Consider the following 139929-nt stretch of genomic DNA (forward strand, 5'->3'; position numbering starts at 1 on the left):
CAACTTTCTCTCTCAAAAACTGTGATCTCTCTTAGAAGAAAGAATATATAGGACTCAAAAGCCCAAATAGGAGTGTTATATTGGAGTATTTTTTTTTTCCCAGAACTTCAAGCCAGGATCAAAGGGTAAGTGTAAACTTAAGGAGGAATTCAGAGGCAGAAATCAGTGTCCCCACAATACCCAGTCTCTACATTTTCTTTGTTCTAAGTATTGAAATCATTTACTGTATGGATCAAGGGGCAGAAACCTCAGGAATTCAAAGAGATCTCTGGAGTTGTCCTAGGAGTCCATGTCTTCATTTGGGTTAGCTTGACTGAAGCTTGGATGATATCAGCTAAGAACTCTAAAGGACCTTGAAGTTCAAGTGTTCTTAGCTCTATCCCTGGACTGGGCAAAAGTAGAAGATAAAAGCTATCACTGAATTCCACACAGTCAAGCACCCCCCACTCCAATCCTACTTGAATCCCAGATCACTTGCAAAGTTGCAATAGCACGGCAGAGGCCCCACACAGAAAAACTCACAGGGATGATAAGCACAAGATTTATTCGGCACAAACTCGAGAACCAGGGCCAAGCTAAAAATCCTTCCAAAAACACAGGGAAGAAATGATTATCCTAACGGTGACATGGTCAGGGACTGGGTTTCCCTCTTGCGAGAATCATCTTCCTTCCACATTTTACATAATTTTCAGTGTGATGTGGTGGGAAAAGCACGTGTTTTCAAAGATGTGGAAAATGGAATGGACTCAAAATTCGACTGTGCTACTTAGCACCTATGGAATCTTACCCAGCACTTTAACTCTTCTCTAAATTCAATTTCCTCACCTGTAAAGAAGGAGAATATTATCACCTTCCACAAGTGTGTGTGAAGATGAAAAAACAAAAGCCCTGCACCTCGCAGGCCTCACTGGACCCAGCAGTGCTGACTGGAGCCAGCGGCCACCTCGGTTCCATCTGTGAAATGGGAAGAGAAACAGACAACTATCCCAGGAGACAGCTGTGAAGAGTGTGATGAATCTAGTTCTTGACATGTAGAAACACTCAATAACTAAATGGTAGCCATTTATTAAATGATCTTTTTTTTTTAAAGATTTTATTTATTTATCTGAGAGAGAGAGAGAGTGCAAGCGAGAGCACGAGCAGCAAGGAGAAAGGCAGGCTCCCCGTGAGCAGGAAGCCCAACGCGGGGTTCGATCCCGGGACCCCGGGATCGTGACCTGAGCCGAAGGCAGATGCCCAACCTACTGAGCCCCCCAGGTGCCCCTACTAAATGATCTTTTAAAGCCTGCCAGTAACAACATGATCCGTTCAAGGGAAATCTGTCCAGAAGTGGGGAAGCTCAAAGTTGTTTCTGAACAATAATAACAATGCACTGGAGAGCAATTAACCACAAAAAAGCAAATCTGAAAATGGTAAGTCTACCATTTAAAAAATTACATTTTGAAGTCCAATCGGTTTTTCCAATTTCCCGAGTACAGAGTTGATAGAAATCTGAGACTTTAAAAATATATTGGAAAAAGCAAGTAATTGGGTCAATGCCCTTATATTCACTCTGCTGGCAGAGACAGGAGTGGGGAGATGATAGGGCAGGAGGGGGCATCGGGCCTGAACCTGGGGGGCTCCTGCAATGGTGTCTGAAATATGACACCAAAGACACAGGCAATAAAAGAAAAAATAAGTAAACTGAACTTTGTTAAAATTAGAAACTTTGTGCATCAAAGGACACTGTCAAAAAGAGTGAAAAACAACCCGCACAGTGGGAGAAAATATTTGCAAATCACATATCTGATAGAGGTGTGACATCCAGAATATATAGAGAACTGTAAGTCAACAACAAAAACAGAAACAACCCAGTTTAAAAATGTCACAGCACTGGAATAGGGATTTCTTCAAAGAAGATATAAAAATGGCAAATACATACATGAAAGATGCTCAACACCATGAGTCATCCGGGAAATGAAAATCAAAACTACAATGGGATACCTCTTCATGCCTACTAGGATGAGTAATAAAAAAAAGGAAAATAACAATTGTTGCTCAGGATGTAGAGAAATGATAACCCTTATTCCTGAGAATGTAAAATCCACAGCCACTATGAAAACGCTTAGTGGCTCCTCAAAAGATGAAACACCAAATTACCGTATGATTCAACAACTCCACTCCTAAGGATAAACCCCCAAAGATTTGAAAACAGGAGCTCAAACAGAAACTTGTACACCATTGTTCATAGCAGCATTATTCACAATAAGATAGAAATCAAGTGTCCATCAACAGATGAATGGATAGACAAAATGTGGTATATACTTGGGTTGGAACATTACTCATCCATAAAAAGAATTAAGTTCTTTTGTTTTTAAGATTTTATTTATTTATTTGACAGAGAGAGACACGGCGAGAGAGGGAACACAAGCAGGGGGAGTGGGAGAGGGAGAAGCAGGCTCCCCTCTGAGCAGGGAGCCCATGTGGGGCTCGATCCCAGGACTCTGGGATCATGACCTGAGCTGAAGGCAGACGCTTAATGACTGAGCCACCCAGGCGCCCCAAAAGAATGAAATTCTGATACATGCTACAACTGGATGAAACTTGAAAACATTATGCTGTGAAGTAAGCCAGACACGAAAGGACAAACACTGTCTGATTCCACTTGTATGAAGTTATCTAGAATAGGCAAATTCATAGAGACTAAAGGTAGATTAGAGGCCACCGGAGACAGGTGGAAGACGGGGGGTAGGGGGGAGGGTGGGCGAGCTATTCTTAGTGAGTACTTAGGAATGATGAAAAGCCTTCAGAACCAGTGGTGATGGTTGCACAACACTGCATATATAATTAATGCCAGCCACTGAATTGTACATGTAAATAATGGTTAAAATGGCAAATTTTATATTAATATTTTTTACCACAATTTTTGAAAAGCAAAAAAATAGAAACCACACTTTGGATATTGAAATGGCTAAATAAAATGTAGTATTGTGCAATATAACACTATAGAACAGCTAGAAAGAATTAACTGGCTCTTTATACATATCAACATGGCACATGAAACCAAACAACTGGGAGAACAAAGCAAATTTCAGACTGATTATACGCATAATGCTACATTTATAGAGAAAAAACACACAGCAGTAGTTTATCTTTTCTCCTGGGATACATAGATGTATGTAAAATAGTGTTGTTGTTTTTTTAATTCTAAATATCTCTCTGGGGAGTGTGGAAGACAGCAAATGGAGGGTAGCCACAGAGGACTTTCCCTTCACCTGTAATCATCCTTTTTTTTAAGTATGCATTACTATTTTTTTAAGTATGCATCACTTCTATGCTTTTAAAAGAATGGAAAGAAAACTTTCTGGAGAGAAACTAAATAAATTAACAGTGGATACTTCTATAAAGGAAAATAGGAGAGTAGGGACTGATGAATGGAAGCCTTTCTATTTTTTCGCTTTAATCTTCTGCATTTTTACCCAGTGTGTATTCATACGTTACTTTCGTCATTTTGTAAATGCTGAGTTGCTTCACCACGTTATAAGCAAATATTTAAGGGCTGAGACATTATTACTACACATGTGAAACTCGTGATTATGAATTTATCTATGATTTTTTATTAGAACATTCATAAACTCTTCTTCCATTAGATGAAATTCTTAATTCTTTACACATAAATGGCAAATTTTACCCAGCTGGGGCAAGGAAGGAGAGAATTCAGCAAAATCAAATGGAGAGTCTATGTGATCCTAATTAGACAAAAAGATAAATACAATTGATTTGCATTTAAAATGTCCAATGAGTCAGTCTGTTTAATATGCCTTACAACTCAGAAAAAAGTATAAAACAATAATAAAGCCTGGGTTTGGATTCCAGGCATTGTCTGTTTGTTTTTGTTTTTAGCCCTCTATAACTGACCCGATGCTTGTGGACTATCACAATAGATGTCTTTCACACATCCTTTAAAAAAAAATGCAAGATGGCAGAGATATTAAAACTCCCATAGTCAGAAATTTTGCAAGGAACTAAATGAGCCATTATTTTCACTGAACAATGGGCTTGGATCATTTTGGGAATAACATTAAAGAAGCAAGATCTTAATGTTCAGAGGTGACATGATTACCTAAGTATTTTATTTTTTTATCACTTTTAGAAATGAATGAAATTGCCTAAATTATCAAATTCGTTTCAAAAATAAACGAATTGCAACCTGATGAATAACAATGGTCTGAAAAACGTTTATTAGGTTTTTCACCTTGTGTATTCTTTTTTTTTTTTAAAGATTCTATTTATTTATTTGACAGAGAGAGACACAGTGAGAGAGGGAACACAAGCAGGGGGAGTGGGAGAAGGAGAAGCAGGCTTCCCACGGAGCAGGGAGCCCGATGTGGGGCTCGATCCCAGGACCCTGGGATCATGACTTGAGCCGAAGGCAGACGCTTAACGACTGAGCCACCCAGGCGCCCCTTACCTTGTGTATTCTGATTCGCTTCCAATTAAAAACAAGTACAAAGAGTTAAGATCATAGCATAGTTGGGCTTGCATTCCGAGAAGAAAAAGTTGGTCATGTGTGGTTACTGGGCTTTTTGTATTTGAAAGCGCTTAATACTTAACCAGAAGAAATGTCCTTCAGCCACTGTGGACTCGGGCAAAGTGCAGCTTATGTAGTCTTGTGTAATTTATTCCAGTAGAGTTCAAATACAAGACCGAGACCCGTAGGATGCAAGAAGACAAGAGATTTAATCCAGCCACACAGTAACTGTTATGGGAAACAAACATTTCATGCAGTTGACTTGTGGCATCTAACCTCATAATCCCCATTTGTGTCCAGGCTCAAATATTCCCGCTTTCTGTTTCATGTTAACCAATCACTCATTCATTCAACAGTTATTCATTGAGCAACTACACTGTGGCCCAATAGGAAACAACACAGTCAAAAATCTCCACCTTCAGAGAGTTTATATTCCAGAGGGGGGAGAAAGATTTAAAATATATATATACTATATATATATAAACAAATTTAAATTGCTGGTAAGAAATGTTTCCTGCTATGGGGTGGGGGGCGGGGAGGAAGACAGAAGTAGGGGTGGGGCGTGGCTACAGCTCTGCGTAGAGGCTCCGGAAAGACCTGTGTAAGAAGCGGTGTTATAAGAGGATACTTGTAAAAGGTGAAAAAATATTGTTCATTTTCCTGTCTCTGGTTCCTCATCTTTCTTGTTCTTGATCTCTCTTCTTTCTTTCCTTCCACCTTTTCTCTCTAGGTGAAGAGAGAGAATCCCCAGTAATGGGATGAAGTAAGTATTCCAAAGCTGTAGTCAGCATCAAAGTTACAGTGGCTCTCTTCTCCCACAGAATTTTTACAAAGATTATCTAACATCCATATTGTCTAGAGGTTGGTAAATTCCTTCCCTATGCTTCCCTAGCAGACTTGCAACTAGTCCCCTTCTCACCCTTTGGGAACAGTGATAATACGCAACTATTATTATAATGAAGGGTGGGAGAAAGAGAGGAGCTCTAACAGATGTTGCTTACCTCGTGTTCTGCACTGTGATAATCACATTACATGGCTTTCCTTGGCACCCTCACAGTGACCCCACGAGTGGATGGTATTAATTTTTGCATTTCAAGGTTGAGAAAGTGAGGCTTAGAGATGCCAAGTAAATGGAGAAGCCAGGATTTGATGATGACATTCTCAATCATTACACTAATCTTACACTCTTGAATGTGCTTTCCAGTGAATGTGCTTCTCTTCTCATGAAATACTGACTATCACTTAATACTCCAACATTAGAGTTGATATTAGTTTATGTTATTTCTCCTCCCCAGGAATGTTTTCGTAGTCGCTGCAAAAACGAAGGGTCCCTGTCATCTAAAAGGAAAATGCTAATGTACTTCTCAACCAGTACATTAATGTGCTGCAAAAAGAATCAAAGTGTCTCCCAAATATTGTTCCCCTCAGCCCTCAAAGCGGTCACCTTTAGTTGCACCAAATGCCTTTGACTTACTACTATCCTAAGCAAATATTCTCATTTTCCATGTGTGCCGTGATGTGGGAAAGTTTGCGGAACACTATTCTAATGAAGAAACTGCAGGCGATGACATGTCATTGGTAATAGGCTCTGAGTCTTCCCAGTGTCCACAAACTGGGAGAACTGAAAATCTCTCATCCGGACTTTATAAGCCAGTGGTTCTCAATGGAGGAGAGAGGAGACATCTTTGGTTGTCACAACCGGGAAAATGCTACTGACATTTACTGGGTAAAAGCAGGGATGCTGCCAAGCACGCTACAATCACAGCACAGCCCCCAGAATAAACACTTCTCTGACCCCCAATGTCAACAGCGCTGAGGTTGAGAGACTCTGTTCTAAGGTGAGGAGGTGGGTTCTGACTATAGGGTGGATTTCCATTCCCTGGGCCCTTTACTAACAGCATCTGCTCTGACACCACTTCAGGCCACTACTGTGAGCAATGACCCCTTTCAGGGAATTCTTGCCAAATTCCACACACTCTGCTTGGAAGTCTTGGGGTGAGACATTCTGTTTGCACGGAGCACTCTCATAAATAAATTCCTGTGAATTGGGGGAGTTTCTGTGACCAGGCAGAGTGCAAGGAGGGAGACACCATATTGTCTGATCTCCGGCACCATGGGGACAGGGAGATAACGCTCTGTCATGTCATGCATGCCCTCAGTGCATGGAAGACCATGAGTACCACCCATGGCCCTATTTTACATCATTCCATTGCCATATTCCCCTCAGAATCTCCAACTGTACTCCTGAACGCCACCTCCTACTTTAATATTGTATAATTCTATGTAATCTTTTTATCTAAAGTAATTAATGTGACTAAACTTATATGTGATTTTATTTAGGGGAGAATTCCCTTCCTATGAGTCTGTCACTGTTGGTTCATAACCTCCTCAGGAGCTTCCCAGGCGAAATCTGAAACCAGCCCCTGTACATGGAGGGCAGAGAGAGAACAAATAAGCAAAGAGAACTTACACGGGATGCCATGGTCAGCAGCGGCAAAATGAGTAGATCTCCACACCCACCTGCCAAATCTTAAAAGTTTATATAAAGGCCTGACCTGGGTTCAGTCACGTATACCATGCAGGTGTCCCTAGGGCAGCTTCTGGGAGTTGGAAAGGCAAGCAGAATTCCAAAGACAGGGGAGTGGGTAAGGAGCCTCTGAGTGCCAAGGTCAAGCTCACAGGTCAACCTGCAGTCACATCCTCTTAACAACGTCCTCCAACATTCCACTGGCTCTTATCATTTCTTCTCCAGTGTGCCCTGGGAAGTCAGCAAGGGGTTTCCTTAGCATGGAGGTGGCTCCTTTTCTGTACTGGAGGCAGATGCCATAGCAAGAATGCAGGTACACAGAAGAGAAAACACAGATTGAGACAATGATTCCTGAAATCAGTGACAACTTTTCCAGCCAAAGCCCGGTGATCCAAACCACTGATTTCTTAAAACCTCTAGGCTGGGGATCAGATCACTCGGGGTGTTTACTTGTGTCCTCATGTGATTTAACAAAGATGATACATTAACAGACTGACTCATCAAGTGTGAACACACAGCACTCTGTTTGGAAAATGGCAGAAGTGCCTCCTTGTGAGACAGGATGGTGTCTAAGGCCAGCCTATTTTGGAGGACAGCTTTTCTCTTTAGAGACGTTTCAGTACTTGGTAAGGACAGGCTTTGTTGCTATCATTCAAGGCTTGCTGGGTGAATTTAGGAAAATTTTCTCTCTGTGCTATAATGTTCTCCAGGCCAGTGGAGGGGACAAATGATGGTACCAGTGGAAAACAGAATGTGCCCACCTGACCTTGAGGAGAAGGATGTTGACAGTTTTAAGAACTTGACCTGGTTGTTCATACCACATACGTTGGCCGGGGAGACAGCACTGTCAGGCATGAGGAGATGGACCGAGGGAGAGAGATGCCAGACCAGGACTCCCATCTTTTCTTCAACAACAGGGGTATAGATGGCCCGTCTCCACCTCCCTAAGAATTTGTTTTACCTCCTCTCTAGATGTCCAGGGTCTCACATGCCCAGCGAGATCCCCCTCATTGGGCTGACCCTGCAGGCTAGAATAATCCAATCTAGGGGCACCTGGGTGACTCAGTCGTTACGCATCTGCCTTCAGCTCAGGTCATGAGCCCGGGGTCCTGGGATCGAGTCCCTTGTGGGGCTCCCTGATCAGTGGGAAGCTTGCTTCTCCCTTTGCCTCTCCCACTCCCCCTGCTTGTGTTCCCTCTCTCGCTGTGTCTCCCTCTGTCAAATAAATAAATAAAATCTTTTAAAAAATAATAATAATAATCCAATCTATATGGGAGTGCCTGGATTCCCCCCAGGACCATGCAGTTGCTGGGGACCATGCAGTCCTGAGTGTGTGTGATGTTGCTCATTTTCTCTGCCTCCTGCCCAGTTAGAGAAACGCTGTGGTTCCTGTATCCTGCAGTGGCACGAACCACCCCTGGAGACTTTCCCGGGCCTTTTGTGGGAAGCTGGCAGCTACTCAGTAAGCTCACTGAGCGTATCTTCTCTCATCATGAGCATTTCCTGACTTGGGGGCTCCCCAGTAGTTGGGGGTGTTGTTGCTGTGCTTTTGCTTTCCTTTCAGTTAGGAGCTGGAAGCCATGGGACGTTTTATCCGGTTCCTGGTCAATCCCCATGACACCTCCTGTCCCTTCTCCTCACTTCCCCAGGGGTCCTCTTTGCCACAGTGCACTGTGCGCAGTTCTCAAACAAGCACATCAAAGCAGCAAGCATATTCAGGGCGCCCGCATACTCACGCAGTGGTCCACAAGCATCTGACGTAGGGGTAGGGGCCACCCCTCCCCACATAGACGCCAACGGCCAATGTGGGATCACCACCCCCCCACCCCCGCCAGATGCCTCTCCCTCTAAGGCCCATTTCTCCAGTCTCCTGGCTGGCTGGCTGACTGATTGTTGGTTCAAAACCCTCTTGGGATCTTCCTGGGTGAAATCTGAAACTGGCCCCCATACTCAGAGGGCAGAGAACGACCTAAGAAAGAGGCAGACAACTCCAAATTGGCAGGTGGCAGGTTTAATAAACAAGGGAACTTACACACAAGGCTCATCTTGGGCAGCCGCAGGAGGAGTAGATCTCGGCACCTGCTCACCAAATCTTACAAGTTTATGTAGTGACCTTACCCAGGTTCACTTTTATGTGGTCCAGAGAGTCTCAACACCACATCACTATCTCAAGTCTATGCCCTTGAAGCAGCCTCTGGGAGCAGGGAGGGCAAGCAGAACGTATATTCCAAGGACAGGGGAAGAGGGAGAGAGCTCCCAACTGCCAGAGTCGAGCTCATGGGTCAATGGTGGGGGGGTGGTGTCAAGTCCTTTCGCTGACCTCCCCCAACAGTCACTGAGACATAAAGTTCCAATAATGTAACAGAGCCATTCCTTTGTGTTGAAGCTAATTAAATGCAATGGTCTAAAACACAAATACTTAAATTGTGGATTCTCATGATTAGATTAGATGAAACGTTAAGACTGGAGCCATAAACTTGGGCCCCAGGTGAGTTGTGTACAAATCACCTCTTTGAGTCTAGATCAATGTCTGTAAAAATGACCCTAACTGCTATGCAGGGCTATTGTGAGGATCAAAATGCCTTGAAAATCATCAGCTGTGCTACCAATAGAAAGTATTAATAGAGATTAAAAAATAAACACATTATCAGGAGTCGTGTTGTCACATTGCTTCTCTCCTTTTTTATAATCACAAAAACAAAGATATTTAGGGGCACCTGGGTGGCTCAGTCAGTTAAGTCTGCCTTCGGCTTAGGACATGATCCCAGAGTCCTGGGATCTAGCCCCACATCGAGCCTGCATCGCACCCTGCATTGCATTGGGCTCCCTGCTCAGTGGGGAGTCTGCTTCTCCTTCTCCCTCTGCCCCTCCCCCTGTTTGTGCATTTGAGCTCTCTCTCTCTCCCTCAAATAAAATCTTTAAAAAAGAGAGAGAAAGAAACCTAAAAAGAAAGTTTACCCCAACAAAGGTACAAAGTATGTATTTCCCACCCCAGAATGGGGAGAGGCGTTACTTATAGACATGCAAATTTGCTATTTAATTCCCACAAAAGTCCTACGAGCCAGGGAAAGAGTAAGTTAGACACTTTGGGGTATTTCTAATAGTAAGGTACAATCTTTGAAATAATATGGGAACTAACAAGGGTCCCCACCTTCTACATAAAATTGATATCCTAAAGAAATTTCCAGGTTCTTCTTGGGGCAACCCACCTTCAAGACATACCTCCTACCATCATCACAATATTAATTTTTTCCCTATCCCATAGTTTTCAGAGTTGGATTTACTTTTTAATTTACATTATAATATTTACTCCATGAAGCTGACTATATTTTAATTGCCACTGTTGAGTCACATGGAAATTGGGGTTTTATTTGTTATACTCTTTCTGAATTATTCTCCTCCACCTTAAGTTTCAGTAATAATTAATGCTTCCTACCTACCTTCTTGAAGGAGAAGGTAAGAAAGAAAGGCCTCCAGAGAAAGATTATGAAGGCTCTCATGTTCGTTCTTGTTCTCAGCTCCCAAGATTCTCATCTTTTGAGAATGTAATATTCCTCTCTGTCCAGATAAAAAGACCAACACATGAATTCAGGACAAAGATCACAGTGCTGGTAAAGAACACAGAAAGTCTTGTCTTTGTCAAAACAGACAAACAAAGCTAAGTGCCAGGACAATACAGTATAAAACTCCATAATGGGTAACTTTAGAAATTATATATCCTTCACATGTTACCCAAAAGTTGTCATAGGAAAATTTCTCTTTTCCAGTTACGTTCAAGTCTCTGTGGACAAAAATTTTCACCCACTAGAAGAGTTGATTTCGGCTCAGGTCATGATTTCAGGGTTGTGAGAGCAAGCCCAGCATAGGGCTCCTCGCTGAACATACAGTCTGCTTAAGATTCTCTCTTTCTCCCTCTGCCCACCCCTTTCTCTCTCTCAAAAAATAAATAAATTTAAAGTCTTTAAAATCCTCCTGTGATCCAGAGACTAGGACATTATACCCCACTATGTTTCTATTTCTCTTCCCAAGGAAGAATACTAGAAATTTCCCAAATGATCTATCACTAATACAGCAGTCTTCCTAAATGTATTACTGCCTCTAATTCTTTATTTGATAAATTATAACCTGTTTCATATATTTAGGACCCTGGAATGAAACACATTGGGCAATGGCAGAAAATCAAGTTAGAGAGTGGTCTAAAACAATTGTCCTTCAGCTTGTCATCAGAGCTCTTTAGGGGCTCCCACAAGATAGTGATTCTAAAACAATCAGGAGGAAAGAACACTCCTTCACCGTGGAAGAATGTGGCATGAATTTGGAAGTTTGGGAAGGGAAAGTGGAGATGATAAGCTTCCGCTTACTAGAGTATGAATCCACTTGAACACTTTCAATTCCCATGGGTGAGGCTAAGCTTCATCTGATTCTACCAGGACCATCATCTATGAACACAGAACTTCATAAAAGTTTTGTGAGTTTTCAAAAGCAAGTTATTTTCCCCAATTTGGAAGTTGGTTGTTGTTTTTTTCTTCTTTCAATGGAAGCTTCTTCCCTTTGCCAGAACTAATATGATCTATGCCCAATCGATTTTATAGTTTTATTGTGAAGTTCTTGGGGTACCTGGGTGGCTCAGTCGTTAAGCATCTGCCTTCAGCTCAGGTCATGATCCCAGAGTCCTGGGATCGAGCCCCGCATCGGGCTCCCTGCTCCGCAGGAAACATGCTTCGCCCTCTCCCACTCCCCCTGCTTATGTTCTCTCTCTCGCTGTCTCTCTCTCTGTCAAATAAGTAAATAAAATCTTTAAAAAAGATTTATTTATTTGAGAGAGAGAGAGAGCAAAGGGAAGGGCAAAGGGCGAGAAACTCAAGCAGACTCCAGTGAGGGGCTATATCTCACCACCCTGAGATCATGACCTGAGCTGAAATCAAGAGTTGGACACTCAGCCAACTCCACCACCCATGTGCCCCAAACTGAGAATATTTTGGATGATTTCTCATTACAGCACCGTGAAAATTTGTATAAATACCTGAGGCATCTCTCCTCTCTCCTTTAGAACTTTCTCTTCATGGCATTATTTTCTTGTCTTCTTTCTTTTCCTCATTACAGTTATAGCTCTACTTTCACCACTGCTCAGATATCCATTTGCATAAGTTGGTGGTATGAAGAAACAAGCTGGATTCCGTCTGATAATGACAGAGACTTTACAATGATGGAATGAATCCTCTTAGGCAGCGGTGAGTTCCCCACCCTTAGAAATATAAAAGTGCACGATCTCATCCCCTTGACAAGACACATAAAAAGATTTAGGCACCAGGAGCAACTGGGTGGCTCAGTCGGTTAAGCGTCTGCCTTCAGCTTAGATCATGATCTCAGGGTCCCTGGATGGAGCCGTGCTTCAAGCTCCCTGCTCAGAGGCAAGTCTACTTTTCCCTCTCCCTCTGTGCCCTCCCACCCACTTGTGCACTCTCTCGCTCAAATAAATAAATAAATAAATAGGGTGCCTGGGTGACTCAGTCAGTTGAGCGTCTGACTCTTGATTTCAGCTCAGGTCTTGATCTCAGGGTCGTGAGTTCAAGTCCCACATTGGGCTCCAAGCTGGGCCTGGAGCACTTAAGGAAAAAAAATGAAAATTAATTCATTAGTTAATAATAAATAAATAAATTCTGTGCTTCTTTCTTTTTTTTAAGATTTTAGTCATTTATTTGAGAGAGAGCATGAGAAGAGGAAGAGTCAGAGGGAAAAGCAGACTCCCATTGAGCAGGAAGCCCAAGTTGGGCCTCGATTCCCAGACTCCTGGATCATGACGTGAGCTGAAGGCAGACACTTAACTGACTAAGCCACTTCCCCACCCCTGTGCTTCTTTAAACATACTCAGCGGCACTCCCTTTATAATATTCAACTTCGCTATGCTGAAGAGTATGAGGAACAATATTCGAAGAGTCTTCAAAGAGTAAAATACTATTATTCCACTGCTGCGTCAACTATTCTGTAACTCTCCTTGGTTATGTAGTTATAATGTTGTGGATTAGATACTATAACTTTTACACAAAGTGGGGTTTTAATATAATTTTTAAATATTTATGTTTTATTTGGTATTTATTTTCTTTTCAGAACATGGACTTAAAAGTATTCACCAACCTGAAGCTCAAACTTTACCTTTTTGTCTCTTTTTGGTTCAGGGGTTTATATTTTCCCCTTTTTTGGCCTTTCTACAAATTAAAAAACATGTAAGTCAAAACACTGGGTTTGATTCTATGGATCTATAGAGAGAAAAACATTGCAAGACTACTAATAATGTTGGCACTGTTCAGCTCTGCCAGTTAGTTTTTCAAATGATTCTTATTACAGCCACATGGTATCTTGCCTACAGGGGCAATACATATCATCATTCTTGTTTCCCTCTGAGGCGAAAGTTCTATCCTCTTTTTGGAAGTTCTCCTCATCTACCCTCCCCCCAAAAAATATACATCTTTCCTTCCAGTTCCACCTACACTAGGTTATGCTGTCTTCAGGACTTTATCATTTCTACTTTTGCCAAAGAACTACCCATCCTGAAAAGGAGAGGCTCAACGCGTTTCCAGTGCAATTGTTTTTAACATTTTAATTTTAACAGGAAAACTAAGTATTTAGCCACATTACTCATTTTATTCCATTGTAATATTCATAGTGGCACTTCCTCGTGTGGATTATAATGAGATGATTGAAAATCTCCACGTAGAGCCATTTGCTGAGACTATAAGAAACTATTTCCCTGAAACTTGGATCTGGGACTGGTAGTGGTAAAGTAACTTCCATTTTTACCATTTGCTTGAGATGTGAAAACATGATTTCATTATTTCCAGCTATTTCTCTAATTAATTTCTGTCATTTCAAGACAAGAGTAGGCTAATTTATAAAACTCTGGTCTAATTATATCAACTCATCAATTAATGACATATTTGTACTCCTGGCACTTCCTAGAAAATGAACATGATAACTATTTATAATCTAGCTTTCTAATGTTTAACACCATTCAAGGACACGGTATTGAACAGAAACTTGAAGCAATCCTACATGGAATAAACCACTTTTAGAATTACAATTTATAAAATTTTCAGATGGTGTTTTAGAGAGGGAAGTTCAAGGATATTTTCAGGCACTGTCAGATTTGTAATGGTAGTACAGACTTTGAGGTGGTGTGGGAGGCATGGCCATTGTTAGTGAAATAGAACCATTGAAATGCCTTTTATTTTTCCATTTTGGGCCCTGTTTACACTGCTTTCTATAATTTTTTCAAGAGGACTCAGAAGTATGGCATTGAGTCATGTTGATCAGTTACCCTCCTAAAAATAACCAAAGTACTTGCTCACTTTCTGTTTTCTTCACATCTCTATTCTCACTAGCTCATCAAGGGTGGCTGAAGTGGGAGTAACAGTCCCTGATAACCACCACTGGGTGGAAAGCAGGGGCCTCCTGCCTGTCCAGTGACAATGGACTTGGTCTCTCTCCCACTGCCTCTCTCCAGGCCTTTCAGCCCCTCTTTCTGGAGGTCACAATGCCCTACTCTGTGATCCTTTACGCTGTGTTAAGCTACCTTCCCAAATGCACCCAGGTAAGGAGCTTTCCAAATTAAGCATGAACAAAAGATTATGTTGGCCCATAACACTTCTTCCAGATCGATGAACTATCCCCTAAATCCAATGACCTATATTACCATATTGATAATTATCAAGTTCTAAGTAATAAGGGACAAAACTAGCAATTTTGTTCTCAAAAATATGTAAGACACTGACTATGAAACTATAGCTTACAAACCCCAGATCCCAATTTTCTTTCATTTCTGAAGTTTATAAAAATATTTTATCATTTTATCATAGGGTGCCTGGATGGCTTGGTTGGTTAAGCGACTGCCTTCGGCTCAGGTCACGATCCTGGAGTCCCGGGATCGAGTCCCGCATCGGGCTCCCTGCTGAGCAGGGAGTCTGCTTCTCTCTCTGACCCTCCCCCCTCTCATGCTCTATCTCATTTTCTCTCTCTCAAACAAATAAATAAATATGTAAAAAAAATATTTTATCATAACCTAAGTGCCTTAAGACGGCATGAGAGTCAGTACAGTTCAATCTCATTATTTGGATTTTCTAAGTCTTCCTCTAAATTCCCATGACAGTTTCTTTGTACCTTTCTTCTAACACATCACATTTAAGGATACGTAACATAATTCTTCTTTTTGGGCATTGTACACGGCCTGCTGCAAAAACTTCTTGAGGATTATATAAGTGGTTCTTATATCCTAGAAGTGCCTTATGTACATAAAACTTTTCATGTATATTTTTAAATGAATGAATGGCTGAGTATGTGGATAAAAAAATGAAGGAAGGAACTCCACTGGACTATAGCCACAGAGTAAACTAGGAGAATTCTCATGAATCTAAGCCAGTAGATAAATTTCCTCAGGACAACATGCTGTTGTTGACTTTTCCTATCCTCCACTACTGGTACAAAAACTAAATAAATAAATATACATATATAAAATTTCTATGTGTGTATATATATATATGTATATATACTTATATATAAGGTATGTATATACTTATAGATTTATATATACTTATATATTTATACTTTATGTTCTGTTTGAATTTTATACAACTTTTTATGTAAATAATCTCAGCTTATGTCATTTCTAACCCCATGCTTTCCAAAAGTGCTTCTCCTAGTCCCTTTTCTTAAAAGATTTTATTTAGGGGCGCCTGGGTGGCTCAGTCATTGAGCATCTGCCTTCGGCTCAGGTCATGGTCCCAGGGTCCTGGGATCGAGCCCCGCATCGGGCTCCCTGCTCCGCGGGAAGGCTGCTTCTCCCTCTCCCACTCTCCCTGCTTGTGTTCCCTCTCTCACTGTCTCTCTCTCTCTCTGTCAAATAAATAAACAAATAGTCTTTAAAAATAAAATTAAAAATTTTTTAAAATAAAGATTTTATTTATTTGTGAAAAAGAGTGAGTGAGAGAGTGAGCGAGCACAAGCGGGGGGTGGGGGAGAGAGAAGCAGGCTCCCCACTGAGCAGGGACCCTGATGCAGGGCTTTATTCAGAGCTCCATGTGGGGCTCAATCCTAGAACTCTGTGATCATGACCTGAGCCGAAGGCAGATGCTTAACTGACTGAGGCAGATGCTTAACTTAACTGACTGAGCCACCTAGATACCCCTCTCCTAGTCCCTTTTTTTTTAAAGATTTTATTTATTTATTTATTTGAGAGAGAGAGAGAGAGAGAGCATGAGAGGGGGGAGGGTCAGAGGGAGAAGCAGACTCCCCGCTGAGCAGGGAGCCCGATGCATGCAGGACTCGATCCCGGGACTCCAGGATCATGACCTGAGCCGAAGGCAGTCGCTTAACCAACCGAGCCACCCAGGCGCCCTCTCCTAGTCCCTTTCTAACACCCAAATTCACTCTGGGCTCTTTCATTTGCCCCATGCCATACATCAACTTGCTGCCCTTCTAAACTCATCTCTTGTGTCTGTGTGGCTCATGTGAGGTTATAGGTGAGTGCACAGCTTGACTTCATGGCTACACCAGTAGAAGAAGACCAAGATTCTGCGCAAATGGGAGGCAAATTGTGTTCTGGTTGATAACTCCCAAATCACTGGATGAGTGAAAGTTCTCTGAAGGGACCCTCTCTACTCAAAGCTGATGATATATAAAGGTTCCTTAAGGGGCACCTGGGTGGCTCAGTCGTTAAGCGTCTGCCTTCGGTTCAGGTCATGATCGCAGCATCCTGGGATCGAGCCCCGCATCAGGCTCCCTGCTCAGCGGGAGGCCTGCTTCTCCCTCTCCCACTCTCCCTGCTTGTGTTCCCTCTCTCGCTGTGTCTCTCTCTGTCAAATAAATAAATAAATAAAATCTTTAAAAAAAAAAAAGGTTCCTTAAATTAGGTTCTCCTCTTTGAGGCCCACAAGCAGAAGACTCCAGTTGATGCTGCTTCTGTCCCTGTACTTGCCAGCTCCTTAAATAAGGAGCAAATCTTTGAATTGCTCACAGAACATAGGACACCTTGCAGATCTTGAGGATTTATTTACAGAGTATCCAGTCCCTGGGACATCCAAGGTCAGATCTATAGGCCCTTTGTTTCAGGGAACGTGAATTTCTTCGTGAGCGCAGAAACACTGTAGTCCTCAGAGCTCTGGGTGCTGAGGTGCTTATGGCTCTTAAAATTGGGAGGAAAGATTCAGTTGTCAAACTTCTACTAGTTGAGGTGAGTAAACGTGACTTCTCTGATAGCCACACCGAGTCCAGAAAATGGTAGCAAAATTGACTGTCTATAACCCTTGGGTAAAAAAGAATTAATAAGAATAATACATGAACTAAGTATATTTCACAGCATATGACAAGTCTCTGCATTAAAAGAGACTCTGTGTTTTGTTTTTCCATTTGCCTTTTAACTACTTTCCCATTAGCTGAAAATTGAGCTAGATATATTTTGGGGATTTTTTTTGTTTTGTTTTGTTTTGTATTGTTTTCTAAGATTTTATTTATTTATTTGAAAGAGAGAGAGTGCAAGCAGGCAGAGGGACAAAAGGAGAGGAAGAGAGAAAATCCTAAGCAGACTCTGCACTGAGCAGAGTCAAGGCCAGTCTCCAGCCCAGGACCCTAAGATCATGACCTGAACTGAAATCAAGAGTCCATCGCTTAACCAACTGAACCACCCAGGCTCCCCAGAGCTAGATATATCTTGTACCTATTTCTTTGTTTTGGGGGTGCCTTGGCTCAGTCAGTTAAGCACCAGACTCTTGATTTTGGCTCAGGTCATGATCTCAGTAGTGAGATCACGCCCTGCATTGGGCTCCACGCTCAGTGAGGAGTCTGCTGGTCTCTCCCTCTGCTCCTCCCCCCACTTGTGCTCTCTCTCTTTCAAATAAATAAATAAATAAATATCTTTTAAAAAAATAAAATAAAAATGAATTTCACTTGTTCTTGATGATATTGGCCAGTCACAGTTGTCCTGACTTTTCATCTTTCATTTCCATGTGACATTCTAGGTTCCACCATAAAAAAAAACACAGAAAATCTTCTCCAGATGCCCTATGGTTGTGGAGAACAGAACACAGTCCCGTTTGTTCCTAATATCTACGTATTGAAATATCTGAATGAAAGCCAACAGCTGACTCAGGGGATCAAGTCCAAGGCCATTGGCTATCTCAATGCTGGTGAGTAAGGGACAGAAACTTCACTTCATCATCCTAAAATGTTCTTTCCACAATTAGGCTTAACATTCACTGGACAAGAAGAACGTGGCTATTGGTAGGTCCTGTGCACCTGAGAGGCTAGGGCATGTCCTTGGTCTCTGGCTTCTCGGGCTTCTCTGGTCTCAGCTTGCACATTTGTGAATCCTCTCACTCTTGGATATGTCACCGCTGCTTCATGGGCCATCTGAAACCTTGCATTCCAGGTTATCAGAGGCAGCTGAACTGCAAACACAGGGATGGTTCCTATAGCACCTTTGGGGACCAACATTGTAAGAAGTAAGGCATCACTTGATAAGAAGGGGGTCCTATGGGCCAGACTTTGTACAAGCATTGCCACTCTTATTCCTCATGGAAACCTACAAATTAAATATTGTGAACCTTATTTTGGAGAGTGAGAAGCTTATACCTAGTGCTGTTAAATAAATGTCTCTAGATTGCACAAATAGTAAGTGGCAGGGCTGAGACTTATCTCAAGGTTTGTCTACTTTGACTCCCAAATGCATTTTTGATTCAACACAGTAACCTGTTCTTTCTTTTTTTTTTTTTTAAATTTTTTTTTTTTTTTTTGCAAGAGGGAGAGGGAAAAAGGGAGAGGGGGGACAAAAGGGGGGGGGGGGGTGGGAGGGGGAAAAGACAGCTTTCCCACGGAGCAGGGAGCCCGATGTGGGGCTCGATCCCAGGACCCTGGGATCACGAACTGAGCTGAAGGCAGACGCTTAACCAACTCAGGCACCCAGGCGCCCCTGTAACCTGTTCTTTCTCCATGTCTAAGACCCATCATAAGAAAAAATATGGCCACTTTATTTTCCAGCATCCGGAGATGATAGAAACTGGAACTAGAAAAGCTGCAGCCATCCTTCACACTACCTTATATTAAATAAACTGTTCCTCTGAGGCAAAACACACAGGCAAATAAGAAGTAATAAAGAAAAAGGAGATTGGTGGAAGGAAAGGGGATGGTGTGGGAAGAAAGTACCTAACTTTTTTTTTAAGATTTTATTTATATATTTGAGAGAGAGAGCATGAGTGGTGGGGGGAGAGTGGGTAGAGGGAGAGGGAGAAGCAGACTCCCCGCTGAGCAGGGCTCTGAGCAGGGAGCCCAAAGAGGGGCTCTATCCCAGGACCCTGAGATCATGACCTGAGCCAAAGGCAGATGCTTAACTGACTGAGCCATCCAGGTGCCCCAAAAGTACTTAACTTTTTAAGGCAGAAAACCTTGCCAAGAGGTTAGTCCACATAGCAGGAGCGACAGAGAAGGGTTTTCTCTTCTCCAACAGAAAATCAGTGAAAGGGAGAAAACCTGGTCTGAGAGCACAAATGTCTTAATCAACCACCTGATTAAGGAAGATGGAGCCTGAATCCTTGAAGCAATGAGAAAATGAGCAAGGAAGTAAGGACCACTTGAAACCACTTGGTAGTAGGGTAAGAGCAGATAGAGCCCAAAGAAAGTGAACAGTGTCATGAGGTAACAAAGAGAGATTCCTTAGCTCTGAGCACCCCAAGCCCTTCATATGACTCTCAACGAGTGTTGACAGGGTCCCCATGAAGGCCGTGTGTGTGACAGCGCTGCCTGAAAACAAATGGCCTCATCACCCCACTCTTATAGCCTTTGAGCTCATGATTCTCGCCCAGGCTCGAGCCTTCAATCTTCATCAGTGAAACACGCATTACCCAAGCCCTTACCTGGCAGTCTGAGAAGCGGAAGAACAATGGTTTTTTCAGGAGTTCCAAGGTACTGCTCAACAATGCCATTACAGTGCTGGCTTTTGTAGGCTGGTTCTGAACCCTCTGATCTCACTAATCCATGGAAATCTGTTCAAGGGGGAAGGCACATAAGAAGGTAGCACACAAGAGGGCAACCTGGGTGACTTTGTCGGTTAAGCATCTGCATTCAGCTCAGGTCATGACCCAGCTCAGCATCGGGCTCCCTGCTCGGCGGGGAGTCTGCTTCTCCCTGTCCCTCTGCCTACTGACTCCACCACTTGTGCTCTCTCTCTCTCTCTCTCTCTCTCAATTAAATAAATAAAATCTTTAAAGAAAGATACGAAGTTAACAAATAGAAATTGGTTGCATTTCTACACACTAATAACAAGCTATCAGAAAGAGAAAGTAAGAAGACAATCTCACTTACAACTGCATCAAAAAGAATAAAATACCTAGGACTAAATTTAACCGAGGAGAAGAAAGAACTGCACACTGAAAACATTGATGAAAGACACTGAAGAGGACACAATAAATAGAAAGATATATTGTGCTTGTGGATTGGAAGAATTAGTATTGTTAAAATGTCTATACTATCCAAAGCAATCTACAGAATTCAGTGCAATCCCCATCAAAAGACCAATGGCAGTTTTCACAGAACCAAAACAAAGAATCCTCAAATTTGTAGTGAAGCATGAAAGACCCTGAATAGCCAAAGCAATGTGGAGAAAGAAGAACATGGCTGGAGGTATCACACTATCTGATTTCAATTATATTACAAGCTAGAGTGATCAAAACAGTGTGGTACTGGCATGAAAACAGAGGACCAATGGAATAAAAGAGAGAGCCCAGAAATAAAACCATGCATAAATGCATGTCAATTAATCTACAACAAAGGAGGCAAGAACATACAATGGGGAAAAGAGAGTGTCTTCAATAAATGGTGTTGGGAAAACAAGATAGCGACATGCAAAAGAAGGAAACTGGATTACTATCTGACACCATACACAAGAATACATTGAAATGGATTAATCTGTTAAGCATCTGCCTTCAGCTTAGATCATGATCTCAGGGTCCTGGGATTGAGCCCTGCTTTGGGCTCCCTGCTCAGCAGGGAGTCTGCTTCTCCCTCTCCCTCTGCCCCTCCACCTGCTTGTGCTCTCTCTCTCTCTCTTTCTCAAATAAATAAATAAAATCTTTAAAAAAAAAAATGAAATGGATTAAAGACTTGAATATAATCCATGAAACCATAAAACTCCTAGAAGAAAACATAGGCAGTATGCTCTTTGACATCAGTCTTCCTAATACATTTTTGAACCAGTATCCTCAGGCCAAGGCAACAAAAGCTAAAATAAACAAATAAAATAATCATCAAACTAAAAAGCTTTGGCACAGGGGCGCCTGGGTGGCTCAGTTGGTTAAGCGACTGCCTTCGGCTCAGGTCATGATCCTGGAGTCCCGGGATCGAGTCCCGCATCGGGCTCCCTGCTCGGCGAGGAGCCTGCTTCTCCCTCTGACCCTCCCCCGTCTCATGTGCTCTCAATCTCTCATTCTCGCTCTCTCAAATAAATAAATAAATCTTTAAAAAAAAAAAACAAAACTGAAGCTACAGAGATCAGGTGAGACTGATTTATCAAGCATCTTCATAGAAGTCTGCATTTTATCCTACAATAGGGAGCCAATGGGATCTCTTAAAAACAGGTTAGTGGCTGGAGAGGTTTTAGTTTAGGATGGTAACAAGTGATAGAAAGGGGCTAGGTGGCAAGGAGATTATTACAATAGTACTTACTTCTCATGAAAAATGTGCCTGGAAAATAGGCTGTGAGTATATTCTACTTCTTAAAACTGTATTCCTTAATTTTTACAGTTTAGGGAAAGCCAGAATGCTGTGCACCAATATGACAAGTTCTAGACCGAAATAAAAGTCTACAAAAAAAATTTAAGACATGGGGCCAACTGTAGATGGGTTCAGCTGCCTATGCAGTTTTTTTCCTGCACTCATTAAAAGCCGTAACTGTCACTACGTGGCAAATCAAGATCAACAATTAATGTGTTCCCACAGTAATTATGCATCTGGGTTAGAGGATGAGGAATGGGGGCTACTAAAACAAAGTTAGACTCAAACCAACAAGATTTTAAAGGACAAACCCTCTAAGAGACACAGATAGCATCTGTAAGTTTCACGCCGAAGACCCTCAGCATTCCGGTAAAAGACCATCTTGGATGTTCTGCAATTTTTTTTTTCTTTAATGTGCTCCCGCTTCACTTTGTCCCTCTTCGGGTGGCTGAGCAGAAGCGCTGTGATGTCCTTTTCATCTACAATAAGGACAAGTAGCCACAGGGTGGCAGCAAAGTTTAAAAAGTGAGTACTGCTTCTTTATTAATTACCCAAAAAAACCATGTAAAAATAAAAAGTTAGGCATAAGGAAGAAAGAAAAAGAGTATGGAAACTTAAGAAGATACCAAACTAAGGTATCTAGAACAAATGGTCCTTGTCTGCGGGCAGAATTACATTCACAATGCACGATAGAGCTGGCTGATGGGGTGGGGGCAGTTCTTAGAATCAGTGTATCCTACCAGAAAGATTACATTTCTTTGTTTTCTGTAAGTGAAATGTGACTTTAAGCCTTAGTCCCATTGGACGACAAGAAATTTAGCTCAGATATCCTGGAGAACTAATGCAGGATGAAGGTGTTGTGTCCTCCTGGACTGTGGTCACCTGACTACAGCCTACATGATTGACTGTCCTAGATCCTCTACTCGGGAGCCTCCCTGTCCTTCATAGGGATCGGACTCTTTGACAAAGATTTGTAATGTCTTTCTCTGTTTTTGGTGTTAGGGTAATGCTGGCCTCATAGAATGGGTTAGGAAGTGTTCCTTCTGTTTCTATTTCCTGGAAGAGAGTGTAGAGAGGGCGCCTGTGTGGCTCAGATGGTTAAGCGTCTGCCTTTGGCTCAGGTCATGATCCCAGGGTCCTGGGATCGAGTCCCGCATCGGGCTCCCTCCTCCTTGGGAGCCTGCTTCTCTCTCTCTCTCTGTCTCTCATGAATAAATAAATAAATTCTTTTAAAAAAAAAGAGAGAGAGAGTGTAGAGAATTATACAAATGCTGGGTAGGATTCACCAGTGAAACCATTTGGTCCTCGTGCTTTCTGTTTTGGAAGGTTATTAATTTCTGGTTCAAATTCTTTAATAGATATGGACCTATACAGATGATCAATCTCTTCATATGAGAGTTTTGATAGATTGTATCTTTCAAAGAATTGGTCCATTTCATGTAAGTTATTAAATTTATGGGCATGTCAAACACTAATGAGGTATTGTATGGTGACTAACATAACATAATAAAATTTAAAAATAAAAAATAAATAAATTTATGGGCATGAAGTTGTTCATAGTATTCCTTTAATTATCCTTCTAGTTCCCGTAGAATAGGTTGTAATGTTGCCTCTTTCATTTCTGATATTAGTAATTTGTGGCTACTTTTTCTTTCTTGATTAACCTGGTTGGAAGTTTATCAATTTTATTGATCTTTTGATTTTTTTTCTATTGATTTCTTGTTTTTAATTTCATTTATTTCTGCTCTAATTTTTATCGTTTCCTTTCTTCTACTTACTTTGGATTTAATTTGCTTTTCTTTTTCAAGTTTCCACCGTGGAAGCATACATTATTGATTTTAGATGTTTCTTTTTTTCTAACACACGCATTCGGTGCTACAAAATTCCCTCTAAGTACTTCAAGGACAGAAAAGGCCTGGGGAGTTAGCACTGTGTCTGTGACTCTGAGGGTTTTGTACCATATACTGAAATTATGTATATGGGATTACGAACCATTCTAAAAGATAACGAGATTTAGCACTTTATTCTACCACACTTCTCCTTTTTCTCCTGCCTTACTGAAAGTTTAATTTCCTATAATCCGATGTCACCTGTTATTAAGAATATGATGTGGGAGCGGGCACCTGGGTGGCTCAGTTGGTTAAGCGACTGCCTTCGGCTCAGGTCATGATCCTGGAGTCCCGGGATCGAGTCCCGCCATCGGGCTCCCTGCTCAGTGGGAAGTCTGCTTCTCCCTCTGACCCTCTTCCCTCTCATGCTCTCTCTCTCTCTCTCTCTCTCTCTCAAATAAATAAAATCTTTTAAATAAATAAATAAATAAATGAAAAGAATATGATGTGTCTCTGTTTTACCCTCCTTTGTTCTTTTTTCATTATGGAATCTTCTACTCCTGAAATTTCCAGTTTCCTTGCTACTGAATGCTGTCATTCTCCTTTCTTATTCACTCACTATCATTTTCAGGCTAGTGTTCAGAACTAGCAGTAACCTGAATACAATGTACAGGCAGCCTTGCTGATCAAATGATCCTAGATCTCTATCTTGAAAATGTACAGTGACAAAGGGAATGCCTGGCCACAAATAAACTATTCATATCTGAGTAAGGTAAAAATAATGCATGAATATTTCTAGAATCAAGGTAATAACAAAATATTACCTTGGCTCAAGGTAATTTTAAAAAAATAAGAAAATCAAGGTAATAAGAAAAAGAAAAAATCACTAAGAAACTAGTGATTGAAAATATTCTATGCTTGATTGGCCACCAAAAACAAATAAGCCCTGAAGCGGTATCTTTAATTCAGTATCCTCTAAAATGACATTGGGCCAAGTGCTTTAGCAACAATCGTTATCACTGCCATCATTGGCTTTGACCGCAAGAGGGTTTAATTGCCCACAACGTAATGAGATGATTGCACATCATTTTTATTTTTTAAAGTATTTATTTATTTGAGAGAGAGAATGAGATAGAGAGAGAGAGCACGAGAGGGGGGAGGGTCAGAGGGAGAAGCAGACTCCCCGCCGAGCAGGGAGCCGGATGCGGGACTCGATCCCGGGACTCCAGGATCATGACCTGAGCTGACGGCAGTCGCTTAACCAACTGTGGGATAGGAAAGACTTGCTTCAATGTTTAAAAATAAAAACATAATATTATACATGTGCAGAGATCAAATAAGACCCCTTTGTCAGCCCTCTATTTCTGTGTACACAAACTGATACCTGAAAAGTTCAGTCCGATCTAAATCCAAATGTCAATCTTAGAACCAACTCAAAAATTTCACCTGCCTTTCTCTTAGATCTGATCCTTGTTTCCACAGACCAGCTGCGTAGAGGTGAGGCAGCCCTCCAGCCTCGGGACATAGGGGACTGGAAGAAAAGGGCAAAGTCCCTCTCGTTGGTACTGATGTTATCGGGCCATCATTCTGTGTAGAAGATGCCTGTAATGGTTATTCGATGTGTCAGGCTGGCTAGACAACAGTCCCCAGTTACTTAATCAAAACACTAATCTAGATGTTGCTATGATTTTAGAGAGGTAATTAAAGTCTATAACCAATTGACTTTAAGTAAGAGAGATTATCATAGTTAATCTTGGTGGGCTTGATTCAATCAGTTCAAATGCCTTAAGAGCAGAGTTGTCGCTTTTCTGATGAAGAAACTGCCCCCGTGGACAGCGACTTCAGCCCTGATGGGGAGTTCTAGCCTCCCTTTCCCGACCGACGGCCCGATGGATTTTGGACTTGTGAAGTCAGCTTAACGATTGCACAAACCAATTCCTTACAATAGATCTCTTAATGTGTATCTCCTACTGGTTCTGTTTCTCTTGTTGAACCAGATACAATACTGAGATACTAGTTATCTTTCGTGGGGCACTTCCTGCATTTTAGCAGATCCTGCATGCAAAGAGATACACCCTTGAGGAATTTCTGTCCTGCACCATTCCCTGACACTGGTGATATGCTCTCTAGAAGGCCTCTTACAACCTCTTACGGCTTTACCTTAACTTTCAATTTATGGTGAAACGTTCCACAGGACTTCTTCCTTCTGGGGTCCCTTTGCCTGGCAGGATGTCCTCTTGGATAAAGCCCTTTGTAGGTAACCAAATCCCATTACCTTCTTCCGCTTCCTCTGGGCTCAGGGGAGCTCATATACGCACTCAACAAACAGCAAAACTGCAGCTTGCATCCCCTGCAGCTCTTCCTCCTTACCTCAACTTTAGGGGCAATTTCTGTAAGTTTTTCTACAAGCATCAGACCCTCTCTAAGTAGCATTCAGATAAAAGTTTCTATGCTAGGGAACTTGGGGTCAAGTTCTTCCAAGCACTTTCTTTTCCTTTTTTTTTTTTTTTTAAAGATTTGATTTATTGATTTGTCAGAGAGAGAGAGAACACGAGTAGGGGGAGGGGCAGAGGGAGAAGCAGGCTCCCCGCTGAGCAGGAAGCCCGATGGGGGACTTGATTCCAGGACCCTGGGATCATCATGACCCAGGCCGAAGGCAGATGCTTAACGACTGAGCCACCCAGGTGCCCCTTCCAAGCACTCTCTTGTTCTCCAGGTGGCCCCAAATCTACAAGTTTCCGTGGCTGAGCAACACAGAACCGGGGAGTTAGACTCTGTTCCCACCTCCAGGAAGCAGCACCCACTCTGTCCCAAGCACCCTCTAGTTTTTCCTCTCACTTGGCTTGGGGATGGAAGGGAAAATACCCTAGCCATGTCTTCATCTACAAATTCCTGCAAAGAACTTGCCCGAATAAGCTGTTAGTCATTGTCCCTAAACCAGTTTGGAAAATCCTATGGGGTGTGTCTAAGGACTCTCTTTAGAATATAGGAGTTTTTGTCACCTACTATTCTCAGCGTTAGCTTTCAGCCAGAATTTCAAGACCACAAAATGAGGTCTTTCTCTAATATCCTATGACTCTTATCACTGAGTAAGCATTTGCACTCTCACGAAAAGCTGTTATTCATAGGTAGACTTCTCTCCAGAATTTTTTATCTTTAGAGAGCATCCCAGGCTGTTCTAGACTCTCAACAATGTTTTCCACTTGTGGCTATTTCTGAGTCTAGGGATATGTGATGAGTTCATGAGTCAGTGAATATCCCGCTGTACAATGGTTCTTAATGCCTCCTGGATGAGCCTGCAAACGTGGAATCATTGCACTCTGCCATGGTTCACGGGCAGATGCACCAATTTTCCACGCTTCTTGTCACAACAGTCCCGATTCCAGTTAGTTCCTGATGCTTCCATAATTCTGCATTTCACTAGAAGTCAATTGTCTTATAGCTCTTCCTTAACTAATTTGCTCTTAGAATGGAGAATGAAAGATTTCAAATGATATAAAACCCAGAACTTATTTAAAAAATATAAATTGGATATATAAAACCCCAAATTTCTAGCTAGGAAAAAATCCCGTCATATACAAGAGAAAAATGACAAACTAAGACAAAATATTTTCAACTTTTATCACATGCAAAAGACTAATTTATTTAGTATATAAGGAACTTTTTTTCTTACCAATTATTGAGGAAAAGATCATTCATCCAAAGTTTTTGTAAGGACTATTTATTTATTTGAGAGCACATGAGCGGGTGAAGGAGGAGAGGGAGGGAGAAGCAGACTCCCCACTGAGCAGGGAGCCCCATGCCTACCAATCCCAGGACCCCAGGACCCTGAGCCAAAGGCAGACACTTAACCAACTGAGCCACCCAGGCGCCCCTCATCTAATTTTTTTTTAAAGAATAAAGCCTATGAACTGTCAGTCCACAGAAAAGGAAATACAAATGGCCCTTAAGCACGTGAAAAGATGCTCTCTATAGTTCTTAATAAGAGAAATACAAATTAAAACCACAATGGGAAAATACCGTTTACATCTCTATCTAATCAGCAAAGATCAAAACGTTTGACATGAAACTGCTTTGGTGAAGAAACTCTCATACACTGTGGGTGGGAAGACAAACCTGCAGATTTACACCGAGCAATCTGGCACGTCTACAAACACTCCAAAAGCACAAAATTATGCCTACATGAAATACAGTCATTGCAGCATTGTTTGCAAAGGCAAAAAAGAGGAGATGACCTAAACTTCCATTAACAGAAGACTAGCTAAGAGGCGCCTGGGGGCTCAGTCGGTTAAGTGTCTGCCTTCGGCTCAGGTCATGATACCCGGATCCTGGGATCGAGTCCCACATTGGGCTCCCTGCTCAGTGGGAAGCCTGCTTCTCCCTCTGCCTGCCGCTCCCACTGCTTGTGCACTCTTGCTCTCTCAAAGAAATAAAATCTTAAAAGAAAAAAAAATAGAAGACTAGCTAAATAAATTGTTATATCCATAAGATAGAATTCTATCCAACCATTAAAAAGAAAAAAGCAGTTCTTATGAGTATAAACATAAAAAGACGCAAGATATATTGTTAATGGGGGGGGGAGTAAAGTTCAGAACAGCACGTATACTATATGCTACAATTCGAGGGGGGGGGTGTGCCTGTGCGTGTGCGCATGCTCACATAAGTAAATGCTGTGTATGAAAAGATTCTATCTGGAAAGGAACACGAAAAGGAATCAAACTGAGTGAGTCGGCAATCAGAGGTGGGAACAGACCATTTTCACAGATACATCCCTTTGTCGCTTTTGCATTTTAAACTGCGAACATACACAACTGCAAAACACAGTAAGTAAGAATTTCAAAGAAGGAACCCATAAAGAGAATCCCAGACTTGACAAGAGTTTTGAAGGGACTAAACAAGTGGTTGTCATAGAGAGCAAGAGATTGGCTATTTTAGATGAAATGATCTTATAGGATGGGTAAACCTAGGCTCAGAGAAGTTAAGCATTTTGCCTAAAGTCACACAGTAACTATTAAAAAAAAAATTTGAATATAGGTTTGTCTTTTAACTGCAGCATCGGTGTTCTTCCCGGTACGTTCCCACAGCTCTCAAGTAAGGACAAGGTATGCGTCTAAAAATACATATATAACATACGGCCATACAAAGAGCCAGTGTAACTAATAGGTTTCAGGGAAGGGTTTGAGCATTATATACCCATCACGGTGAGCAACAATTAGATGTTACCAGTCATGCAGGGCCTTGCAGTAAGGAATACTTAAGCAAAAAACAGAAAGAACTAAGGGGAAAACAAAAACTAAACCAAAAACAAACAAAAAAACCTTCTCCTAGTTCTTACCAGCACTCTACAGAGCACATTCCAGCCCGGCCTGTGGAGAGAGAACATGCACATCAGAGCTGGTCTGGGGCCACACTGGTAAGACCAGCACCAGCCACAACAGCCCTTTTAGCCAAGAGAGGCCACCACCTCAGTCTTGGCATCTGTCACAAATCTGGAGTGAGGTCACTAACTCTATAGCCATGTGACCAAAGATGAAGCCTTTTGGAAATCAGGGAGGACCTGTTCTTAGGGGCAAAAGAAGAAAATGCAACTTTTGAGAGTAGATTTTTGAAGGGTGGAATGGAGGAGGGAGGGAGAAAGGAGAAGGTACATTAATTAAGTAATCCAAAGCAGCCTGAAGCAATAGGACTACCGTCCAAATTTGCATTCCCACAGGAGCCAAACCACACTAATCCCCCAGCTGGGACGAGCTCTGCAGAAGGCCAGAGTCCAAGAGAACAAAAGCACCGTCGAGCCTGAATAACTCCTCACTCCTCACTGACATTCTAGCTTGACGATTTTGTTGGAGGGTAAAGATCGGTTTCTTTTTGTCTATTATTATTGTTGTTCGGGCAAAAGATGAAAACATTCTCATTTTAAAAGGCCCGTTCCACAGAAAGAAAGAAAAGGTGAGGTGATGTATTTAATCCCTTCAATACTGATGGATATTTGAATCGTTTCTAACTTTCCCCATTGTAGAAGTGTACTAACGTTCTTTGTACATAAATCTTGGCGCAGGTGTGCAGACATTCCTTTAGCATCCGTTGCTGGCATTACCAGCGTACTGACCAGACCAAGAGGGGGAGAGCCATCCGGTAGGAGGCACCATCAGTGTCCGGTCTGAGTCGGCAGGAAATGCTCACGCCCATCCTGGGTACCTGTGCCCACTCTTGTCCCGGTCCTGATCGGCCACCCTCTGGCTGTTCCTGCGGGCAACCCCTCCCCCCGCTGTGCTCACCGAACTCCCTGTCGCACTGAGAACACGTTACCTGACAGTATTCACCTGTGTGCAGAACGTTCCCACACTTCTTTATCTTAAACTGCCCACAACTGTTTTTAGCCAATGATGTCCTCACAAAATGAGGCTGCTGCAGGTCCTGCAGCGTTGGCAGGAGAGAGGAGGTGATGAGGAAAGGACAGCCTGCATTTTACAACAATAAAAAACAAGGGCTCCTCGGAGGCACATGCCATCTTCCCCCCACCCCGCCCCCCATCCGTAGTCTATTCCTTCTTGCCACTATCATCCTCAGACCCGTTCCCTCCCTCACAGTGATCCGGGATTTTGGCCCAGAATTCAGTCATCGCTAAGTTAGACCTAACTATACTCAAAACAGCAAAAATGAATTAATTATTAAAATGTAAAACAAGGGGTGCCTGTCTGGCTCAGAAGAGCTGTGACTCTTGATCTCAGGGTCGTGAGTTCCAGCCTTATGTCGGGTGCAGAGCTTACTTAAATGAATAAATACAATACTTAAATAAAAACTTTAAAAAATAAAATGTAAAATAGTAATATAAATTTATTAGGAAAAAATTTGGAAAATGTATGCATAATCCTAGGTAGGGGATTCAAAGTAGAAAACCAGAATCCACAACTTGCAGCGGGGTGGGGGAATGAGAGATTCGACTTTATTAAAACTTAAAATGCATGAATAGAAAAAAAATCTCCACGACATTAAAACACACACACACAAACCTACACACACACACACACACACACACACACAAACAGTAGACAGAAAACATTTGTAACAAATATAACTAACAAGAGATTATTCCAAGTATACACAGTGCCTACAGATTGGTAAGAGAGGAAAAAAAAAAAAACCCCACAAAAACGCTGAGAGAATAAATAGCCAAGGGATCTGAACAGGTAATTCAAAGGAAATACAAATTACAAATGAACTTGAGAAGATGCTCAAAGATATTAGCAGTTAGGAAAACACAAACTATAGCTGGGACGTAACATTCCTCCTCTCCCCCTCCCATCCCCACTCAAGAATAAGAATAAGAATGACGATAATAAGCCAAAATTTAAAACTTGGAGAACATCTGGAGCTGAGAAGGGAGGATCGGTATTCTCATCCACTGCTAGTGGGAATAAAATGGTTTCAATCTTAGAATCTAGTAGTATCTGTTGAAATTTTTAATTTGGCATACATTTTGGCCCAGGACCGCCACTTTTAGGAATCTGTTCTAGAGAAGTAGGGCATACGTGCAACAATGTTCACTGCAGTATTTATCTCATCTCCTGTACTACTGATGAGGGAGCCGAAGGCAAACTGAGGACAAGGACAAAGCACAAGCTCACACCCTGCAAATCCCCTACCTCCACTCCCAGGTGGGATCTGTGACATTCCTCAGGCACTCCTGGCTGCCCTAAACCTAAGGGAAGGGAAACACGACCACCAACAACAACAACAAATGGTTAGCAATAGAGATCACAGTCCAGCAAGACAGGAGTCTCCCTCAGCTTACCAATGTCTTAGTGAGTTATAAGAAAAAAAAAATCTTATCAATAGCCTAACTTCCAGAAGAAAACTGTCTTAATGTTAATGCTTTACTAGAGGGAAAAGTTACCTTAATCTGACAATGGCAAGGCCTCCAGGATCTTGTAGGTCCTCCTTAGCAAATAAAAGTTCTTTTGAAAACCTCGCTTTGCCTTATATCCCCAACTCCCAAGTACAAATCAGTCCCCCCTCACAGCCCCCAGGGAGCAGTTCTTTCTGTCCACGAGTACTGTCCCCATGCTTTAATAAAATCACCTATTTGCACCAAAAACGTCTCAAGAATTCTTTCTTGGTTGTCGCCTCTGGACCTCACCTACATTCCTAAACTACATCACTGTTACTTCCAGATCTTTTCCTGTCCAGCATGTTCCTCGCTCCAGGATCCCCTACTCTTGGGGTTTCTTACCTACTTCTGGCTACTTCTATTTCCTGAAACCTCCCTGTAAAATCCCCACCCTTCATCATTCCTACCATTTGACTTCTCTGTTACTACAACTGGTCTGACATGGGCTGCTGCCGATAATCAGGCAATAGTGCAGGCTGAAATCATTAAAAATGTATGGCTTCCTGCCTCACCTGAGCTCTCAGTACTGACCGGCAATGTTGTGTCTCTAGGTAGATGTCTCTTTTCCCTGTGTAGAAATTCCAAAATTCTGCCTTCCATAGATGCCAAACCTATCACTTCCTCCTTCATTCTCAGTATATAACCTTGTCCTTTATTTCACTGAGAAAATAGAGTTCACCAGGCAAGAACAGTGTCCATTTTCTTTTTTCTTTTTTTTAAGATTTTATTTCTTTACTTGAGAGAGACAGTGAGAGCACGGGTGAGGAGGGGGGTTCGGAGGGAGAGGGAGAAGTAGACTCCCCAATAAGCAGAGAGCCCGATGTGGGACTCGATGGCAGGACCCCGGGACCATGACCTGAGAAGAAGGCAGCCGCTTAACCAACTGAGCCACCCAGGCGCCCCAACAGTGGACATTTTCTTTCCTATCATTTGGACAAATGTATCGGAATCTTCCCCTATCCCTCCCCCTTCCATGGGAAGGGGGGCACTCTTTCCACTCAAAATGATTTCTTCCATTTATGCATTGGGTCACACAGTCATCCACTGCCTCAAAGATCCTGGTCTTGCATAAATTCTTTAATCTCTCTTTTTCAACTAAGTTGAAATTTATAAACATGAGCTACTCTTTCTTATCCATATGTAAAAATACACCAGTGGAACATAGAGCCCTTTATGTAGATATTCTCTTTTTCCTTCCTGCTGTAACAAAACTTCTTAAAAACTGCTTACAAGAATTATCTAAACTCATTGTTTCCATTTCCTTACCCCCTGTCAGGTCACTGAAATTTCACATCTTTCACTAGCACACTAATAAAGAATGATGAGCAATGACCTCCATATTGTCAATTTCATTGAATACTCTTCTGTCATTATGCTACTTCACATCTTTTTAGCATTTTATATTGATGAATGCTCCCTCCACCTTGAAAATCACTCCTTCCTTAGCTTTTATCACATTCCTTTCATACTTTCTCTTGTGTGCCAAGAGTTTTCTCCCCACCCCTTTAATTCCTTCCTCATCTCATTACTAATATGGAAACAAAGACTTTATTATCATCAAGGTTTTGCTTTGAGAGTTGATTACTAGCAAAGATCATTACTAGCTTTGTCTTACAGAGGTCTTCCAATGTGAAGAAACTGAAAGACCTTCTAAGTAAAAACTCATAGGAGGATAGAGCCAGGAGTGAAAACTCATGATCAAAAGGAGCCTGTGGTTCACTTCACCCTTGCCTGAGTAGGGTAGAGAGCAACAGGCACTTAACTTCATACATTGCTGGAGAGCTTAAAATAGTAGGCTCCTTCGAACAAAGTATCCATTGACCCAGCAATTCACCTCAATATATTCATACATTTACAAAATAACATAGGAATAGAATATTTATCTAAGATCTACAGTAAAATATCATAGGACCTAGAACAACTAAAACAATTTTGAAAAAGAAAAACAAAGTTGAAGGATTACACCACTTGATTTCAAGACTTATGATAAAATTACAGTGGTGTAGAAATGAAATGACAGACATATAAATAAATGGCACAAAAGACAAAACACAGAAATGGGCCAATATGGGGGCGCTTGGGTGGCTCAGTCGTTAAGTGTCTGCCTTCAGCTCAGGTCATGATCCCAGGGTCCTGGGATCGAGCCCCTCATTGGGCTCCCTGCTCAGCGGGAGTCTGCTTCTCCCTCTCCCACCCCCGCTGCTTGTGTTCCCTCTCTTGCTGTGTCTCTCTCTGTCAAATAAATAAATAAAATCTTAAAAAAAGAAAAAGAAATGGGCCAATATGATCATTGATTTTCAACAAAGGTATCAAAGGAGCTTAATGACAAAAGGGTAGTTATTTCAATAAAAGGTGCTGGAACAATTCGGCTTCTTTAAAAAGAAGAAAAAAGAGACCTCAACCCATACCTCACACCGTATATAAAAGTTGGATCAAAACAGATCACAGACCTCAACGCAAAAGCTAAAACTATAAAATTTCTGGAAGGAAACAAAGGCAATCTTTGTGAAAGTGGACTAGGCAAAGATTTCTTAGACAACATACAAACAACACAAACTATAATACAAAGATTGATAAAATAGACTTCAAAAAAATTAAAAACTTCTGTTCTTTGAAACACACTATTAAGAGAATGAAAAGACACACCACAGACCAGGAGAGAATATTTGCAAAGTGTATATCTGGTAAGAACTTATATCCAAAATATAAAGAACTCTGAAAACTCAGCAACAAGAAAACAAAGATGCAAAATATTTCAACGGATACTTCACCAAAGAAAGATATATGGATAGCAAATAAGCACATGAAAAGATGCTCAACGTCACTGATCTTTAAGGAAATGGTAATTAAAACCACAAGATACCACTGAGTACCTACTAGAATAGCTAAAAATAAAAAGACTGACGATACCCAATATCACTGAGGATATAAAGGAAATAGAAATCTCATACACTGCTGGTTGGAATATAAAATGGTACAAACACTTTGGAAAAGAGGCTGACAGTTTCTTAAAAAGTTAAACGTATACCTACCATATGATCCAGCCATTCCCACCTTCTAAGTATTTTATTCAAGAGAAAAGAAAACCTATGTCCATACTAAGATTTGTACCCAAATGTTCACAACAGCTTTATTTTTAATAGCCCAAAACTGAAACAACCAAAATGTCAATCAACAAGTGAATGAAGAAACAAATTATGACACATCCATATAATGGAATATTAGCAATAAAAAAGGGTAAACCACTGATACACACAACACCATGAATGAATCTCAAAATAATATTCTGAGTGAAGACTGAAAAAAAAGAGTACATACTTAATGACTCTGTAAAACTCTATGAACTGTAAAGCTCTAGAATACGTAATCTAATCTATAGTGACGTAAAGTAGATCAGGGTTTCCTGAGGATGGGAGAGTGTTGGGTGACAGGGACGAGAGAGAAGGAGGAATTACAAAAGGCATGAGGAAGCTTTTCAGGATAGTTGTTTCACCATCTTGATTACGGTGACATTTTCATGGAGATAGATATATATATATATATAGATAGATATATATATGCATGTCAAAACTTGTCAGATTTTATTCTTTAAATATATTCAGTTTATTGTGTGTCAACTACACCTCAATAAAACTATTTTTTTTATTTTATTCATTTATTTAGAGAGTGAGTGCACACGAGTGGGGGAAGCAGCAGAGGGAAAGGGAGAGAGAGAATCCTAAGCAGAATCCCTGCTGAGCACAGAGCTGCCTCAGCACTCCATTCCATGACCCTGAGATAATGACCTGAGACGAAACCAAGAGCTGGACACTCAACCACCTGAGCCACCCAAGTACCCCCTCACTAAAACTGTTTTTAAAGGAGGTAATAACAAAAGAAGCTGTCATAGTAATCTAGGTGAACAGCAACAGAGTCTTGGACTGGAACTCAAAGCGGAAATGGAGGGGCACCTTGGTGGCTCAGTCGGTTAAGCATCCCACTCATGATTTTGGCTCAGGTCATAATCTCATGGGTCATGAGATGGAGCCCAGGTTGGGCTCCATGCTCAGCGGGGAGTCTGCTTGAGATTCTCTCCCTCTGCCCCTTCCCCTACTCGCACTAGTGCGCATGTTCTCTCTTGTTCTCTAATAAATAAGCAGACCTTTTTTTTTTAATGGAAATGGAAAGAAGAGAGGAGATTTAGAATATAGTTTGCTGCTGGTGATGATAAAATTTGTTGATATAGAAAAAAAAGAAACCAGGAAGCTCTTCAGTTTGTAATCTGAACAACTAAGTGGAAGTAGAGCCATCTCCTAAGATGGGGCAGACTTTGGAGGAGGGATATACAAGAGAATATCCATTCCATCACTGTTTGTGATAGTGGGGAAACAAAGGCAAACTAGGTGTCCATCATTAAGAGAATGGATACATAAAATGAAGATTATGAAGCTAAAAGGATGAATTACATGTACATAGTGCAACAGAACTCACAAACATGCTCGTGGAAAAAGTAAAACAATGAAATATATAGAATCATTAAATATGAAACAAATAAAGAACACTACACATTGTATAAGGATACAAACAAGCTTAAGGAATATATCAAATATCAAAGTATGTTCCTGTGAAGGAAAGATAAATGAAAGTGGGGATTTAGGGCCAAGGGGAAAGGTAAATGGACTGTGAGAGAGGCATATATGACTGATGAAGAGGGTGACCCATGAACTGAGGAGTTTGATTTTTTTTCTAAGACTTTATTTATTTGACAGAGACAGAGATAGCGAGAACAGGAACACAAGCAGGGGGAGTGGGAGAGGGAGAAGCAGGCTTCCCCCCGAGGAGGGAGCCCGATGTGGGGCTTGATCCCAGGACCCTGGGATCATGACCTGAGCCAAAGGCAGATGTTTAACGACTGAGCCACCCAGGAGCCCAAGGAGTTTGATTAACTAATCACGTACTCTAAACAATAAAACACAGATGAAAGAAACTGAAGATGGCACAAACAAATAGAAAGATATTCCACAGTCATGGATTGGAAGAATAAATATTGGTGGCGTCTGGCTGGCTCAGTCAGTACCAGCATGTGACTCTTGATCTCAGGGGTTGTAAGTTCAAGCCCCACTTGGATGTAGAAATTACTTAAAACTAAAAACTCTTTGGGGTGCCTGGGTGGCTCAGTCGTTAAGCGTCTGCCTTCGGCTCAGGTCATGATCCCAGGGTCCTGGGATCGAGCCCCGCATCGGGCTCCCTGCTCAGCGGGTAGCCTGCTTCTCCCTCATCCACTCCCCCTACTTGTGTTCCCTCTCTCGATATGTCTCTCTCTGTCAAATAAATAAATAAAATCTTTAAAAAATAATAAAATAAAAAATCTTTTAAAAAAGAGTATTGTTAAAATGTCTATACTACCCAAAGCAATATATAAATTTAAAGCAATCCCTATCCAAACACCAACAGCCTTTTTCAAAGAACAAGAACAAACAATCCTAAAATTTGTATGGAACCACAAAGAAAAACAAAACTGGAGGTATCACAATTTGAGATTTCAAGATACACTACAAAGCTGTAGTAATCCAAAGAGTATGGTACTGGCACAAAACCGACACATTAATCAATGGAGCAGAAGAGGATACCCAGAAATAAACCCACAGTTATATGGTCAATGAATCTTTGACAAAGGAGGCAAGAATATGCAATAGGGAAGAAGTCCTTTCAACAAATGGTAGTAGAGCTAGGGCTGAGCAGTTATTTCTTTCCAGTACTTTTTAGTTCTTAAATTTTATGCTTGTATTTGATTATAGATGCCAGTGACATTTCATAGTTTCAAAAGTCCTTGATGCTCTGAGAAGTGTAGAGTCTAGTGAAAAGTACATTGTCATAAGAGAAATGTGTTTTGTTTTTGTTTTTGTTTCCTTTTTTAAAGTTGTGCTATTTTGGCTCTACGCTCCCTGGAATATTACTGCTTTGTGAAAGTGCAGACCGAATGCAGCACCTTCCTTGTACCTAGTACATTTATAAACCTGGGTTTCTCACTACTTGATATGTTTGCATTAGTTAAGAGAGAAATTTGGTAGCTTGGTTAGGAGGGGAGGGCGAATTTGCTGCTAGATAGGTCTGAAATAAGTGCCATACTTTTTTGGGTAAGATTTGGGAAACATAACCTCTGTACATTTAAAAAAAAAAATTAAACATCACATAGTAGACAGCCATTAAATTATTTTAAAAGTTAATTTATGAAGAAAGACCTTTTGTACAGAATGAAAAAAAAAAGATTTTCATGGACATAACCATATGATCAAGAGAGTTAATTTTTTATTTTTGTGGGGCACCTGGGTGGCTCAGTCGTTAAGTGTCTGCCTTTAGCTCAGGTCATGATCCTGGGGTCCTGGGATCAAGCCCTACATCGGGCTCCCTCCTCGGGGGGAAGCCTGCTTCTCCCTCTCCCACTCCCCCTGCTTGTGTTCCCTCTCTCGCTGTGTGTCCCTCTGTCAAATAAATAAAATCTTTTAAAAAAAATTTTTTTTATTTTTGTTTTACTAGTACCACAAACTTGCCAGTGCTCACTTGTTTGGTTCAAGAAAACTCTAGTTTTTTTTTCCTAGGACTTGTTGCTAAATGCCAAAAGACATTTTTGAACTGTACATTTGATCAGATTGTTAGCTTTTTCTGTTTTATTTCTTTTGAAAACCTTTGAATAAAAAACACTTGAAATTTTTTTTAAAAAATGGTGTTGGGTAAACTAGTCAAAAGAATGCAAAAGAATGGGGGCGCCTGGGTGGCTCAGTCATTAAGCATCTGCCTTCGGCTCAGCTCATGATCCCAGGGTCCTGGGATCGAGCCCCACATCGGGCTCCCTGCTCAGCGGGAAGCCTGCTTCTCCCTCCCCCACTCCCCCTGCTTGTGTTCCCTCTCTCGCTGTGTCTCTCTGTCAAATAAATAAAATCTTAAAAAAAAAAAAAAAGAATGAAAGTAGACCATTTTCTTGCACCAGACACAAAAATAAACTCAAACTTTATTTCATTAGGCAAAGTAGAAGAATTGAGTTAGTAACTGACCCTGGCTCCTAATGAGTAAGTCTAGGGGATAAATAAATAACTAGGAGATAAGTGATTTCTAACGTAACATCCTAAAGGGAGAAAGAGCAGTGAAGAACTAGGTCCAATCCTGATGAGAGGTGGTGAGAAATCCTTGCAAAAAGACCGAACCTTGGGGCACCTGGGTGGCTCAGATGGTTAAGCATCTGCCTTCAGCTCAGTTTGTGATCCCGGTGTCCTGGGATCGAGCCCCGCATCAGGCTCCTGGCTCGGCGGGGAGCCTGCTTCTCCCTCTCCCTCTGCCTCTCCCCCTGCTCCTGCTTTCTCTCTCTCTGTATCTCTGTCGCAAATGAATAAATTAAAAAAAAAAATCTTAAAAAAAAAAAAAAAAAAGACCGAAACTTTGTTGCAGAGAAGAGCTGCCTGCTCAGGGGAGAGCCCAGGAGTGCACAGTCCTCCTCAGGGGAGAGCTCAGGAGCGTACCGTCCTCCTCTGTCTCTCTTTGAGTGAGTAAATGAGATTGTGTGCCCTGTAGCAGCCATGGCCATGGCCCAAGTGGAGTCATTATCATTACATCCTTAACCAAGCGGGAGTCGCTACCATCACATTCGTAATCAAGAGACACCCTCCCGCCCCAGAGCCAAAGGTAAGAGATCATAAGGAGATGGGAGTTTGTTTCCACCACTTCTGTGAACATTAGTACATCTAGACGAAACCGGCTTATTGCCTCTTTAGAGGCAGCTACTGAATGCACACATAGGTAGGGTTAGGAAGGATTAGAAAATACTGTGTTTCTTGCCCTTAATTCCTCTAATTAACTCATGGGCTAACAGAAAAAACTAGAGTCAGAATTTTTAAATTTTTATTCATCCACTCATTTATTTAATATTCACTGATACAAGCACTATTTTAGGTGTGAGGGATACAATGGTGGATAAGATACAGTTCATGTTCCTAAAAAAATAAAATCTATGAGAGAAAGATAAGAGATTATAATCCAGGATCATAATAGTACAGAACGGTGGTCCCCTTCAGTACTCCCTCCTACTCTATCTCCAAACCCTACTTAAGAGAAATAATCGAGTTTTTCTCATTTTTGAGGCATTCGTGCCTAAAATAATTTGGGAATCAAGCACATAAACGGCTTTTGTAAACTTTCCTCAGATTGACCACTATTGTGAAGTTAACCTGCAAATCACACATTCACAACATGGAAAAGCTATGATCATATATCAGTTTATTCAACCACGTCTGTGCACACCCAGAAAAATTAAATTCAGCCAAGGCCAGGTCTCTAAGTGAAGAGCTGAGAAGCAGAAGGCACTACCCTGTTCTCATCCACTTACTACAACTTACATTCTCACTGTTTGCATTACCCTTTAGAATACAGCTTTATCTGTGAAGGGCCACCGTTAGGATAACAATATATTATGAGGAATAAGTAACATGCCAACCCACTAACACACACCCAACCCCTGTAACACATGAGCAATAGTATATACCTGCACGGATTTCATCAGATCAGTTCGGATCATAACATAGAGGAAAGGTACATTTTTTAACAGAGATGGTGGGAATGGGGATGAAGGAGGCAGCCTCAGTCCCTAGAGTGAGAAGTACTACAAAAAATTTTTATTTCCCAAATGTTCCTAGACCTGATCTTTAAATTGTTAAGATAATATCTAAATGTTCTCAAAGAGAGTCCAGAGTCTTGCATCGCATGCCATGTCCTAGAAGGTTCAGTATTCACACATTCATGTCCATCCCAACAGCCAGAGGCCTGCTCCTTCATACTAGGAAGCCGTATGCCAGATCTGACCCCTCAAAGTCTGACCTTCTTACAGACCCACTGTAAAAGAACTTCACAGCTAGAGGCTTGGAGACCATCTTTGCTGATGGTACCACACTTCTGTATCAAGCTGTTTGAAAGAATCCTGTAAGAAATCAGAAAAGTCCATCACTTAAGGTAACAGGAGAGCAAAGGAGCTGCAAGGCGTGAAGGGATAAAAACTGGGCAGTTCTTTCTCCCATTTCAGGCCCCACTTCTCTCAGCTCCCAAAACAGCAGAATAAAAATTGTTCACTAGCCTCTCTTTAAAATGTCTTTTTTTTTTGCTCTTATCCGCCATTCATTTCCTCTCCTGTTCCCTAGTTCCCTTCCTTACCCTTTCCTCTCCTCTCCATCTGTTATCCATGATCTATTTCCCCAGTCACATAATTTCTCTTCCCCTTTTCTCTTTTTTTCCCATTGTTTTGAACCCCCTTACCTTGAGATGTTTAGGGCTGATCCATCTTCCCACCTCCAGCCAAAATTGTTCCTCAGACCAATCCAGTAAAAGTCCTTTTTGAGGAAATGTTGAAGCAGTCTCTAAGGGAGAGATTGAAGATGATGGGAAAAGGTAAGAAAATGCAGGAAACTGAAGAAGAGATTCAGTGTCATGATCAAATTCCTTACATCCCCTCTCATTACCATTAATACGGACCGAATGTTTATGTCTCCCCAAAATTCATATATTGAAGCTCTACCCTCTAACATGATGGTACCTGGGGGTACAGACTTTGGAAGGTAATTAGGTCTAGACAAGGTCCTGAGACCCTCACTAATGATGGGATTAGTGTCCTTGTAAGAAGAAGAGACCCCAGTTCAATCTCCCTCTATCAGGAGAGGGCACAATCGGAGGGCAGCTGTCTGCAAGCCACAAAGAAGGTTCTCACCAGAAATTGAACCTGTCAACACCTCAGTCTTGGACTTCCCAGCCTCCAGAACTATACGACATAAATGTCTGTGGTTTAAGCCCCCCAGTGATACTTCGGTTAACAGTTCAAGCTGATTAAAACTACCACCTAGTCCAGGGGCGCCTGGGTGGCTCAGTTGGTTAAGCGTCTGCCTTCGGCTCAGGTCATGATCCCAGCGTCCTGGGATCGAGCCCCGCATCGGGCTCCCTGCTCCGCGGGAAGCCTGCTTCTCCCTCTCCCACTCCCCCTGCTTGTGTTCCCTCTCTTGCTGTGTGTCTCTCTCTCTCTGTCAATTAAATAAATAAATAAAAATCTAAAAAAAAAAATAAATAAACTACCACCTAGTCCAAATAACTAATCTCTCTTTTAAACTCTAATTCCAGAGATGCACTGCAGAGTGGAACATTTCCTAGAATTGAACTTGATGTGTATAATTGCATTCTATAGCATGAAAGATAAGATAAATATTATACTCTGCCTTCCACTATAACTTCCTCCTTGATTAGACTGAAGTTATTCAAATAACTTTTACAGAAGAAAAGCTAAATACCACTATGGAAGCAGTCGTCTTTGTCATTATCATTTAATATATAAGTTATTATTAAGCCTGTAGCAAATATACTTGTTTTTTTCCCACTACACACCCATTTTTCAAGTTCTCATCAATCTTTCATATAACAAAATAAAAACAGGTTTTTTTTTTAAGATTTTATTTATTTATTTGACAGAGCGAGACACAGCGAGAGAGGGAACACAAGCAGGGGGAGTGGGAGAGGGAGAAGCAGGCTTCCCGCCGAGCAGGGAGCCCGATGCGGGGCTTGATCCCAGGACCCTGGGATCATGACCTGAGCCGAAGGCAGACGCTTAACCGACTGAGCCACCCAGGTGCCCCAAAATAAAAACAGTTCTTAAGGAAAAAAACATAAGATGGTTAAGTTGGCTGCACCCATAGGTCCCATGCTACCACTAGAACAGAGATAACAGATTCTATGCTCTGTAGAGTCTGACATTCAAATGAACGAGTTTATACTCTAAGGTAATTGCCTCTGTAAGTGGAATAAAATAAAGGCTAAATCCCAGAAGATTAATTCTGCTGCAGGATTTGGTGTTAGTGTAATGAATAGACTTTACAATAAACATCACCTCAGCTTTGAAAATTGCTTTTGTTACAGAGACTTTTCTTGTGATGTTGCATTTTTAATGTGACATTAATGTTAACAAGTAATGTGTTTTTTCATGAGCAAAATTGTGAGTCTGAAGACCAACATATTGATGGGAAACTGTTACATATAAAATAAGAAGCTCAGTTTGTGTATGTTTTAGAGTACAAATGAATATTTAGAGGTATTCATATGTGTCTTAACAGCAAAGCCCCTGGGTTACAAGTGGTGAGCAAGCATACACATGTGCAGTGGCATTTGTGAACATTTGATAACTGATGTCTCTGTGTGCCCAGCAAATACTGTCTGTATAATTAATGAGATCATTGCTTGGTATCTTTTCGATATCTACTTTATTCTTAATCCTCAAAGTCACTGCAAATCCCTTGTGGGAAAAAAAATGGAAAACTAATAAGAAAGCATCCAAATTATATCTCCATTCCTTTTATTTTGTTCCCAGGAATCTTGTGTGTTAATGGTTTTGTTTGGTTGCTTGGTTGGTTTGGTTTTCTCTGAGTTAGAGTTTAACTGGATAGATGTTAAAGAAAAAGGCCATAACTTGTTCCCGTGATCATGGTACTTCCTGACCATTTGTCTCAAGCCTCCTTCCTGCATTAATGCTTTGAGATAACCAGCCATTTCAACTGGCAGTGGTCATCACGAGAGCATGATATTCTCAAATTCAGAGAACTTGCTTTGATCTCTCTCCTCACTCTGTAGACTTCTTCCATTTGGAGGAATAGAAACTCAAAAAAGAGCAGTGACATATGTTATTCCACAACAATTTAGTGGTAGGACTTGGACTAGAACCCAAGGTCTTGCCCTAGTACCCAAGGCCTTGGCATGTCCTCTACTGAGATAGTCCATCTCTCTGCAACCCAACTCTCTTTAAACTATGCTTTCTCAGGGCACCTGGCTGGCTCAGTTGGTAGAGCATGAGACCCTTGATCTTGGGGTTTTAAGTTTGAGTCCCACGTTGGGTGCACATATTACTTAAAAGATAGAGTAAAATAAATTGTGCTTTATCTAGCCCTGAAAAAAATCATGAGACTCCTAGGATGTGTCAAGAAACATGCACATTTAGCTAAGAAACCACATTCTCTTTGAAGAAACATGCCAAGAAGACAGCTTAAGCTTATATTATAACATTAGATTCCAGTATTATTTACTTTCTTGGGGTCCCAGTGTTGCCACAGAACAGGCTGATGTATGAATAAGGATGTCTACTAAAGTGAATACATCACATTTGTTTCCCATTATACCCAAGGTCAGACATCCTAAAACCTGGGCTGGGTGAGAAAGATCTCACATGGCAGAGTACAAAGTGCAGAACTAGGGGGCGAAAATAGCCACATCAGGGAAGATAGGAAGTGCCCAGACATGATTCTGGGGAGAAAAGAAACACAGGTGCTGCAGAGGGGAGGGAGTTTTGATCTTGGAAAGAGGAGAAAGAGAGAGGGAGAGACAGACAGACAGACAGAAAGAAGCAGCATAGGGAATTGCACAAGAGAAACACTTCCCCCAAACCACTGACTAGGAAAACTAGAGCAGCTGATTATCGCAATTTTTTACAAGCAGGGGAACCCGAAGTCTGAAGCTTCAGAAATCCATTAGCCACCACCTGGTGGAGGCTGGCAGCCATAGCAGTGCTACTACGGGTAAGGAAGGCAGAGACCTGGGACCGGTCAGCATAGTTTGAAGATCCCCTGGGTTGTGCTGGAAGAGAGAGCTCCCCTTCTTGGGAGAGGTGGCATGGCCCCTCAGGGGACAAATGAGCTGGTGGGCACCAGTGTGCTGCCTGGTCATTAGCATAGGAACAGAGACACCTGCTGAGAGCAGCAAACCCTGGTGCCAGTTTTTGCTGCACTTTACCATAAACTCCAAGCCACTGTGCAATCACATCACTGCTTTTCTGGGACTAATGGGCACCAATTGCAGCATGGCAAGACCTCCCCCGGAGGATCGTCCCCACTCTGCACTGCTCTGGGTCTCTAAAATTTGGAGTTTTGAAGCCCAGCCAGGAGCCTGAGAGTTTGAAAACACAGGAGTACTGTGCCATGCGGTGGGCAGATGGCTCAGCCACAGACAGCATGAGGGCAGGGTCTGATGGAAGCCAGGAACACAAGAGGGGAGACTGCTCTTCTGTGAGGGCTTCCTAAACAATGGCAGGGCCTGCCCCCCTGTACCCTACAGGTGCACCTTTACTAGGGCAAGTCAGCCTGACAACCAGCAGAGCAGGCTCCTCCCCCAGAAGAGCAGCACAAATCCTTCACACACACCAATTCTACTGACCATAGAGTGTTACAAAGCATCAACTGTAGGGGAAATAGGATCTAGCCTCTTAACAAGCAGACTGAAACACACCTACTTAAAACTTGCCACACTGTGGACAAGATCCAAACACTCCCCACTGCAGGCAAAGAGAAACTCTGCAGAGGACTGACCTGAGGGATAGAGCAGCCAAAACACAACAGCACAGTGCACACTCTGAAATACATCCTAAAGCACCAGGCACTGGACAGTATAGGACCTCTTCTTAATATAGCTATTACTCTCAGGAGCGGGAAACATAACAGGCTTTTCTAACACACACACACACACACACACACACACAAAAACATTGACCTACCCAAAATGACAAGATAGGGGAATTCACCCTAAAAGAAAGAACAGGAAGAAGTGACAACCAGAGAACTAATCAAAACAGGTAAGTAATATGCCTGAACTAGAACTTAAAACAACAATCATAAGGATACTAGCTGGGCTTGAGAAAAGCACAGAAGACACTAGAGATCCCTTCCTGCAGAGGTAAAAGAACTAAAAACTTGTCAGGCTGAAATAAAAAATGCTATAACTGAGGGGTGCCTGGATGGCCCAGTTGGTTAAGCATCTGCCTTCAGCTCAGGTCATGACCCCAGGGTCCTGGGATCGAGTCCCACATGCTGAGCAGGGAGCCTGCTTCTTCCTCTCCCTCTGTCTGCCACTTCCCATACTTGTGTGTGCTCTCTCTCTGTGTCAAATAAATAAAAGTATTTTTAAAAATTAAAAATGCTATAACTGAGATGTAGAACCGAATGGATGAAATGACAACAAGGAGGGACAAAGCAGAAGAATGAATCAGTGATAGTGGAAGATATAATTATGGAAAATAATGAAGCTGAAGAGAAGAGGAAAAGAAAAGTATTGGATCACGAATGTAGACTTAGGGAACTCAGCGACTCCATAAAGCATAATAAAATTCATATCATAGGAATCCCAGAAGAAGAAGAGAGGGAAAAGGGGGCAGAAAGTTTATTTGAGCAAATTATAGCTGAGAACTTCCCTAATCTGGGGAAGGAAACAGTCATCCAAATCCAGGAAGAAAAGAGAACTCCCATCAAATTCAACAAAAGCTGGACACCAAGACATATCATAGTACAATTTGCAAAATATAGAGATAAGGAAAGAATCCTGAAAGCAGCAAGAGAAAAGAAATCCCTAACCTACAAGGGAAGAAAAATTAGGTTAGCAGTAGCTCTCTCCACAGAAACCTGGCAGTCCACAAGAGAGTGGCATTCAACGTGCTGAATGGGAAAAATATGCTTCCAAGAATACTTTATCCAGTGAGGCTGTCATTCTGAATAAAAGGAGAGATAAAGAGTTTCCCAGACAAACAAAAGCTAAAAGAGTTCATGACCACTAAACCAGCCCTGTAAGAAATATTAAAGGGAACACTTTAAGTGGGAAAGAAAGACTAAAAGCAACAAAGACTAGAAAGGAACAGAAAATTTCCAGATACAGCAACTTTACATGTAATAACTGGCACTAAATTCTTATCTATCATAATTTCTCTGAATGCAAATGGACCAAATCCTCCAGTGAAAAGATACAGGGTATCAGAATGGATTAAAAAAATAAGACCCATCTATATGTTGCTTACAAAAGACTCATTTTAGACTTAAAGACACCTCCAGATTGAAAGTACAGGCATGGAAAACCATCTATCATGCTAATGGAAATCAAAAGAAAGCCAGAGTAGCCATAGTTATATCAGACAAACTAGATTTTAAACCAAAGAATGTAACAAGAGAATTATATCATAATTAAGGGCTCAATCCAACAAGAAGATCTAACAATTATAAATATTTATGTCCCCAACTTGGGAGAACCCAAATATATAAATCAATTAATAACAAACACAAAGAAACTCACTGATGGGGCATCTAGGTGGCTCAATCAGTTAAGTGTCTGCCTTCAGCTCAAGTCATGATCCCAGGGTCCTGGGAAAGCCCCGCGCCTTGCGTCGGGCTCCCTGCTCAGCAGGGAGTCTGATTACCCCTCTCCCTCTCTTTCTGCCCTTCCCCCTGCTTGTGCACTCACTCAGGTGCTCTCTCTCTCTCTCTCTCTCTCTCTCTCTCCTCTCAAATAAATAAATAAAAATTTTTTTTAAGAAACTCATTGATAATAATACAATAATAGAAGGGGACTTTAACAACCCACTTACAGCAATGGACAGATCATCTAAGCAGAAGATCAACAAGGAAACAATGGCTTTGAATGACACAATGGACTGGATGGACTTAACAGACATTCACAACATTTTATCCTAAAGCACCAAAAAAAAAAAATACAAATTTTTTTTGAATGCATATGGAACACTCTCCAGAAGAGATCACATACTGGGTCATAAATCAGCCCTCAACAAGTACAAAAAGACTGAGATTGTACCATGCATATTTTCAGACCACAACACTATAAAACCTGAAGTCAACCACAAGAAAAAATTTGGAAAGACCACACATACATGGAGGTTAAAGAACATCCTACTAAAGAACGAATGGGTTAACCAGGAAATTAAAGAAGAAATAACAAAAAATACATGGAAGCAAATGAAAATGAAAATAGTCCAAAACCTCTGGGATGCAGCAAAGACAGTCATAAAAGGAAAGAAAAGAGAAAGGACCCAAGTAAATAAAATCATGAGTGAAAGAGGAGAGATCACAACCAACACCACAGAAAGACAAATAATTACAAGAGGATATTATGAAATGCTATATGCCAACAAACTGGACAATCTGGAAGAAATGGATAAATTCCTAGAAACATATAAACTACCAAAACTGAAACAGGAAGAATAGCAAATTTGAATAGAACCATAACCAGCAAAGAAATTGAATCAGTAATCAAAAATCTCCCAACAGACATAAGTCCAGGGCCAGATGGCTTCCCAGGGGAATTCTACCAGACATTTAAAGAGTTAATACCGGGTGCCTGGGTGGCTCAGTCATTAAGCATCTGCCTTCGTCTCAGGTCATGATCCCAGGGCCCTGGGATCGAGCCCCGCAATGGGCTCCCTGCTCCGCGGGAAGCCTGCTTCTCCCTCTTGCACTCCCCTGCTTGTGTTCCTGCTCTCGCTGTATCTCTCTCTGTGTCAAATAAATAAATAAAATCTTAAAAAAAAAAAAGAGTTAATACCCATTCTTCTCAAACTGTTCCAAAAAACAGAAATGGAAGAAAAACTTCTGAACTTCTAGGAGTCTTATCTTCTATGATAAGAACCATATGATCCTCTCAATAGATGCAGAAAAAGCATTTGACAAAATACAGCATCCATTCTTTATAAAACCCCTTAACAAAGTAGGAACAGATGGAACATACTTCAACATCATAAAGGCCGTATATGAAAGACCCACAGCAAATATCATCCTGACTGGGGAAAAACTGAGAGCTTTTCCTCTACAGTCAGGAACAAGACAGAGATGTCCACCCTCACCATCATTATTTAACATAGTACTGGAAGTCCTAGCCTCAGCAATCAGACATCAAAAAGAAATAAAAGGCATCCAAATAGGCAAAGCAGAAGTCAAACTTTCACTATTTACAGATCACATGATACTCTGTGTAGAAAACCCAAAAGACTCAACCAAAAAATTACTAGAACCGATACATAAATTTAGCAAACACAGGATATAAAATCAATGTACAGAAATCTGTTGCATTTCTATACACCAATAATGAAGCAACAGAATGAGAAATCAAGGAATCAATTCCATTTACAATTACACCAAAACCATAAGATACCTGGGAATAAACCTAACCAAAGAGGTAAAAGATCTGTATTCTGAAAACTATAAACACTTATGAAAGAAGTTGAAGAGGACACAAAGAAATGGAAGAACATTCCATGCTCATGGATTGGAAGAACAAATATTGTTAAAATGTCTATGCTACCCAAAGCAATCTACACATTCAATGCAATCCCTATCAAAATACTACCAGCATTTTCACTGAGCTAGAACAAACAATCCTAAAATTTGTATGGAACCACAAAAAAAACCAAATAGCCAAAGCAGTCTTGAAAAAGAAAAGCAAAGCTGGAAGCATCTCAATTCCAGACTTCAAGCCATATTACAGATCTGTAGCCATTAAGAAAGTATGGTACTGGCACAAAAACAGACACATAGATCAATGGAACAGAAGAGAGATCCCAGAAATGGACGCACAACTCTATGGTCAACTAATCCTTGACAAAGCAGGAAAGAATATCCAATGGAAAAAAGTCTCTTCAACAAATGGTGTTGGGAAAACTGGACAGCCACGTGCAGAAGAATGAAACTGGACCACTTTCCTACTCCATACACAAAAATAAACTCAAAATGGAAGAAAGACATAAATGTGAGACAAAAAACCATCAAAATCCTAGAGAGGAACACAGGCAGCAACCTCTTTGACCTCAGCTGTAGCAACTTCTTACTAGACACATTACCAGAAGCAAGAGAAACAAAGGTAAAATGAACTATTGGGTCTTAATCAGGATAAAAACCTTCTGCACAGTGAAGGAAACAATCAATAAAACTAAATGACAATCTATGTAATGGGAGAAGATATTTGCAAACGACATATCTGATAAATAATTAGGATCCAAAACCTATAAAGAACTTATCAAACTTAACACCCAAAATACAAATAATCCAATTAAGAAATGGGCAGACGACATGAACGGACATTTTTCCAAAGAGAACATCCAGATGGCTGACACATGAAAAGATGTTCAACATCACTCATCACCAGGGAAATACAAATCAAAACCACGATGAGATACCACTTCACACTGGTCAGATGGCCAAAATTAACAACATGGGAAACAACAGATGTTGGCAAGGATGTGGAGAATAAGGAACCCTCTTACACTGTTGGTGGGAATGCAAACTGGTGCAGCCACTCTGGGAAACAGCATGGAGGTTCTTCAAAAAGTTAAAAACAGTACTACCCTATCCCCCAGCAATTGCACTACTAGGTATCTACCCAAAGGATACAAAAATCTGATTCGAAGGGGCACCGGCACCCCGATGTTTATGGTAGCATTATCAACAATAGCTAAATTATGGAAAGAGCCCCAAATGTCCATTGGCTGATGAATGGATAAAGATGTGGTGTATACATACAATGGAATATTACTCAGCCATCAAAAAAGAATGCAGTCTTGCCATTTGCAAGGATGTGGATGGAACTAGTTGGTATTATGCTAATCAAAATAGGTCAGTCAGGGGCGCCTGGGTGGCTCAGTCGTTAAGCGTCTGCCTTCGGCTCAGGTCATGATCCCAGATTCCTGGGATCGAGCCCCGCATCGGGCTCCCTGCTCACTCCTGCTCCTCCTGCTTGTGTTCCCTCCTAGGTCTCTCTCTCTCTGTGTCAAATAAATAAATAAAACCTTTAAAAAAAAAAAAAAACAAAATAGGTCAGTCAGAGAAAGACACATACTATATGATTTCACTCATATGTGGAATTTAAGACACAAAACAGATGGACGTAGGGGAAGCAAAAAAGAGAGAGAGAGAAGCAAACCATAAGAGATTCAACTATACAGAATAAACTGAGGGTTGATGGGGGGGATGGGCCAAATGGATCATGGGTATTAGCAGGACACTTGTTATTGATGAGCACTGGGTGTTATATGTAAGTGATGAATCACTAAATTCTACACCTGAAACCAATTTTACCATATGTGTTAACTAACTAGAACTTAAATAAAAACTTGAAATTAAAAAAAAAAAAAAACCTAAAAGATATGCAAGTTTTCTCATCCTCTTCTTTATAGAAGAGTAAAAAAGTTCACCTGGGTGAAAGGGCTTACCCAAGTCTCCCTATTGAATAAGCATCCAAGTTTTCTCTCTCAGTACTAAACTTTTGCATTACATGAGGCAAATAATAGATACTAGTAATAGTATTACCTTCTAGTAATAAATAAGATCATATTGTGCCCCTGATTAATGCTCTCTGATGGTTTCCTCTTTCACATAGAATAAAATCAAAATCATTACTACGTATTACAAGATTTTACATGATCTAGACCCTGCCAACTATTTATTCACTTACTAGCTTCCAGTCAGGGGAGCCTTCTTTCTGTTCTTTTAACATGCCAAGGTCATTTTTACTTTAGGGTCTTTACATAGCTTTTCCCTTTCCCTAGATTTTCACATGGCTGTCATTCAGGCTTAGGTCTCCGCTCAAATGTTACCTCCTTAGAGAGGCCTTCCTTTGCTGGCCAATCTAGAGTAATACCTACATTCACTGTTATACTGTTTCATTTTCTTCAAAGCATATATCACCATATTTATTTATTTGTTTGTTGTCTGTCTTTCCTCTAACTAAAATGTAAGTACCATAATAGCAAGAATTTTTGATTGCTGTTGTATCCCCACCACTTAGGAAAATATATGAAGTGATTTAATTTAATTATCTAATATTATTTAATAATATTTACAGAATTAAGAAATTTAAAGACAAGTCTTATGCCACAAGAAATTAAAACCTTTTGAACACAAACTCTCTGCACTTTTTACTCTACCCCCATGCAGTACTTACTTATATATGTTGGGGGTAGGGAGGTAAACTGAAGAGTCAAGGAGCGTAAGAGAGATGAAATGATGTCCTAATTTCCAGAATAGCTTGAAACCTTTCATGCAGTTCTTTTTTTTAAGATTTTATTTATTTATTTGACAAAGAGAGAGAGACAGCGAGAGAGGGAACACAAGCAGGGGGAGTGGGAGAGGGAGAAGCAGGCTTCCTGCTGAGCAGGGAGCCAGATGTGGGGCTCGATCCCAGGACCCTGGGATCATGACCTGAGCTGAAGGCAGACACTTAACGACTGAGCCACCCAGGTGCCCCCCTTTCATGCAGTTCTTAACCAACTTGCTTTAAAGGATTATTTAAATTGGAAAAAATGAGTTTTTCCTCATTTCTCCAGCGGAATGACAAGAAAAACAGTCTCTTCCACTTATTTCAAGGGTAGAGGGATGGCTAATAAAGCAAAGAGATGAATAAAGACTTGCTCAAAAACCTCAGGTAGAGTCTGAAGAGCTGGGATTAGATAGTGCCCACATACAAAATGCCAACCCTGCACTAATTTACTACTCTCGGCCCACACAATTCTGAGTCACGTGACCAGGCCAGTTTACTACTTCTCACTGATGAGGCTGGGGAGTGAAAACTTTTATATTCCACTTTCACTTGAAAACCTGCGCACTTGGAATAAGCCTCAAAACCAGATTGCAATTACCTATGTTATATGTACTCATGGATAGTGTGTGTGTGTGTGTGTGTGTGCGTGTGTGTGCGTGTGTGTGTGTGTGTGTGTAGAGAAGCAGCATAGAAGTATAAACAAGGGTGTTACCTCAGAATCCTTGTCCTACAGAGAGGGTGTGAACTAAAGGACTCAGGTTTGTTATATTTACTGTAGAGTTTGTGATGTTTGGTCATATTTTAGAGAGAAAATATGCAAAACCTAAAAGCAAAATGAAGACAGAACTCAAACAGATAAAATCAGATACATTTTTCTTTCTTTTTTTTTTAAGGTCAATATTTATGCCTTATACACACACAGACACACTTTTGCAAGTAATATTTTAAAATTGTAACTTAAATATTATTAAGGCATAGAACATACTCCTTAAAATACCAAACTAACATGGTTTATGGGATATATCTAAGTTCTTTCAACCCTTATGGAAATAAACTAATAATATGTCAAAGTTACTTGGTCATATCGTCAATAGGCTAATCTAATATTAGGAATTATATCCTTAAAAAATTACTCCAAGAAAAATAATTCATATAAATATGCTTTAACTACATAAAAATTAGAAATAAGTGAAATTTTGTCTAAGAATATGAAAAATAGATAAGCAATAATAGAATATACAGAACCTTAAAAAATAAATACCTAAAATAATTTAATGTTTGGAAAAAACAGTGATGAAATAATGTTATATGATAAAAGCAGAACATAAACATAAGGTGTCCAAAAAATCTAGAAACATAGGATAAATATATTTTTAAACATATATATCTGTTTTAAATAAATGTATCTGTTATATTTTTAAATAATACCATTAATATTTTTTTCTTCAATCTCTGGACACCTTTTCAGGTAAAGTATTTAAAGCAATGGATGTAGTTATTAATTTGGAAAAAAAGCACAATACAGATCACCCATAATATCTAAAATCAACTGGATCTATTGCTTTAAATTTAAAGGAGTTTTGCCTAAAAACATATCTAGAGGTCTAATAACAACATATTGAGCATATTACTTGAAAATGTAACTAACATACTATTTAAAAATAGGTTTCTCCTATGTTTCCAGACTTTCAGATGCCTTATAGTCTACAACAGCAATTAGTATCATATAAAAACATGCAGATACATTAAGAGATATCAAAGGAAAATCTGACAAACTACACATTACTAGAGTTTCATGTTGATATGAATGTTCCTTATAATTTTGTGTATGTACACAATACTAAAAGTCAATTAAGACTTGCTGTGTAGGGGCGTCTGGGTGGCTCAGCTGGTTAAGCATCTGCCTGCAGCTCAGGTGATGATCCCAGGGTCCTGGGATCGAGTCCTGCATCGGTCTCCCTGTTCAGCGGGAAGCCTGTTTCTCCCTCTCCCTCTGCCTGCAGCTCCCCCTGCTTGTGCTCTCTCTCTGTCTCTCTCAAATAAATAAATAAAATCTTAAAAAAAAAAAAAGACTTGCTGTGTAAACCAGAGCATTCTCTTTATTTATTTTTTTTAAAGCACTCTCTTTAAAAGACAGTGAGACTGTCCACTGACAGATGAATGAATAAACAAAATGCGCTATATCCATATAATTGAATATTACTCAGCCATAGAAAGAAATGAAATTCTGATACATGCCTCAGCATGAATGGACCTTGAAAACATGCTAAGTGAAATAAGCCAGATACAAAAGGACATAACAGGCCAATTCAGAGACACAAAAAGTAGAACGGTGCTTACTAGGGGTTGAGGGAAAGGGGGAATGGGGAGTTAGTGTTTAATGGGTACAGAGTTTTGGTTTCGGATGATGAAAAAGTTCTGGAGATGAACAGTGGTGATGGTTGAACGACAATGTGACCGTACTTAATGCCACTTAACTGCACACTTGAAAATGGTTCAAATGGTAAATTTTATGTTATGCATGTATTTTACCACAATTTTGTAAAATGTTAACAACAAAAAAAGATAAGAGATATCTTAACCTATCTACCACACCTACACTTTTGGTGTGAAGGTCACAGCTGCTGCTTGTTCCGTTTATGAGGGAAGGGTGACAAAAACATAGACATTATCAGACTATAAGCATCTCCAGAGTAAAATAGTTCTCCTACCATCACCCTGTGTTTGCAGGCATTTCTTTGAATCTTCTAACATATTTCAGATTTCCTCATAACAAAAATACGTAGTTCAACAAGTCATAATTTATTTTGTGATGCATATTTATTGAAATTTCACGTCTTGGGAGAAAGCAAGTTATTTTGACTCCAGGCTTTATTTTGAGCGACAACGAGAACTAAAGTGGAAAAGAAGGAAAACTAATATTAAGTGATTCCTACTATGTTAAAGGAAATTCCACACAGATTTTCTCACTTAATATCATAATAATTCTGGAAAGAATTTTCTCTACTTTATACCTGAGGAAATTGAGAGTCAAAGAGGTAGAGAAAATTTCTCAAGTTCACATAGCTAGTAAGCAAGGGAGTAAAAACCAACTGGTGACTGTCTGAAAGAAACCAAAAAAGCCCTTTCTGTTACTTTAAAATATGGGGGAAAGTGAGCACATTACCACAGTGTTTGTGTTGTAGTATCCAAAGACGGAAGCCCTGAGTATATTTAGATGTAAATCCTAAAAACAAGAAAAGCCAATATCAAAAGTTCAGGAGGAAGACAGGGACAATCCCAAAGTCATAAACTCTGATAGGGAAAGAGCCTTAAGGCTGAATGAGAGGTTGTTAAAACAAGAGCCTGATGATATAATCTCACATTATGATAATGAGGAAGAAAGATGTCACAGGGTGAGAAGCAGCAGGATCGATTTAAAGAAACCAAAGTATTTCCACAGGGAACTTTCTGGTCAACATGCGTTTTAAAATAACATACCAACAACTCTAACAAATGCTAACAGAAGTGTGGGAGCGGCAAGGGCCCTGGTTCCTGTGAGCCGGGCAGAGAGTGGGAGCTAAAAGAAAAAAAAAAAAACCTAGAAGCAAATGCTAACATCCTAAGTGAACTGAATCTAGCGGAAAAACATGACAACGAAAATCAAGAACTTGAATATGCCTAAGGATCTAAAGATAAATTCAAAGAGCAAGAAAAACAACAAAGTCGATGCCATAACATAAACTGAAAACTGAAGAAATAACTGAGTGATTTAATTTCCATTTTGTATATTATTTTCTCAAAAATAAAATAACTATTTAAGGCCAAGATAGAAAAAAGATAAGTGAGCATCTCACTACTTTAAATATATTTAAATCCCAAGAGTCCTATAATGTACATTCCAGATTTCAACTTCAAATGATTTTTTAAACATGAATAGAAAAGGCACAGCAGACAATTAATAGGAAAAGTTATTTCGTTTTTCAGCATGCCCAAGATGGGTCTGGAAGCCATCAAATACAATATTTCTGTACGTGACTTTAAAAGGCTGGCTGATGGACAGTTTAAAATCTGGCTCTGAATAAAAAAAATGTCTAGCTCTGCCAGATTTGTAACCCTGCACTTGTTCACTAACTCTTGTTCATTAACTATTGACTCCTCAGTAAATGCAGATGTTGAACTCAATTTTGTAGGATGTGCTGTGAAGATTGAGAATAATATACATAGAATACCTGGCACATGGTAGGTGCTCAATATATACTAGTTTCCTATTATATATATACTTTGCTGTAACTGATCTAAGATAGAAGTGGGCTATATTTATATAGCCTACTGACATAACTATTTAACAGCAGGAGAGAGATACTTTCCCATACCTTTGCAGCCTCTGGCATATAGCAAACTAATTCGCTAGTAGTATTCTCCACCAGTGGAATGCCAATTTGAAAACCTTCCATTTTAATGGACCCATGTGCTCTTCTGGTAGCTGTTTCGTCCTAAGTATGATACCAGAAGTATCAAGCATACCTTGAAGTAGTATATAAATCTTGCCTTGAGAACAAAAGAATAACAGCGCTAAAACAGGAGGCTCAGCAGATCAGACAGAAGTCAAGCTGGTTCTATAGAATCTGACCAAAGCTGGGGGCAAGAAATAGAATTAGACCAGAGAATCGAGCAAGATTCCACAGGAATGTCAGAAGCAAAACTCATCTGATTGCTATTAAATCTCTCAGGGGCATTCTACCTTCTCTTGCACAGCCTTGAACCAAGGGGAATTATGAGAAAATGAACTGGTTTTGGAAATGTAGCCAATCTAACTCTGTTCGGCTTAACGGCAGAGGCAGGACTCAGGGAAAGTAAAGAAAGACAGACAAAAAGCCCTCTAATACCACTCCATTCCTTCGGGGGGAGCGCTGAAAAACAGAAACATCCCTAAGTCCCAGATATTCTGGGCCTTAGGGCTTTTCCTCCCCGCTTCTTATTATCACACCGCCTCATTTATAATAGCTGCTACATCATACTTCTCTGTGGCAGTCTTGCTTTATGACTCACTGCTCTGTTTATCAGTATTTGCCCTGCAATGTTTCAAGCTCTTTGCTCTTTTCTGCTATTGACTTCAGTCAGCTCAAGACTTCAGATGCAGATATACATCAGAGTGAGAATAGGAGTTGCTGCAAAGGGTCCAGAAAGCAAGGCTATTATTATCAGATGCCACAAAACCAAGATCTCACATATCTAATGAATAAACCCAATGCGTTCTACCATCTAGTTGAGGGAAGGCACAAAAGAAAAGGAAGTCACGGGAACAGACTGATTTGGAATAGATTCTATGCAGAATTTCAAAGGAATGAGCATTCCTTTTTTGACAGAAAACAAGAAATCTAGATGCTTTAATCTTTTCTTAAAATAGGAAGTTATACAATTTAAGTTATACAAGTTATACAATGTTCTCCTCATCAGTTTTAGAGTAGTTACCTCTCTGAATTTCCCCAAAGAATGTTAATATAATTGAAATCTTTTTTTTAATTGAAGTGTAGTTGACACAGAATGTTACATTAGTTTCGGATGTAGAACACAGTGATTGGACAACTCTGGGTATGCAATGCTACAAAAGTAGTTAACATGTGTCACCATACAATGTTATTATAATATAGTTTAATTCTTTTTTTTCTTCCTTATCCTTCTCTTTTTTTTTAAAGATTTCATTTATTTATTCATGAAAGACAGAGAGAGAGAGAGGGGCAGAGGGAGAGACAGGCTCCCAAGGAGCAGGGAGCCCGATGCAGGACTCGATCCCAGGACCCCGGGAGCATGACCTGAACCGAAGGCAGACCCTTAACCATCTGAGCCACTCAGGTGCCCCTCTTTTTTTTTTTTGTTATTAACATATAATGTATTATTTGTTTCAGGGGTACAGGTCTGTGATTCAACAGTCTTGCACAATTCACAGCACTCACCATAGCACATACCCTCCCCAATGTCTATCACCCAGCCACCCCCCCACCCCCCTCTGCTCCAGCAAACCCTCAGTTTGTTTCCTGAGATTAAGAGTCTCTTATGGTTTGTCTCCCTCTCTGGTTGCATCTTGTTTCATTTATTCCTCTCTTCCCCTATGATCCACTGCCTTGTTTCTCAAATTCCACATATCAGTGAGATCATATAATTGCCTTTCTCTGATTGACTTATTTCGCTTAGCATAATACCCTCCAGTTCCATCCATGTCGTTGCAAATGGCAAGTTATAGTTTAATTCTTAATAAACTGTTCTCTGTGACTTAATTCTACCCAAAAGAGAATACATAAAACAATATCAACACACAAAAATCAACATGAAATTAGCACTAAAAACCTAACTAGGGGGATGCCTGGGTGGCTCAGTTGGTTAAGTGTCTGCCTTTGGCTCAGGTCCTGGGATCAAGTCCCCACATCAGGCTCCCTACTCATCGGGGAGCCTGCTTCTCCCTCTCCCTCTGCTTGTGTGCTCTCTCTGTCAAATAAATAAAATCTTTAAAATAAATAAATAAATAAATAAAAACCTAACTAGGATGTATTATCTTTGTATATGTTATTTACATTGACAAGTTAGAATTTGATTTTTGTACCAGGTTATCTCAGGATGTCAATTCCTTACATTACCTTGAGATGCTCTAGGATTAATAACGAGCTCTCCTCCAGGAGACTACTGGGTGGACAGGAAGGATCTGAGCTGCATATAGGAAGTGGAGCCCTGCAGCTTAGCCCTGCAAGGAGGTTAAGATCTCTCTCTCTCTCTCTCTCTCTCTCTCTCTCTCTCACACACACACACACACACACACACACACACACACACACACACACTTTCCTTTCTTCTTCCCCAGCTCTCTGGAACTGCTTCTTCTTCATGCCCTAAGCCTCATACCAAATGTTTGCTAGCCTAGAACTTACTGGATTCCAATGAATGAAGGGAAATTACTGAAAAAGGCATTTAAGCCCTCGCCACAGTCTCTCTGTCCCCATTATCTCTCTCTCTCTTCTGCTCCCTCCCAAATTCCACCAGCTGTTGCATAGGAATCTGCTGTCTCCTTGTCGTTGGACCCATATGTTTCTGGATCTAATGCTTTCTTTTAATTAGACCTGTATTTCAGGCCTAATTCCTATCTGTAATACTCCCCATCCTTCCACCTCCAGCACACACACATATACACATACAGGAGTACGCAAACATCTGGGTTTCCATACCTGAAGGCTGCTGGGTCAAGCAGAGAAAGGGTAAGGAGTAGGAAGGAGAGGGAAGGAGCAGGGGTAGAGGAGGAGGAAGGAAGGGAAAGAAAGAGGAGAGAGGGGAGGGAAAGAGAAGAGCGTTCCTTTGGCTCCTCAAAAGAGAACACACAGTACACTGGAACAGCATTCACCAACAAAACAACCGACATTTGCTACATGTTTGCATTTACCATTTCCTGGTTGTCTGTGAACATAAGGAGATGTGAGTCTTCAGCTAGGCAGAATTCCAGACTAGAATTCCAGTCTTTTTTCTCCACTGAGAAGTAATAACAGTAGTTACCATACTTCATCCAGAGGTCTGGACAACTGTGACAACTGGCACAAGAGGTACATTTGGAACCTGGAAAGGAAGAGGGCGTGGTTCGCATCTTTATGGACCACTTAGTCTTGGAAATGAAAGGGGAGATAAATAGAACATGGCGATCCCCCCCCCCCCCCCCCCGTCTTCCCTGCCCCACCGCCTTTCAGACTAAGATTTAGAGAAATGCACAATGCCTGCCCTCAAATTAAAAACTTCATGATGTCCAACTCTATCACTACTACTGTGCATTCCACTACTTAAGCATGTGACTATGACTAAAGCAGGTAAGGATCCCCGTACAGGCCACATGCGTTTTGGGCGCCTGGGTTGCTCAGTTGGTTAAGCGACTGCCTTCGGCTCGGGTCATGATCCTGGAGTCCCGGGATCGAGTCCCACATCGGGCGTCTTGCTCAGCAGGGAGTCAGCTTCTCCCTCTGACCCTCTTCCCTCTCATGCTTTCTATCTCTCATTCTCTCTCTCTCTCAAATAAATAAATAAAATCTTTAAAAAAAATAATAATAAAGCAGGTAAGGAAATGGATACAACCTGGCAGAGCACCGTGGACAGAGTACACCACTTGTGCTGGAGATCTTTACGCACATATGCTGTATTCATACCAGATAAAATAACCCAGCATCTGCATTATATGTATCAGCCCATTGTCTATGTGGGCTTAGTGCACGCACTGCGTAACTGCATAATATACATTGCTGAAATCAGGCCGAATTTTCCAGAATGCCCAACCTCAACCAATACCCCATGATAATGCAAAAGAAAAGGACAGAAACTAGAAAAAGCAAACTTAACTAGAGTGAAAGATAGGTGTTTTATCTTTTATCACAAATGTGATTGTCTGTCATCATTAGATATTAGATAAAAGACTTATACTTCAGCAAAAAGAATGTATCAAACAAGTTTCTGACAGAGAAGGATATCAGATGCTAAAGTAAGAAGTGATGTAATTTCTTCACAGGCTCTTTTAAATACAGAACATTCTCACTCCTCTAAAATGGCTGGATTATATCCTAAAAGGGGGGGGGGTGCCTCCGTGGCTCAGTCAGTTAAATGTCTGCCTTAAACATCTGCCTTCAGCTCAGTTCATGATCTTGGGGTCCTAGGAATAAACACCGCATTGAGCTCCCTACTCAGTGGTGAGTCTGCTTCTCCCTTGCCCTCCACCCCTTTCCCTACCTCATGCTCGATCTCTCTCTCTCTCTCAAATAAATAAAATCTTTTAAAAAAATGGCTGGATTATAGTTCTGTGAAAATGAAAGGGAACTGAATAAGCTTTCATGGTCATTTCAGCCAAGATTCGAAAATTTTATTGGTTTTCTACTTTCATAAAATACATTTGTATAAACTCCTCACTGGCACAATTCCACGACAAGCACGTACGAATCATTATAGCAAATGAGCACGTGTGAATATCTGACTGCACAATACGTTATATACCTAATCTAGGTTTGGGGGTTAAAAAGTAGCAAAGGCAGTCCTTTTTAAAAATGTCAAAATTAGACAACTTTTCTGTGGCTTGGCATGTGACCAATATAGGGTTCTGGAAATCAAGCTATACAGTTGGCACCTTATAAATTTGTGCTTTTTCCATACAACTGTGACATTACCCAGCCTGAATGAGAAATTCCCAACCTCCTTGGAGTCTCTTTCTTTCAAAGGACTTGGGTTTGAGGTAGAGGTCCTAGGGCTAAACCCTTAGAGTCCTTTTTTTTTTTTTTTAAAGATTTTATTTACTTATTTGACAGAGAGACAGAGAGAGAAAGCACATGTAGGCAGAGTGGCAGGCAGAGGGAGAGGGAGAAGCAGGCTTCCCACTGAGCCAGGAGCCTGATGCGGGGCTCGATCCCAGGACCCCGGCATCACGACCTGAGCTGAAGGCAGCCACTTAACCGACTGAGCCACCCAGGCGCCCCTGAATCCTAGGATCCTAATGAATAAAGTCTGCATAACAATCATCTCCAGATAACATAAACTTAAGTCAGCACTCTGGATTATAAAATAATAAACTGAGGGCTTTCTGGATCATCATAGTTAATGATCTAGGAATAATTAAATCTAGAAAATTTCACTTCAATGTGAAAGCACTCTAATTGGAAAAAAAAGCAGAATATATTTAATTAAATTTTGATATATCTATTATGTGAAAAGTTAAACACAATACATAGATAATACAATTTTGATTATCATAATAGATATGGTATTAGGAAAGTGTTTATGACATAATACCCAGTCTTACTTTAAAAAAAATTTTTAGAGGACTTGATATTCTTTGTTAAAAGAATAAATACTTACACAAATGCCTGTAGTCAAAGCCTAGGAGACGATACCCAGGAAATGTTGTTCTGTACAAGTAATGATTTATTTTGTTGGCATTATTCTTCATTTTTCAAATGTTCTGTTATGTTATGTTGCTTTTATAACAAAACATAGGTAAAATAGGGATACTTCTGACTGGTTTAGTCAGAAGAGCATGCAACTCTTGATCTCAGGGTCATGAGTTCAAGCCCCACATTGAGTGCAGAAATTACTTAAATAAATAAACTTTTTTAAAAATAGGCAGAATAGGGGCGCCTGGGGGGCTCAGTCGTTAAGCGCCTGCCTTCAGCTCAGGTCACGATCCCAGGGTCCTGGGATCAAGCCCCGCATTGGGCTTCCTACTTCCTGCTCTGCAGGAAGCCTGCTTCTCCCTCTTCCACTCTTCCTGCTTGCGTTCCCTCTCTTGCTGTGTCTCTCTCTGTCAAATAAATAAATCTCTAAAAAAATAAAATAAAAATAGGCAGAATAAAAGATTTTAACTTAAGTTAGTACTTACCCTGGCAGTGAATCCACTGGACAAGCAGGAAACACACAAAAATGGTATTCAGAAGTCCCAAAGCTACTGCCACAGGGCATGAGAGAGGGAACCTGGAAGAAGAAACTGTGAGAACAGAATCCAAAACAAAATCCTGAGTTAGAATAAAAGTTGAAGGAAAAGAAAAGGCAAAGGAAGGATATCTGGAGCCTTGAAGAAATTTGGCCTAGTGAGAACTGAGACATAGGCCCTAAATTTCTTTGCTGGATATCAGGGATTTGCTCTGAAGTCTAGAGTAACAACCCACCTCTCTATCAAGGAACATCCTACATTTATCAAGTTAAGAATACTTTTTTCTTGGGATGCCTGGGTGGCTCAGTCAGTTAAGCGTCTGTCTTTGGCTCAGCTCATAATCCCAGGCTCCCGGAATTGGCCCCGCATCGGGCTCCTTGCTCAGTGAGGCGCCTGCTTCTCCCTCTGCCTGCCACTCCCCCTGTTTGTGCTCTCTCTCTCTCTCTGGCAAATAAATAAAATCTTAAAAAAAAAAAAAAAAGGAATACTTTTTGTGGGCACTGAATGGCTCAGTCTGTTAAGCAGCCAACTCGATTTCAGCTCAGGTCACGTTCTCAGGGTCTTGGGATCAAGCCCCATGTCAGGCTCCCCGCTCAGCAGGGAGTCTGCCTCAGGATTCTTTCTCTCCCTCTGCCCCTCCCCCCCAAAATAAATAAGTTAATCTTTATTTTTTTCTAAAGTTTTTATTTATTTATTTGAGAGAAAGAGAGAGCGTGAGAGAGAGTGCATGAGCAGGGAGAGTGGGAGAGGGAGAAGCAGGCTCCTCACTGAGCAAGGAGCCTGATGTGAGACTGGATCCCAGGACCCTGGGATCATGACCTGAGCTGAAGGCAGATGCTTAACGACTGAACCACCCAGGCGCCCGTGTAATACCTTTTTAACCCAATTTAAAAAATACATATTTTGACTAGAAAAAAATTGATAATGCAATTCTCATTCTCTTCTCCATTTCAAAATCTCCCTCTTATCACCAGTATATCACATCTCTTTCTCTGTGTCTTTTCCCACTTTCTGAATAGCCTCTTCTAACTCACCCTCTAGAGAGTTCTCTTTAAAAAAGACTGCCTTTTCTTTTTCTTGCAGTTGGTGCTTTTATATATACATAAACTTACTAACATATATATAATTTATATATATAAATATTATAGATATAAATATATAAAAATATAAAAATTTATATGTATAAATTTTTCTGGATTTTTAAATATCAATATATATGAAGTTTCCAAAAATGTGTATGTCCTTTTCTGACCTCTCTATATTCAATTCCATTGGTCTATGTGTCTACTCCAGCATCAACAGCAGTGTTTTAACTAAAATAGCTGTATAATGTCCCCCCCCCCACCAAATCTACATTAAAATTTGGGATAGGATTATGTTAAATGTATAAATCAATAGAAGGCCTGTTGGAATATTTGACATCTGAACATATCAAATCTTCTAATTCATGATCACAAATATCTCTCCACTTATTTGTATGCACTATACAAGAATTTTAATTTCTCTATAGAATTTTGGGCAACCTTGGTTATATTTATAACCAGTTTCTTAATATTGTTGATGTTATTTAAATAGTATCTTTTTCTATTTTTTTCCCTGTTTGTTGCTGGGATATGGAAGTGTAATGGTGTTTTATATATCATTTTGTATCTAGTAAACTTACTTAAACCTCTGAATATGATAGAATCTTTTGGATCCCCTATTTATTTGTGACTTCTAAGCCTTTCTTGGTTAGTCTAGCCAGATATTTGTATGTTGTTTTTTGCTGTTGTTGTTGGTTTATTTGGTTTTTTAAGGAACCAACTTTTTCTACTGTTGCATGTCTATTATGTGCGTGTTTTCTGTTTTATTTATTTTATTTTTTTGTGGATGTGTTTTCCTATTATTAATTTCTGCTGTTAACTATATTATTTCCTTCTACTTTCTTCGGATTTTATTTCTCCTTTTTTATACATTAAAAAAGTATTCTATTTTTTAGATGGATATTTGACTCAGTAATTTTTATCCTTTCAGCTAAAAAAAGATTAATTTATTAATTTATTTTAGAAGTTGGGGTAGCAGCAGTGAGAGAGAGAAACTGAAGCAGGTTCCATGCTGAGCATGGAGCCCGACCTGGGGCTCCATCTAACACCCCCGAGTTTATGACATGAGCCAAAACCAAGAGTCGGATGCTCAACCAACTGCACCACCCAGGTGCTCCATATCCTTTCAGCTTTTTTTTTTTAAGATTTTTTTTTTTTAATTTATTTTTGAAGAGAGAGAGAGAGACAGCAAGAGAGGGAACACAAGCAAGGAGCATGGGAGAGGGAGAAGCAGGCTTCCCGCTGAGCAGGGAGCCCGACGTGGGACTCGATCCTTTCAGCTTTTTAATATAAATATTTAAGACTAGAAGTTTCCTAAAAGTACAGTTTTAACTGCACCCTACATATTTGGTATTTAGGATTTTTATCATTCAGTTAAAATGTTCTAAATTTTCTTTCCAACTTCTTCTTTGACCCATAGATTATATTAAATACTAAATGTGTTAGTTTATTCCCTCTTTTTTGCTGGTTTGCTTTGTTGTTGTTTCTAGTTTCTGACTTAAGTACACTGAGGAAAGAAGATATGCCATGTATGATTTCAGTCCTTTGAAATTTGTTTAAACTTTTTTATGGCCCATTATATAGTCAATTTTGCAAATGTTCCCTGTGTGTTTGAAAAAAATTATTTTGCACTCGGTGGATATGATATTCTGTATGTGTCAAAATTTAATTATGCTGTAAAATTTTTGTCTGACTTTTTAATATCAATTATGAGAAAACTTGAAGGCTCCTACAATAATTGCAGAGCTATTCATTTCTCCTTATAGTTCAGTTTTTGTGTCATGCATCTTGAGGTCATGTTTTAGGCAGACACAAAATTATATATGCAAATAGAGGTATATATATTTGAATTGTAACTTTTGTCCTTATAATATGACCCTCTTTCTCCCAAGAAATTCTTCCAGCCTTAAAGTCTATTTTGCATGATAATTAATATAATAATTAAATAATAACTAGCTTCCTTTTAATGTTTGTGCAGTACATTTTTCCATCTTTTACTTTCAACTTGTCTGAATTATGTTAGATCTTTTTCTAGTTGACAGCATATATTAGATTATTTTTTAAAATTCAATCTGACAATCTTCATCTTTTTACAGGAGCATTTAGTTCCTTTTAGTCCATGTAACAGCTGATATCTATTTTTCCTTTTGTATTATTGATCATTTATTCTTTTCCCACTACTAGTTTAGAAGCTATACATTCTGTTTATATTTTTTAATATAAACTACAACAGACATCCTTAACTGATCAAAGTCCAAATTTAGCCAATACTCTTAACCTTCTCTGGGATATTTTAGGGACCACAGAAACGTTTGCTTGATTTCTTTCTTTCTTTACATTTATGTTATTGTCCTTGTTTACTTTAATTTTTTTTAACCATAGAGATACATTTTTTTGAGACATATTTTTTTAAAGATTTTATTTATTTGAGAGAGAGAGAGCATGAGAAGGGGGGAGGAGCAGAGGGAGAGGGACAGACTCCCCCCTGAGCAGGAAGCCTGATGAGGGGCTTGATCCCAGCACCCTGGGATCATGACCTGAGCCAAAGGCAGGCGCTTAACTGATTGAGCCACCCACGTGCCCCTAGAGATTTTTTCTAAAGATATAATATATTTATTTATTTGACAGAGAGAGGGAACACAAGCAGGGGGAGGGGGAGAGGGAGAAGCAGGTTCCTCACTGAGCAAGGAGCCTGATGCGAGACTGGATCCCAGGACCCTGGGATCATGACCTGAGCTGAAAGCAGACGTCTAACTGACTGAGCCACCCAGGCGCCCAAATAAATTAATCTTAAAAAAAAAAAAAAAAGAAAGAAATTGTGACTTACAGTTTCACGCTTTAGTGGTGAAAATATTAATTGGTACAACCTCTTTGAAGGACAATTTGGCAATGTCTACAAAAATTGCAAAGGCATTTATCCTTTGATCCAGCAATTTCTCTTTGAGGATTTTTTCCTACAGATACTCACCCATGTGAAAACTGTCATATTTATAAGCCAATTCATGGCAGCAGTATTTTTAGGAGAAAATGTCATAGACCAGTCAAATACATTTGATATAGCCATAAAGTGAATATGTAACTTCTAACAAAGGATAAAGACATGCTTTTTTTTACAGATATGAAGTGATTTTCAAGATATATAGTACAGGGAATAAAAATTAAAAAAAAAAGAAAAGATATATAGTACAGGGAAAGAAACATTTTGCAGAACAATGTATGCTAGTATCTCTGAAAGTAGACACAAGAATCTGATAATGTTGTTTGCCTCTGGGGAGGGGATATAAGTCACTGAAGAAAAAAAAGGAGGGATACTTTTTCCCTTGTTTTCTTTTGCACCTTCTGTGTTTGGAACCATGTGGGGGTATTACCTATTCAAACTTTAAATAACTACAGTTTAAATAAAAATAAAATAACCTACAGCTCAGAAATGCTTTGTAAACTGTCATTACTGAAAAAACAACGAGTTTAGGTTGATATATTTAAGGATGAAACACTACTTCACATTAACTATGTTACATATAAGAATGCTATTTTCCTTCATTTGGAAAATGGAAATTTTTCTTAACCCACTTTTATTTCAAAATCATAGTGGTCTCATAGTCTGACAATGTAGGAGTTATTTGTAAAGAACAAAAATGTATAAAGTAAGAATTTAAGCGCTAATTTTGACCCTTTATCTGGTAATCTTTAATTTGGAAATTTGGAAATTAATTCTATTTGGGGCCTCACTTTATTACTTAAATTTTAGATAAATTACCCTGTAGACATGTGTGTATATCCATGAAGCATTCTGAACTTCTTTTTTTTAATTGTTGTTGTTAAGCGAGGGAGAGGTAGAAAGAGAATCTTAAGCAGGTTCCATGCCCCCCATAGAGCCCCTGGGAGTTCAATCCCAGAACCCGGAGACCATGACCTGAGCCAAAATCAAGAGTCAAATGCCTAACCGATTGAGCCACCCAGGGCCCCCCACCCCACACTTTTTAAAAATTTATCTTAGCATTCTGAACTTCTTAAAAGAAAGAAATTCATAGTGAGGAGTGCCTGGGTGGCTTAGTTGGTTAAGTGTCCGACTCTTGATTTCAGCTCAGATCATGATCCAAGGGCGTGGGATCAAGCCCCGTGTTGGGCTCTGCGCTCAGCATGAAGTCTGTTTGTCCCTCTCCCTCTGCGCCTCCCCCTTCTCACGCTCTCTTTCTCTATCTCTAAAATAAATAAATAAAACCTTTTTAAAAAGGAAACATTTATAGTGAGTGGTACCTTTAAAATGAGAGAGTTCTGCATGATAAATATTTGGACTGATACATTCAAAAACACTAGATTTCTAGTGACATAAGAAAATGTACTTTCGGGACACCTGGGTGGCTCAGTTGGGTAAGCGTCTGCCTTTAGCTCAGGGTCCTGGGATGGAGTCCCACATGGGGCTCCTTGTTCAGCAGCGAGCCTGCTTCTCCCTCTGCCTCCTGCTCCCCTGCTTGTGAGCTCTCTCTCTCTGACAAATAAAGAAATAAAATCTTGAAAAAAGGAAAAAAAACATACATTTTCACTATAGTAAATATTAAGTGAAATAAATGATTTTAGATGTTATGCGAAATGAAAAAAGGTATCAAAACTTAATTGCATTTGTGTGACCACAATCCAAGAAATTAAGCGTTATTTAGAAATATACATATTAAAAGCCTCTTAGTAGACACAGACAGGCAAAAATAGATCAGAATAGTAACAGTAATAACCACCACGTTGTTGTAAAATTATTAGTGATTTTTGTTTTCCTGTATCTGCTTTCATAGATACCCTATTTTCCATAATAAACATGTAATAATTTTCTAAAGAGATTTTTAATTTAATTTTAAAGCTCCTAGTCTGTTTTCCTATTCCCAAGTAGAGTACCCTGGAAAGCTGGGGTGGAAATGAGCATACTGGCAGCAAACAAGAATGTGCAATGTGTACTGTATATAAACAAAAAACCACTTGCCTAGAAATCAAAATAATTATATTCAAGTTTCAACTTACCACCAGCTGTGTGACCTCGCACTTAAACTCTAGAATGTAGATTCCTTTGACTTAACGTTTCTATTCCTTAGAAATTGGTACAGATATAATCCAAAATTATAAATCCAAGAAATCTATATATAAATGAAAATATCCAATGCCATATAAATTATAGTAATGGAAATAAATCTCAATATCCCAGTATACTGGAATGATGTAGCAAATTATAGCAATGCTTTCAAAGAACAACACTAAAAATTATAATAATAAGACTATGTAGCAAAAAGAGAGAAAGCTGATGAAGCCGTACTAAAGAACATACTTAATGGCAGTGTATTGCCTAAGATATAAAATCAAATATTAATTTTGGCTCTTATACTATGATCTGCCTGTCTCAGAAAGTGTTCGCTCAGGGCTCCACGTAAAAATGTCTTTTTCATCCTCAAATCCCCAAAGAGTCACCGGGAATACTTATTTGTAGTATTCTTAATGCCTTCTTCCTATCCCTGTCACACTCTAGTGCAGTACTGTGGGAGGGGAACCTAAATAATGTGAATCAGTTTCTTTTCTGACAAACTCTTACTATTACCCATTAGCAAAGTTACTGAGGCCTTTCTCCCAATTTAATAGTCAGAAAAACAGAGGTACTTAGAATTTAAACAGTCTTAGCTTGGGTTTCATAGATGAGACCTTAGCAGTGAACAGTTAGAAAAGACTTTACCTGAGACTTAACTAAGATCAGATCCTTGACCGTATACCAAATTTTCATATCCCAAGTCTGGACTTACAACTGAACCAAATGTATTCCTTCCAGCTACCCTCGATTTTTCTGCATCCTCTCCTCCAAACGTATTCCACCTCCCACTCATCCCTTAGTCTATGAGCACTGTGCATGGTTTTGCACACTAACTTGATTAACTCACCTTTTTGCTCTGGTCTGTAGTCATTCTGGGCTTGAGGTTCAGTAGACAACTGTAACGCAGAATAAATAACATTGTCAGTCATCTCCATCTAATATCATTCACATTCACTTGAGAGAGTAAAATTACGGAAGTGTGAAGAGACACATATCAGTGAGGAAACGGCCCAATGTCTAAACTGCAAGCAGGAAATTTGAAGGTTTTCAAGTTTTTTTTTTTTAAATGGTCCAACATGATAAAAACAGAAGTAATTTTTCAGGAAATGACTCAAAATCTGGAGCTGATTAAGAAATTAATATTCTAAACTGTGATTTTTTTTTTTGCCTCACCACTCTCTCTAGATACTCATGAAATACATACTAGATTGATTCCCACGTCACTAAGTCTATTCAGCAAGGAGAAGTTGCTCTGAAGTCCAGCAACTTCAATTATGGAAACAGGAATAAAAATGACAGTGTTCTTAGCTATGAATTTATCTCAGATTTTATATTTGCTTTGTTTCCCTTAGAGAAAATAGATGCATGCCAAATGGGACCAATTTCATTGTTTCTTGGAGTGTTTGGTTAGGCATCTGTGACAAGAGAAATGGACTGTTGGCTGCATGTGCCTGGCATCATGGGGAAAATGAGCTATTTCCCAGATACATGTTTTGTGAATATGCTGTACCCCTCTATTCCCCCAAATATCTTCCCGATTGTGCTCTAATCTTTACACTTAACTGGGTCAGAAATTCCATTAAATTTTCTCTCCCTGTTCTCTTATTTTTGTATGCAAAGACAACTATAAGGGGAACAAATCAAATAAATACAATCTAAAGGGTGAATAATATATTTCTAATAGGTGAAACATTAATAAAAAGTTAAAATAATGAAAACAAAAATGGAATTAAAACTCTACATAAGTTCAAGACAGGAAAGAGATGAAAAGCAGGGACAGCATACTAATAAAAACTAGTATAGGGCGCCTGGGTGGCTCAGTTGGTTAAGCGACTGCCTGCGGCTCAGGTCATGATCCTGGAGTCCCGGGATCGAGTCCCACTTTGGGCTCCCTGCTCAGCGGGGAGTCTACTTCTCCCTCTGACCCTCTTCCCTCTCGTGCTCTCTATCTCTCATTCTCTGTCTCTCAAATAAATAAATAAAATCTTAAAAAAAAATAAAAATAAAAAATAAACCTCTGTTCATTCTTTAAAAAAAAAAAAAAAAAAAAACTAGTATAGCTCTGGGGCACCTGGCTGGCTCAGTTGGTAGAGTGTGCGACTCTTGATCTCAGGGTCACGAGTCTGAGCCCCACATTGGGCACAGAGATTACTTTAAAATAAAGTTTAAAAATTAAAAAAAAAAACCTAGTATAGTCCTGTTTCCCACCAAGACAGAGTGAGACTGGACTTGCTCTTCAGCCAAAGAACTATATACAACAAAACACACAAGGCAACTGTTTTCAGGCAGAGAAGTATAGGCAGCGCTGTGATCCCTGAAAGAACAGAACATGCAAAGGTGAGCACCAGTACCACCCTGGCATTACCCTACCTCTGGGGAATTTCTGGCCCAAAGCAGGAAAATGAATCCTAAACAGAGGAGGCAGAGATGCAAGTTTTGAGCTGTTTACACGCCTGGGGTTTGCAGGGCAGGGTAACTGATGAGAGACTGCAGAGAGAGGTGTCCAAAAAATGATATAGGAATCCACCATGGTCCTTGGCTAAGAGCTAGGCTGCACAGGCAGAGGACAAGCCGCGGCCAGCACCCCTGTTGAGATGGTCTCCTGCAGGACCCGAGGTGATGCAGTGCTGATCAGCATGAACCGAGGGGAAAAAAAAGTAAAGCCTGACAGAACCAGAAAGATCTACCAGTAATTTAGCTGCCTATAAGAACAAGTGTTGATGCCCTTAAAAAGAAGACAACAGAAACAAAATGTGGTCTATACGTAAAATGGGATATTATTCAGTCTTAAAAAGGAAGAAAATTGTGTCACTCTACAACATGGAGGAACCTTGAAGACATTATGATAAATGAAATAAGCCTATCACACACACACACAAAGATAAATACTCTATGATTCCACATATATGAGATATCCAAAGTAGTCAATTCATAGAAACAGAAAACAGAATGGTGATTGCTGGAGCTGGGGTGTGGGAGGAATGGAGAAGTTACTTAATAGTTATAGTTTCAGTGCCACAAGATGAGAAACTTCTGGAGCTCTGTTGTACAACAAGGTGAATATACGTGTATCAGTCTGCTTAGGCGGCCATAACAAAATACCCTAGACTGGGTAGCTTAAACAACAGAAATTTATTTGCACACAGCTGTGGACACCGGAAGTCCAAGATGAAGCTGCCTGCAGGGTTGGTATCTGCTGAGAACTCCCCCGTTGGGCTGCAGTGTCCTTCTCACCGTGGTCTCCCGTGGCCTTTCCTCGGTGCATGTGTACAGGAAGAGAGCGAGCAAGCAAGCTCTCTGGTGGCTCATCTTATAAGGATACTAATTCTAACAGATCAGAACCCCACCATCATGACCTATTTTAACTTTAATTACTTCCTTAGGTTAGGAGTTAGTTGGACAGTTAGGTAGTCAGAGCCAGGGTCCCCAACAAGAAAATACGGAGTCAGGACAGCTAAAATGAAATAGCACTGACATCCTGTTTTGCAGCTTAGACAGGACCACACTAGCATTCTGCTTTGCAGCCTTTGCAGAAATGACTTCTGCAAAACGTCTGAAAATAAGACAATTAACCACAAAAGCATTTGTCAATATCACGGGCAAGAGGCAGTGAAGACCTAAGTCCCCAGATGTCAGCAAAAAAAGACCATCAGCACAGAGACATTAACCTAATAGGTAGACAGATACGTGACCAAAGCCCTAACTGGCACAACTCAGCACACCCTGATTGCTGAAGATAGTTCCGCAAAAGAGCTCACAAAAACCGCTAAACTTAGAAATTCTGGGGGCAACTCCCTCAGGCGCCCCTCCCGCTGCAGGAGCTTTATACTCTTGCTCAACGAACTGCTTTGCTGCCCACCACTCTCCATCTGGTCTACCTCTTCGTTCTTCAAAGCGGTGTGACCAAGAACCTGGGCACTAAGGGGACAAAAATCCTGTAACATTTAGAGGCCACATCACAAAATAAAGAATGAAGCCACACTGGAGGTTAAGGTTCCAACAAATGACTTTGGGGACTTTGGGGACTTTGGGGACGGAAGGGGACACAAATATTAAGTCCATAAAATATGTAACACTGCTGAACTGTACACTTAAAAACAGTCCAGATGGCTGAAGAAGAAGAGGAGGAGGCCGGGGTGGCAGCATAAGAACCAGAGCTTCTTGAGGAAATGACTAAATCTAGGATCAGGGCACAGAAAATCCAAGATGAGTCTGGGGCACCTTTTAGTCTTTTAGTGCTAGAAAATGAGGAAGTACTCAAAAACTAAAAAAAAAAGATGAGGGCATGTCGGAAGGACACAGGAACCAAGCTGACAAAGCTCCCAAAGGCTAAAAATGAAACAATTAGAACAACAAAATAAATAATAGTACTGGATTATAACTCAGGAATAAAAAAGAGCTGTGAATTCATACTGACTGATTTTTATCTGCAGGCATTTATAATTGAAATTGTACATATTTATCACTCAGCCATCAAAAAGAATGAAATCTTGCCATTTGCAATGGTGTGGATGGAACTGGAGGGTATTATGCTAAGCGAAATAAGTCATATAATTTAACTCATATGTGGAACTTAAGAAACAAAATAGATGAAGGGGAAGGGAAGGAAAAATAAACTAAGAGGAAAACAGGGAGGCAAACCATAAGAAACTCTTAATTATGGGGAACAAACTGAGGGTGACCAGAGGGGAGGTCGGTGGGGGGAAGGGGTAACTGGGTGATGGGCATTAAGGAGGGTACTTGATGTAATGAGCACTGGGTGTTGATGAATCACTGAATTCTACCTCTGAAACTAATAATACACTATATGTTAATTAAATTGAAAAAATATATATATTTAAAGCATATAATGTGCAACTTTTGATATAAGAACACATTGTGAAATGATTACCACAAACTAACATATTCAATACTTCTAACAGTTACCATTTGTGTGTGTGGTTGTGTGTTGAGAACACTTGAAATCTACTCTTTTTAAGATTTTATTTATTTATTAGAGAGAGAGAGAGAGAGAGCACGTGCGGGGAAGCAGTAGTCAGAGGGAGAGGGAGAAGCAGGCTCTCCACTGAACAGGGAGCCCAACGCGGAGCTCGATCCCAGGGCCCTGGGATCATGAGCTGAGCTGAAGGCAGACACTTAATGACTGAGCCACCCAGGCACCCTGAAATCTACTCTAACAAATTTCACGTATACATTTATTTTTTTTTAAGTAGGCTCCTATACCCAACATGGGGCTTGAACTCACAACCCCAAGATCAAGAGTCACACACTCTGAGCCAGACAGGCACCCCTCAAGTATATATTATTTTTAATAGCTTTATTGAGGTCCAATTAACACATATGCATGCATCAATGAAACCATCACCACAATCAAGAAAATAAACATATGTCACGCCCGAAAGTTTACTTATGTACTCTGTACTACTGCCCTTCTGCCCCTCCTTTCTCTAGGCATCCACTGATCTGCCTTTTATCATCGTAGATTAGTTTGTATCTTTCCCAAGTTTGGTTTTTTTTTTTAAGATTTTATTTAGTTATTTGACAGGGAGAGCGAGCGCACAAGCGGGGGGAATGGCAGGCCGTGGGAGAAGGAGAAGCAGGCTTCCCGCTGAGCAGGCAACCCAATGTGGGGCTCGATCCCAGGACCCTGGGATCATGACCTGACCCAAAGGCAGACGATTAACTGACTAAGCCACCCAGGCGCCCCCCAAGTTTTTCATAAAAGGAGACTCATCCATGTTGAAGTAACAGTAATGCATTCCTTTTTCTTGCTGAATATATTCCACTCTATGAATAGACCAGTTTGTTTATCCATTCTCTTGTTAATACATTATTATTTAAACTATAGTCACCATGCTGCATGTACATTAGGTCTCCAAAGCTTAATCATCTTATAACAAAATTTGTACCCTTTGATCAGAATCTCCCTCTCCCCCACCCACTAGCCTCTGGTAATGACCTTTCTACTCTGCTACTATGAGTTCAACATTTTTTTTTTTTTTTTAGATTCCACAGTGAGATCATGTGAAATTTGTCTTTCTGGTCTGGTTTATTTTACATAGATAATGTCCTCCAGTTTCATCTATGTTGTTGCAAATAGCAGGATTTCTTTCTTCTTTAAAGGCTGAATAATTTTCCATTATATATATATTCTCATATATACGGTGTGTATAAATATATTTTCTTTATCCACAGACAGTAAAGTCGTTTCTGTATTATGATTACTATGAATAATGCTGCAATGAACATAGCAGTGTGGATATCTCTTCGAAAGAGTGATTTTATTTCCTTTGGATATATAATCAGAAGTGGGATTGCTGGATCATACATTAGTTCCATTTTCAGTGTTTTGAGGGGACCCCATACTGTTTTCTGTAGTGGCTATACTAATTCACATCCCGATTCATTTTGTTTCCTTTGCTCTGCAAAAACTACTGTCATCTCAGGTAGTCCCCCTTGTTTATTTTTGCTTTTTTGTTTCTTGTTTTTTGTGGGTGGGGGGTTGGTTTGTTGTTGTTATTTTTTTTAATATTTTATTTATTTATTTGACAGAGAGACACAGCAAGAGAGGGAACCCAAGCAGGGGGAGTGGGAGAGGGAGCAGCAGCTTCCCGTGGAGCAGGGAGCCCGATGTGGGGCTGGATCCCAGGACCCTGGATCATGACCTGAGCCGAAGGCAGACTCTTAACGACTGAGCCACCCAGGCACCCCTATTGAGCCCAACACAGGGCTTGAACTCATGACCCAGACATGAGGACTGGAGATCAGGACCTGAGATCAAGAGTCAGACACTTAATTAACTGAGCTGCCCAGGCACCCCTATTGTTGCAGGGTTTCAGAATTCTTGTCTCACAGAGTCAAAGAATGAATCTCAAGGACAAAAGAGTGAAGTGAAGTGAAAATTTATTAAGTGAAGGTGAGAACAGAAAGGAAAGAAAAGAGCTCTCTGGAGTGAGAGGGGTATCCAATGGGTGCCACTGAGGGCTTTGTGGATTTGTGAATATCATGTCTATATTTGGAACAAACATGGTAGACCTGTAAATATCATTAGAACAAACAAGGTGTTCTTATAAGTGTCATGTCTATTTCTCCCCATCTGGGATTTCTGTGAGCCTGGTTATATCCACCCCACACACACAATGACCCTAGTCATGTGGCCCCCTACTTAGCCTCACCTGTCCCTTACTATTTTTGCCTTTGTTACCTGTGCTTTTAGTGTACATTCCAAAAAATTACTGTCAAGACCAAGTCAAGGAGCTTTTCCCCTGTTTTCTACCAGGAGTTTTACAGTTTCAGGTCTTAGTTTTAAGTCTTTAATTTATTCCAGGTTTTTTTATATATGCTGTAAAAAAAGGGGGGGTCCAATGTCATTCTTTCACATGTGGACATATAGTTTTCCCAACATCATTTATTTAAGAGACTATACTTCCCCAGTTGTATGTTCTTTTTTTTTTTAAAGATTTTATTTATTTATTTGAGAGAGCGAGAAAGAGAGAGAGCACATGAGAGAGGGGAGGGTCAGAGGGAGAAGCAGACTCCCCACCGAGCAGGGAGCCCAATGCGGGACTCGATCCCGGGACTCCAGGATCATGACCTGAGCTGAAAGCAGCTGCCCAACCGAGCCACCCAGGCACCTAGCCAATTGCACATTCTTGACGCCTTTGTCAGAAATTAGTTGAGTATATATATGTGGGTGATAGAACTGTTCTTCCTACCCTTTTTGTGTGGTTATGCTCAAGTTTTTCTGCCCCACTGTGTTGCTGATGCTTCTTAAGTAGACTCCTGAGATCTTTCAGAGCTATTCTCATTAGGAGATAGCTAATTATTATTCTTTGTGGGGGGATAGAAGCTGGGGTCTCCTACTCTACATCATGGTGCTGCCACTCCTCTGAATCCATATTAATTAAATATATGCTTGAATAAATAAATAAATGAGAGAGATGTTATAAATCTTTCATACAGAGATTCCAAATAATATATGTAGGCACTCCCCCATCATGATACTCAATTTAATTCTCCTCCCCTTGAGTGTTGGCAAGACTTAGTGACTCACTTCGAAAGAATAACATATGGTTAGTGGAAAACTGTAACTTTATAGTAGAGAAATCTAGCAAACACAACCTTTAACATGTAAACAGGGTTAATCATGTAAATCACCAGTAATAAGTCTTGTTAATATCACATACCTCCAATATAATGCAATAAGAAAGATACCTAATTACTATGGTATATTTTACCAAAACCCATAATCTTAGTCTAAAGATTAAAAAAAAAAAAAATCAGGTAACTATAAATTGAGAAGCATTCTACTAAATATCTGACCAGTACTCTTTAACTATATCAAGGTTATGAAAAATAAGGAAATACTGAGGAACTACCACAGACCAGAGAAGATTAAGGAAATAAAAATGCAAGGTGGTATCCTGGATTAGATCCTGGAACATAAAAAGAACATTAGTGAAAACCTGGTGAAATTCAAAGAAAACTTGCAGTTAGTTAATAATAGTAGAGCAGTTATTAATTCTTAGTTTTGATTAAATGAATACTTTATATGTTAACATTAGGAGAAATGGGGTGAAAGGTATGAAAAAATGCTACGTAGTACCTTTGAAACTCTTCTATAAGTCTGACATTATTTCCAAATAAAAATTTTATTTAAAAAAGGCAACATAATGCAGACTCCCTATAAGGTAATATATTTATTGTCCAGCATACAATAAAAAAGTATTACAATGCAAAGAAATAAGAAAATGTGGGCCACAGCCCAGAGAAAAGTAAGTAGAAAAGAAACTTAAGATGACATAGATGTTGGAATCAGCAAACAAGGACTTTAATAGCTATACAAATATGCTCAAAGACAAGAGGAAAAAATGGCCATAATGAATAAGAAGCTGAAGAACCACAGCAGGGAAACAGAAACTATAAAAAAGAACCAAGTAAAATTCTTAATCAGAAAAGAATAATATCCATAATTCTAAAAAACTAAAAATTTTTTAAAATTTTAAAAAATAAAAAGCCCAACTGAATGGGATTAACAGCAAACTGGAGAGGACAGAAAAAAGGTCAATGGAATGTGAAGGTAGATTGCTAGAAATTATCCAATATAAAGAACAGAAAAAATAAAATAAGAGCCTCAGCGATCTGTAGGACAATATCAAGTGCTTAAAAGTGAAGCCCCAGGGGCACCTGGGTGGCTCAGTCATTAAGCGTCTGCCTTCGGCTCAGGTCATGACCCCAGGGTCCTTGGATCAAGTCCCACACCCGGCTCCCTGCTCGGCAGGAAGCCTGCTTCTCCCTCTCCCACTCCCCCTGCTTGTGTTCCTGCTCTCTCTCTCTCTCTGTCAAATAAATAAACAAAATCTAAAAAAAAAAAAAAAAGTGAAGCCCTGGAAATGCAGGAGAAAAATAATGGAGCAGGAAAATAATTTGAAGAATTAATGATAAAATACTTCCCAAATTTAATGCAAAATGTACAGATATGAGATATTCAATGAACCCCATTCGGGATAAATATAAGGAAAATCACACCTAAGAACACCATAACAAAACTGCTTGAAAACCAGATAAACAGAAAATATTGCAAGCAGCCAGAGAAAAACAACATATTAACAGAGGGGAACAATGACATGAATGATTGCCAAATTCTCATCAGAAACCAAGAAGGAGGGCGCCTGGGTGGCTCAGTTGGTTGAGCAACTGCCTTCAGCTCAGGTCATGATCCTGGAGTCCTGGGATCGAGTCCTGCATCAGATTCCCAACAACATGGATGGACCTTGAAAGCATTATGCCAAGGGAAATAAGTCGGAGAAAAACAATGCTGTATGATCTCATTTATATGTAGAATCTAAAAAAACCAAACTCATACTAACAGAGAGAACGGCAGTTGCCAGGGGCTGAGGGGTGGGACAAATGAGGAGACATAGGTCAAAAGGTATAAACTTCGAGTTATAAGATGAGTAAGTTCTGGGGATGTAATGTACCACATAGTGATTACATGGTAACAATGCTATATTGTATACTTGAAATTTCCTAAGAATAAATGTTAAACATTCTTACCACACAAAAAAAGGTAATTATGTGAGGTGTTAGATGTAGTAACTGAGTTTATGTGGTAATCATTTCACAATATATACATATATCAAATCATCATACTGTACACCTTAAATTTACACAATGTTATATGTCAATTGTATCTCAATAAATCTGGGGTGTGGGGTGAATGATACTACCAATCCACAATTCTATATCCAGCAAACACATCCACCAAAAATAAAGAGGAAGAAAAAAAAACACTTTTATTTAAAGAAAACATAGACTTGTCATTAGCAGTCCAGCACTCTACGAAATGCTAAAAGCAGCTTTTCATACTGAAAAGAAATGTCACAAGATGAAAACTTAGACCTACAAGACTGAAGAACAGAAATTTTAAATACATAGCAACATATAAAAGATTGTTTTTCTTAATTTATTTAAAAAAAAGAACAAAGGAAAATAAAACACACAAGACAAACTATAAACAAAGAGCAAAATGACAGACCTAGAGTCAACCATATCAATAACTGAATTCATCAAAAATGGACTGAACACATCAAAAAATGGCAGGAACTGTAACACTAGGGAAAAAAAGCAAAAAATCAACAATATGCTGTGTATAACACATGCACTGCAGACATGATGACACAAACAGATTAAAACAAAGTACAGAAAAAGATACATGCAAACAGTAACCAAAGAAACCTGAAGTGGTATATTAGTTTCTTATTATTGCTATAACAAATACCATAAACACAGTGGCTTAAAACAACGTACATTTATTCTTTCACAGTTCTGGGTGTCAAAAATTTAAAATGAAGATGTTAGAAGACTGCTTTCCTCTGGAAGCTTTAGAGAAGAATGCATTTCCTTTATCTGTCCTGCTTCTTTAAAAAAAAAAAAGATTATTTACTTATTTATTTAAGAGAGAGAGTGAGTAGGGGGAGGAGCAAAGGGAGAGGGAAGGAGAGAATCTCAAGGAGACTCTGCTGATCACAGAGCCTGATGTGGGCTGAGATCATGACCTGAGCCAAAATTAAGAGTAGAAGGCTTAACTGACTGAGCCACCCGAGTGCCCCAATTCTTCCGGCTTCTATAAGCTGCCTGAATTCCTTGGCTTGCAGCCCCTTCCTCCATTTCAAAGTGCATCATTGTTTCCATCATATCTCTTTTTTCTAACTTTTACTCTACTGCCTCATTGTGATTATACTGGATCTACGGGGATAATTCAACATAATTTCCATTGCAAGATTCTTAATTTAACCATATCTACAAAGTTTCTTTTGCTGTGTAAGGAAATATATTCACAGGTTCCAGGAATTAGGACATAGACATCTTTGGAGGTGGGAGTGGGGGACATTTTTTAGCCTACCACAAGTAGTTCTATTAATATACGACAAAACTGACAAGTATAAGAGGTACATTTCATAGTTATATGAATCACAGCATCAAGTACACGTAACGACTGCAAATGAGTATGCACCTAATGATACAACTTCAAAACATATGAAGCAAAACCTCACTGAATTAAAAAAAGAAATAAATCCATAATCATAGTTGAAAATTTAAACACCCCTTTCTCAATAACTGATAAAACAGACAAAAAAAAAAATCAGTAATGACACCAAACAACTACAGAATACACATACTTTTCAAGTGTAAATGGAATATTTACCAAGTAAATTACATATTGGCTAACAATACAAGCTTTAATAAATTTCAGTATGTTATAATGTTACAATCTACTCTGTTCTACGAGCAGAGTAGAATCAATAACAAGAAAAAATCTAGAAAGTTCCTAAATATTTAAAAATTTTTAAAACACACTTATAATCATCAGAGAAATACAAATCAAAACACAATGAGATATTACTTCACACCTGTTAGAATGGCTCCTTCTAAAAATAGCCCGGGGCACCTGGGTACTTCAGCTCAAGTCATGATCTCAGAGTCCTAGGATCAAGCCCCACATCAGGCTCCCTGCTCAGCAGGCAGTCTGCTTATCCCTCTCCCTCTGCCTCTCTCTTTCTCTCTCAAATAAATAAAATCTTTTTTTAAAAAGCCAAAAAACAAGAAATAACAGTGTTTATTAAAGTACTGGAAAGGATGGGAGGAAAAGGGAACCCTGTGTACTATTGGTGGGAGTGAAACTGGTGCAGCCATTATGGAAAACAGTATGAAGGCACCTTAAAATATAGAACTAACATATGATCCAACAATTCCACTCCTGGGTATGCAGCTGAAGAAAACAAAATCATTATCATTTCTATCTTTTATATCAAAATATATCTGCACTCTCATGTTCACTGCAGCATTATATATATATTTTTAAAGATTTTATCTATTTATTTGACACAGAAAGAGACAGCAAGAGAGGGAACACAAGCAGGGGGAGTGGGAGAGGGAGAAGCAGGCTCCCCGCTGAGCAGGGAACCCGATGCGGGGCTCGATCCCAGGACCCTGGGATCATGACCTGAGCCGAAGGCAGACGCCTAACAACTGAACCACCCAGGCGTCCCTCACTGCAGCATTATTCACAACAGCCAACACATGGAAACAAACTATCTGCTGATAGATGAATGAATAAAGAAAATGTGGCATATATACATAATAGAATATTATTTAGCCATAAAAAAAGAAAATCTTGTCATTTGTGACAACATCTTGCATCTATTCTTGAGGGAACTGTTAAGTGAAATAAGTCAGACAGAGAAAAACAAATACTGTATGATCTCATTTGTAAGTGGGATCTAAAAAACAAAAACAAAACAAAATCCTGAACTCATAGATAGGGAAGAAATTGGTGGTTGCCAGATGTAGGGGGTGAGAGTAAAGTTAAAAGGTACAAACTTCCAATTATAAGATGAATAAGACATAGGGATGTCATGGACAGCATGGTGACTGTAGTTAACACTACTGTATTAGATATTTGAAACCTGCCAAGAGAGTAGATCTTAAAAGTTCTCACTACAAGAAAAAAATTGGTAACTGCAGTGATGGATGCTGACCAAACTTAACTGTGGTAATCATTCTGAAATGTATGCATATATCAAATCATTACATGTACACTCAAAACTAAAACTTCTATGTCAATTATAGCTCAATTAAAAAAAAAAGCGGGGTGCCTGGGTGGTTCAGTTGGTTAAGCGACTGCCTTCAGCTCGGGTCATGATCCTGGAGTCCCGGGATCGGGTCCCGCATCGGACTCCCTGCTGAGCAGGGAGTCTGCTTCTCCCTCTGACCCTCCCCCCTCTCATGTACTCTCCCTTTCTCATTCTCTCTCTCAAATAAATAAATAAATAAATAAATAAAATATTTTTTTAAAAAAAAGCGTTAGGGGCACCTGGGTGGCTCAGTCAATTAAGCATCTGCCTTCAGCTCAGGTCATGATCACAGGGTCCTGGGATCAAGCCCTGCATCAACTCTCCCTCTCCCCACCACTCCCCCTGCTTGCGCGCTCTCTCTCTCTCTGTGTCAAACAAATAAATAACATCTTAAAAAAAAAAAAAGCGTTAGAGAGGTGAGAGGTGTTAAAAACCCAGGGGACTAACCTGAGATTTTTTTCATTGATGTAATAATAAAGATAATTACAAAGAGGCAGAAAAAAACAAAAAAAAAATTCTGTTAGAATAATTAACATGACTTTCTGTATACCGAAAACACACACACACATTCTAAATAATCCATGGGTCAAAGAAGAAATAATACACAAAATTAGAAATTATTTAAAAAACTAAGTAATTATGAAAATTTGTAGACCAGTAGCTTAAAGAGAATGTTAGAGCTTTAAGTGAATACAAAAGAAGAAAGATTTTAAATAATCTGTTTCTAATTTAAGAAGATACAAAAAGAACAAATTAAAAACCAAAGCAAGCAGAAGGTCAGAAATTTTAAATTCTAAATCAATAAAATTTAAAAAACTAACCACACGCAACAGAAAAATTAACAAATTTTTATTATTATATAACATATATGCTTATATATATAATATAAATTAACAAAATAAAAATAAAAATTTGGTTATTTGATAAGATTATTGACTGATAAACTTGTAACAAAACTTACCAAGAAACAAAGAGAGAAGACAAATTATGAATATCAAGAATGAAGCGAGTACATTACTACAGATTTTAAAGACATAAAAAGGATAATAAGGGAATATTGTATCTGTATGCCAATAAATTTAACAATTTAGATAAAATAGAAAAATTCTTTGACAAACACTGGGTATTATTTAAGACTGATGAATCACTAACCTCTACCTCTGAAACCAGTAATACATTGTATGTTAATTGAATTTAAAAAAAGAAGTCTGTAGGCAATATAAACAGATCACTCAATAGATTTTATATAGGATAATGTCTCATAATAATAACTAATATTAGCAAATGAAAATATATTTGACTTTTAATTTTTTGTATTTATAGAGTCCAAATAAATGAAATGTATAGATAATTCCCCCCCAAAAAAGAAAAATACAATTTACCACTGACACAAGAAGAAACAAATTTTTGAATGGCTCTACTAAAGAAACTGAATTTCTTAATACAAACCTTCTCATTAAGAAAGCTTCATGCTCAGATGACTTCAATAGCATATTCTATCAAACTTCAAGGAATAAATAACACAATTCCTTCAGAAAATAGAAAATGAAAATATACTCTCCAACTTTTTTTAGGCAGCTATCATGACTCTGATACAAAACTGACAAAGAACTACAAGAAAAAAAAAAATTAGGGGTGCCTGAGTGGCTCAGTGGGTTAAGCGGCTGCCTTCGGCTCAGGTCATGATCCCAGGGTCCTGGGATTGAGTCCTATGTAGGGGCTCCTTGCTCAGCGGGGAGCCTGCTTCTCCCTCTGCCTGCAGCTCCCCCTGCTTGTGCTCTCCCGTGCTCTCTCTCTCTCTCCCTGACAAATAAATAAATAATTTTTTTTAAAAAAAGAAAAAAAATTAGACTCCAACATTAATGAATATAGACATCAAGATCTTTGAAAAAAATCAGCAAATCAAAATCAGAAAAACATGAGACAATTCATCATTACAAAGTGTGGTTTATCCCAGGAACAAAGCAAGGATGTCTAATTTTATCATTTCTATGCAACACTGTAATGAAAATACTAGACAGGACTAGAAAGGGACATGAGGAAATATTCTTGGGTGATGAAAATGTACTAAAACTTGATTACAGGGTGGTTACAGTTATGATGCACTGTTAAGATTCACTGAATTGTATACTGAAGGGTCACGTATTTCATTATTTATAAATTTTACCTCACCAACAAAAAAAATGAAACTTTAAACAAATACTGAACTCTAATTAGTAGGCTTGCTTTACACAATGGTATGGTTTATCAGTTATAAAACTACTTCCTGTCTTTTCTTATGTGTGAACAAATGTATAAATATATTGAGTATAATGGGATCCTGGTTTCTCACTCTTGAAAAAATATATAGATTTCCTAACTGCTGAGAGGCACTAAAGCACTGACGCAAAAGTAGCAACAAACATCCCTTGTCATCAGACCTTGGTTTCTCAACACCACTCTTTCACTAAAAAGAACAAGCTCCCTTGGAGAAATGACTGATTCTAGGGTAATCAAAATACAAGATAAACATGGAACATAGTAAAGAATTTGCTCAAAAAATGATGGGGACATGTCAAAATGACAAAGGCAGGCTCCCACTGGCAGTTCAACATCAACCCACAGCCTCCAGCAATTTATCTGTTACATCAGTGGGCTGCCTGTTCCTGTGGCAGGAACTACACCTTCTCTTCACAGGTCGAATCTCTACCTTGTGGCTGGGGAAGTGAGCACTTCCTTCAAGTTTCTAAGATACCTCCTTGCTAACTCTTCTTCAGCCCAGAGGTGGTAGCTGCATTTTGTAGTTATTATTTCTGCGTAACTTCTGTATAACCTAGAGTCCTTGTTTACCCCCTCTTAGTACTTATTTTTTACTAGAAAACAAGTCTATATTAAAATTTTCCTTAAGATCACTGGTGTGGTATCTGTCTTCTAATTGGATGCTGACTGATATAAGGGCACATCACTTCTCTTTTAGTCCTATCAAAATACCTAAATATAATCATGAGGAAATATCAGACAAACCCAAAATGAGAGACATTCTACAAATTAAGTGACCTGTACTTTTCAAAATTTCAAGGACAAACAAGATAAAGAAAAATGACAACTGCAATGTGTGACTCCTGCTTGGTTTCTGTGGTTGGGGAATGGGAAATAATTATAAAGCATATTTACTGGGACGATTAATGAAATCTGAATATGGGCCATGGATTAGGTAATAATATTCTACCAATGTTACAGTTTCTAATTGTGATGATTATATTGTGGTAAGGTAAGAGAATATCTTTATTCTTGGGAAATACAAATATACTTAACAGTAATGGGCAACTTTCAAATTGTTCAAAATAAACTAGTGCGTGTGTGTGTGTGTGTGTGTGTGTGTACGTACAGGAAGAGGGGAGACTAATAAAGCAAATGGGGCAACTCGTAAACCACTGGCAAATCCAGGTAAAGTGAATACAAGAGTTCTTTTTACTATTCTTACATCTATTCTAAAAATGTTAAATTATATTAAAATTGAAAATTACCAAAAACAAAAAAATATATTTAGTCCTTGAAATATGTTAAACATCTTAAAAGGAAAGCATCAATAAAAATTCAAAACTGAAATCGGGTTCAAGATAGCAAACTGAATACATGCATAACAGGATTAAGAAACTACCAAACAAATTTCAAAAGATCCCTGAGCAAATCAGAAATTGTAAACAGGTAGGATTTGATAGTGAAACCAGAGCAAAACCTGTAACACAAAACTCATACAGAAGGAAGCTGCTGAGAGGTTTAAAAAGCCATTCCCAACCAAGCTCCCAGCTCAGAGTTAACGAAGAAAGCAGATCCGGGAAAATTATCAAAGCAATGAACTGAAGGAAGAATTCAGGATACAGTAGTCTGCCCTACCCAGTTTCACCTTCTGGAATTTCGGTTACTCAAGGTCAACCACATTCTGGAAGCAGATGATCCTCTTCCTGACTTATCTGTCAATAGCAACCTAATGTTAAGTCACAATACCTATGTCATTCACCTCACTTCGTTTCATCATGTGGGCATATCATCCCACACCATCCCAAGAAGAAGGGTAAGTACAGCACAGTTAAGATATTTTGACAGCGACCATATTCACATGTTGTTATAATTGTTCTATTTTATTTTTATTGTTGTTAATCTCTCACTGTGCCTCACTTATAAATTAAGGTTTATCATAGGTTATGTATAAGAAAAATATATAGTATATATAGAGTTCGGTACTGTTCGTGGTTTCTCAGGGTCTTGGACTATATCCCCATGGACAAAAGCAGGGGGGACTAGATCTTTCAAGCACCTTCCCCTCCTCTGCTTATACTAAACAGGAGGGATCCTCAGCATTTGATTTTAGAACAAAAGTCACAGAACTGCTTTCTAAACAAAGTGAGCAACTGTATTTGTGGAAGGGGGTGTAGGTGTGGGTACAATGTGGAGGGTGTCCTTATTAATGATATGGCTAGAGAGATGCAGAGCAGAAAGGCAAAAAAACCCTGCTAATTTCGGTTTTTGTCCCTGGCACATATAGTTTCCACAATGGGCACTAAAGGCTGAAAAGCAGGGAAGTAACCCAGGTTATTTGTAAGTGGATGGAAAGGGAAGTGTCTCCCTCCTTCTCACTCCTGCTACATAAGACAAGTTATTTATTCATCCTGCTCAACTGCATTGCTGGACCTTTCACCACTTCCAACATGCACCCTACCTTCCCTCCAGCCCAATACTACTCTAGGCAATGACCAAGAAGCAATATTTCTGAAGTTAAAATTTGAATTCACCAACAAATGAACATCAATTCTAGAATGAAAGCTCATTGTAAAAGGGATTTTTGTCTTTTTTTCCTCTGATGCATCCCCCAAAATCTGCAACAGTGTAATTGTTCAGTAAATATTTGTTGAATGAATTGATAAAAGTAATTCAATAGAAATAACTTAAATACCTGACTCTAATGGAATTGCTTAAGCAGCAATCCATACATCTAAATATTATGCAAACATTAAAAAGTTTATTTGTAAAGTTAGTGATATGGAGAAATATCTGATGACATGAAATGTTTTTTAAAAGATAATGGATAAGGGCACCTGTGTGGCTCAGTCAATTGGGTGTCTGCCTTCGCTGGGGTCATGATCTCAAGGTCTTGGGATCCAGCCCCACATAAGGCTCTCGGAGCCTGCTTCTCCCTCTCCCTTTGTGCTCTCTCTCTCAAATAAATAAATAAGATCTTTAAAAAAAAAAGGAAATGGATAACATATTCCTGAAGTAAATACACAACCTCTTGGTGGGTTTTTGGATTTTTGTTTTGCGTTCTCTGTATTTCCTGATTACAAATTATTATTAGAAAGAAACTCATCTTTTAATTTTGTTTTTCTTGAGAACACATTCAAACTCAACCCAGACATGATAACTACCTTGGCTGAACTGAATGTACCAATTAATAAACAAATGCAGGATCCTATACAGTAAGCATCAAGTATTGCTTGAGAGTTTGGACTCAGAAGACTACATGCTTATGTAACTTACACCTAAGTTAGGGAACCTGAATACTGACAACGAAACTTAATAGCTGTGGGACCCAGAGTAAGTGACTTAGCCACCATCAGCTTTAAAATTCAAGGTTTGTGTCAAGATTAAATGAATCAATACTCGTTTTTTTTTAAGATTTTATTTATTTATTTGACAGAGAGAGTTGGTGAGAGCAGGAACACAAGCAGGGGGAGTGGGAGAGGGAGAAGCAGGCTTCCTGTTGAGCAGGGAGCCCGATGCGGGGCTCGATCCCAGGACCCTGGGATCACGACCTGAGCCAAAGGCAGACACCATGACTAAGCCACCCAGGCGCCCCGAATCAATACTCATTTAAAGCACTTAAAACAGTGCCGGCACCACAGAACTATGCACGTATTAGCTTCTGTTATTACTGGACTCAAAACATTGTACTAGCTCTGGGGAGAGGACAAATCAAAATCCAGTCCCTACCCGTGAAGAGAGGGGGGACACACACAAAAGCAACGTAGGAGTCAAAGCAGAATGAAATCGGGCTAAAACCAGGTAGAGGCAACAAGCGGGCAGTTAGAGAAGAGTTAATCCAGAAAGTCACAGGAGCAAAACTGAACCAAGTTCCAGAAACGCGCAGGACTTCAGCAAGCAACAAATAAGACTGACCTGAGGGAAACCGCAAAGGATCTTGGCAAAGGCAGAAAAACTAAAAGTGAATAGCTCTTTCCCCAGGACACCAGAAATGCCGACAGGATGGACTGAACAGAATTGGTTAGAGTGCTCATCACGCAAAATGCCACGAAACCTCTGGTGAACAGAGCTGGTTGCAGTGTTTTACCCAAAATGACCGGGATGACAAGGGTAACGAAAACAGTATCGGTAACAATAGACCCCAAGGTACTAAACTGTAGAAAGGAAATAACAAAGGTGTCGTTAAGAAAGCTCGGACTACCGCGACCCAATCGCTGTCCACTATCCCCTGGGTGCCGCGGACCCTGGAGACAACGTGACTCGGGGCCGGCAGACGGCGAAACAGCGCCTCTCGCAGGCGGCAAACGAGCTGGGGAAGTACGGAGAGGAAGAGACCTGGGGTGAGAACTACAGCTCCCACTGAGGCCTGGCCCAAGGCCCCCTTTCCACATTTCCGCTTCCGCCGCCCGCCCTCGCGCACCGCCTTCAGGGGGACCTACCGGGGAGCGGGCCTGGCGCGTGATTGCGCGTGACCCTGCGTGACCGCGCGTGACTCTTCGAGAGGAGAAGCTCGGAGGCGGGACTCTGGGACTCCATTGGTTGAAAAGGCGACCCGAAAAGGTGGAACTCAACTTGAAAATGTCGATAATGATTGGAGTTGATAGGACGGGGGCGGAGCTACATGGCCAGGACCCTGGCCAATCAGCGTCTGGGATCGGCCAGGAGACCGGGAAGGAGAAAGGGGCGAAATGGTTTTATGGTCACATGCCGCGGGGTCTAGTGGGAGGAGCAGTTGCTCAGAGGACGCCTGGTGCTTCCTGTTTCCGGTTCTCGGAGTGGAGCACAACGAGGCGCCTTGGGGAAGCTTTGACACGAGTTCTGGGTCCGGGGTCTGCGGCTGGCCCCTCGCTGGCCCTGTCTCCCGGCCCCAGACAGGTATTCAGCCGGGGATTCTGCGCCTTGGCTACTCCCTTTGCCCGTGACACGTGAGTATGAGGGGCGTGGAGGAGGAGGGGAGCTGGAGAGCGCTCACACCTCGGTGTCCGTAACAGGGGCTGGGATCCCTAAGTCTCCTTTGGCCAGGGTTCGAGCCAAAATTCCAGCTAAGGAGCCCTAGGGCAGAATGAAGGCGGAGGCGTGAGGGCGGGGAGTCAGAGTCGCGAAGGGAGTGAGGGAAGAAAAGACCTACCAAGACTGGAGAGGGAATCGACGTGTGTTTGGAAGGCAAAGAAAGGAAGGACCCTGGGTATGGAGTCGTTTGAGGTGTTACTGGATACCTGTAGAGGGAATTTTTGGCCTGCATCGTGAAGGAAGGTATAGCGGCATCATTTGGAGAGGATACGGCCCTAGGCAGTTGGAAAGTCAGGAGATTAGACGGAATGAGAATTTCTAGAACCTTGGGAGAAGTTTGAAGGGGATGCGTGTATGGTATGGAGTAGCTACTAGAGAGCTTCTCTAGTGTTTTCTCTTTGTGGGGAGCTTCCGCCCATCGGACCTAGAGCTACTTCTCTAAGGCTTTTCAGCATTGGGCCGTTTAGCTAGTTAGGGCTGGTCTTCTATAAAAGGGTAGGGCTGCTGGAGACAGGAGATAAGAGCCGCTACCTCAGGAATGAGCCAAATAGCGGAAAGTAGAAATTCCACTGAAAAATGGAAAATGCTCATGGCTAGTCTTGAGGGGTGGGAAAGAGTGGTACAGACGCCCAGTAATGTGAACTGCTTCCCAATTCCTGGCTTAGTCGTGGGTCATCCCATTGTAGAGAATTGTTTGGCATTACCAAAATAGATCTGTCCTAGAACAAGAAAATTGAAGGGGATTTTTCAAAATCTTAAAGTCCTGCCCTTTATTTCCAAAGTATCTGGACAAACTATTGCACCTTGAGGATCTAATTGTAGCACAATAAAAGGGAACTACACAGCCCTTGGATTTCATACTCTCCCTAATAAATTTTTGCACCCCTGTATTTATCAGAAATTTTCCAGAAAATAGCTTTATGCCATGAATCCTCCAACTTGCCCCACCAACTTCATACATGTTTAATACTTGTATGACCTAGGGCAAATAATTTAACCTCTATAAGCATCAGTTTCCTCATCTGCAAAATGAGAGAAATTATACCTACTTTTCTGGGCTGTGAAGATTAACCTAATAGATAAAGCACTTAGAGCATTTGTCACTGAATCAAAAAGAAGTAGCTCAAAACCGACAAACCTTAAGCAGAAAAGAAAGAAGAGTATAAGTTGATTCTCATCCTAACTTCTTGAACCAATAAGCAAATGAAAGATGGTTCAGCTCCACTAAAGCAGACTGCAGGGTGTTTAACCCTTTATCCTATCCCAGTTTTGTAAGATTCTTTGTTCTAATTTGGGAAAAGAAATCATCAACTGTTAACAAATGAGGAACTAATTTTGAGGCCATACAACACAGCCTTCTGTGTGAGCATCCCCTCCAGAAAACTGGTTTGGGGGTGGGGGGAGCTTGAAAATCCAGAATGTTAAAATTTTAAATTAGACCCTGAAGAGAATATAAAGAATATGGCATGTTAAATCAATCTAATAAAAGGAATCTCTTAATACTTTTTTAGGAACACAGCTGGTCACATAGTGTGTTGAGCAATGAGTTAATTTAGGGAAGGTAGGAGTTTGAGGTTTGAGTTCTTTATTCCATCTCCTATTCAGTGAACTGTGTGAGGAGTCACTTCCCCCCTGCTTTGTCAAAAAGAAAGCTTTGGCTGCCTCCTCTTGAGCCCCCAAAAATTAATGTGAAAGGGGATACACATGTAGTGGTTAAGTGTAGACCATGAGCTCTGGAGCCAGACTTTCTGGGTCACTCCCTGGCTGTGTCTCAGTTTTCTCATCTGTAAAATAAGGACAATAATTGTATTTACTGCATAACGTTTTTGTAAGGATTAATTAGTTAATGCATGTTAAGTGCTTTTAAGAGTAAAAGGCAAGCACTCTATTAAGTTTTCTATTAGTGCTTTAAATGTGTTTATGGGGGCCTCAGACTTTATGACGCGATAATTATTCTGTGGACTTTATTAATATTGCTATAGTGAGTTGATTTTGGAAATACCCAAAGTTGAGGTGCCTGGGTGGCTCAGTCGGTTAAGTGTCTGCCTTTCGGCTCGGGTCATAATCCCAGCATCCTGGGATTGGCCGTGTAGGGCTCACTGCTCAATGAGGAGTCTGCTTCTCCCTCTCCCACTCCCCCCTGCTTGTGTTCCCTCTCTCGCTGTGTCTCTTTCTGTCAAATAAATAAATAAAATCTTAAAAAAAAAAAGAAAAGGAAATACACAAAGTCAGGGAGACAACTTCCCAAGCATTTGTTGCCCTAGGGGAATGTGGAAAACAGAAGATCAAGTGTAAATTTGTTTAGGGGAGTAGAGAAAATTCAGTCAGGGCTCAGAGCGTCCATTTTCCTATCTTTAAACTTACTAGTACCCATTAAACTCTGCCTAGTTTTATATTCTAGAAATGCACAGGAGCTGATGAAACAGCCTGAAAAAGAGTTAGAGGACTTTAAAGAGTATTAACCAAAGTCCAAGCTTGTAGCTGGAAGCATGTTATTACAAGTGAGAAAGGTTTGGAGGAATTAAATCTGTTTATGATAACAGTGACATTGTTATGAAATTAACAAGTAGCAATGGCCTGGGGGATCATTAACTAATGGACATCAGAGTGGAGTCTTTTGCAAGGGTACATCAATATGTCCTGGGTGTGAGGATGGATTAGAGAAAAGAAAATGAGTTTGGGAAATGGAGCCATGTGTTTCCATTGCTAGAGCAGTACAAGGAGCAGGTGAATTGGAAAGTGACTTAGTGATTCCCAAGAATTGTTACCAGTTCTGAGTGTACAAAGACAACTCTGAGATGAGCCATTAAAGTAGATAAATGTCAACTTTTAGGTGCTATGGCTGTGTTTATCTCTAGTCATCTTTCTTATGGTGAATATGAACAAAGACTGTTGGATGCTCCTGACTATTGATAGGAGAAGTTAGGACCCAAAGTACTGAAGTCCCTTTCTCTATCTTACATCTTTCTCAATAACTTTCAACTAGACTTGATCAAGTATTATAATTTCATTGTCATCTTAGGGAGGACCACAGGTTGAAGCAGTTTTTATGAACTAGTATTAAACTTTAAATGAGATATTGCAGTCTAACTTTTCACAAAACAGTAAAGATGCTCGCACTCTCTCAAAATAAATAAGTAAATCTTTAAAAATAAAGAAAAAGAAAAAGAGAAACCTAAAGATTAAGAATCCTATTCTGAATATTAAAGAACGGGGGAAAAATAATGGGTGAAAGTTAAAAGCTTGAAATAGACGCAAGAAAATAAAACCCAACTTTGTGATAATGAGGAAAACTGACTAGTGTAAAATAAGTGATGGATGGAAGATAAAACCGTAAAGATTACACATTCATGCGCTTTATCACTTTCCCCCCTCTCCTGATCTTCCCCCGCTTCTTCAACACCCACACCCCATCTCCCAAAAGGATGTTCCCCTTCTACAGCTGCTGGAGGACTGGACTGCTCCTGCCACTGCTCCTAGCTGTGGTAGTAAGAGAATCCTGGCAGACAGAAGAAAAAACCTGTGACCTGGTGGGAGAGAAAGGTCGAGAGTCCGAGAAAGAGTTGGCTCTACTGAAGAGGCTGCAACCGCTGTATAACAAAAGGTAAATGAGAAGAGCTTTGAAGGGCTTGAGAAAATAACTTTGTTAAAGAATCTTTACCTCCAGGGCGCCTGGCTCGCTCAGTTGGTGGAGCAATGCAACTCTTGATCTTGTGGTTGTAAGTTCGAATCCCACATTGGGTAGAGACACTTTTAAAACAAATAAAACCCAGGGGCGCCTGGGTGGCTCAGTCATTAAGCGTGTGCCTTCGGCTCAGGTCATGATCCCAGGGTCCTGGAATCGAGCTCAGCGTCGGGCTCCCTGCTCCACAGGAGGCCTGCTTCTCCCTCTCCCACTCTCCCTGCTTGTGTTCCCTCTCTTGCTGTATCGCTCTCTGTCAAATAAATAAAATCTTTTAAATAAGTAAATAAATAAAATCATAAAAAACTGTTTTTTTTCTCTCCACTTACTGACTTTATTTTAGTATTACCACTCTATGTGGTGGGAATACATGTATAATAACCTCTCTCGGAGATGGTTCTAATCTGAACTTTAGTAATACTGGTCTTATTTGGCCATGATATCTTCATTTTTTAATTTTTTTTTTTTTTAAGTAGGCTCCATGCCCAGCGTGGAGTCCGATGTAGGGCTCGAATCCACAACCCTGAGGTCCAGACCTGAGATGAGATCAAGAGTCAGACGCCTAACCTACTGAGCCACTCAAGCACCCCTACTTTTTTTTATGCTATAGAGCAAATTCTCAGCCCAGTTTTTAGTAGCAATGTGCAATTCTCTTATGTAGAAGAGTAACTGTTTTCAAGACTGGATCCAGGAGACCACCTTGTAGGAATTAAAAAGCATTATTTGGTACTTCCATATAATAGGACTTTAGAAGTATCAGATAAACATTGAGGCCTATACACATAAGTGTCTGGAATCTTCACGTATATAAATCTGAAGATAATCTTCAAAGAACAAGGGACCATGGGATACTTCCCATGAACATAGATCCTTATTCACAGGGAAATAGCAACTGACACTTCAGCATGGTCTAGAACAGGTATTCTAGAATATCTAGCTGTCTTGGATCTTGTGTTTTAATCAGTCATCAATAGTTAGGATTGTCTCATTCAACAAATAAACTATTCACTGTTACATGGATATCTCTTGATCAACAAATATTCACTAGTACATTTAGTTGTGACATCAGGTAAATAAATTGATCACACTTGGGGGTGGGCAGGGAGGTGGGAGGGTGGGGAGGCAGCTTAAAGGAAGAGAGGCTGCTTGTCCTAAGGCTGATAGCCAGTAATTCTTCCTTCGTTCTCCTCACTTCTCCTTACAGCTTTGAGAGCACTGTGGGCCAGGGCCCAGACACATATATCTACATGTTCAGGGTGTGCCGGGAAGCTGGCAACCGCACCTCTGGGGCAGGCCTGGTGCAGATCAACAAAAGTAACGGGAAGGAGACAGTGGTAGGGAGACTCAACGAGACTCACATCTTCAATGGAAGTAAGACTCTCCCTGTTGATTAATTGATCCCATGTCAATTCCTCTGGCAGTCCTGTATGTGTCAGCCTTTTCCATTCTCTTCCGAGTATCATATGCTTCAGCTCACCTGAGACTAACACGGCTCCTCTGGAGCCATGGCTCAGGACCTTTATGTGTTTGTTTTAAAGTTAATGAAAAGCTCATGCATAAAGAATCTAGCTGGGATTCTGTAGCTTCATGTGTTTTTCACACCAGACTTGAAAATACCAACAATGACCATTTCTCATTGAATTAGTCCAGTTTTGCCAGTTACATTTTCAGACATTAAGCTTTTTTGCAAACCAGTCTACAAAAACTTCCCCAAACAACTTGTGCTATGGTGATTAGGTTTCTCAAAAGTCATAAAATCATATTGCTAGAAAGAACTATGAGCACCTGTGGTCTGATTCCCTCCCTTAAGCAGATAACTGTATTTTCCAGTGCACATATTTGTTCATATCAATAATATAATGAAAAATAACATCAAGAGTTTGGGGGTAGGGATTGGAAGACTGGATTTTTTACCCAGCTCATGTTTATTTGTCCTGTGACTTTGAAAAATCATTTCATCTTCTTGTGTTTCTTCATATGCAAGATTAGAAGAATTTTTAACCTTATTCACCTCACGTGATTGATAAATCAAAGGATATTTTGCAAAAGAAATTTGAATGCCATAAATATTAAAGAACAAATGGCTCCCGATCTTAAAAATCATCCATATTGTATTTATCTGGGGCTAATTTTAAATCTTAGGTTTTGCTGCCACCTAAGAATTTTATGGAACCTCTTCTGATGTTAGCAGGTGTTCAGAAAATGTCAATCATTGTCAGAGTATGGGTCCTAATTGTTTTTGTACTATCGGTTGCCTGCCTTTAATGTGGAAAATTAGGATTATTCTTATATGAATATCTGATTCTTAGTTGTCTTAAAGGAACAGAAAGCTGTTACAAAGAAGCAGGATTTAGCTTGGTATTTCTGTACTACAGAACTCATATTGATACTGGTTATTTTAATTAAGACCAATTTCATTGAACTCCTCAGTGCCTTTCTACCATTGTACCCAGGCCTGCCTCTGCTTTTCCCCCCACCCCAAAGCAACATTTCCCTTGTCCCTCCTCAGGTAATTGGATCATGCTGATCTATAAAGGGGGTGACGAATATGACAGTCACTGTGGCATGGAGCAGCGTCGTGCAGTGGTGATGATCTCCTGCAATCGACACACGCTAGCGGTGAGGCGTCCTGGGGCACACGAGCCTAGAGAACAGATGACAGGACTGGCCTGAGGTGGGAGAGAATTTCCAGAGGGGACAAGATACATCGGGATGGATCGGAGAAAACTAGAAGTTCAGTTTTTTCTTGTGTCACAGGCACCTGTCTTCCATCATACATGGAAAATAAGTTATTCAGTCAAGAGAAAGCAAATGCTTTTTTAGCTTGTGGGTTTTTTCTTTTTCTAAGGGTCAAAAGGAAACAGTTTACCACATAAGCGTTGTGTTCTGTCCTTCATCGTCAGGGCAATTTTAACCCTGTGTCTGAGGAGCGAGGCAAAGTTCAAGATTGTTTCTACCTCTTTGAGATGGATAGCAGCCTGGCCTGTTCCCCAGAGATCTCCCACCTTAGTGTGGGTTCTATCTTACTAGTCACGTGAGTGCTTTTTCCCTTATCAGTCCAAACCTTCCTTTTTTTTTTTTTCCTTAAACTCAGTTACTTGGTGGTATTTAGACAAAAATTCTGTGTGTTTGTGTGTGTGCACGCACTGTACCATAATTGGAGGTGGGAAACTTTGTGAAAATTCTCTTTAAACTCTTGACTACGCAAGCTTAAAAAAAATTAGATCTAATGTTTCACCCCTGATAAATATTTGCATTTGGAAATGCTTTCTATCCCATTACTGGAGGACTGGACAGTTTTTAATACTATCCCATTAGATTATAAGAACTTTTGGAGAAATGGAACTGTATAGCTAATAGTACCTATTCTTGGCTCTAAGAGTCACACACTAGGTCTTATTTTTGTCTGAGCCTTTGCTTCTAGTGCTCTAATTGGTTTTCTAAAGAAGGTACCCTCCCTGTTTTGGTCGCCCCCCCCCCATTTTAATAGAATACAGACTGGGAAACCACTAATGAATATAAAGATTATCTTTATTATCAGAGTTTTAGTATTCCTTGGTTTTTAAGTAGAGATGTTTTTCTTCCTCATAGGTTTGCATCACTGGTTGCGGTCTATATCATCGGGGGGTTCCTATACCAGCGACTGGTGGTGGGAGCCAAGGGAATGGAGCAGTTTCCCCACTTAGCCTTCTGGCAAGATCTTGGCAACCTGGTAGCAGTAAGTAATAGGACTGCTGGCTGAGTCTAGCCTGCGGGCAAGGTTGAGTGACCAACCATCCTGGTTTACCCAGACTGAGGGATTTCCAAGGACATAGGACTTTGGGTGCTAAACCCACAGAAGTCCCAGCAAACCAAGTACAAAGTACTTGTTGGCCCTGGTATAAAGTAACATCTTAGTGTCTGGCCTTGCTAAAGACCTGGCTGGAAGAGCAACACTGTTGCTTAAATTGAGGAATATGATAAAGCTATTAAGGGACCTGGATGGGGAGAAAGAAAGACCTAATTAGAATTTTTCTCCCGTTAGCCCTAAATTCAATTTAGGCCGATCCTTAGAGCTTCTGGATTTTCTCTTCATCTTCCTTGAAGAAACCTAGTTCTTGGCATATTCTTAGACCATAGGTACATATTTGCCTTACCCTCCAAGTTGGTTATTCCAAATTATCATTTCCTTCCTTTGCTTCTTTCTGCAGGATGGTTGTGACTTTGTGTGCCGTTCTAAACCCCGAAATGTGCCTGCTGCATATCGTGGTGTGGGGGATGATCAGCTGGGGGAGGAGTCAGAAGAAAGGGATGATCATTTATTACCAATGTGATTGCACTTTAAATACCCAGCTGCTTCTCCAGTCCCCCAAACCAAAGCATACTCAGCCAGATTTCTTAAGCAGTGTCCACTCCAGTTCTCTCATCCCACCCTTAACATTGCTCTTGCTTTCCAGTTTGCTTTTGATTTGTATTCTCTTCTCACTAGTAGAAATGCCTTCCCTTTGTTCCGTTTTGTTTTTCCTCTAGAATACAGTTGTAGGAGAGAGAAAATAGGGCCTGTGCAGAAGAGGCTATCACACTATCTCTTGGTATCAGAAGGTACAAGTAGGATAGTTACAGTGACAAAAACAGTGTGGCAGGCTCCTTTTTTAAACACCTTTTCACAAGTTTTTGAGACACTGGATTTCTTTAATTAAAAAAAAAGGGCAAAGAAACATTATTTATACAAGGTTTGATTGCTTTCATGCTGTTACTCTGTACCCTACAGTAGTTTCCATGAGAATCTGGATGTAATTTTTTGCTACTTGGAACTACTCTGTGGTGATTACTTGGTTGCGTTCCAAGTATTGCCATTTGGTCTGAGCCTGGAGATGTTGCAGACTTGCTTCTCCCACCTCTGGGATTAGGATGGGGAAAATGTTTTAATTTCCCACTTAGAGGATTATAAAATACCATCACATCAGTTGTTGGCATTGGAGTGACCTTATAGTCAGAACTGGGCCCTGGATTGTGGGCTCGTGGTCACTGGTCCATATGTGGCCAAAATGCCTTATCCAGAAGTCTAGTCCATTGGAAAGGGAAAGTGAATTGGACCTCCTGTGCTACAGGGGTTCCAGAAAAGGAAGTCTGTTTACCTGTAGTGGGATCTCCTCGATGGCTTTCTTCTCCCACTTGCAGTAAAAGCTGGCAGAGCTTTTCTTCTAAGCTGTTTCCCTCTACCCATATTTCTAAATATGTTGCACTTTCTTCACAGGCATGTCGACTTCTCCCCCCTTCCCCCGCCCCAATCTTTTGGAAAGGGAATAAAAGCAGAGGTGGGACATCTAGGGCTTTGCCATCCCGTGCTCTGGGTGTGGAATGCTGCTGTACCTGTCCCTTCTGGCTCAGGGAAGTATCTTCTTGCCCACAAGAGTTTCTGTGGGGAAAGGTTTTGAATCCTCTGATGCTTCCACTTTTTTGTTTAGACCATGTGCCCAGAAGCCTGGCCCCATCTTTCTGTAATAGTGAACCTGGGCCATTGAAGAGTAAGGTGGCTCCACTGGACACAAGAGGATGGAATCAGTAGGCAGGGGCTTTTTAATAGCCTTTAGGGAAGAAAATGAAATTATTTCATCTTTGGACTTTTAAATACTATTGGAATGATTTTTTTTTTCTTCTTTTCTAAACAGGGAAAATAATGTTATAAAACATCTTTTTTGTTATTTGTTTGCATCCCTCCCCCAGTTTTAAAAATGCAAAAAAAAAAAACTACATTTTTTGTATAAAAACACGTAAAAGATTAAAAAAACAAACAAGTTGCCCTAGTCTTTTGTGTGAAAGAAGAGAATAGAGACACTGGAATGGAGTAAGAGACAACTGAGACCAATTTTTATCCTTTTACTGAGGAGGAAAAAAATATTTAATATTTTTGTTGTATAAGGAATAGCGCCTAAGGCAGGTACTTATACTCCTGACCTCAGCCCCACACACTCCCGTTTTAATAAAGCTATAGGACAGAGCAGAGTTGGAATTGAAAAGAAAGGCAGGGTAGGAGACACAACAGGGAAACTGAAGGGAGCAGGGGGATGCAGAAAGAATGACAGCCACATGTGTGCCACACACCTTTTAGCCCCTGCAGCACATCAGAATGACACCAACCAAGTCTCTGCACCAGCGAGTGACTCTGCCACGGAGGCGCAGGAGAAGACGTTCAGTACTAAGGGAGCGACAACAAAGAAAACTCTGGGCCACAGCCGCAGTTGGGCAATCCAGAGGGAAGAGAGGGAGTACCAGATGTCACTACTTGTGTCACACAAGCTAGAAAAACCCTACCTCTCCCGTTGTGGAGGCACACCTACGTCCCACCCACTTCCTTACCTTACCATACTGTCTACTCCTCTTGGAGAACTGAGGCCCTGGCTAGATCCTCCACTCCAGGATAAGGCTGAGCAGCCCTAGCTCTCTAGACTGCCTCTTTTAAAGATTAGGGTAGGTGAGAAAAGTGAGACCTGTACTGATTTTAAAAAAGAAGGTAGAACCAGAGAAAATGTCACAGCTGCCGCCATGTAGCACCAGCAACCAATTCTTGCACTTTTCTTCCCTGTCTCAGAAGATTTAAGTAATTGGAACAGCTCTTTCTTCCCTGTAAAGTCTGCTGGTACCAGGTTATAACCTGGACAGTGGAGAGTGTCTGCCTTAGGCTCGTTTGTGCAAGAGGGCCACCTTAGGTCTCCTTGAGGACGTTTATCTTGGCGCAGATCTTGAGGGCAGGGCCCAACTTGATGTTCATGGCACTCATAAGATGTTCCTCTTTAAGTAATAAAAGGGCCTGTCCATCAATCTCCTGGGAACGAAACTCCTCTGCAATCTCTTGGCAGCCTAGAAGGAAATGGTGGGAATACACATGAGAAACTATGTGGTGGCACAAGAGGATCGGAGGGGGAAACTCGAGATGAAAAAATGGAGACCCAGCAGTGGTTAATCCCAAAGTACTCATCCTAAATTCAGGAATATAAAAGTCTGAGATGGGAAGCTTTGGAAGTAAAATGAAATCAGAGAAACTTGCTATGTAAAAAAGCCAAGAGGAAAGAAGAACAAAGGTGTTCAGTCACAGAAGTAACTTCATTCAAATAGCTTGAGGGAGAAAAGGGAAGGAGCAAGACCGTATGTTTTCTTTCACAGTAGCAAAAAAATCAAAGTTCAGAGCCTTTCTGGCATCTTTAAGGGCTGAGAATTCAGACAAACAGCAAAAAGGGTAATGTGATTTTCTTTTCTGAAGAAAACCATCCTTTTTGTCAAGAATAGCTTATAAACAGTCCTGCCTGTAAGAGTGTTGGATAACGATGGCCCCTACTTTCCTAATCCCTTTAGTGGAAACAGTCTTTCATCTATGTCTGGTATCACAAAATCACATATAAAAAACATACTTTATCCAAAAATTATTGGTAAGAAATAGTGAAAATCAAATATCGCAAGATTGCTGACAGAGGACAATCAGCCCAAAAGGAAATTAAGAAACCAGGCTGTGGGCAAGTAACCTGGGTAAATATGAAGAATAGAGCCTTTGTCATAACCATACTTAAGCACCTACTGCTTAAAAGTTCTGTTCCCTATCACAAAGGCCCATGTGGGATGATCTAAAGAAAAGTAAACCTGTATGTGATCTGGGTTCTACTGGATAGGCCCTCAATACCTTGTAGAGAAGCAATAAACTCATACACCTCTTCTACACTCCAACGGCTGGGATTGCTGGACAGGAACACAGGGTTGATGCCATGTAATTCCGGCGTTGGTGGCGCTGTATTGGGGTTCCCCAGGTCACGTTCTCCATGCCCAGTTCGCACAGATAAAGGCCCAGGAGATGTTGGAGAGAGTGCTTCATCGTAACTGGAATTATCTGAACCCCGGCTAGAGTCCTCTTGACCCTACAGAGAACAACACAAAGCAGGTCATGAATGAGTGTCGGAAGGTTTCTTTCCCTCACCCCTTCCCAGTCAACTGGGTTCGGGTTAATACTAGGCGTAAAGGAGAAACTAGTATTACAGTGAAGAAACTGTACTTTGCAAGTGTCTGGAGTCACTAGTCCACTCTCAAGTAACTTTCAAGTATAAACTATCACTTTCTTGATTCTCCCCTTCTTCCAACAATCGTAATCTAGATTTTGTCAAATGTAATGATTAATGGACACATGAACCAGTAATCAGGTGAGAAGAGACAAGGAGTCAGGATCTCTTGGAATTTGGAGTAATGCCATCAATACAAAACTCAGAGTTCTGGTCTCATACTCTTTTACCGGGGCAAAGGAACTGCCCCGTAGGGAAAGAGGAAGGAAAAAGGACCATTTTAAAAGTAGCTGGCTCTGCAACAGACGCTCACCCGGTGGCGCTTGCCCTGGATTTTGGCACGGGCAATGTCAGAGGAGCTACGGCGGGGTCCGCGCCGACGAACACGAGCGTAGTTGGCTTCTTGGAACTCTTTCATTTTTTTCCTCTTCAGCCGGAACTGGTGACTACAGCTCACATTATACCTACGGGTCGGAGCATATATGGGATGTCAGCAGTGCCGGAGAAGACCACCTGGCTAGCCTTCACTACGTGGGAACTGGTATTTTAAGAACCAACTTGGGGAAGAACAAGAAAGCAAAGAAGACAGGAAACATCAGCCGTGAGGTGATCCTAGGGATGGGGCCCACTATTAGATGGAGAAACTGATGCTGAAGGTGAGGAAGGGAGGGTGGGTGCCATGGTACCTCTTAGCACAGGTCATTGAGCAGAACCTCTTGGAGCCTCGAAACTGCTCAGCAGGAGCATACTTTCCGCAGTACTCACACTTCAGGAGATTTGCCTTCTTATCTAGCTCTGGAAAACAAGGCATCCCTGGAGACTTGTCACTGGGACTGCTGCCGCTCAGGCCATCATTAGGCCCACAGCTGACTCTAATTACTCTCAGGGTTTGCCCCCCAAGACCTACACAACCTAATTCAGAATCCCTCAAACATAAAGCTCAAAACCCAAAACCATAAAGACACGTCCCTCAAGAACAGCATGGTCTTCCTGACTTAAACCAGCCTAGTTTCCATTTTCGATGACTAACTTTATCCCAATTCATACTCTCAGACTGCAGACAAGACTGCAATTCAGAATAGGAGAGAGGAACTAATTACTAACTAGAAAGATACAGGATCCCTCTCCCAGTAAAAGTTTACAAAAGCAGTGGGAGAGGGGCGCCTGGGTGGCTCAGTCGTTAAGCGTCTGCCTTCGGCTCAGGTCCTGATCCCAGGGTCCTGGGATCGAGGCCCACATCGGGCTCCCTGCTCCACGGGAAGCCTGCTTCTCCTTCTCCCACTCCCCCTGCTTGTGTTCCCTCTCTCGCTGTGTCTCTCTCTGTCAAATAAATAAAATCTTAAAAAAAAAAAAAACAGTGGGAGAAATGTAAACAAGAGACCTTAATATAGATTATAAAACCTCGAATAAGGAGAAATGGAAATTAAGAAATATACTATTTTAGATCATCTTTTGAAAAATACACCCTTACAGTAAACAAGTAAATAAAATTCAGGTTGGCTTGATAAAATTACCCTAATCCGACAGGGAACTCCTTTTGCGTGATTCCACACATTCTGATATTTAATACAGTTCCTGTGTGTGGATGGACTTTGTATACCTCCCACTTTAAATAATTGCCATTTTACACTGAGTCCTCAAACAAATCTCCCTGAGTCTCCTTCCCCAGATGGGTCTCTAAATAAATACTTACCAGCAGATGGGCTGTCCCCTCCCAAGGGGGCCCCTGACTGATTCTCATTCAGCCCTGTCGGGAGGCCAGTCTGTAGTGGCTTCTCAGACTCTTTCAGTAACTGAGAACAACCCACCTGTGCCAGAAAAAGTTTACAGTTAGGTTAGCCTAGTCCCTTTCTGCTTCTCTATATAACTTTCCCCAGTGTTTCTCACCGCCATGCCTTTGCCTGGTTCTCGGAGTTAATGGCCAAGTCTGGTTTAGAGAAACATTTTTCAACATGGCAATCAAGAGGCCCTAACTGGCTCTTTTCAGATGAACCACTGGAAAACAGGTTCCTACCTTGGCTGTCTAGCTTGTCCTTTTCCTTCCGAAGTTACAGATACCTGTTGTTCTAGCCCTAGTTCTACAACTCCTGGTATCCAGAAAAGTCCCTTAACTTCTCCACCACAAATCCCTTCATTGTAATACAGCCTAGTTTGCGTAACTAAACATTCAGCTTCTTCCTTCTCTTCCCAACACTTTCATTTGCTGGTCTACACATATTCTTTCCTTTACCCCTTCCCTTCCTTCTTTACAATTAACCATACAAACAATAGAACTGAACCATTCTCTAATAATTAAATGGTTCTGAGACTTGATTTTAGTGGACTTTGGAAAGATAATAATCAGACCAAGTCCCCACTTGAAAGTCCCACCTTATGGCCCTGCCCTCACCGGGAAAGGCTCTGCTCCTTCCTGGATAACGAAGCCTTCAATGATGTGGGTGAGAATCTGGGGCTTCACGATGGCCTGTGGAGGTTTTGAGTCACCCGTTTGTCTGGACACCATGGCTAGTGTAGGAGGGGGTGCGGATGGGGCAGGAGCCAAGGCTACTAGCTCACTGCTTGGAGTATTAGCATTCACACCAGTCACTGGTTCAGCTTTCTCTGGAATAGATTAAGGAACAGATAGGGGATGACGTAACTGATCCATCTATTAGCCAAGCCAGTCTGATCTTCCACAATCATACATGTTCACCTTTGAATATTCACCCTGGAGTCCCTGTTTTTGGATCTACCCATTCGTCCACGAAGTTCAGGCCCATCTTCTACGGAACCAGATGTAGCTCTGAGCTCACTCAGAACAGGTCTCTAATCTCTGCACTCCAATAGGACTGCAGAAGTCAGTTACTTACCTCCAAGACTGCTCTTCTCCTCCATGGCCTTTGGGCTCTCGGCTACTGGAGATGCCTTGGCAGAAAGCATTGAACCCAACGTGGAGACATCGTCTCTCTCCTCCTCAGACTCTGCCTTGCGTTTGACAGCCAGTGTCTGGGGTTTGCTCTATAAGGTGAGGAATAGGAAAGAAACCAAGATTTATGAGTGAAGGATAATAAGGAACCTCAATGACTCCCATACTGTCAGTGAAAATGTTCTTAGTTCCAGATTTCCCAATTTGTGTATCTTCCCACAGTACACTAAAATTCCCGGTCATTCCCAAGAAGCGTATCTTCTATGTCAGGACAAAAGAAACTGTCACATTTAGTCCTGACCTACACCTCGGGATCCTGGATTCATTATGGCCCCACTGAGAACCACTATTTTTATAAAGACCAATTTAAGTGATTAAGGCTATCTTGATCTAACTTTGTATAGATCCAAAAACCCAGAATGATTTCAGTAGCAAATTTAAGAGTATGAAGTACAGATTATTATATACATTAATGTCTCCTACAAAAGTAACAAATAAATACCAGTATCTTAACCTTCCATCAATGTCTTACAAAAGCAGCACATAGCAGTTTAAGTTTTACAGTTTGTAACAAATAGTTGTCATAGACAAAACAATGCAATGATTAACAGAGCAACTGGTGCAATACCATATTCATGCGCGTGCGCGCACACACACACCACATACATACACACTCACTCACACATATTATGTATCTGTCATGGACTAAATGTTTGTGGTTCCCTCCCCCTCCCAACCCCTAAGTCCTAACCCCAGTATTTGGAGATGGGGCTTCTAAGGAAGTAATAAAGGTAAGATGATAAATAGCATCTCAACCTTCCCAACTCTTTACTCCCCTCCCAAGTTAAGCTCTGTATGGGTCCACTGAGCCCCAGGTCCATTCAAGGGTGACCGTGCCCTCAAAACCATCAGACCTCACTCACCGGCAGGTGCACGGACTGCATGTAGAAGGCAGCAGGTACCTGGGCCACAGCAGGTGAGGAGGTCGTAGCCCCAGCCTTCACCACATGTGCTGTCCCTTGCACGGGAGCCAGGCTCATCCCAGAGGCCAACGTCGGGGGGCACTCTTGCAGCGCCCCGGGAGCCTGGGATGAAGGTGGTGAGGAGGCCAAGTGGGCCTGCCCAGGCTGCACCGTATTGGGCATCCCCCGGGACGTAGGTACGGCAGCCGCCAGCTGTGCCAACCCCAGAGCCTGCGCCTGGGCCGTCCCCGGCTGCCGGGTGCCCACGACTTGCACAGGGATGTGGGGCGGTGGTTGCTGGGCAGCTGACATCTTCGCGGCACCTAGCTGAGGAGGCTTGATGGGTGCTACAGGTGGCTTGGACTGGATGGGGATAGGTGGCTTGGGGGTTGGGTCAGGCGGGAGGGACAAGGGTGAAGACTGAAGCATGGGTTGAACCACCAGGGTCTGGGCTTGTTGCGGGGACTGGGAAGGCGGGACCTGCTGTGTAGGCGGGCCCTGCGGCGGCTGAGGGGCAGGGAGGGGGGTGGCCGGTGGCGGCGGGGGCGGCGGCGGGGGCGGCGGGGGCGGCGGGGGCTGCTGCTGCTGCTGCTGGGCCAGCTGGAGGTGCGTGGCCGTGTGCAGGAGCTGGGACTGCCGGTGCTGGAACTGCTGCTGGTGGTGGATGGCAATCTGCTGCTGGATGACCACCTGCTTCTGCTGGAGGTGGATCTGCTGCTGCTGCTGAATCAGGGAGTGGGGCTGGATCTGCGTGTAGGTGGCTACAGCAACAAGCCCAGGACGGAACAAAGAAGAGCGGGAAATAATCATTAACATTACAAATTAAAAGTGAAATCACCTTTCCAAGGCGTACCGAGCGTTGGTATCACACAGGGAATGGCAACGTAACTGGGAAGGACCCGGGACATCGCTTCATTCATACTCTTCCCTCTGAGTCAGACATGACCAACTCTCTCTCTCTACAATGAAGGACCTCAAGGGAAGAAGTCCCTTGCGCGGTCATTTCACGGTCCTCAGTAATTTCTTGCAGCCATCTAACTTTTATTTTCTTTGCTATACTAAATCCTGTCCATTTGATCCAGCAAAGGAGAAGGGCTGGCCCATCGCCCGTATGATTAGACTTGAGTTCTTCAAGGGCTGAGTCCCTGCTTTCTACATTTGTACATCCCCAGAAGCCAGCCCAGTGCCCGGCACATGAGAAAGACGTAATGGTCACTGAGAGAATAAACGTCCACAGAGGTAAAGATTCCAACAGCTTCCCGTGGATGCCTCGGTTCTTCAGACTCATCAGGTTAGGTCACCACCTAGTAGAAGTCTCAAGAGCCAGCTGCTGCAGGTCCGGCCTTTACCCAGTTTCCTCCGCGGCAGGCGGCGCCGACAATCTCCCCCACTCGCGACTCTCCCAGATTGCCCAGGGAGCATGTAGGAGATGGAAGCACTTCGGAAACCGAATGCTACGGTACGTAAATACTAGGTAGGAGGAGTATAGCCGATGATGAACTCATAACTTTTTGTAAGTAAATCATCCAAATACAGCAACAACTAAAGTGCTAGAAACAAGGCAGGGAAAAATAAACATTACCAAGTAAGGTGCACACATCTAACTATACCTAACCACATCTAAAAGCAACTATAAACCATTGGGGTTATTCTTTTTTTATCCTTATTATCGATCCAGATGATCACAAGTTCACTATATTAAACCGTGGCTCGGGCACCTGGGTGGCTCAGCTGTTAAGCGTCTGCCTTCAGCTCAGGTCATGATCCCAGGGTCCTGGGATGGAGCCCCACATTGGGCTCCCTGCTCCGCGGGAAGCCTGCTTCTCCCTCTCCCACTCCCCCTGCTTGTGTTCCCTCTCTCGCTGTGTCTCTCTCTGTCAAATAAAATCTTTCAAAACAAAACAAAACAAAAACCCGTGGCTCTATTTGCTAGTCCTAAGTGCTCTAAGGCACTTACACCATCTCTGCTCTACCCTGGCCCAACAAATCATCATTAAACAGAGTGAGGAGGGGCACTTGGGTGGCTCAGTCGGTTAAGCATCTGCCTTCGGCTCAGGTCATGATCCCAGCCGGGAGCCTGCTTTTCCCTCTCCCTCTGCCCCCCCGCTGCTTGTGATCTCTTCCCCCCCCCACCCCCCGCTTGTGATCTCTCTCTCGCTCTCTGTCAAATAAATAAAATCTTTTAAAAAATAAAATAAAATAAATAGAGTGAAGAGAGAAGTCATCCCTTAAGCTAAATCGTAAGCTCCATGAGGACAAGGAATCTGTTTTTCAAAGATGCATCCCTAACACCTCCTACAACACAGCAGGCAATTCAGTTGAGAACTAGGTAAATGAATGGGTGGGATGGGTAAACTGACAAACTCAGGGCCAAGAAGAGGGGGACAAAGCAATCTGTAAACTGACTGCTGCCTGGTGGAAACAGAGATCTACCTCTGTTACCTGTCCTCTCTCCCTGGACTAATATGATCAAGGCTGATGTGATTTTCTTTCCTTCCACTACTCCAGGACCAAGAGAAGCAGGAAAAATGGCAAAGCAATGTACTCTGAAGATTTCAAACAAGTTCTGAGAGAATAATGACCTTGGGAGAGGTGACAGCTTACCTGAGCTAATAAGGGTCTGGCTGGGAGCAGGTGTAGCTGTCCGTGTCAGGTTCATGCCCACATTCTGCTGACCAGGCCCATCTGCTTCTGCCTTCTTGGCCGCTGCACTTTCTGCTTCTGTCTGGCTTCCCTGACTCACAGTCACTGTTTGGGCTGCAGGCAAGGGCTGCACCACTCCTGTGCCCTTCCTGGGACAGCTCCCACCCCCACCCATTCCTGAGGAAGGCAACTGACCCAAGCCCCCAGGTGCCTGGCCACCTCCGCCTGGCCCCACGGATCCGGGGATGCTACTCCCACTGCCTGCACCAGCTTGACTGAGGTTGAGGGACTGGCCCGAGGCCCCAGAGGAAGCCTGAGCCACAGCAAGGGCCTGGCTAGAGGCCTGGGAGAGGCTAGAGACAGGGGAGGCTCCAGGAGGAATGGCCTTCTGAGTAGAGCCTTGCATCTGGGGTCCTTGGGCTGAGGCCTGTTGGTTCCTCACTGCCAAATTCTGCACCTGAAAGATAAGAAGAAAAAGATATATTGAGAAAAGGGGAACAGGGGGCATGAAGGTCAAAGACTTCTGTGACTGATTCAGGAGCAGTGAAGACAGAAATTAATAAAATACAATGACATGCACTTAGATATTCCCCAGCCCCCCCCTCAAACTTTGTCCCCCCACCTTTACAATTACATACATTAAAGTCCGTCCAGTCACCCAGGGAGGGACTCTTGAATCCTATTTGATTTTCAGTCTCCTTCATTCACTATCAAATCTATCAGCAAGTTTGCTCATTTATTCCTTCGAAATGTGTCAGATTTTCCCTTTCTTCTCCATTCGTTCATTCATTCAACACTGACCAAATAACCTACTATGTTTCAGGTACTACACTGGATACTGGAAATGCAAAGACGAAAGACACTGTCCCTGCCCTTAATGAGTACTTTCTACCGGAACAGACAGACAAGAAAATCAACGATAGCCCTATTATACTCTATGCAGAGATCTGCGCAAAGTGCCATGGGAGCAGAGGAGGAAGACACACTCAGACCGGGGAGATTAGGGAAGACTTCCTAAAACAGTCTTTTGTTCCATCTGAGACTCCATGGGTGAGAGCAAAAGTGAAGTTTGAAGACATAGGTAACAATATTTGGAAGACCATCGAGCCCAGAAAGAGGATAGCATTTTTGGAAATTATGAATATTTCACTACGTTTGGGGTGAGATGGAGGGAGTGGAAAGAAATGAAGCTAGGAAGACAGGCTGAGGCCGGGGAGGATCCTGCCAGATCAGGAAGGGCTTGGTGCATTCAAATGAGGAGAGTCTGAACTTTAGTTCGGGAACAGAAAGTTTATCCATCTTCCCCACTGTTCTATTTCCAGCACCTAACACAGTGCCTGACATAGGAAGTACCCCAGAATATGAAGAGAGGACTGATGAGCACTTCACTGATGACAGGAAGCCACTGAAGAATATTAATCAGAATAAACATAATCAACTCTACAGCTGAAACCATTCTCTTAAACATTGCTGACAGAAGTGTAAATCAGTACAACCGCTTTGGCAAATGGTTTGGCATCTTATCCTCAAGCTGAACATTCACACACCCCCTAATCCAGGAATTCTACAGGAGATACTCTTGCTATATACAACAGGAGGCATGTGTGAGAAAGTTCACAGCAGCACTATTCATAGTTAACGAAAGTCTGGAAGCAACCCAAATGGCCATTATCAGAAGAGAAGATGAATGAACTACAGTATATTCACACGGTTCGATACTACATAGAAATTAATAAAATACAATGACATGCAATAATATGGATGGATCTTGACAATAAGCTATTAAGAAAGTATTCCCCCCAAATTACACACAGCACAAAGACCTTATAAACTTAAATACAAATACATACACACACACACACACACACACACACACACACACACAATATAGAACATATGGTATCTGGAATTTACTTCTAAATAATCCACAGGTGGAGGAAAGTGGCCTGGATAGAAAGGCAATGTGTTGATAAATGTTGCAGCTGGCTGGCAGGTGCATAGGGATTCATATTTTTTTCTATTTTTGCCTAAGTTTGAAATATTCCATAATAAAAAGTACTTTTTAAAAATATGTAAACACGATAAAACTATATAAAAAGGGACACAGGGAAGGATGAACCTAGGAATCAGAGTGATTGTTACCATGGGTAGGGGCAGGCAGTGGGTGGAACTGGGGATTGCTTATTACATCATTAAAACATAGTAGTAACTAAGAGTGGGCCATGAATGGACCATTGCTGACAGGATGTCACAAACCAAGGATTATGATTTATCAAATTCGGTATACCAGAAGTACCATTTAAACTAATGTTAGGAACAACAGGTATTTTCTTATTTAAAAAACTTATTCTGATAGTAATATGGAAGATGCTTAGAGGTAGACAAGGCTGAAGTCAAGAGACCAATTAGAAAACCAGTACAGTAATGCAGGTGAAAAATACAAAGACGCTGAGTTCAGGCAAGCAGTAAAGAGGTGAGAGCTTCTGAGAGAGATTTACAAGATTATCAGGATGGGGTGCTGGGGCACTTAATGTGATCAGGCAATTATATAGTTTGTTTCTAATCAGCTTTCCACAATGACTATTTAAAACTTTCCTGGTCTCCCGATATACCTCAGAACCACCTGCTCTTCCCCCTCTCCCTCATCACCCCTGCAGACAATAAAACCATCATATGAGCACACTGCAGCAGTTCCATCACCAAATCTATACATGCCCCTCACAAACCCCCACCACTTCCTTCTCCCTGCTCTCCCTTCTATCCTCTCTCCTATCAAGTCCTTCTCCACACTCAGGGCCGCAGCCCTCCTTGTACTATCAATTCCTTCCTGTATCTTCAACCTTTCCGCTAAAGGCGCCCTCCCATCACGCCTGAACCCCATTTCCCCAACTCCAGCTTCATCCTCCTTTCATTACTAAACTGGTAATAATTGTTTACATTCACTGCATCTATTCTCACTATCCAGCCATTCCTCAAATGATACTAGTTTGGCTTCAATCCCCCAAACTCCACTGAAATGGTTCTCCGTCCATATTAGTAATTCTATCTTGTCTCTCTGCTGCGTTTGACAGAGGACTCCCTGCCAGTTCTAACATTCTGCTCCCTTGTCTTCATGATATCACATAATCCAGATTTTCCCGTTTTTCCATCACTCTTTCCTACTCCCCTCTGCCAGTTCATCAGCCTCTACTTGACCTTGAACTATTTTCTAAACAGTCCTAACCCTCAGGGCTCCATCTTAATATAAAGGCTTTTCTCTTGTCAATCCATACCTTTCCCTAAGCAATGCCAATGCTCTCTTTCCTTTTATTACTATCGTAATAAAAGGACACATAGATGATAATTACATTATCATCTACATGTGTATTACATTATCATCTACATGATAATTACATTATCATCTATGTGTCTACTACTCTTGAATGTTTATCTCCAACTCAGACCTTCCCTCTAAGCTCAAGCACCAGATATATAAAACAGCTGACCTTGTGACCCACTGACTCACAAGCACGTCTAAGACAGAGGTATCCAAAAGTTAACTTCACCCTAGATCCACTTCTCCAACATTCTCCATCTCCTAAGTAGCACTAACCTCTGCCTCACCACTGTCACATCTCGTCTCTGGCACTTCCCTCAACTGAATCAGTTTTCCTCTTTCAAAGATCTTCTAAATTTTTCTCAAATCTATTCATTTCTGTCCATCTCCGTTGTTACTACCTAACCCAAACACCATCTTTCCCCGAAACTGTTGTTCTCACTAGATTCACACTCACACCAATTCCATTTATTCTCCCTAGAGGAGCCAACATAGTCTTTAAACAAAAAAAAATGAACAAGCCTTGAACCTGTCCCGGTCACTTCCAAACTGAAAATCCTCCCATAGTATCCCAACACCCTTTGCATAAAGCCCAAAATCCTAAACACTGTTCCCAACGCCCTGCAAGATGAAGTTTCTCCTACTTCCCCAGTACCATCTCCATCCCCCTTTGCCAAACTCCAAGCACACAGGTTTTCTTTCAATTCCTCAAATATATAAAGCTTCTTCCCTCCTCTTTGGATCCAAGGGGTATTTGGACATAAGGTTTCCCTGCCTTCACCACTCTCCTTCCATGTCTTCACCGGGCACCCAATTTAAATGTCACCTCCTCGGGACAGTCTTCTTGACTTTCACCCTGATCCCAAGGCTGAATCAGGTCTCTTTCTGTGTTTTCAGAGCACTCTGTACTTTCTAATGAAGCAATTATTAAACCATTCAGGTGATTCTTTGTGTAATGTCTGGTGCCTCAATGATTTTTATCTCTAACTCATTTAATCCTCAACACACCCCAAAGTAGGTATTTAACAAAAGCTATTTTATACACGAAGAAACTGGCAAAAAGATGTTAGGCCATTTGCTAGGTCACACAGTAAGTCATGGACTTGGAATCTGACGAACTACAAGAGTCACATTTGCAGCCACTACTCTGTCCCTCCACATATTGACACTCAAATATCTGATGAATAAAGAGATGGATAAATGAAAGAACTGGATATGAAACCAGTCTCAACCTCATCCTCTGATCCCACTGCTGTTACCATAGTCTAAAACGAAGGTCTTACCCTAGTAACTAAATGACCCCCAAGAATCTCTTACTAGGTTCCTTAACTTCTCTTTCTTCTCCAGGCACATGTTCCTAGATGATTCTTTCCAAAGTATTTTCCTTATCCTATTAAACTGCTGTGCAATAGCCAGCCATGACCCCTGCTACCTACGAAGTTACTTGGCTTTCAGACTTCTCCCTGACAATGACCTTTTCTACCATCAGGTGTGTTGTCTCCACTTTATCCACTCATCCCCAACTCAGTCACATATGAATCAAGCCTTTACACACACTGTTCTCTCTCCAGTTTTCTTCTAACTCCGAATCAAATCCTACCGATCCTTCAAGAATCTGCTCAAGAATCCCAAAAGTCCTAAGCAGGAATACAGCCAACTCTTCTCTAAACTCATGTGTCACTCCAAGTTAGTACCATTTACTTTGTACCTCTTTGGGCTCTAAGATCTTTGAAGACTTGACTTGTCTTTCCTTTCAAGCTTCCCCAAGTTTCTAGTATATATCTGAGCACATCAGTAGAAAGAGCTCAACCTCAATATTTACTTGCTAACTGATAAACTAAAAGAATGAAAAAAGTTATTATGAGATCCCAATTTGTATTAAATCCATAAGAAGCAAAAACTTCAAGCTCTAAATATATGTACATGTTTGGGGGTAAGGCATGGGAAGCAACGGTGAAGAAGACTTTCCTGGGCACATATCAAGGAGAAAGACTACTGAGAGTTGGCAGCCACAGTAACTCATAAAGAGAAGGAATCAAACATTCTTCCAGTAACAGCCAGGTGGGCTTCACGTCTACCTAACTGCAGAATTCCCTCAATCACCCCTTACTTTAAGAGAGCACTGCAAAGGAAGAGAATTAAGACCTCCTGAATAAACAGCCATGGAGGGCTGAAAGAATACAAGGAAATCTGCCCTGGGTTGAGAATAAGCCTTCCCAGATATATAGGGCTGTTTTCAGTCAACTCTGCTTCCCTTCCTAACTCAAATAACTCACAAGTTACAAGGGATTCGAGTGCTATGGAAATTAAGAAAAGGGGAGAAAAAATAAGAATCCTGAGAAGTCGTAATGGGGTTGCAGGGTGGGCCCTGGTCTACAGTGGTTCCCTTCATCCTCCCCAGTGCCCATCCACAGGTCAAGTGGTTGCCACTGACCTGATCTGCATCTGTATGAACTCCCGGAGACTGAGCAGATGGCACCTCCTGCTGGACCGCAGCCACTGCCCCGTTAGGCATCAGGATGAGTTGGGAGGCTAGAGGCACATTCCGGCCCAGGGTCCGGTTTACCTGCAATAGGTTTCCCAGCTGTGGCTGGCAAGGAGAGGAGGAAGAGGAAGAGCAAAGGAAAGAGAACAAGAGGAGAAAAAGAAAGACAGAAGAAATGGAAGGGAAGGACCACAAGACAAAATAAACAGAAGATACGAAACTGCTAAGCCCTGCCCCTTTCCACACCAACCCAGGTGACCCTTATTCTCCATATGCGATGAATCATCCAGAAGGAAACCTAGAATGTATATAAAACTATAGATTGATATCAAAGAGTCAAACATCAAAGAAGTTGAGACAATGAGGATTTTAGAACAAGGATTTATGTATAGTAAGTAGACAGGCTAAGAGATAACACTTAGAATTTGGGTACTCAAGCCACAGGTTTAAAGATTAGATTCTATGTGACACTACTTCAGTCAAATATTAAGGCGAACACCTTCTCACTTAGGATCTCAATGCAATCTGCAGGCTACCTGTGAATCCTGAGCATCACTTCTAGAGGTAAGTAAGGCCTAGAAAGTAGATCAGCATATCTTAACGTATCTGGGCAACCATGGTTAAATCAAACAGCTTTCACTCAAGTCTGTGGCAGGGGCATAACAATTACGCCCCTAGAACAATGGTGGTTGTGTTTGTGGCTTACCCGTAGATACATCTGGGCCTGGGACTGGTTCAGAGGTGGGGAGGTGGTGTTCCCCAGTAGCACAGATTGGGTCAGAGTGGTAGCACTGGGAGAGCTCACACTCTGGGATCGGCTGATGAGCTGGGCGGCCGACGTAGTGGCCAGGTTGATCTGTGTGGTACAGAAAGGAACAGAACTAAGGACTTAGGAGACGTAAAAAGAAATGCAACATCACCGACAAATGCAGAGGGACACAGTGAAGAACAGAATATCTAATTTTCTTTCTTTCTTTTTTTTTTTTTTTTTAAGAACAGACTATCTTATTTTCAGAGTCAGGGGGAAATGAATAATACCTTCCTGACCATAACTGTCATCCTGGCTACTGGAGGGTAGTACCAAAGTAAAGAAACTAGTCCCTAACCACTAACAGTACCAGTTGAGAGGGAAAAGGAACAAAATGGAGCAGACTTCACTCTTCGTTAAAGGGTCCAGAGATCAGGGCGCCTGGGTGGCTCAGTCATTAAGCGTCTGCCTTCAGCTTAGGTCATGATCCCAGGGTCCTGGGATTGGGCCCCGCATCGGGCTCCCTGCTCAGCGGGGAGTCTGCTTCTCCCTCTCCCATTCCCCCTGCTTGTGTTCCCTCTCTCGCTGTCTCTGTCAAATAAATAAATAAAATCTTTAAAAAAAAAAAAAAGGGGGGGTCCAGAGATCAGTCCCATCCCTTTGTCATCTCCTCTTCTTCCCTAGGATTTTCTTCCTCCTTTCTTAGACCTCCTCACTGAGACCCCTATATAGATTCCAGTCAGTTGTTTCCCTTTTACTAAGACTCTCTACATAAGAGCAATAATCACCATTGATGGCTCAATTCACAAAGTCCTTCCACCCAGAGACAAAGACCCAGGGAAGGAAGCCTCTCGGTGGGGAGCCGCAGTACTCACTGAGGCCTGGGTGGTGGTAGTCTGCTGCTGTGCTGTGCTGGTGTTTGGGGAGCTGGCTTGCCGACTGGCAGCAATCGTGGCCTGTTAGAGGGGAAAGGAAACAAGAGCAGAGACAACGAAGGAAAAGACTGAATCTTCTAATCACAGGCACAAAATGTAACAGAGATTTCAGATAAAAACCCAGAGACTCTACTACAGAGCAAGGATAAGTATATTCACTAAACCCAAAACTCTCACCTTACCTCCTACGCCAAGCTAGTAACTCCCACATAACCCCCCTGGGGCAATCGGGTAATCTGCCCTCCTCCTCCTCCCACTTTCTTTTAGGTGGAAGAAGAACCTTTGACCAGTTCATATTATGAGTCACTCATAAGTCTAGCCCAGGGCTGTCCAAAACAAATATAATGCAAGCCACATGAACAATTTTCTAGTACGCACATTTTTTAAAAAGTGAAAAAAAGAGGGGCGCCTGGGTGGCTCAGTCGGTTAAGCGTCTGCCTTCGGCTCAGGTCATGATCCCAGGGTCCTGGGATCGAGCCCCGCACTGGGGCTCCCTGCTTGGTGGGGAGTCTGCTTCTCCCTCTCCCTCTGCCCTCCCCGCCAGCTCATGCTCACTCTCTCTTGCTCTCTTTATCTCAAATAAATAAATAAAATCTTAAAAAATAAAAATAAAAAGTGAAAAGAAACAGGAGAAACAAACCTTATTTTATTTAAGCCAATGCATCTCATTTCAACATATAACCAATAAAAACAAAATGCTGAGATATTTTACATTTTTTTCAATACTAAGTCTTTGAAATCCAAAATTTTACTATACATCTCAATTTGGACTAGCCACATTTTAAGTGCTCAATAGCTACACGTGACTAGTGGCCGCCATATTGGACAGTGTAGTCCTAGAACATAGACATTCTACCTCCCAGTTCCTACTGCAACCCCAAAAACTAAGACCCCTTCGTCCTCCTACGGGAGGACAGGAGGTAGACCAGACTATGTTTCTAGCCTGACTGGCAGGAGGAGTGGAGGAGGCATTATGCCCCGACCCACCGGTAGTGCCTACCCCCTCCCTCTTGGGCCAGCTGGCTGCTGACCTCTCACCTGCTGGACCGCAGCCAGGCTATGCAGCTGGGCATTGCTGAGCTGCTGCTGGAGCATGAACTGGTGGAAATACTGAGCTGCATTGGGCTGACGCTGCAGTGCCTGCAGAGCCTAAGAGGAAAAAGAGAGGGTCAACCCACTTAGAATGAATCACTCCTAATTCCTATTCTATGCAAATGACTGTGATCTGGTGAAAGGGAAACTGGGAAAGAGAGAAACAAAGGAAGATGGGGAGCGTGGCTAAGTCAACATCTGATTTGTCCATTTTTATATTAGAACTAGTAAGTTCACAGAGTCTTCAAAAAGTGGAGAAACAATTAATTCTGTTCTTGAATATAAAGAAAAGTAAAGCAATGTAACTCACATAAACTCTTAATTCCCCCAATGGAATGTGGAGATACATGACACAGCAAGGAAAAGAACTGGACTAGCCAAGTTGAAAATAAATCAGACATTGAATAATATAAAGAGAAGGGGCGCCAGGCTGGCTCAGTCAGTAGAGCATGCGACTCTTGGTTTCGGGGCTGTGAGTTCAAGTCCCAGACCGGGCATAGAGCTTACTTAAAAAAAATAAAAATAGGGGCACCTGGGTGGCTTAGTCAGTTAAGCATCCAATTATTGATCTCAGCTCAGGTCCATGGTTTCAGGGTCATGAGTTCAAGCCCGATGCTGGGCTCCAGTATAGAGCCTACTTAAAAATAAATAGATAGGGACGCCTGGGTGGCTCAGTCGGTTGGATGTCTGCCTTCGGTTCAGGTCATGATCCCATGATCAAGTCCCACATAGGGCTCCCTGCTCAGTGGGGAGCCTGCTTCTCCCCCTGCTTGTGCACTCCCTCTCTCTCTGACAAATAGATAAATAAAATCTTTAAAATAAATAAATAAATAAATAAATAAATGGATGGATGGATGGATAGAAGAAAAAAATTAAAGACCATATCCTAGGGACACAAAAGACCATGTTCTAGGGACACAAAAGACCATGTTCTTGGGACAGAGCCCCAAGTGGTTGAAAATGATGAAAAATAGAGTAAAGAGTGGCTTGTGAAAGATTCTATCGGTAAAATTTTCAAATAACTGGCATATTCAAATATTTACAGTAGATGTTTATAAAGATGATACTGCAGTTTTAGTGTCACCTTTAGGATATTACTGTATTCTTATTCTTTAATAATTAGAACTATTCTTATGATGTGCATAGTTATTCTAGCAACCAAGATATTTTGAGTAAAATACCCCATTCCCAAGATTTTTTTAAAGCATGGAATTTACTATTTGTCTAAAAATAAAACTCCAAAGAGTTTCATACTTCCATTACTCAGGGCGATTTGTAAGAGAGACCAAAGATTAAAAATCTGACAATCCATGAAGAGAAACGGTTAGTTTAGTTAGAATCTAGCTACATGAACTGAATGGTATAAAAAAACCCCATGATTTGCTGACTGAATCTCATTCTGTTTGCTTGCTTGAACTGTTGTAAACTCCTAAGATTCTCAGAGCTTGAAGGGACATTAGTCATCACCTAATCCATCTCCCCCAGTTTGCCGGAAAGGAACTAAGAGCAATTATCTTCCAGCACCTGTGCCCACCCAAAGCCAATACTCACAGATCACAGCCCCTCAGAGTTGAGCCTCACCTGCACCGCCTGCCGTTCATACAGTGACATCTGAGCTATCTGGGGCCGAGAGCTGCCCCCAGAGCTGGAGCTCCCATTGGTGGAGTTGGAGTTCTGCTCACTCTCCGTCTCCATGATAGTGGTCCAGGGTCCCCAAAGCCGGTGCTCTGACTCAAGACCTAGATGGAAGTTAGCAAAGGATTAAAATTCACACCTAATCTCAAACTATTATTTATGTTATCATTCAAGTTATCTAAGACTCTTCCTCTTCTTTCCATTAGCCATGACTCCTTGGGCTTAACTACCAAATCTGCAATACACACAACCATATGTTTCCCATACCATCTTTTGAAACTATGCAATGTCTCAAAAGAAACCTTTACATATTCCCTCATGACTGTCTATTAAATACCAAATGGCTAGAATTTAAGACTCATAATACTAAGGCTACCTTACATTCCCATAACATTTTTAATAGTTTAAAATAGTCCCACTTAAAAGTTCCTGTTTTCTCACTTTTATCTGCACCTGCAACATCATTACCAGCATCACCTTAACATTTACCATTTACTGAGAAGTCACCAGGTGCCTCCTCTCGCTGCCTTAAGCTCTTCATCTCCATTACCTCTCACAGTGCTTTAATATGATTATCCCCATCTTGTAATTGTAGAAATGAGGTTTTCTGAGGTTAAAGAAGTTTTCCTAGTATCAAGTCTCTTTACATTAACACATGCTGCTTCCTCAAACCAAAAAAAAAAAAAAAAAAATCTGTGATTAAGGCAGCGTCATTTGGTTTGAGTATTCACTGTCCTCATTTTATGGAGGAGGGGCTCAAGATACAGATATGTTAAATGTATCATGGAAAGTCATAAATCTAGAGGTAGAGGGACGCCTGGCTGGCTCCGTGGGAAGAGCGTGCAACTCTTGATCTTGGGGTCATGAGTTCAAGCCCCACGATGGGTGTAGAGATTACTTAAATAAAACTTTAAAACAAAACAAAACAAAAAACTAGGAGGTAGAAGAGCTATACAAATAGCTGCCTGGTTCCAGCTCAGGCTACTAATAAACACACCTTGGGCACATCACTTTCCCTGCTGGCACCTCAGTTTCCCCATTTGCAGAAAAGCCTTCACAACTGAATATAATATATCATTTTAACAAATGACTACCAGGTATTAAACATATTAAATACACAGCAATGAAAATCTTCAAGAAAATAAAGCTCAACTTTTTAGCTCATTTTAGTAACCAGAATTTACCCTCTGGGGTCTACACTAAAATTTGCAAAAAGACATGAAGACATTGCTAAGAACCAAGCAGAGACAGGAGAAGAGAAGCAAGAAGAAATATGCCTCCAAACAACAATAAGGGGTTTTGTTCATTCTTTTTTTTTCCTCTTTTGTTAGGCCTAGACACCATATTCTCTACTTTGGAGGCATGGGGCCACTAGAAATACTAGGTCAGCAAAGCACTATTCGGTTTAGGGATGTAAACATCAAACCAGAATTTCTGCTAAGGCCTGTCAACAGTTTTATTAAAATGGATTTATCATAATGATTACATCCAAAACAAAGTAAATAAAATCAAACCGCTTGGCCTTGGAAACAGAGTTGGGGAGATTTCTTATTCTGTTCCCAGTATCATTGGATGGCATCATTATCCCCCAAGTACTCAACCCATCTCTTCAGTTTTGTTTAGGTATAGCAAACGTCACTGCAAACATGGATATAACCTAAGAAGTACACAGAAGAAATCATATCAGCTTCAACTCTAGTTATCTTCTCCCACATCTTTTGCCACAATATCAAAGCACTAAACAGATACAGACCCATGAATCCTCATTATCAGCATGTGAAGAAAAAAAGTGGGTAAGGATTAGAGGCAGCAAGGCATAGTTGTATAGATCAATGGATTTAGTTCACTGGACTCAGAGGCATGAGACCCCTTTACTAGTTAGAGGAGACATTAACTCCTATATTCATAGGTGAAAATGCTAAAAACTGTAGGACCCCACATCTCCCCCAAAATGGAAGTCGTAGTGGTATTTTTTTTTTTTTCAGATTGTGAAATGAAAATAGAGATGGAAAGGTACTGGCTTAAGTAATAAAATCAGGAGAAACTGACATCAAAACCAGGATTCCTGGATCCCAGGCACATACTATTCATTTGTGATCAATGTTGGGACTGCAAAATTAAACACAGAAAATGAAAACAACAAAAAGTTTGGGAGGCACAGTGCATTTAAATTTTCAGAATTATGCCAGAAGAGAAAGTGCGAGAAGCTGACCCACAGAGGTGCCCACAATAGCTAAACTATGGTCACCCTGAAAGGGAGTATTTGAGTGTGTATGGGTTGGATTGGGTTGGGTAAGGAGCACAGACCTCTGGAAGGGAACTAGAAAAAGATAGTGAAGTGGACCTGAGACTAGGTCCACTGAGCCAAAAGTTGGAGGAAATAAATTGTCCTAAACCTAAAACTCTGTCTTGTAGAAAGTATGGGACATAGAAGGGCGGCAGGGGAAATGGGGGGGGGGGGAGGTAAGACTGTGCCAAAGAAATGGAAGTGATCTGGAGAACAGGGATAGTAAGCGCCCAGGGGTCCTTGTTGTATACAGAACCTTGATGAAAATGAGGTTCCAAAGAGGAATCAAAAACACCGGGGGAAGGGGGCAGATAGAGTGGAGCCAGGAGTGAACTGACCCAAGTGAGCAGGGAAATGTGCTTACTGATAGCCGGGAGACAAGCAGGAGAGAGACCGACAGAAGTCAAGGAATTGGAGACCGAGGGACCAAGCGGACCATAAAAAGCAGGGAGATTACCAGACAGCATGCTTGGATGGGAGGACCAAAGTCAGAGAAGGAAAAATGAATGAGAAAATGAGCAGTCAGAAGCAACTAGGGTGACGGACAGACGGCATTCAGCGCAGCGAAATGAATAGCAAGAAGACTTGGACAGACAGAGCCGAAGGACCGCAGAGCTAAGCGCTAGAGGTAGGCAGGGAAAGAAACTGGGGGAGGTACCTGGGGCGTTACACAGACGGAGGTGGCTGAAGAAACATCCCCGCGCAGCCAAGCCCCCAGAGGTCCTGCCCCTCCCCAGCCCGCGGCCGCCCGGTTACCTTCGCGCCTGGCTCTGCACTCAAGTGCTCCCGGGGGGCGTCCACCTCATGTGCCGGGGTCCCCAGTCGCCGGGCTGGGCGGGGGGCTCGCTCGGCCTCCGCGGCGGGCTCCCCTCGCCTCCTCCCCTTCCTGGAGGGGCGGGGGCGCCGAGGGCGGGGTGGGAGGTTCCCGGCGCGGCCGCGGCTCCCCGCCCCTCCCGCCGCTCCGGGTGCGGGCCCGGCCGCGGCTCTGCCAGGCCTCCGGGGCTCGCTCCGGGCCTGTCACTTCCTGCCGGGCCGAGAGGGTGGGGGCTGCAGGCCGGGGGCTGCGGGCCGGGCTGGAGGAGGGGGCTGGCGGGGAGGTGCTTCCGGGGCAGCCGGACCCCTCCCCCGTCCCTCCCCTCCCCTCGGCGCCCTCCTCCCCCTCCTCCCTCCCGCGTGTCCCTCGTTTCCTGCCGGCGCCCGTTGCCATGACGACGCCGCTCCCGGGCCTCTGCGCTCTAGGCCCCGGGGTTTTTTTCCCCCTCTCTCGCTCTCTCTTTCTCCTCTTTTTTTCCCTTCTTTCTCTCCGAGTTCTGCTCGCCGGTTGGAGGGACGAAACTGAGAAAGTGCTGGCCTCTAGTGGGGAACTCGCTCTCACCGAGAAGGAGATGGGAGAAGGGAGGGAAGTGACGTGAAAAGGGGGGGGAAAGAGGTATTTTCTGGAGCTTCTGGGAATAAGGGCTAGAAAGAAAGGATCAAAGGGACGATCGAGCAAAGAGGGAGAAAGCGAAGCAACAACCCTAGAGAAACAACAGACTGGGAAAGGGAATAAAGCCGAGGAGAGGAGAAAACAGGAAAGAAAAAGACTGAGGAACTGGAGAGAGAATGTCGATTGTTTAATCTCTCACCTCAACTCCGAGAAGGCGGGAAAGAAGGCTGCTTAGAAACTGAACCCATTAGGCGTTGACATTCATTTAAAAGCAGCCACCCAATAAGACTTGCTTTGAATAACACATTTAAGTCTGTAGTTTCAGGGATTTTGTGTGCGTGTGTGTTCTTAGATTTAAATGTGTATGTAAAAGAGAACGACAAAAATAAGGGAAGAGACGTAAAGAGAGCAGAACAATGGGGCTGTATTTGAGGATGCTAAACATTGGATGAGGCAGTAGCCTTTGTCATTTTATTTATGATAGCAGTTTGTCAGTTTTTAATTCTCTTACTGTTGGGAACGCTCAGGAAATATTCGTAGAGCACCTACTATGTGTCGCCTCCTGATTTGGAAGCTTGGATTACTTCGGTGCACAGAACAAAGATAACTGCCCTCATTTACCTTTACTGAAGGCTGGGGGACTCCTTGTGGATTAGTAACTGAGGCTGGTGCTTTTTCTTTCTCCTCTTAATCCAGTAACTATTTTTTACCTCATATTTTTTCCTAACCTCTGTTCTCCTCAGTTATTTTCTCTGTCCGCCCACTCTTAATTCTCTCCTTTAAAAGCCAATGCATGATTTGTTTTTAGAGGAAAAAATAGAACTGTTCTCTTTGTTTATAAATTAGACCCGTTTAGATTTGCACTAAGAGAGGTGTGTTTGGACTCCCGGCTTTTAGTCTCTGGTAGCCAGATTTATGTCAGAGAGAAATCCCTGCCAGGCTTCTAGGAACCAGCCAGACGAGTATGGCAGCCAAAGGACTGGAAAAGCAAAGGCATGAGGTGTGGGGAGGTGAAGGGGTATGTTGCCAGGATGGTTGACAGGCTTTGGCAGAGGATGAATTGAAAAGATTCTGGCAGAGAACTAGTGGTAAAAAACTAGGTAAAGCATTAGTCATTTAATTCAAACTTCGGTTTTTGACGTGTCAAAGAAGTTTTAAAGCTTTCTTGCGCAGGCTTACATGGATATATTGAGCCTAAGCTGAATCTCCTAGCACCAATGAAAAAGTTGTATACATAGATAATTTTCAGATGATCCAACGTTCACATTACTCATGTGCTTCCATGGGTTCCATGGGAGAATTGTTGCTGTTAAGTGTCTAAAGAAGGCCTGTACTATATCCCAAGGATAAGGAATCCAGGTGTCAGTATTTTTTCCAAAAGCCTGTGGAAGTTGCATACCTGGCGGAACATGGCCATTCCAGCCCCATTAGAAGTGAAGCACTACTATGGTATAGAGATGCATTACGCCTCTAAAGATTTTTTGTATTCCCCGGTCTACTAAAAGTTACACATTTCAATGATGTTAGGGAAAAAGGTAGTGATGATGTATAATTTTGTTGAATGATCTAAATCTAGCCTGGGAATACTCACAGACCATGTCTTATTGATTATGAACCAGTAGTTTAATTTTCTGACCTAAAGGCTTGTACCCCATGTTTCACAGTAATTCTTTTCAACTTCATTTCCCTCTAAGACAGACCAGTCTTCCAGAGTCATGGGTCTAAGCAGTTTTCCAAAGACAATTTCAGGATAAAAAAAAGAAATGCATCAATAATGAAGTAGTAGGAAAACCTCCAACCATAGGAAAATCATTCTCGTGGACTAAATCAGCTTGGGAACAGGTACTGAAGAATGTGTCTCCCTCGATCTAAACAGAGCAAAACAATTTGTAATCCCTAGAAAATCCTCGACTGACTTTTCTTTCTTTTTGAATTTTGCTAAGCTTTCTCATTTCCATTTAATGATTCTGCTGGAATTAGTCTTTTCTTTTTCAAAACGAAATAGTTCTTCTGAATGGAAGGCTAAATAATTTCTTTACTCTGCATAACACTGAAAGTCATTAGCCTAAACAGGTGAAAAGGAAATGCATTCTATCTGTTGTGTGGAAGTAGAAGCCCTCCCCCTGCAAACTCAGCTAAATAAGGAAAGATCAGGATTTGAAAAGAACTCAACTGTTTGACAACAACTAAAGCAAATAGAAGGTTGGCCAATATAATTTTGCATATCAACCAAACATTGAATAAGCTTTCCTCAAACCTTCCAAGCCCAGCATTGCACAACGAACTGTAAAGGAAGAGTGGGCCCTTAAGCCTAGAGGTGTTAGTATCATTGGAATGTATCTGTTTACAGGTAACCAAGTAAGTAAACAAGTATGATCACCACTTGTATGCAAAGGTGGACTGGATGAAGTAGGGAAAATAGGAAATCATAACCTTTACTCTAACCACCAACTGCAGATGTGAACCACCATACACATCACACCCCCATTCCACCACCATGCTATATGCCACTTTAAGGTCTACTCAGGAGGAAGTAAGATGAAGATTAAAAGGACTTACAGACTCTTAAATTTTTTAAGCAAAAAGGAACTTTAAAAATTATCCAAGCCCCTCGACTTTAATGGGAGAAAATTGAAGGCTAAAAGATGAATGTAAAAGAGGGACATTTTATATTTCCCACCAAAGAGAAGAGGTCCAATAAATATTAGTTAACTGAATTAATTTCCTAGTTGGCTGCCCTTCTCTCAACTGAATAAAATATATGGAATTAAAAGATAATTCCTTATTCCTCACCACTAATAGCCATGATGGAGTTCTCAGTTCACACTGCTCTGAAATATAGCACCTTGGTATAGTGACTATTTTAAACTGAAGGAGTTTGAGAAAATGGCAGAAGCTGGAAAGTCATTCTGAACTCCTACTTCCCTCTTCCTTCTTCTCTAAAACAGGTCATAAAACCCTCCTGTGAGAGGTGCCCTGGGCGGAAAGGAACATACATACCTCTGAAGACAAAGGGATACCAAGAAGAATCCTAATAGGCTTTGCTAAACTTCTCCCAATTTATAACAATTACCTCATACTCCTTAACTCAAATTATTCCTCTACAACAGTTCACTCTTTATCAAACCTAGCACAAAAACACACTGGTCTATTTCTTTGGGTCTTCATTTTCTGATGAAGGCTCCCAGGTCACATCAAAATTATATTAAATAAATTTTCTGAAATAAATTTGTAGGTCTGAGATGGAGTCACTTCTGCCCGCCACGAGACTGAAATTTAGATAAATTCCATGTCCCTGTAAATGCTTCACTGGGCCAAAAACTCAATATATCCAATCAGCCAATCCCCAAACACTAAGCCAAACCTGGGCTCAATACTTATGTCCTTGTTCTTTATTGTTTATCCTATAAAAGCTTCCTGCCTTCTGCCCCATTTTGCAGTTCTCTGAATGGAAACTGTCCACTTGTTAAAGTGTTAAAGTTCGGTTGTGTCAACTAAATTGTCTTCTTTAATCATTTTTAAACAATTTGTATGCTTTTCTCCTGTTAATCTGTCTTTGTGAATTTAATTTCAGGCTCAGCCAGGGACCCTAAGAGGGTTAAGGAATACTTTTTCATCTACTACACTGACCATACTTCCTTTAGAGTAGAAGTTTAAAATTACCATATCGATTGGTTCTTCTCAGTATTCCATCCAGCATTTCCATAAAAAGAAATGGATACACCCCCAACATCCTCGAGTAGCATAAAGTTGACAATAACATAGGATTCACCAGTTTAGACTGTTAGTGTGCAATTAGAGCAAATAATGTACCTTCTCTTGGCCTTGATTTTTTTGTAAAATGGGAGTAACACGCAGTAGTTAATGGAAATAAATGTAACATTTATAAATTATTTCATACTATGTCAGACACATAGTATGATCTGTTAGTATTAGTTTCCTTTAGTAACTCAATATATTTTTGTCATCACCAGATGTATCTAAATCACTATTTTTCTTAAAGATTTTTTATTTATTCATAAAAGAGAGAGAGCCAGCAAGAGCAGGAGCACGGGGGAGGGTCAGGGAGAGAGGAAAAAGCAGACTCCCCGCTGAGCAGGGAGCCTGATGACCAGGGCTCTGTCCCAGGACCCCAGGACACCGGGATCATGACCTGAGCCGAAGGCAGACACTTAACCAACTGAGCCACCCAGGTACCCCCCCATCACTATTTTTTATTCAGCATACATCACAGCTTTATTAACTCATAATTGAGTTAATGAGTTTATACGTTAATGAGTTTAGTTAATGAATTTACTGTTGAGGAAAAATTTACTCTCTTAATGGGGGCCCATGAATTAAACTAACAAAAGATAGATTAACAGGAGAAAAGGCACTCAATTTTATTAATATTTATTTGTATGAGAGTTCGCAAAAAAGAAGTAAAACTCCAAGAAGGACTTAGACTCAAGAGCTTATATGCCCTTCTTAATCAATGAAAAAGGGTTTGGGCTTTCAGGTACGATAAATGACAGTGAGTTGTTTTCTCCCTGCACCCAAAACCAAACTGGGTGCAGAGGGGATCTTCCTCAAACGGAAATTTATTAGGTGGAGAATTGTCTGGCGTCTGTTAATTCTCAGTTGCCTTCAGCTCAAAATAATCTTTATACCAATGTGGTATATTTTGGGTGGGATATTCTGATCCCTTTAGTACTATCATTTTATAAGAAAAGAGTATTCCCGGGGTGCCTGGGTGGCTGTCTGTTAAGTGGCTGCCTTTTGCTCAGGTCATGATCCTAGGGTTCTGGGATAGAGCCCTGTCGGGCGCCCTGCTCAGAGGGAAGCCTGCTTTTCCCTCTCCAACACTTGTGCTCTCGCGCGCGCCCTTTCTCTCTCAAATAAGTAAATAAAATATTTTTTAAAAGAAACAAGAAAAGAGTATTCAGTATTCCCTTCCCTATGTACAAGATTTACCTCCTTGGGGGGCTGCCTGGCTGGCTCAGTCAGAAGAGTATGCACCTCTTGATCTCAGGGTTGTGAGTTGGAGCCACAGGTTGGGTGTAGAGATTACTTTAAAAAAATTACCTCCTTAGGGCTTCCAGTGTGTCTTCTGGTCTACTTTTCTAGGGTTTGAGTACAAATCCACGTTGAGATTAAACACTAGATTTATACCCTTTGGGGTTATGTACCCTAGGTCAAGAGAGCTAATCTCCTAGGAAGAAGTCTAAAAGGAAAAAATGATTTAAAATGTACTCAGAGGGGGGTGCCTGGGTGGTTCAGTTGTTGAGCGTCTGCCTTCGGCTCAGGTCGTGACCCCAGGGTCCTGGGATCGAGCCCCACATCGGGCTCCCTGCTCCGCGGGAAGCCTGCTTCTCCCTCTCCCACTCCCCCTGCTTGTCTTCCTGCTCTCGCTGTGTCTCTCTGTCAAATAAATAAATACAATCTTTAAAAAATAAAAATAAAATAAAATATACTCACAGGGGTGCCTGGGTGGCTCAGTCGGTTAAGCGACAGCCTTCAGCTCAGGTCATGATCCTGGAGTCTCAGGATCGAGTCCCACATCGGGCTCCCTGCTCAGCGGGGAGTCTGCTTCTCCCTCTGACCCTCTCCCCTCTCATGCTCTCTCTTTCTCTTTCTCTCTCTCTCTAATATATAAATAAAATCTTTTTTAAAAAATAAAATAAAATATACTTAGAGCCTCTGTTCATGACTTCACATACATTATTGTGTTCAACCCTCTCAATAATCTTTTTCACTAGCTATTATTAATCCTTAATATACAGATGAGGAAATTAAAGCTTAGGAAGGTTAGGGAAATCGTTCAAAGTTCATGAAGATGGTAAGTAATAGAATTTAAATTCAGTTCTGTCTGACTTCATCACATCTTTCACTCTATGAAAATAGAGTGGTGCGGGCACCTGGGTGGCTCAGTGGGTTAAGCGACTGCCTTCGGCTCAGATCATGATCCTGGAGTCCCAAGATCGAGTCCAGCATCGGGCTCCCTGCTCAGCAGGGAGTCTGCTTCTCCCTCTGACCCTCCCCTGTCTCATGCTCTCTCTCTCTATCTCATTCTCTCTCTCAAATAAATAAATAAAATCTTTAAAAAAAAAAAGAAAAGAAAATAGAGTGGTGCAAAAGACCTATTTAAAATGTGTAGCACACACATAAATGTTTGCACAAATATGCCTGGCATTTGCCACTGTAAATACATGCAGTGGAGGGCCCACCCACTTTTGTTAACAAGGGAACTAGCTCTGGTTCAAGAAGATACTGGGGAGATGTCTCAGCAAAAAAATTACTTTTATATTTATATGTATATTTTTATATTTTATATATTATGTTTATATTTATATTTTATATATTATTTCTCTAAATCTCTGTTTTCTCCCTTGATGCTTATAAACTATGGTATGCAGATAACAGCCCCAAACGTGTCCTCACCCATGAAACCTGTGAACGTATTATGCTATGGCAAAGGGCATTAAAGTTGCAGATGGAATTTAGGTTGCTAATCAGCTGACCTAAAAATAGGGAGATTGTTCTATATCATCTGAATGTTCTATATTATCTTAATGAGTCAAATAACAAGGGTCTTTGAAAGTGTAAGTGGGAGGCAGAATAGAATGTTGCCATAGGAGAAGGACTTATCCTGTCATTGCTGGCTTTGAAGATGGAAGGAGACTATGAGCTGAGCAATGCAGGAAGCCTCTAGAAGCTGGGGGAGAAAAAAGGAAATGGATTTTCCCCTATAGTCTCCAGAAAAGAACACAGCCCTATGACACCTCAATTTTTACCCAGTGAGATGCATGTCAGGCTTCTGATCTATAGAACAGTGAGGTGATAAATTTCTGTTGCTTTAAACACTAAGCTGTGGTAAATTGTTAGAGCTGCAATAGAAAACTAACACATGGGCGCCTGGGTGGCTCAGTTGGTTAAGCGACTGCCTTCGGCTCAGGTCATGATCCTGGAGTTCCGGGATCGAGTCCCCAGCTCCCTGCTTGGCAGAAGCCTGCCTCTCCCTCTCCCACTCCCCCTGCTTGTGTTCCCTCTCTCGCTTTGTCTCTCTCTGTCAAATAAATAAAATCTTTAAAAAAAAAAAAAAATCAGCTCAAAGTTGATTTGAGAAGCTGGATGTTTACAGTCAATTTAATAAAGGAATGCTAGAGAAGATTGCTGGGTTGGATACAAAACTGGTTAATGTCCTTTTGAACCATGAACCATAACCTTAAGGATTATCTTTTCCTCCATTAGACAGGAAGTATTTGCATCTATGAGTTAATCTCTGCCTCTTCAGAGTTGTAAAGTAACCCAGTCAATAGAAAATCAATCAAAGGCACGAATCCAGTCCTAAACTGAAAGGACACATACTACCCCAAAATATAGCACCTTGGCATACTGATTATTTTCAGCTGAAGGAGTTAGAGAGAACAACAGAAACAGGAATGTCATTTCACCCTCTCCCGACCCTTCCTCCTTGAAATAGGTCATAAAAGCCTCATGTGAGAAGTGCCTTCCCAGTACCTGCAGGAAAGGAGCAACCTTAGCTCCAAAGACAAAGGAATGCTGCTAAGAATCTGAACAGGACGTGCTGAGTTTCCTCCAGTTTACTACAAGTACTTCATACTCTTGGACATACCGTATTTCTCCTCAACTATCTGTTCGTCATCACACCTGGCATAAAAATATTTAGGCTTAACTATTTCTTAAGTCTTCGTTTTCTTGTGAAAGCTCCCTTGTCACATCAAAATGATATTAAATAAATTTGTATGGGGCTTTCCTTCGGTTGTCAGTTTGGCTTTCAGACCCAGCCAGAGACCCTAAGGGGAACAAGCAGACTCCATGCTGAGGGCAGAGCCCTACTTGGGGCTTGATCTCACAACCCTGAGTTCATGACCTGAGCCGAAATCAAAAGTCCCTGGCTCAACCAACTGAGCCACCCATGTTCCCTGCCTCCAAGCTTTTTGACATAGAATAGACTTTACTGATTATCCTAAAGAAAATATGTAAAGCCACCATATTCTTGTTTAACAATTGCATAGTATTCCCTTGTGTAGATATATTGAATGGACATTTTTGTTATTATACAATATAGGTATATTGATGAACATTTTTATCATTTGTAATATTTTGTAATCACAATAGCCTTAAACACGTATTAGTACACATAGATGCAAGCATAACTATAAAATAAGTTCCTTAAAATGTTACTATTAGGTCAAAATGTGTGTATGTTTTATATTTCAATAACTATTGCAAAATTACTATCCATAGAAGTTGTAAATCTGTATTTTCTTTTTTTTAATTTAATTTAATTTTTTTAAGTAATCCTTACACCCAATGTGGGGCTTGAACTCACAACCCTGAGATCAAGAGTTATACACTCTACTAACTGAGGCAGCCAGGCATCCCTAGATGTTCTTAAGTGGGTGAATTAATGCTAGCAGCCAGAATTAGATGTAATCCTGGGCCCCTTTATAGAGATGAGTCAGGGTAGAGATGGCATGTGGAAAATGTCATCTCATTCATGCTGTAGCAGTAAAATGGTTAAAAACCTCTGCTTTAGATGACTTCTTGTCCAAGCCTGCCTTGTAATTTTATAGTTGTCTTCTATCTTTTAAATGTTTCTTTCTGCCTTTCCAACCCTCCATACACACATGCACCAACTTGTCTAGACACACACACAACAGAACATGTCTTCTATGGACACTTGCTAACTAAAGATAAGCTGTAATTCCCATAGAAAGATTATCTGTTATCAACTGAATACACACTTTTGATGTTTTTCGTTTGTAGCAACAAATTTATGCTGAGCTATGTCAATATCATATATTTACAAGATGATGGTTAGGGTTAGAAGTATATTATTTGACCATAAATGAGTTTTCTGCACATAAACCAAAATTTTAAGTTTTTACTTATTTAAGTAATCTCTACACCCCACATGGGGCTTGAACTCACAACCCCAAGATCAAGAGTCACATGCTCCTCCAACTGAGCCAGACAGGCGCCCCAATGCAAAATTATTGAATGAAAAAGCAAGCCTGAATGGATTCTAGCATCAAGAATATTAATATAAATTTGAGAGTATTGCCCCCAGGATCTATCTAGGTGTCTTCAGCTTTAATAATTCTATACTTTGTGATAGATTCAACTATTTTCCTCCAAAGTTTAAAATAGACATAAGTAAAGAGAAGTTTAGATATTTGAAGCCACAGACTAGGGCGCTTGGGTGGCTCAGTCAGTTAAGCGTCTGCCTTCAGCTCAGGTCATGATCCCAGGGTCTTGGGATCGAGTTCCATGCCGGGCTCCCCACTCAATGGGGAGCCTGCTTCTCCCTCTCCCTCTGCCTGCTGCTCTGCCTACTTGTGCTCTCTCTCTCTGTCTAATAAAATAAAATCTTGAAAAAAAGGAAGCCACAAACTATGATATGATATGATTAGTCATTGTGTCCTTCATTTTTGTATTGAGAACAATTCATGATGATAACTCAAGTGGAGAAAGCAACATCATCGATCCTATGTGAGATATGGCTTCTGTGGCCTAACAGCTTGTTAGTCTTGATAAAGGTGATTATTTTATTGTCTATCACAAAGGTAGTCTGATTTTTTAACTTTTAAATATGTAGGGGAGAAAAAAAACTTTACGCTGTTAAGTTCTGCAGTTGGGGGCTGTGGATAGATTGACAAAAGACAGATTAACAGGAGAAAATGTTTTTTTTTTTCATATGCACACAGGGAACAGGGCTCACAGAAAAGAATTGAAAATCCCAAAGAGCAGTTAGAAGTGTGAGTTTGTATACCATTTTAGCAAAGGGCAATAAATATGTGGAGAAGTGATAAGACAGAGAAAAAAAGGGTTTAGGTTTCTAGGAGCAGTAAGTTGTGAGAAGATAAATATATGGGGGGAACTAATGGAAAATAAAGGTCACTTTACCAAAGCTTGTCTGTGCTGACCTATCTCGGTGCTGCATCCCTCTTATTGTGTCTGGTGATTAAAAGTCTGTTCTCATTTTCCTGGTATGGGAGAGGGGAGGAAGACATATTCACACAGGGAAATTTATGCCCTGATTTTAGGCAGATAGGGAGAGGGGAGGGGTAGAAGTTTTTCTTCCATCTGCTCTTTCTAAATTGCCTTCAGTTCAAAATAATTCTTATGCCACAGTGGAATATTTTGGTGTGGTATAAGTATATTCTAATTCCCTTCAAATGCATCACTCGTAAAACCTGAACTCATATACCTGAATCTGTAATTCTTTTCACAAACATAACAATCTACAGAGAATTAATAGATATTTCCCATTATTTAACTATTAACTTTGTTCAAGGTATTGTGCTATAAACATTATGGACACACTGAGATGAACAAAACTATTCATTCCTTTCAAAGAATTAATATAATTGGGAAACAAAGTCAGGTATATATATTACTTAAGTCTGGTGTTGCAGTTAAGAGCATGAACTTTGAGGATATAAAAATACAGATTTGAAGGGGTACATGCACCCCGATGTTTATAGCAGCATTATCAACAATAGCCAAGCTATGGAGAGAGCACAGATGTCCATCAACACATGAATGGATAAAGAAGATGTGGTGTATATATATATATATATATATATACATACATACATACACATATATATAATGGAATATTATTTAGCCATCAAAAAGAATGAAACCTTGTCATTTGCAATGAAATGGATGGAGCTAGAGTATTATGCTAAGTGGATTATGTCAGTCAGAGAAAGACAAATACCATATGTTCTCATTCATATGTGGAATTTAAGAAAGAAAACAGATGAACATATGGGAAGGGGGAAAAGAGAAAAAGGAGAGAGGAAAACAAGCCCTAAAGGACTTTTTTAAGATTTTATTTATTTATCAAAAAGCACAAGCAGGGGGAGCAGCAGGTTCCCTGCTCAACAGGGAGCCTGACACAGGGCTAGATCCCAGGACCCTGGGATCGTGACCTGAGCCAAAGGCAGATGCTTAACTGACTGAGCCACCCAGGCGTCCCGTTATAAGGGACTCTTAATGACAGAGAACAACCTGAGGGTTGATGGAGGGAGGTGGTGGGGGATGCGCTAGATGGGTGATGTGTATTAAAAGTGATGAGCACTGGGTGTTGTATGTAAGGGATGAATCACTGAATTCTCTTCCAGAAACCAATATTGCACTATATGTTAACTAACAAAATTTAAATTAAAAAAAGAAGACTCAAGGGGCGCCTGAGTGGCTCAGTCGTTAAGCGTCTGCCTTCGGCTCACGTCATGATCCTAGGGTCCTGGGATCGAGCCCCGCATCGGGCTCCCTGCTCCGTGGGAAGCCAGCTTCTCCCTCTCCCACTCTCCCTGCTTGTGTTCCCTCTTTCTCTGTGTCTCTCTCTGTCAAATAAATAAATAAAATCTTTAAAAAAATAAAAAAAGAAGACTCAAAAGACTTTAATAAGGAAAAAACAAAGAGCATGAACTTTGAGATCTGGGTTCAGATTCTGACTCTGCTACCTCCTAGGTCTGCCACTTACATGGTCCTGAGCATGTAACATAACCTCTGTAAGTCTCATTTTCCTTATATGTAAAATGAAGAATCTACCTACCTTTAGAAAGTTGTTGTGAAAATTAAGTGAGTAATGAATAGAATTCAGATAGCCAATTGTTTGTCCTTGGTAAGCACTGAAAAAATATTGTAATTGTTGTTATTATTAACTACTAAGAGGGTAAAACAGGTTGTGATAAGGACTCTCTAAGATTTTACAGACTCAAGAATGTCCCCCCAGTCTGGTCTCCAAAAGAGTTACCCTTCCTACAAAAAAGGGAAAAATAATATCTGGAGTAGGGTTTGGTCAGAATATGAAGGAATCAGAGGGAACCTCTTTAATAATCCTCTCTTGATCAAACTGAACAAATGACAACTTCAACAGTCATTTATGTGAACTATTCTAGATGTTTTTCACTTATTATCCACTTTATCTTCACAATGGTTCTGAGAGGTCATCATTACAGTGTCTGGTCTACATTTGGGGGTTATTAATGAGCCTTCACTTCACTCAAACTGTCTCTGATCTGGCTTTCTGGAAGGCTTTAGAGAGCAGCCAGATCTAGACAGAAACCACTGCAAATAAGCAGCAAGTTATCAACTTTACTGGCCCTTCTTCTCCCTTGGCACTTATGGTGCATAATTGATTTTGGTTTTATTTTTGTTTTTTTAAGATTTTATTTATTAGTTTATTTGTCAGAGAGAGCATGAGCACAAGCAGGGGGAGTGGCAGGCAGAGGGAGAAGCAGGCTCCGCGCTGAGCAAGGAACCTGATGTGGGACTCCATCCCAGGACCCTGGGATCATGACCTGAGCTGAAGGCAGACACTTAACCAACTGAGCCACCCAGGAGTCCCATGTCAGTGGTTTCTTGGGTTGTAAAGCATCTGAGGTTGTTGTGCCAAAAGGTAAACTGTAGAGTGAACTCATGAAATCTCCCCTGATTTCTCTTCTTTAATTGTAATGAGTGTAATATCTCCTTTGTGTCATCATAATATTACAAGTATAAAATAAAATAATCAATTGGAAAAGGCTGTAAAACAAAAGTTACAAGTTCTAGAAGATAGACAGAGAAAAATTTTTTGAAAGCTTCATTTGAGAGTTAACATAGTCCCATAGAAGTAAGATACTTTATAGGAGAAAATAATCAATATGTATATATTTTACCTTGTATTATGTTTTCAACACTGTGCTACCCAATGTAAGGGTTACAGAAGAACTGTAAAACATTGTGCCTGTTCTCAGAAAGCTTGTAATATGGTAGAAGAAAATTACTAATGAAAATTGCAGCAGGCAACCAACATAAACAAATTTTTCTTTACTGAAAATACTAAAACCGTATGATACATTATCTCTGAACAGTGGACGGAAGAAAATAAAACTAATATCGGGCTAAGTGATTTCACATGTAATGCCTTATTTAATCCTCTCAAGGATTCCTTGAATTAAGGACTATTTTCTCCACTTTTATAACTGAGGTTACCAAAACTAATATGCTAAATGACTTATCCATGGTAACTGATATGCTAAACAACTAATTCATGGTAATATTAATAAATACTAGAACACTAGAACACTACATGCTTTTTGTTTTTTTACCATATAGAGGCAGGGTTTTTTTTTTAATTTTTTTATTTTTTAAAGATTATTTATTTATTTGACAGAGAGAGACACAGCGAGAGAGGGAACACAAGCAGAGGGGGGTGGGAGAGGAAGAAGCAGGCCTCCCGCCAAGTAGGGAGCCCGATGCGGGGCTTGATCCCAGGACCCTGGGATCATGACCTGAGCCGAAGGCAGACACTCAATGACTGACCCACCCAGGCACCCCTGGCGGCAGCTTTTAAGACTTGTCACAAATGGGGCGCCTGGGTGGCTCAGTCGGTAAGCGTCTGCCTTCGGCTTGGGTCGTGATCCCAGGGCCCTGGGGTCGGGCCCCGCATCGGGCTCCCTGCTCAGCGGGGGTGGGGAGGCCTGCTTCTCCCTCTCCCGCTCCCCCTGCTGTGTTCCCTCTCTCGCTGTCTCTCTCTCTCTCTCTCTGTCAAATGAATAAATAAAATCTTAAAAAAAAAAAAGACTTGTCACAATGGGGGTGCTTGGGTGGCTCCGTCGGTTAAGCATCTGCCTTCCGCTCATGATCCCAGGGTCCTGGGATGAGCCCTGCTTCTTCAGCCTCCCTGCTCAGCGGGAAGCCTGCTTCTCTCTGTCTCTTCGCGCCCCGCCCCTGCTCATGCTCTCTCTCTCTCAAATAAATAAATAAAATCTTTAAAAATAATAATAATAATAAAATAAAAAGACTTGTCACAAATGTTCCAGATCTTTCCCTTTCTGGGCGTATGGTAGGATTGTACTTCTCAGCCCACCGGAAGTTAGGTATGGCTGTGTGACCTGCTCTGGCCAGGGAAATGTGAGTGGATGTGATATACATCACTTCCGAGCAGAAGCCTCAGGAACCGGTACACCCAATTAACCTTGTTCTTTCTTCCTCTGCCACAAAATGTAGCAATATTCAATACGGCAGCTGTTTAGTCACTTTGGGCCCGGGAATGAAGACAACATGGAGCACAGGACTTATCTAACCCTCCATAGACATGAAAAATGAGGGATAAATGTTTTTACTTTAAGCACTAAGCTTGAAGTTTGCTTACTTTGGCAACTTATAACCAATCCTGACTCACTGGAACTGGAGATACGGTGCCATTCTCATTAAATTCCTAAAATACATAACTTTAGTTTAAGAACCAGGTGAAGAGGAAACTTAGTGGAGACTGAAAGTCTGGGACAATATGTTGTTATTTTGTCTGTAATAACTTGAAAGTCAAAAAATGTGTTTGACCATCTTATAGCTCTAAAAGAAGTTGGAAAACAGAATATCAGCAGCACGTTTTGGTTACTGCGTTCGACTGAAATTGACAAGGTACTACTACGAGAGAGGACCATAGCAAAGAACTGGCCAGTTTTCAATCAGGAGTGTAAGGGAAAAGAGAATCCTAAACTCTGGGCACTTAATGCAATTGGAAGAGGTAACTGTACGATAAAGCTTTTGACTAATAAAGCCCAATCAGACCTTAGTTTTGTGGCAAAGATCACATCAAGGTATGGTAGTCCCATTAGTTGTTAAAACGTCAGCATGGATTAACGTACTGCCCAGCAAATTCTTTCAGTTAAAAAAAATGGCTTAAGAGTATAACTCTCCCAACCAAAGCTGCACAGGCCTAGAGTAGCCACAGACTAAGATAGAAGTCTTGAAAGAATTACTGTTGTGGCTGGGTGCCTGGGTGGCTCAGTTGGTTGGGCGACTGCCTTCAGCTCGGGTCATGATCCTGGAGTCCCGGGATCGAGTCCCGCATCGGGCTCCCTGCTCAGCGGGGAGTCTGCTTCTCCCTCTGACCCTCTTCCCTCTCGTGCTCTCTCTCTCTCTCTCAAATAAATAAATAAAATCTTTAAAAAAAAAAAAAAGAATTACTGTTGTGGCTAATGACACATGGAGCTGACAAGAATAAAAGGTAACTGTAATGTATGGTGATTAACATAACATAATAATTAAAAAAAAAGAATAAAAAAGAATAAAAGATAACAAGCTGATTAACTTTGAAACCATGAACCTGAATTAGGAAATCTATAACTATTGGAGATGGGAAATGACTCCTAGACACTTAATCTTCTGTAGGCAACGAGGAAAGCGTAACCCTGCTAGGTAATCTAGCATCTTCTTCAGAAGTGGCCAAGGGAAATAATGGCAAAGAAAGATCTCCCAGACGGTGGAGACATAACCACAGAGAACTTAAACTGGTGATGAGTCCTACCTGGAAAACAAAATTGAAGCCAAATTAAGAAAATTCCTCATCCCTGGTAAGAGACCCTCTGAACATTTGTCTAGAATTTCTCCAGAGTAACATTTTTTTCTAGTTAAAAAAAAGGAGCTCAGGATTCCTTATCTTTTCTTTTAAATCATCTCCACCTTCCACATATCACAGAAGGCTAATTGCTGGGGAAACATATCAGCACATCAGATTTTCTGTGAGATTAGAACCTGTTCAATTTCTGTAGCCCTCAGGTCTCCTGAGCAGCTTGTCTTGAATGTCAGAAAGAATTCTGTACTTTGGGTCTCAGTTTCCTCATTTTTCAGTTCAAGAGATCATATTAGGTGATTTCTACAGACCCTTTAGTAGTAAAAAATTATAATTCTAGTGTGGAGCACTGGGTGTTTTGCACAAACAATGAATCATGGAACACTACATCAAAAACTCATGATGTAGGGCGCCTGGGTGGCTCAGTTGGTTAAGCGACTGCCTTCGGCTCAGGTCATGATCCTGGAGTCCCGGGATCGAGTCCCGCATCGGGCTCCCTGCTCAGCAGGGGGTCTGCTTCTCCCTCTGACCCTCTTCCCTCTCGTGCTCTCTCTACCATTCTCTCTCTCTCTCTCAAATAAATAAAAATCTTAAAAAAAAAAACTCATGATGTAGTGTATGGTGATTAACATAACAATAAAGAATTTAAAGGTAAAAAAAATTATAATTCTATCTCCTGCTAATGGTAGCCAATTCTTGAACTTTACGCAGGATTCAGAAAATGATTTTCATTGCATCTAAAAACTAAAACGTAGTACAGGGCTGTCTTTCCCTAGGATCACTAACGTGAGAGGCTTGCACTGATGAGGGATGTTAGTCACAGAATAGATTCTTATGTATTCAGGATGATGACTTTTTTTTTAAGTTTCATGTAAGTAATCTCTATACCCAATGTGGGGGTCAAACTCAAGGCCCAAGATCAAGAGTCACACACTCCTCTGACTGAGCCTCCCGGGCACTCCAAAGATGATGACTTTCAACTGGGAAAATCTGTGTATACACACCTATTCACAATATTTGGAAAGGAGATCACAAGATGGTAGAACAAATGGCCAGACAGGGAAAACAGGGAAATTGAAAAAAATAGCCTCAGGTTCCAGAGAAGGCATAAGCTATTTCCACTCGCACCTATATCATTCCTGCTTATCCCTCTGCAGGCAGCACCAGCATCAGTTCTGGGACTCCTTACTTTGGTCCCAAGATTAGGTTAGGTTCCCATACCTCCTGTTCTTTGTTATATTCATTCCACTCATAACTCTATGTGCAGGGTTTATCTTCCTCATTAAGCTCTAAGCCCTGTAAGGGCAGAGAATGTAGTTATCATATTCATCCTTGTGCCTAGCACAGTACCTGGAACTGAGTGGATGCCCAATGAACATATATTTAATATAGCTTTCTCCAGTTGCCTTCATATTTTAGTGCTATGGAATAACTCTTTCTCTCCCCTGCCACACAGCCTTGTAACTGCACTTTTTTTTTTTTTAAGATTTTTATTTATTTATTTATTTAACAGAGCTAGAGAGAGAGCATAAGTAGGCAGAGCGGCAGGCAGAGGGAGAGGGAGAAGCAGGCTCTCCGCCGAGCAGGGAGCCCGATATGGGGCTCGATCCCAGGACCCTGGGATCATGACCTGAGCCGAAGGCAGCCGCTTAACCGACTGAGCCACCCAGGCGCCCCTGTAACTGCACTTTAAGATGGAAAAGAAGAAGCCAGGAATGTGAAGAGAAAATGTGACCCACTGGTTTTGCCAAAACCATGAGCTGTTAGATAAATTGTTGAGGGGGAAAAATGCTGGTAGAATACTTCAAACAGTAATTCCATTCAACTCAAGAGATAAAAACATGCAAACTCCGGAAAAAAGTACATCACATATCACTACAGAGCAAATGCTATTGGAGAGCTATTATTTAAGGACTGTCTCATACCCAACGTCTATATTTCTGCAACAACTGTTAGAGGGTAAAAGATGACATTTCTTTTTTTTGAACTTTTTTTCTAAAGATGACACGTCTTAAATGAATACATGTATGACTGAATAAGCACAGACTATTTCTGAAAAGATGTACAAGAAACTGAGAACCATCTACATTAACTTGACTTTACTATTCCACTATCTTCATCAACAGGAATTTAGTATCCCAGGAAATTCTTGCCCAGAAAATAAAAGTTGCGGGGCCCCTGGGTGGCTCAGTTGTTGGGCGTCTGCCTTCTGCTCAGGTCATGATCCTGGGGTCCTGGGATGGAGTCCCATGTCAGGCTCCCTGCTCAGCAGGGAGCCTGCTTCTCCTTCTCCTGCTCCCCATGCTTGTGTTCCCTCTCTCTCGTGTGCATGCTCTCTCTCTCTCTCTCTGTCAAATAAATAAATAAAATCTTAAAATAAAAAAATAAAAGTTGCAAATAATTGTAGTGTTCAATTCAGGAACATCCAGAAAAACCATTTGAAATTGCCCAGCTTTTCCATAGGCAGTTATCAAATGATTATTCTCTAAGACATTTTGAAACCCTCACCGTTGCTGTGTCCTAAGCCATGATCCTTAACCAATCTTAATCAAATCCCTACACTGAAAGACGCCCCCACTTAAACCAGACCCCCAAACCACATAAACATCCTGGCTCAGCCCTCCCCTCCCAGACAGTACTAAGCTTCCTTCAAGGAGTGTGCTTCCTTACCATGGTTTGCGTAAACCCAGCTTTGCCTTATCATGGGTGTTTAAGTCTTTACAGGGAGCTAGCATTTGACAAAACAGTAGTTACTCTTGAGGAGCAAACTGAGAGAAGAGATGTGGAAGGTGGGGGTTTTTTGTACCCTTAAATTTTACATCCGTATGTTTTATCTATTCCAAAATAAATGATAAAAACAAAAACAAACACGAAGGAAAATCTGAACACTTAAAAAAGCGGAAGATACCATTGTGTACTCCCATCTCTGGCCAGGAGGTGTCACTTTCTTGCCTAGGTACAAGCTGCCTCCTCCCTTCCTCAGTCAGTTCCAGGGCAGAGGACCTACCTGGGCCTGGAAACTGTAACTGCTAGAAATAAGGATTCAGGATCTCTCCTCACAATGATAGCTAATATTTATTGAATGCTTACTAAATGGCAAACAAGTTTGTAAGTGGCTTTAAGGTAAAATTAGTACAACTAACCACATATATTTAAAGTGCACAATTTTTTATTTATTTATTTTTTAAGACTTTATTCACTTGAGAGAGAGAGGGACAGAAAAAGCACAAGCAGGGGGGAGGGGCAGAAGGAGAGGGAGAAGCAGACTCCCCGCTGAGCTAGGAGCCCTACATGGGGCTCCATCCCAGGACCCAGAGATCATGACCCCAGCTGAAGGCAGATGCTTAACCATCTGAGCCACCCAGGCGCCCCCTCACCACCACTTTTTGAAGTAATGAACAGGAGAGAAATAAGAGGCATATCCCGAGGGGATCATGTGCTATCTTGCAAGGTAGAAGGGTCTGCCTCATCTGTATGAAAGAAAGAAATTCTAGCATTTAACAGGGAGGAGTGGACCACTTTTCAGGCCCTGAGAATTCAGGGGAATCTGAAAATTCAAAAACTTGGAGTGCATCAATTGTGACATCCCCATCCCAATGTCTAGGGTCCGAGTCCTTCCCAAAGAGTGCTTTGACCTTAGCATAGCAGTCTGGCAATGGCTGAGAATTCAACATGCCCTGGAACTGTTCCTCTTACAACAAAATGTTTTGCCTGTTCTTCAGATTTTCCTGAACTGTGGCTGCAGAAGTTGAGAATTTTTATATCCTGCCAAGAGGCCCTCTGACTGTCATATTTAGTATTTAATTGCTTATTTTATTTATTTTTTTTAAGAGAGAGAGAAAGTGCACGAGTTGGAGGGAGGGGCAGAGAGAGACAGAATATTAAGCAGACTCCATGCTCATCATGGAGCCCAACGAGGGGCTTGATCTTATGACCCTAAGATCATGACCTGAGCTGAAATCAAGAGTCAGACTCTCGGGCGCCTGGGTGGCTCAGATGGTTAAGCGTCTGCCTTTGGCTCAGGTCATGATCCCAGAGTCCTGGGATCGAGTCCCACATCGGGCTCCCTGCTCCTTGGGAGCCTGCTTCTCCCTCTGCCTCTCTCTCTCTCTCTGTCTCTCATGAATAAATAA

At 41.1% G+C, this 139929-nt stretch overlaps 3 protein-coding genes across 10 annotated transcripts; 1 reads left to right on the top strand and 2 right to left on the bottom strand.

The window, feature by feature from the left end:
* Positions 1-39735: 39735 nt before the first annotated feature.
* On the bottom strand, positions 39736-87858 carry KLRG1 (killer cell lectin like receptor G1). Of its 4 annotated transcripts, XM_073878011.1 has the most exons (6): positions 87728-87858; positions 68762-68810; positions 61717-61821; positions 58759-58928; positions 40782-40882; positions 39736-40449 (listed from the first exon to the last, which is right to left on the bottom strand). In XM_073878011.1, the coding sequence occupies exons 4-6, from the start codon at positions 58876-58878 to the stop codon at positions 40338-40340; spliced, it is 333 nt and encodes a 110-aa protein (XP_073734112.1). In that variant the 5' UTR covers positions 58879-58928; positions 61717-61821; positions 68762-68810; positions 87728-87858; the 3' UTR covers positions 39736-40337. The 4 variants fall into 4 exon arrangements, 3 of the variants coding, with proteins under 3 accessions (XP_073734112.1, XP_073734111.1, XP_025735731.1); XM_073878010.1 differs by lacking the exon at positions 87728-87858 and having other exon boundaries at positions 61717-61808; positions 68762-68930; XM_025879946.1 differs by lacking the exon at positions 87728-87858 and having other exon boundaries at positions 68762-68930.
* A 169-nt stretch (positions 87859-88027) lies between these two features.
* On the top strand, positions 88028-96682 carry M6PR (mannose-6-phosphate receptor, cation dependent). Its single transcript, XM_025879647.2, has 7 exons — positions 88028-88213; positions 91723-91902; positions 93185-93351; positions 94490-94599; positions 94884-95014; positions 95572-95698; positions 96171-96682. Exons 2-7 carry the CDS (start codon positions 91724-91726, stop codon positions 96291-96293), a joined length of 837 nt encoding a protein of 278 aa, XP_025735432.2. The 5' UTR covers positions 88028-88213; position 91723; the 3' UTR covers positions 96294-96682.
* A 779-nt stretch (positions 96683-97461) lies between these two features.
* Positions 97462-119904, bottom strand: PHC1 (polyhomeotic homolog 1). Of its 5 annotated transcripts, none has more exons than XM_073878006.1 (15): positions 119769-119904; positions 116672-116829; positions 115037-115147; positions 113939-114019; positions 113022-113171; positions 112265-112420; positions 106476-106971; positions 103833-104632; positions 102854-103001; positions 102394-102605; positions 101698-101812; positions 100691-100817; positions 100318-100468; positions 99635-99866; positions 97462-98820 (listed from the first exon to the last, which is right to left on the bottom strand). In XM_073878006.1, exons 2-15 carry the CDS (start codon positions 116783-116785, stop codon positions 98666-98668), a joined length of 3048 nt encoding a protein of 1015 aa, XP_073734107.1. In that variant the 5' UTR covers positions 116786-116829; positions 119769-119904; the 3' UTR covers positions 97462-98665. The 5 variants fall into 5 exon arrangements, with proteins under 5 accessions (XP_073734107.1, XP_073734106.1, XP_025735428.2 ...); XM_073878005.1 differs by lacking the exon at positions 119769-119904 and adding an exon at positions 118479-118496; XM_025879643.2 differs by lacking the exon at positions 119769-119904 and adding an exon at positions 117215-117332 and having other exon boundaries at positions 100691-100799; positions 112265-112396.
* Between the last annotated feature and the right edge of the window lie 20025 nt (positions 119905-139929).

The sequence above is a fragment of the Callorhinus ursinus genome, unplaced genomic scaffold (assembly GCF_003265705.2).
Source record: "Callorhinus ursinus isolate GAN/ISIS: 27379988/994484 unplaced genomic scaffold, GSC_fseal_2.0 scaffold27, whole genome shotgun sequence".
In the NCBI taxonomy this organism is placed as follows: Eukaryota; Metazoa; Chordata; class Mammalia; order Carnivora; family Otariidae; genus Callorhinus; species Callorhinus ursinus.

Bases quoted from the DNA above. Each gene is read 5' to 3' on its own strand.
- M6PR (XM_025879647.2), top strand. From the start codon at position 91,724: ATGTTCCCCTTCTACAGCTGCTGGAGGACTGGACTGCTCCTGCCACTG. The intron at 91,903-93,184 runs GTAAATGAGAAG...TTCTCCTTACAG, and splicing joins CAACCGCTGTATAACAAAAG to CTTTGAGAGCACTGTGGGCC. The intron at 95,015-95,571 runs GTGAGTGCTTTT...TCTTCCTCATAG, and splicing joins GGTTCTATCTTACTAGTCAC to GTTTGCATCACTGGTTGCGG.
- KLRG1 (XM_025879946.1), bottom strand. From the start codon at position 68,849: ATGGAGATGACTGACAATGTTATTTATTCTGCGTTACAGTTGTCTACT. The intron at 61,822-68,761 runs GTGAGTTAATCA...CTGTTCTCACAG, and splicing joins CTACAGACCAGAGCAAAAAG to TTTCTTCTTCCAGGTTCCCT. The intron at 40,450-40,781 runs GTAAGGGGGTTC...GATTTCTTACAG, and splicing joins TCAGCCCTAAACATCTCAAG to GATTCTTTCAAACAGCTTGA.
- PHC1 (XM_025879642.2), bottom strand. From the start codon at position 117,272: ATGGAGATGAAGAGCTTAAGGCAGCGAGAGGAGGCACCTGGTGACTTC. The intron at 112,421-113,021 runs GTAAGCCACAAA...TCTCCTTGCCAG, and splicing joins AGGCCCAGATGTATCTACGG to CCACAGCTGGGAAACCTATT. The intron at 106,972-112,264 runs GTCAGTGGCAAC...CTTATCTTTCAG, and splicing joins TTCATACAGATGCAGATCAG to GTGCAGAATTTGGCAGTGAG.